We start from the raw sequence: 115,156 nt of genomic DNA on the forward strand, positions 1-115,156 counted from the left end.
AGTGGGCCCTTCTCCTGGACTGGCTGGAGCTCCCTCAAGGACCTCTTCTATGACAATTTTAATCATGGAAGACCCAGATGGTTCCTAAGGGGAAATCACCTACATGTTCGCTTGGGAGAAGGGAGCAGCCTCTCTGTGCCTGGTCCATGGGAGGCGCAGCTCCAGGCATCCACTCCAAATAAGGGATCACAGATAAAACCCCTGAAAGGGTCAGCAACAGGACCTGTGCACAGCGTCGAGAAGTTCAGAGAAGTCAGCCAGGTTTGGGGAGGCCTGTCAGGTTGGACAGGACTGGACCCAGGCCTCAAATGATGGGTGGGCAAGCGGCAGGACACTTCAGGGACAGACAGTAGCTTCTTCCATATAATCATTCCAGCCACAAATCCATGCAGAGTCCTGCCTTCCAGAAACCAGACATGGAGTTAGGAGTTGGGGACACATGAGTGAGAGAGAAAGGCAGTGCCTGTTACAGGCTATGTTCCCTCAGATTCATATGTTGGACTCTTGGAATGGACTCAGTAACTCAGAATGTGACTGTATTTAGAAAGGTGAGGTGATTACATTAAAATGAGGCCATTGGGTGGGTCCTCAGCCAATCTGACTAGTGTCCTTATAAAACCCAGCAGGACCCTGTGGGGCCCTCCTGGGCACAAAAGCCTTTCCACTTCTTATCGGCAGGAAAAAGCCTTCAGCCTCCTCAACCTTCCTGAATACCAAAGAGCAGATTCAGACAGTTACTAGTCAGAGAAGTAAAGGAATGCAGAAAGAAGAGAGGAGCTGGGGAAAGGGGGGAGAGTATAGCACGTGTTTAGCACATACGAGGTCCTGGGTTCAATCCCCAGCACCTCCATCAAAACAAACAAACAAACAAACAAACCTAATTACCTCCCCCCTCCAAAAAAAAAAGAGTAAATAAAACCAAAAAAAAAAAGTATTAAAGAAAAAGAAACAGGAGGAGCAATCAAGAAATGCTAGTGCAGCAACTAAAGCAGGATCCTGGTTCTTCCTGAAGGGATGTACATAACAGTATCTTTGAGTTCTTCTGCAGGAACTAAGGCCCTCTGCCCAGGTGGAGGATGACAACTTCAGGCTGAGCACAAGATTCGTGGAGCACCGCCCTGTGACCTCACAGCAACCAATAGAAGAAAGTCACGCAACCTGCAGCCCTCACTCCACATTTTGCCTGTAAAAACTTCTCCCTGAAAATCATCCAGGAGTTTGGGGGCTTTGAGCATGAGACACCATTCTGCCTGCTTGGCCCTCTAATAAACTTTCTCGGCTCCAAATTTCGACATCTGTTTGCTTGGACTCAACTCTTCATGGGGCATGTGAACTTGCATTCAATAACTCTTATAAGAAGAAACCTGGATACACAGGGAGACAGCAGGAATGCAGGTGCACAGAAGGAAGACTATGTGAGGATACAGTGAGAAGGCAGCCATATGCCAGCCAAGGAGGGAGACCTCAGGAGAAGCCAAACTGGCCAACACCTTGGTCTTGGACTCCCAGCCTCCAGAAGTGTAAGAAAATAAACATCTGCTGTGTAAGCCCCCAAGTCTGTGGTGCTTGGTCATGGCAGCCTGGCAGACTGACACAGTGCCCCCCTCACAGGGCTTGAGTGTGTGGAGGAAGACAGACAATAATTACACAATCAATTCTTTCATGACCACTGTGCCAGGTACTAGGAAGGGAAAGGACAGGGTGCTTTGAAGGCACCCAAAGAACAAAAGTGGACAGAGGGAGTCCTGAAGCCCAGCCGCAGAGGCGCAGGGAGCTCAGAGAAGAGGCGGACCTGGGTGGACCCTGCAAGTGGTGGGCAGAGAGGCTGACCAATGGGGAGCTCCAACTACAGAGCCCCCTGATGTGGCCGGATGAAGTCATGCTCCATCTCCACGGCAGTGTGGAGCTATTTCAGGTTTCCAAGCAGAGAAGAAGCACAAGGACAGCAGGACTTTGGGGAGATTTTTCTTGCAGGCACATGCTGAGGGGCTGCAGGGCTCAAGGCATGGAAAGAGGGGCACAGGGAGGAGGGCTGAACCAAGGTGGGGGCCGGCAGCAGGATAAGAGGGGAGAGACTGCACACAGAAATCACTGTGAAGAAGTGACAGGTATTGGTGATTGACGGGAAGCTCTTTTTTAATTACCTTGTCCATGCACCGGTCCATCCAGTGATGCTACTGACCTACAGGAAGGCCCTCCACAGACCCATCTCCAGGGTCGGTGGTGACCAGGGCGCCCAGTGTCGTGTGAGGGCCTTAAAGACCAAATGGGGAGTTTATCTGATACCTTCCTTCTCCATCCCCTGGGTTGTACAGTGCTGAGACCCACAGAGCTTCCCAAACCTGTGCAGTGGGTATCATCTGAACAGTGGTGGGAAGGTACTGATCATGGCTTGGAGACTCAGTGAGGATACTTGGACAATGTCCATAAAGTCATATTGCAGATTTCTCTCTGAGGATCTTCCAACATCTTGCTGCATTTTCAGCTGTTCACAGCCGGGATGGGGGTGGGGGTTGGGTTAAAAAAAAATTCTTAAAGGAACTGAACCTCCCATACCTCCCCATGAAGGGACACTCCTATCTGACTGACAGAAGTGGCCAGGAGTCGCTTAGATCTGCTGGAAAGGAAATGAAAACAGGAAAAATACTGAGCTAACATTTCAGAGCGCCTGTTGGCAGCCAAAGCCCATTGACTTGCAGAAACAGCCAGATGGAGAAAGCTGTAGAAAATGTGTCCTGGACTGTCAAGTGCAGGATGAAGTTTGTCACCAATGTGAAGGAGGGGGGATGCCAAGCCCCTGGTCAGGAAACCATGGTTCTATAAGCCAAAGTTCACAACTATAGAGAGCTACCAAGGCCAAGGCTACCACTGCAGGGCACAGACAGGAGAATGTCAGCCTCGTCTGCCCTCCGTCAGTGGCTGATGGCTAATCTGGAGATCAAGTTAGAGACACTGACCTACTGTAGAGCACAGGGAACTATATTCAATTTCTTGTAATAACATATAATGGAAAAGAATTGGAAAAGAAAAAATATATATGTATGTATATGTGTAACTGATCACTTTGCTGTACATCTGAAACTAACATTGTAAATCAAATACACTTCAATAAAAAAATTTTTTAAAAACCTAAAGACACTGCTCTCTGAGAAACCCACATTTGAAGTACTAGGTAAAAGCTAATACAAGCAGATGTGAATAAAACACAGGCAAGAGAGTCCAGCAACAAATTGTGGCCTGGTGAGTGACCCTAAATGCATCCTCAGGACCCTGCTGGGGATGGGAGGAGCATTTTTTAAAGAACAGACCATTAAATAAACTATTTGTGCATGGTTGGCAGAGTTTATTATTTTACTATTACTTTAAAAAATCTCTTAGAACTATGTGGCTTTAAGATGCTTCATTTGCCCTGGACAAAAAAGCTGGTAAATATTATTTGTAATCAGTGCTGTCTGAGGACCAGCTTCATTGGCACTGCCCAGGACCCTGATACAACTAGAGAATGTTAGACCCTAGCCCAGACCTACCAAACCGGAATCTGCCTTTGAACAAGATCTCTGAAAGCTTCACATGCACATTAAAATTTGAAAAGCACCGCTTTAGAGGAAGTTAGGCAACTGGGTGAAGGGTAATAGCTCAGTGGTAGAGCATGTGCTTGCATGTACAAGGTCCTAGATTCAATCCTCAGTACAAGAAAGAAAGGAAGAAAAAAGGAAGAAAGAAAGGAAAAGAAAGGAAGGAAGGAAGAAAAAAGACAGAAAGAAAGAAAGAAAGAAAGAAAGAAAGAAAGAAAGAAAGAAAGAAAGAAAGAAAGAAAGAAAGAAAGAAAGAAAGATTAAACAAATAAAAATTAAGATCATTTAAAAAAAAAAAGAAGAGCTGAAATGGACTGATAGTTAAGTGCTGGCTGGCTTTAAACAAGGAGTGATATTACAGCCAGCTCAGTGCCCACTTCCACTCACTGGGCAGGAGATCTAGCAACAGCCCCTGGGCTGCATCAGGGTGGCGTAGGCAGTAATGAAGAGGCAGAGGAAGAGGGCCTGGCTTCAGCATCTCAACTCGAAGGACAACACAGAGCCTCTCCCTCTAGATGCCATCGTACATTCTCACCCTTTGCCCACAGAAGGCCAAGGCCCCTCTGATTATAGCTCATGCAAAGGAACCCCAAGCAATGTAAAAGAAAACATATATATGTGTGTTTTTCCACTTAACAAAGGGTAATGGGCCTCTTCTGAAACTTGTGCTTGGCGGTATACGCATAGAAGTAATTTTCCTTTTGCTTACTTTTCCAAAGAAGCTGCACCATGCAGTCGAGCTAATTACTTCGCTTTCAGTCTCGTTGAGCAGTAACTGTTCATGGTATGTAGACTTCCTACCTGTAAGATTCACTGAGAAAGGGATTTTGTTCATTCAAAGCCGTGCTTAAATCCTGGCTGTCCCAATTGCCATGTGACCCTGGACAAGCCTTTTATTTTCTGAAATGGAGACAGTAAACCATAAAACGCTGAGTGTTAATTACAATCCATTACTCATCGCTAAGTGGAAGCACAGCAGCGCAGCTTAGCCTGGCCTGACTGATAGCAGCCACTATCACCCCAGAGTTACAGTCCAGGAGACTAAAGCTTTCAGAGCTATGGCGCAACATCCTCCAGCGAGAAAGTGACAAAGCCCCAGGATGGGCGATCCCAGCACCACCTCTCTTAAGACCCCTGAAATCATCACCCTGATGCACAGAAGGCACACAGTCTCTCTCAGTGCCTTCCAATCTGTCTGTAATTGATGCTCCCACACTTTAAGATGAAATCACAAGTGAACCAGATTTACAAAGGATCATCATCGACAATTTAATGTTAGGAGAGTCATCAATGTTCACATCATTTCTCTTACTACCCTTCTGACTGCAAAAGTCATCACTGATATTTTAAATTGTGACCTGTTTGATTTTCACTCTCCTTTGCTTCTGAGTCATTTGATTTTTCACCCTGGAAAAATCTAACTCTTCATGTCAACAAGAAAATATCTCAAAACAAGATGGTAAAACAAACATACTATTGACTTTTAGACTATAAAATAACTAACCTCTCTCTCTCCCTCCCCGCCCCTCTATTCCCGCTCCTCCCTGTTCTTTTTTTTTTTTTAAATGAAACCAAGCATAGATTCCAGTCACCCAGACTGGAGAATAAGCATACTCTTAGCTTGAGTGAAACAGAGAAGACTGAAACTAAAAGATTGAATAGACTTGAATTTAAAAAAAAACCAAAACTTTCTCTCAAACAATAGCATTTAAGAGAATGCAGCAAAGGTTAGGCATGCCGAGAATGCTGTATTTTCTGGTATCATCTGATTCGCTTTTAAGATAATTAGTGGAGATCAGAGTATTGCTTGAATAACAAACACACTTCTGGAGAGAAGCAGGAAGGAGACAGCTGAGAATCCTGAGCAGTAGCTCTGCCGGCTCACCCGCCTTATTTGTATCTCTAAATTCTCTCTGTGGCTTCAGTGATGTCTGGGTGACCCCAGGGGCAAGACATTGATGTGTGGGTTTGGCAGCATTCAAACTCTGAGTACTTTGCAGGCATTACCCTTAACTATGCATCACTCCCCTCTCCTGGGGGAGATACTTGCTAACCCTATCGCAGGAAGAGGGAAATTGCTGCACGCACACTCACAGTCCTCTTAACAATCCAACATGGTGCCTACTATTATTATTCCCATTTTGCAGATGAGGCAACTGAGGTCTTGACAGATTTAGTAACTTTCCCAATACAGTTCAATAAGTATTGAAGCTGGAGTTAAACCCAGCTCTCTCTGACTTCAGAGTCTGAGCTAGAATAACAAGTAACATTTCTGCCTTATCTCATGTCCTTGTTTTACATCTGCATTTCCACAACTGCAAGAAAGCAGAGAGAAGCAAAAATCATCACAACAAAAATGTCGTGAGTATTCCCAATAAACAAAAGGCTTCTTTATTTACCATCTGGCTGGCCAAGCTGCCAAGGAGGTGCCACCGGCATAAATGTTCAGCCAACCCTGGTTTCTACCTATCTTTTGTCAGATGTGAACTACTTCTGAGTAACATTCATAATTTTTCATTTTTAGAAAAACCTCTCCCAACATTGCCACATTGTGAGAGAAAAAAATTAGCAGTTGCTGAGTATTTGGTGTGAGCTGTGTTAGCACACAGTCTGCCACTCAACCCCTCCCACACCTCACCAGACACCATTAATCAGTCGTACTACACACTTCCTAGTAAGACTGAAACAGAGCTTCAGAATCCTTCCTAACACAATTCTCTAGATAAAAACTAGCAACCAATTAGAGCTGGCACACAGACAGGGTGATACCTGTTTGCTCTTCCTTGTCTAAAAATGTATCTGGGTACTTTCCCACAGTCCTTGTTATGTGAGCATTCACTACCCAAGTTTCACTTGTGAAGCTGCACAGAGAAAGCAAAAGTCATCACAAAACAAAGATATTCACCAAAGGAACTGACCACTTTTCTATGTCACACCTCCTCAGCCATCCCTCCCCCACTTTTTACACAAGCCAGCTCCCCTAAAGTAAGAATGTTGTGCTCTTTGTCAACAGTTTTGCAAGTGCCTGTTCAAAAATATAAAGATGGCTATTGTTGGGAAATATGAACTTCTCATGAGGTGGTTGAAAGTGTTATTGGCAGACTGCTTAAATCAGACACATGAAGCCACTAACAAATGAGAATCTGGGGAAACTACACCAGCCAAAAATTGAAGAGAAAGTCTTTGGGTGATGACAAGACAGGTGCTTCAAAAGAGATCATTTAAATATCAAAGGATTGAGCTCAAGCTCTTGGGAAAACTGATAAAGCCCTGGAATATTTTTGCAAAAAAAATGACCTTGTTTATGCACATTCTGTGAAAACCAAACATAATGTGAAAGATTGTGCCATCCTCCTGCACAAGTGTGTCAGAAAACAACTCTGCTGCCAAAAAAAAAAAAAAAAAAAAAAACATGTCACTAATCACCACTGAATTCTTAATGAAGTCTTTTTTGCAGGTAATTCTATACAAAATGAAGCAGACTCAGTCTTACCACTTATAGTACATTTGGAATTTAATATGGAGTTTGGGATTAACTGGGGGAATTTTGTTGTTTTGTTTTGTTTTATTTTGTTTAAAAAGAAAAAACTTTTAGTCCAAAATTTTTTGCAGATGAAGTTTAAAAAAAAAAAGTCACAGAGAGAATCATCAGTGATTTGCTGACGTCACAGCAACCTAGAGCCCATAGTCCCAGAGACCCTGAGGATTTGTTAATTTAATGTTTTCTCAGTCATGTCTCTGATCTGAACCTAAATTCCTTAGTTCCCCAGAGGTGATAATGGAAGTGGTGAGACTGGGTCTAATTCATTTTGTATAGAATTACCTGAAAATAAAACTTCATAAATATTTCAAAGAAAAGCATATGTCCCATCTTCTGCCCCATCACATTTGTTACCTGTCACATCTCACGAGAGATAGGTGTTTCTGGATGGTTCCTTCCCAAATTGGGTAAGGCAGGGATGTGAAACTCAAAGGGAACCTTCTAGGTGAGGGCTCCTGGGTAGTATGCTGAATGGTTAAGACCACGGGCATTGAGTAAAACAGAATAGTGTGGCTCCACAACATATTAGCTGTGTGACCATGGGCAGGTGAACTAACCTCTCTGAGCCTCACTTCCGGCATCCGTATAGTAGAGATAATAATAGCCACTTCACAGTGTGGTTGTGAAGTGTAAGTCAGCAAATGCCTGCCAAGCAACCAAAGTAAGATTCAGTCCAAGGTAGACTCTTCCCATCCCACTTCTCTACTGTCTCATTTCTTTCAGTCTTGGTCCAGACCTTTAGAGATGCCTCCTTCTCCCCTGTTATAATGCTGCCAATTCGAGGCAGAGATCTGTGATACTGAAGGTCAGTGAGATGCAAGAGGCAGAATGAGCCTGCCTGGGATCCCACTGACCCCACAACCTATGAGCCCTTCTGACGGGCAACAGCTGAGCCCTTCTGTTAACCAAGCAGGATGCTTTTCCTAAACTCTACTACTGTGCAGGGTGCTGAGTGGAGCCTCTCAAAGTCTCAGGCCCCAAATCCCATTTCCAAATAGCCTCTGCCCTAGAACCAGTTCCCACAAACCTTGCCAGCATGGCCTGAGGAGGAGGCTGGGACTAGGGTCCCTGCAGATGGTCACATGCCTGCCTCCAAGGCCAGGAAACAAGGCGCTTGAGCGCTGCATTCCAAGGCTGCTGTTCAGTCACACACAAGCACTGCAGCTGAGGGAGGAGGTAGGTGAAGGGTAAGGGTCCACTGTTCTTTGTCATCAGCAAAGGGGTGGGGGGGACACAAGGCTATAGAATTTCACTGGGACACTGGCCTGGTCCTGGTGTACAGAGCCCTGTTCTGTGTGCTTGATTTGGTGTTTCGAGTGTCTATTTCATTATCTGTAACGGTGGTTTTCAAAATGTGGTCCAGGGCCCTAGAATGGAGGTCATACAGTCAAAACTATTTTCATAAGAATATTAAGATGCTGGTGGCATCTTTAGGATTTTCTGTGTATAGTTTCATGTAATTTGCAAACAGTTACAGCTTTTCTTCTTCTTTTCCAATTTGGATTCCTTTTATTTCTTTTTCTTGTCTGATTGTTGTAGCTAGAACTTCCAATACTATATTGAATAAAAGTGGCAAGAGTCGGCATCCTTGTCTTGTTCCTGATGTTAGTGGAAAAGCTTGCAGCTTTTCACCATTGAGTATGATGTTAGATATGGGTTTGTCATATACAGCCTTTATTACATTCAGTATGTTCCCTCTATTCCCACTTTCTGGAGAGTTTTTATTATAAATGGATGTTGAATTTTGTCAAAAGCTTTTTCTGCATCTATTGAGATGACCATATGGTTTTTATTCTTCAATTTGTCAATGTGGTGTATCACACTGATTGATTTGTGGATATTGAAATATCCTTGCATCCCTGGGATAAATCCCACTTCATCATGGTGTATGATCCTTTTAATGCATTGTTGCAGTTGATTTGATAGTATTTTGTTGAGCATTTTTGCATCTATGTTCATCAGTGATATTGGCCTATAATTTTTGTGTGTGTGATATCTTTTTCAGGTTTTGGTATCAGGGTGACAGTGGCCTCATAGAATGAGTTCAGAAGTATTCCTTCCTCTGCAATTTTTTGGAATAGTTTGAGAAGGATAGGTATTAACTCTTCTTTGAATGTTTATTAGAATTCCCCTGTGAAGACATCTGGTCCTAGACTTTTCTTCATTAGGAGTTTTTAAATTACTGATTCAGTTTCATTACTGGTCATTGGTCTGTTCATATTTTGTATTTCTTCCTGATTCAGTCTTGGGATATTGTACATTTCTAGGAATTTTTCCATTTCTTCTAGGCTGTCCATTTAATTGGCATATAATTGTTTGTAGTAGTCTCTTATGATCAATTTTATTTTTGTGGTGTCCATTGTAACTTCGCCTGTTTCATTTCTGATTTTATTGACTTAGACTCTTTTTTTCTTAATGAGCCTGGCTAAAGGTTTATCAATTTTTGTTATCTTTTCAAAGAATCAGCTCTTATTTTCATTGATCTTTTCTATTGTTATTTTTAGTCTCTATTTCATTTATTTCTACTCTGATTTTTATAATTTCTTTCCTTCTAACTTTGCATTTTGTTTGTTCTTCTTTTTCTAATTTCTTTAGGTATTAGGTTAGGTTGTTTATTTGAGATTTTTCTTGTTTCCCAAAGTAAACTTTTATCGCTATACACTTCCCTCTTAGAACTGCTTTTGCTGTGTCCCATAGATTTTGGATCATTGTATTTTTATTTTCATTTGTCTCCAGGTATTATTGATTTCCTCTTTGATTTCTTCAGCAAGCCAGGCTTGTTTTGTGGCCTAGCATATGATCTATCCTGTGCACTTGAAAAGAAAGTGTACTCTGCTACTTTGGGACATAATATATATATATAAATCCATCTTGGCTAATGTGTCACTTAAGGTCAGCGTTTCCTTATTGCTCTTCTGTCTGGATGATCTGTCCATTGATGTAAGCAGGGTGTTAAAGTCCCTTCCTATTATTGTGTTACTGTCAGTTTCTCCCTTTATGCCTGGTAATATTTGTTTTATGAATTTAGGTGCTCCTGTGTTGGGTGCTACAAGGATATATTGTACAGCACAGGAAATACAGCCAGTATTTTATAGTAACTATAAATGGAGTATAACATTTAAAAATTGTGAATCACTATGTTGTACACCTGAAACATATAATATTGTACAGCAACTATACCTCAATTTAAAATAAGAATACTAAGATGTTACTTGGGGTTTTTTACTCTTAATTTCTCACTAACGTACCATAGAATTTTCAGTGGCTACACAACGCTTCAACATCATCAGTTCTCTGATGGATGATAGAATGTGTTTGTGTTTTCTTGTGCTTTCAAAATTTCTGAGCTTCAGTTTTTAATATGGCAAATATCAATAAAGTAAGTCCATATAAACTAAAGTTCTTTGGGATCAGCAATAATTTTAAAGACTGTAATATACAGGTCCCAGGCACAAATGCATAGACAATGAAAAGCAGATCTTCCCTTTCTATCCTGTTCCCCAGACACCATGGTCCTCTCCCCAGAGGCAGGCATGTCATCACCTCCCTGTGATTTCTGAGATGTTCAAAGCATGGACAAACATATATGTGTCCCTGTGATAACGACACTAATAGCATGGCACTATACACCTGCTCTCATCTGTCTTCCAAGTCATCTTGATGGTGGCTTCCCACCACTGCAGGTCTGTACCACGATCCTCTCAACCAATCCTCTGTTGAAAGATACCTGGGTTGTCCTTCCATCTTTTGCAACTTATAAACAATGCTGCAATGACTATGCCTATTAAAATACCCTTTCACATATGGGGCAGTACATATCTACCTGTATCCTGCACAGTGTTCCATCATGGAAAGGTATATAATGTACTTAGTCAACTCACTATTGAAAATCATTCAGGTGATTTTAAATTTTTTGTGTAACAGCTCTGTAATGAACATCTTTGTACATAAACCTCTTAGAATAACTCCTTCCAAAGAAATTACTAAGTCAAAATGTGTTCGAATTTAAAATTTTTGTTAATATTTTCAATTTTCCCTCCAAGGAGATTATACCAATCCACATATCTCCCCACTGTGTTTGAGTGCCTCTTTCCATGAAGCCTCCCCTAGACTGTTCGCTATAAAACCTTTTTGATTTTGACAATCTAACAGATGAAAAATATTACCTTGCTGTTGTTTTAGTTAGGATTTAATTATTCATGCACTTGGCATTCTTCTTTATGTTTATAAATCATTTGTATTTCTTTTGTCTGCCTCTCGCTGTTCTTGACCCATTTCTCTATTGAGTTGTAGGCCCTTCACTTACTGAGCTGTAAAACTTCTGAAATATATATTCAGTAAATTAGTTCTTTGTCGCCTCCATATATGTCTCAAATATTTTCCTCAGCTTTTATTTGTATTTTGAATTTCTTTATGGCAATTCTTTGCTATGCAGAAATTAAAATTTTGATGCATTCAGACTTACTGGTCTTTTCTTTTATGGCTTCTAGGTTCTGTGTCTTAGCCTCAGAAAATCTGGCCTCCATGTGGGATTATGAAATTTTAAAATTCTTTCATGTTTATTTCTAACATTTTAATGATTTTGCTTTCTTACACTTAAGTTTGTGATCCATCTGGAATTTATTTTGGTATAAGGAATAAGGTATAAGGGGCACCCTGTGCCTCTCCCGCCTGGGGCTCACACTACCAGCCTAAGGTGGTTCAGAGACTATTTGGCAGCCACAAATAAAATTCCTAATGACAACATCATTTCAAAAATGAGCACTGTGAATGATGTAGGAAGGGCAATATATGAAACTTCATTCACAATCTTGATGTAAAAACTTAAAGGAAATGGAATTTGGAGATGTCATCAACAGAGAGGCAGCCAGACAGGATACAAAGTGCTTGGGTGAAAAGTTGGATCCTGGCCTCCTGTTCCAGCCTTCGGGCCTTGACACATCCCCTCCCCTCCTCATCTACAAAGTGTGGAGCTTGTGCTAGAAAAGCCTGAGTTTCCTTCAGTACTGACACTTGAGATTCCAGAACTGCCTTGGAGCCTCTTTCCAAAGTTTTTTCTCCATTTACATAGACTCCTTGCTGAGATTCCCCTGAACCCACTCTCATGCTCTGGGGCTTCCTTGACTCTGCCTTGCCCTGGAAGCCTCAGATAGTGACCTAGAAGGAAGACCCTCCTTTGTCTTACCATTATTTTCAAAAGTCTTTTCAAAAACTTCTCATGAAATTAGCAGGGTCTCCCACCTTCCTGGATCTTGCTCTTTGAAAGAAACTGTAAACTAGGGTGGCCACCCTAACTTTAACAAGCTTCTCTTTTCGGCTAAGATACTAGAACTGAGCGACATGAACGTATGTGGTCCCTGGAGAGCATTCAATACTTGGAAAAGAGGAAATGCTGAGTCCATTTCTTGATGAAGGAAAAAGGCCACTTCTGGGGACCTTCGATGCAGGCTGCATGCACAGTCAAGGGTGCAGAACCAGGTTACGGTTGTTTCCACCCTGAGGCAACCAAATCAGGAAGTTCTCAAAGCAGTTACTTCACATGGCGTTTTGGGGATTTGGAGTGTGGGAAAGATTGCTGCTTTTTTTTTTTTTTTTAATAATTAGGATTGTTTTCTAGGCATCCAGAAGTACACATTTCACATATAAGGCTGAAATTAAAAGCCCCAAGCGTTCCTTGAACCAATCTTGCTAAGGGTTCATTTCAACTATGGGCTGCACAGATCCAGATGGGACTGTGAAAGAGGAATGAGGAGCATTAAATACTGTGAATTTTGATGTGTGTGAATTTCTGAGCAAGTGAAGGTTCTCTTTAGACATATTTATTAGGACTTCACATTTTTAAATAGGATATAGAAGTAAAAGAAAAAAAGTGAAAAGAACTGTTTTCTTTTCACTGCCTTGGTATTGATAACTTGATGGTATAGTCTGGTTGTGGAAGAAGCTTCTGGATTCCACATTTGTGGATACAATGACTCAGCACTCAAAGACCTAAGTGCCATTCATTCCTATTGCACAGTAAAAGGTCTGGAAGGACTCATTTCAAACACCAGCAGTGTCTCCCTCGGGAAAAAGGTGAATGGAAACCTTTACTTTTTACTTTATTGGTGTCGCATGTGTTTTATTTTTCATAACAGATATTTATTCCATTAAATGTTGCAAACACATTTTTTAAAGACCTCATTGAGGTTATTCAACTCCAGGAAACAAAGAGGTGCTGGAACAACGCATTGGGAAAGAGGGTTTGGCCAGAACTGATGGTCTCTGATTCTCTAATCAGAGCTTCTGGTGTCAGCTGAGGCCACCCCATGCCTTGGCGCTCCTGTCCCTTCTTCCACAGAGACGATTTGCAAACAAAGTTCCTTTGCCAATCTGCCCTTGGGATTGAGGCGTGAGTGCAGGGGGCGGAAGGGCAGTGTGGAAGGTGGTCCTGGTGGGCTGCGCAGGGAGTCTGGAGGTAAGAGAGACAAGGTCAGCCAGCAAGGTCACAGCTGGAGACACCACACCTTTGCTGGGATTCTCCACCTCTGTCTTTGCCAGATTCTAGTCTAGCACTTTCAAGGCAGAGACCAGGACTCTACTCACCTCCCGTGAGGTTTCCAATCTCACAGGAGAGTAGGGAGCAATTGGAAGTGCTTCCCCTGTTAAGAGGCCAGCGAAGCTCTAAGGTGCTGCAGATTTCTTGCTAAGAGAAATGAGAGACTGGTCTTGACCCCAGACCTAGCACGCAGCACTGAGAGGGGCTCAAGGTGAAGAAAACAAGGTAAATCTCTGACTCCAACCCCCAGTGACTAGGAGACTGAGCAGTTCTTTCAGGGGCCCTGCTGCCCAACTAATGAGTGTTGTTTTTTTTCCAGATCATTAACTCTCTTTTCAAAATTCTGGGTTAAAGTGTACCCTCCACACAATTTTTTACCTGTCAGGGAGGAGGGTACGGTGGGATTTATGTGGTTTAATTCCCATGTAATTAGTCTGTGTCTTTCTCCCCTTTCCCCAATAAAAGTTACATCATCCTTGGATGTTTTCTGCATGTATATTCTGCATGTACAAACACACAGAATTCTCTTCTGGGTTAGACTTCCCTATGTTTCTGCTGCCCCAACAACCCTGCTCCTTGTCTAAGTTCGTCTCTGATGCCTTCCTCCTGCTTCCATCATCTTTAGCCTCAAATCCTGCACCCAAATATTGAGACTGGATATTTTAGATAGATCTGTAACTTGATACCCAACCCCTCAGTGTTCTTTTAAAACTTGAATCCAAGGTAACAACCCTTCTACTTCAACAATCTCTTCTGAAACAGAGTCTGTTTCAGACTCATCAGTGGCATCAGATTGATGACGCTGACCGTCCTTTTTCATGAGTTTAGATGGTCTTGGGGATTTTCAGGTGGTCTCTGATAGAAACACATGTGGTCCTCCCGTAGAACACCTGCCTCTTAGTCATGCCTCTTACAGAAGAAAAACGGAAGTTGAACTAGAGTTTCTTGTCTTGCATCACGTCCGGGAAACCCTCAAGGGACTACAGAATGCTGAAGACCAGTGCCCTGACCGGGCAGACTCCCAGCTCAAGGATGACAGGAGGGACTTAACCTCAGTGAAAGGCCTAATAGTTGCTGATGGGACCTATCCCATTCTTCCAAGTTCCCAGGCCTATTTCTGCTCTGCTTCTCTATGCCACACCCCATAAAAGCAACAACTTAACGAGAAGCAGACTTGAAAATATACTGCAAAACATAGAAGCAACAATGTCTTCAGTGCCTAAACCCAACATCACTGTAACATCATACCCCAGACAAATAGGTAATACAGAATTAGAATTTTCTTTCTTTCTTTTTCTTTCCTTTTTTTTCTTTTTGTCTCCTTTTGCATCTCTCTCAGGAAAGCTGAGCTAATTAAAAAATAAAAGTAACCAGCTGGTAGAGATCTTGGATCTGTGCCTTGAAGCCAAGGTAATAAGCCTTTTGAACAAACTGTGAAATAAAGGACAAGGGGAAAATTCAGAGGACTTTTGCACAGATTCTTTCTTATCATTTCATGACATGGTTTTCACATCGGATATTCAACAGCCCATCAATCTGATCATGTCACAATTAGTCCCACTTCCAAACCTGATTAGCTACTCTGGTCTTGTTTCTTACAAAGATCAATTTTAGATTTTTCTCAATTAGGATTAAATGTCAAGCAAAATGTAGTACATGAAAAGTGTTATTAAAATTATCATAATAACAACTTATGCTCCCTCCACATTAAAGCACGTAACACATTTGCCTACAACGTATGGTTGAAACCCTTTTCTTCTCAAACTTAAAAGAAAAGCAAAAGATACTGGAACTGAATATGAATGAAACATTCTATAAAAGTTTTGCAAATGCTGCCCTAATTCATGCAAAATCAAATTAATCTCCATTGGATTAAGGTTTACTGGTTCAGGTCCACACATGGTTGCCAAAGATGGGGTGTTAAACTCCTTAAAGAAACAGTAACTTAGGAAATATCCTTTGGATTCTCACACTTTGCTATTTGAACAGTCAGGGGCCCTTTATGCATTAGCAATGAGACTGAACAGCGCTGATTTTCCCTGGGAATTATAGGAGATATTCTATTTTTAACCAGAGGCTTAAAAAGTGTGATGAAATCAAAGCTTTAAATCAGTCTGCCTAAGACCTCAAGAAAATGTTCTCTTGAAAGTAACCAACCAACAAGACTGCAAAAATGAGGAGCAGATTGAGGAAATCCTGGCTAAAATTCTTGATAGACAATAGTTGCTGTTATTCCTCTTTGCCATGAAAGTCTGGTGTCTGAATGATGGTTTAAGAAAAGAAAGGAAATGAGAAACACGACTTCCACGTGATCAGCCAGGAACTAGCAGAAATCCCCAGCTGCTGGCACTGACGCTAACCTCAGCATTTTTATTCCTAACCAGTTCTAAGAATGAGATCTCAAAGGTAAGGCCTGGGGTTTTAGCTGACAGAAAAAATGAGCTAAAGACATCTTCAATTTACATTTTTGAAAATGAAGGAAAGTATCAAGAAAAAAATTAAAACTATGCGTTATTCAACACCCCAGGAGTGTAGCTATAACAACTAATTCTAATACTTCAGGTGTCTCCAACCAACATTTTTGAGAAAGAGAGCTAGATCAGAGAGTGTGTATGTGTGTGTGTGATCTTTTAAAAACAAAACTGGGATCCTACCACGTATAAATTTTACCATCGATATTCATTAAAGGGCTGTCCCTACAGGCCAAGCTGTGAGAGGCTGTTCCTTTGTCTCTAACACCGAGGGATGCCAGTCACAGCACAACAGTGCAGGTACAAAAACAGTTCCTATGTTTCTCCTCAGAGCACAAAGGCTGATAGGATGAAGTGACCGTAAGAGTTAGTGCCCGATACAGATGGCCAACAGCACATGAAAAGATGCTCAACATCGCTAATTATTTGAGAAAATGCAAATCAAAATTACCATGAGGTATCACCTTACACTGGTCAGAGTAGCCATCATCAAAGAGTCTACAAATAATAAATGCTGGCGAGGGTGTGGAAAAAGGGGAACCCTTCTACACTGTTGGTGGGAATGCAGCCACTGTGGAGAACAGTATGGAAGTTATTCAAAAAACTAAAAACAGAGTTGCCATATGATTGAGCAATCCCACTACTGGGCATATAGCCAGAAAAAAACCCAAAAACTCTAATTCAAAAAGATACACACACCCCAATGTTCACAGCAGCACTATTCACAATAGCCAAGTCATGGAAGTAATCTAAATGTCCATCCACAGATGACTAGATAATGCAGATGTGGTATATATACACAGTGGAATACTACTCAGCCATAAAAAGAACAAAATAATGCCACTGGCAGCAACATGGATGGAGCTAGAGATTATCACACTAAGTGAAGTAAGTCAGAGAAAGACAAATATCATATGATATCACTTATATGTGGAATCTAAAAAGAATAGGACAAATAATCTTCTTTACAAAATAGAAACAGACTCACAGACATAGAAAACAAACTTACACCTACCAAAGGGGAAGGAGTGGGGAGGGACAAATTGGGAGTATGGGATTAACAGATGCACACTACCATATATAAAACAGATAAACAGCAAGGGTTTGCTGTATAGCACAGGGAACTATATTCAATATCTTATAATAAATTATAATGGAAAGCAATTTTTGAAAGAATATATACAATGTATAACCGAATCACTTTGCTATACACCCAAAACTAACACAATATTGTAAATCAACTACACTTCAATATAAAAAACTTTTTTTAAAGTTCGTGTCTAAAGGTGGAAATTCAAGGTGATATGGAGCCCATCACCTCACAAAGAATCATCAGGTTTGCCATGTTCCATTAAGCAAATCCTACCCTTACAAAGTATGGCAAAGTCTAGTCCTGGGAGGCTGTGATGTGTTCAGGAACCTGGTGGCTGATATAGGAAGAAATGGACACACAGAGGAAAGGCTCCCTGCCTCTACTGTGAGTCTTAGGACCAAAAGTGGAGGAGAAAAGAAAGCCATCATGAGCACCACTCACCAAGTGCTCAGCCAGCCATTCTATTAACACCATTCCCTGCAGCCCTTATGACAACCTTGGAAAGCAAGAATTTCTTTTGCTGTTAATAAAACCAAGGTTCAGAACCCAAAGTCACCAGCTACCAAGTGGCAGAGCCATAACTTAAATTGAGATCTCTCCATCACTGACCTCACCATTATTCAACTTGTTAACACTGGAACTGGGTCCTTTTGTCTCCTCAGTTACACACAGGATGAAAAGGGGACTCCAAGTGTCTGCAGAACCTCATAATCCAATATATCATCCACCCATTCATTCACTAACCACTAAGCACCTTCTGTGTACCAGCCACTCTTCTAGATGCTGGTGATATAGGAGTGAGCAAAGACAAAGCCCTTGGTTTGCATTCAAGATAAAGAATATACAAATGATAGATAGATAGATAGACAGACAGACAGACAGACAGATATAATATGTCAGGTGCTGGTTAAGTGTGCACCTTATCAAAGAGTGAGGGTAAAGGGGACAGAGAGTGGTGGGGAGCACAGTATACTGTATAGTTTCCTGCAGCTACCATAACAAATTACCACAAATTTGATGGCTTAAAATAACTTACTCTCTTGAAGTTTTGGAGGCCAGATGTCCAGCATCCACATGATCAGCAAGGCCTTGCTTCCCTGGGAAGCTCAGGGAGAGCCCCTTTCTGGCCTTTTCAGCATCTGGGGGCTGTTGGCATTCCTCATGGCTGAATCACTCTAATATCTTCCTCTGTCTGCACATGGCCTTCTCACAGTTTGTCTGTCTCAAATCTCCCTCTCAGGGGAGGGTATAGCTCAGAGGTAGAGTGCATGCTTAGCATGCACGAGGTCCTGGGTTCAATCCCCAGTACCTCCATTAATCTCCCTCTGTCTTTTGTAAGGATATTTGTCATTGGATCTACGGCCCACCCAAATTATCCAAGATGATATCCTTACCTCAAAATCCTTAATTACATCTGCAAGGACCCCTTCTCCAAATAAGGTCACCTTTATAGTTCTGGGGATTAGGATGTAGACATAACTTTTGGGAGGCCACCACTCAACCTGCTATAGGTCGCTGTTACTATTTCTCATGGGGTGGTCAGGAAAGCCCTTCTTATTAAAAGGGCATTTTGCAGAGAGCTGAATAAAGTGAGGAACATATGGGGATACCTGGGCCAGTGATTAGAGGGAGGAGGAAGTCCAAGAGCCTTGAGGTGGGAGTGTGCTTGGGGTGTCTGAGTCGTAGGAAGGAGGTCGTGCAACTGGAGTAGGGTGAACAACAGGTGAGTGACATGAGGAGAGATACATTGTGACAAAGGACCCTGTTGCCTGAAGGTCACAAGCTGTTTCCATCGTGTGACCCACAAGAGGCCAGCGAATCTACCAGTTGGTGAGATGACCATCCAAGGACAGCACACAGCCACATTTCTTCAAAATCGTTCAAGAGCTCTGGCAGTAAACTTTATTATCAAATTATATATTCCAGTCTATCAATTATATCCCTACTATTTTATAAATTGACACCTCTGAAAGAATTGCCCTGACCCACATCCCTGACCGAGTTAGATAATCTTCATTATTGTTTCCTTAGAACCCTGTCCACAGCTGTCTCACACCCACTGTGATGTGCTGGCATGGGTTGTCCCAACCCCTTTAGGCTGGTGTGTCTCCCTGTATCATCTCCAGGCTTCTTGAGAGCAGGAAATAATTTTTATTTATTCCCCACACCTATACATGTCTAGCATACAACAGGCAAACAACTAACACCCATTGAATGAGTGAATGAATGAATGAATGAATAGTGAAGATCTTGTTTCATCCATGCTTGGAATGCCACCCAATCACACTCCAAAGAAAGTTTTAGCACTGAAGGGTTTATTTAACCTAGTAAATGTAACTAAGAATACATTTATCTTCATAACTGAGATGAATAAAACAAGAGACAGAGCTTTGCTTTTTATTATCACAATATGGGCACTAGGAGGCAGGAGACCTTGGTTCTACTTCTATCTTTGCCAATAACTGTGTGACCTCAGACAAATCACTTAACTTCTCTGGGCTCTGGGTCCTCACTGGCAATAAGACCCAGAGTCAGTCATTTCAGCCAGCTGCCCTCAACAATTCAGGCCCTTTCTGAACATCCAAACTGAGCTTAAGAACCTCCTTCTCCATGATTCTCACTGCCTAATCATCTCATTTGGTTTGTTTCTCAAACTTCTCTGCTGAAATAAGCCCAAAAGCAGAAGAGAGCGAATGACTTACAATTCTGAGCTGCCCTCAGAGGCTAGAAATCTATGTATATATTTTTAAAGGAATAAATGTTTAAATCTGAGCTGAATATTTAAAATTAATGCATGAATTTGTATTTTACTTTATATTTTATCCCACAGTGTATCTGCTTGTTTAAAAAATAATGTATCTTCTCCACCAAACCTTTGAGGGAAATCATTACACAAAGGCACTCTGCAGAGTGGGATGGTTCTTTCTTTCTGGATTGTCATTCAGGAATTGGGGAGCTTCTTAAGAATTAGAAAAAGATTGCTTCCCTGGGCACACACAACCCCCAGCAAAGATTTCCACCCTCCTGTTGCTGGAAGCACCCTTGGGGCAGGCTTGGTTTCTGTCCACTCACCCCCTCAGCCGCAGGCCTTGGGCAGGTCACAAAGAATAACTGAGGCATGTGGGGGTTGGGGAGCTTCCCTGGTGCCTCTGAAATCCCCCTACAGGGGCAGCAGTCTTCTCTGGCCACCTACAGTGGACCTTGTTCTGGGCATTCCTGGACCAATATTATGGATTACCTTGGGTTTTCCCTCCTGGTTATAAAACCTCTGTCACAGAAGTTCCTTTTGCTGAGTTGTTTTTAGTCCTGACCCTAAAGCAAGCTTACTTTTATTTCTTTCACTTTTCACCGTTGGCAGAAAACTCTTTTCCCATTTACCTCTTATCTGAAAACATTTAACCTCTCACTGCTCCTCTATCACTCTTTTCTTCCTAGAAACTTCTTATCTTTTGCAACCCCCATCCCCCTCCAGGGGAAGAGAGCCGACTCTCACTTTTGAGCATTTACCAAAAGTCTCTGGTTCAGGCGCCGGGGGAGGGGGCTGGCTCCTTCAGGCAGACGTGGAGGCCTCTAGACATTCCCTGGACAAAGGTCCCAAGGAAGGATGACCTAGAGTAACTGGGTTTCTGGGGAAAGCCAAGAGGCCCTATAAAGTCCTTCCAGACAGTTCTCTCCACGCTGCCATAGATATCAGAAATAATTTCTTTAGCACTGATCTGTGTAAGACTCTATCAAACACTGTTTTGAATTACAAATGAAGAAGTGTTCCCATATACTTCACCAAACACACATGTTAAAAATGGCAAAGACTAGAGTTAACTTAGAAATTTTTGTAATTTTTGTGAACAGTTGGTGAGTACAGGCTTGGAGTGGGGGGTGCAGTATAGAAAGGGCTCCAGAATACACTACTGGGGCAGAAAAATTATTTTCAGCAGAAGACATTTGGGTTCCTAAAGTCTCTTATCTGCCTCAAAGTAGAGTCAAAGAAGTAAAAAAAAAAAGTCAGTTGTCATAAATTCCTTCCCCCTGGGGGAGCAACTAGAGATAAGAAGTCTCAGGCCACACTTACACAGACACTGTCACAAAACGATCATATCTCCCAGCTATTCTCCTAAGGGCTCATTTATCTCTCTAGAAAGTTATGCTTTCCTGTAAATTTTGTTCTCCCTCTCCCCTTCCCTATTAAGATGGTACATAAGCCCCAGTTTTTTAAACTGTCCCTTTGAGTCACATTTTTCTGTGAACTCCTGTACATACATTAATAATAATATGTGATTAAATTTTGTCTTGTCTCTTGCTACTCTGTCTTTTGTCAGTATTTGCAGGCCTCCAAGAACTAAACCTAAGAGGTTAGAGGAAAAGGGTCTAGGGTCTAGGATAGATTAACGGAAGAGAAAATGCTAGATACTTAATTACTCTATGATATATAATACTTTGCAAAGCATAAGCAAGTTGAAAGTTGAAAGATTCTTTGGTATCTTTAAAATGTAAACTTTATACAAATCATGCAAATCATACTTTAATACCCCTCTTCAAGTTATTTCTGGCATGTGACATTTTGCATAGTACCTCCATTAAGCTTGCTTCTTGATTAGAAGGCAGAACAAGAAAAAAAGTAGTGCATTAGGTGTTAGGACTGGATATTGAAAATCCAGGATCTAAAATCGGAGAACAATATTACCTCCCACTGAAAGATTATATAAATACTACTGTCTAGTCTTCAAACACAGGTAATATTTCTTTTGATAATTATATTAACTTTTTAAAAATTTAAACTAAATGTTGTTAAAAATGGACAAAATACCCTTGGTAAAACATTTAGACAGCAAGCAAAATGAATGAACCAAAACAAACAATGGGATGAATCTCAACAATTCAGTTAATAGTAACTAGAAAAATGTAAAGTGTTAAAAAAAAAGTTACATGAAACATTACTCCCTTTTCATAGAATTTAAAACAATGACAATAAAGAGATATAAGTTTTAGGAACCCATTTGCTGCAGTTAAACTCTATTAAAAGGAAAGCAAGAAAAGAGAGTGGTAGATTCAGGATGAAACAATCATGGCTGGGGAGGTGGCAGGGGAATGAGATGGGAGTGAGGGAATCATGTGGTCACGTGAAAGTTATTAGAAAGATCCTAGTTTTTATTTGGGATGGTGGCTTCACAGGTACCTACTACGGTATTTAATAATAAAAGGGAAAAAAAAGAAATTGAAAAAGTTCAGAAATGCACAAATATGTTATGTATCATAAATATGTAATATAAATATTAACTTTCCAGTCCAAAATCCCAAAAGTGTCCACTGTATCACCTTCTTGTACATCCTTCCAAAATTTTTCATCTTAGTATTTGAAAGCATATTCTAATTCCCCATTTAAAAAGCACCTGCAAGCCCAGTCCAAAGGAAAACAAGTAAGTCATGAGGGAGGTTGCTAGTGTTAACGGTGATCGCAAGAAGAGACGCTTGAGTAACTTGCACAATGTACAGTGCAGTCAAGTCTTTGAAAAACAGAGTAAAGCCTTAAGCAAAGGGCCTGGAAACAATTAGTAACAGAAACCACAGCTTCCCCTAGGCTCAACCCAGGCTGCTCTCCCCTCAGGGCTGCTAGACAGATAAGTCTTGAAATGCTTTCTGTCTGCCCTGAACTCCTAAGATTATATTCAGAGTTATCAGAGAGGCTGATGAGGGCAGAGGACTCTGAACAAAGTGTCAACCACCTCTCCACCCTCCAGAAAACCAGACTTCTCAGGTGCAGAATCCAGCAGAGGAGAGGTTAGAATTTCTCTTTTTATAGGAGAACTGGGTATAAAATCTTTGTAGGTCTAGACCCCAAATGGGCGGAACATTTTAATTCTTTATTTATAATTTCTTCCTGGGGCAAAGGTCAACTTGGTCCTTTCAAATGGAGAACCCAGCTCTCAGTCTCCAAGCAAGCTACCCCTTTAGCCCCTCCATAAAAAAAAAAGGTTCCCCAGCCTGCTCCTCAGGCTACTTCCTCAATCTCATCTCGCACCCCCACTTGACCTGCATGTGCAGCAACTGGGAAGGAAGTAGAGATGAAAGAGGAAATTGTATCCCTCACAATTGCAGAGGGGCTTAGATGTTGTAGCCAGATTCAGGGTGTCGGAATTCTACACCATCCCCACCATTCCTCTTCACCAACTAGGCTGCCACCATTTCTTCAATGAGCAATCAGATTTCACTAACATTTCACCACACATTTGGACTGTAACCAGTAGTGTGCTGGTGTTTAACAACTGGCTGTATGGGGAAAAGGAATCTGTAATATTTGTTGATTTCCATGGTGTAATTACTCCCACTATGGCCGATTTCAAGCTACCAACATGATGTCAAGGAATGCAGAACTGGAAAATGACATACACATCTCATGAGCTGGTTTGAGCAGGCTCCCTTATACCACAAACTCCAATACTTTCATTATAGTTTATTATTATTTGCGTAAGTAGCTCTACAATTGGTCAATATTTTATAGCCATGCCCCAGTTTCTTCATTTTCAAACATGGGAAAATAAGACCCACTTCTCCAGACTACTATGAAAATTCAAGTTGCAGGCACATAAAGATTTAATTCATATCAGTCCTGTTTCTCTCATCTCATTCCTTCTTATCACCTTCATTCCTCTCCCTCATTGGGAACACAATCCTTCCATGGACCGAAGCCCGGGGAAGGGCCACCTGGAGCCCAGGAGATAGAGAAGGGCTCCAGTTGATGGCCAGCTGGAGTGCCAAGAGGACCTTTTCTCATAGAAAGATGTTAGCAAATGCTACATAACATCGAGGTCTATGCCATGATTGGGTCTTCCTGTAAAGGGTTCTGTTTCTGTCTGGCATTCCCAATTATGGTGCCCTTGAGGATCTTTGTGGAAATGGACAATGGGTACTACCTGGTGACATCCTACACAACAGTGAGTTCCACATGGTGGTAGATTCTACAGTAGCACTCATCCACTCTCACAATTTTGAGTAACACCTATATTCTTTTGAAGGCAGGTAACAATTCAAACTCTCAGAAGCAGTTGAAGAATATACTGCTCATATAACTGCATGACAGGTCCAGGGAGGAGGGTTATGGCTAGGGTAGCTCCCAGAATTCCTACAAGATCTGCAAGACCCCAAGGACTAGCAGCCAGGACACGAAACTACCAAGACATTTCATCTCCAAACACTGCTTATCTCTGCTTGCTCTGGTTTCTCTTTGAGTGTTAATCACATTCTTTTCCTGCTATAGACAGACTCTGCCAACAAGCTGGAGAAGATAGCACCATAACTGTCAGTCCCACTGAGCCCACACTGAATGATGGAGAAGTAATCTTGCAAAAGATGGTGGATGGATGGATGACCCCATCTCTGGTCTAGTGCTGTCTCCTGAACTCCAGATCTGTACATCCCAGACATTTCCAGTTGGATAGACATCAGGCACTATGTTAGTTTGCTAGGGCCGCCATAACAAAGTACCAAAAACTGGTAGACTTAGAACAGTGAAATGCATTATCTCACAGTTATGGAGCTCAAATATCCAAAACCAAGCTGTCAACAGGGCCCTGCTCCCTCTGAAGGCACTAGGGAATAACCTATTCCATGTCTCTCTCCTAGCTTCTGGTACTTCTTTGTCTTATGCCTGCATCACCCCAATCTCTGCCTTCATCTTCACTTGGTGTTCTCGTGTGCATGTCTGTCTCTGTGTCCAAATTTCCAGTTTTTATAAGGACAGTCATATTGGGTTAGAACACACACTCATGACCTCATCTTCACTTGATTACACTAGCAAAAATCTTATTTCCATGTAAGGACACATTCTAAGGTACTGGGGGTTAGGACTTCTATATGTGAATATCAGAGGGACACAACTGAACCCATACCAGGCACTGTAAGAACTCCAGTAGAGAATTGATCGTCTTTGTTCCGGTCTCCCGCCCTGTTCCCTAAATGGGTTCCTTTCCCGAGACATGTTGTGCTGCTCATAGATAACCACTGCATGCCCTGTCACACAAACCAGGAACCTGGAAGTCGTTTTAGTCTTCTCTTTCCTTCTACATTCAGTCTCATTAAGTCCTGCCAGGGCTACACCTTAAATGTCTCTTTAATAGTTTCCTCCGTGTCCAATTCCAGGGTGACACCACTTTAGCTCAGGTTCTTACTACTTCATGTCTAGAATGTTACAAACACCTCCTAAATGGTCTCCTTACCTCCAGTTTTGGCTCACTGACCTGCACACTTCACTCCTGCCCCTACCACCAATCCATTCAATACCCGGAAGCCTACGTGATTTGTCAAAAATAGAAAGGTTCTTTTTTTTTCAACCATTTCAGAATTTTTTAAGTCCCAATAAACAAAGACGAAGCACGAAGTTCTTAGTAAAGCCCCCCAAGGCCCTGATACTATGATCCCTTTATAGTCTCACCTTTGGCCATTCTCCTCCCTAACCTTCAACCAGACTGATGTGGCCACAGTTCCCCTAAATGAGGCCTCTAATTCTCCCCACCTCTCAAAGGCCTCCTCATCCTTCAAGGCGCAGCTCAAGAACTTTCTCTGGAAAGCCTCCTGCCTCAGTCTGCTGATGCTGCTGTAACAAAAAAATCCTCAGACTGGATGCTTAAACTACAACCATTTCTTTCTCATATTTCTAGAGATGGGCAAGTACACCGTCAAGGAGCCAGTAGGTCGGTGTCTATTAAGAGCCCGCTTCCTGGCTTGCAGTGTGGAAGGGAAATCAAAATGGAGTCAGCACTGCTACGAGAGCTCTCTAAAACGGAGCTAGAAGGATGTGTGATGATATGCACATCTCAGTCTGGGTGGAATCTGACCTGCGACACTTACTGTCCTAACAAAGGCAACCAGAACTTCCAACAGAACCTCAAGACGCTTATCAAACCCTTAACCTAAATTGACTCATCACAGCCACGCCTTGAGGACAAATAATTCCCTTCTGGCATCAGAACACAGATTCATGGCTTTTGCCTTTTTAAGCCCCTGGTTCTTTCTCTTCCCCAGAACACTCTTTCCATTTTACCCAAATCTGTGTCTCCCAAATTGCAATTCTTAAAACCCCAAATTTTAAATTTTAGGACATCCAGCTAGTGTCCAAGAATTGCTTGTTGGTGTAGGAAAACTCCTTTCTTCATCAGAACTGGAGTCAGAATTCTGTTAGGCATTGGTCGTGCCGAGCAGCAATGGAAGAGGCGCTAGAAGCCGTCCCAGTGAGTCCTCTCTGGCATGAGCAGGTGGACCAGCTGGCGGAGGCCCTTCTGCGGGCAAAGGGAAGCTAGGCAGTTGGCAGGCAATGATGACTCAGCTCCCATCGGACCAGGACCATGTCCTGGCTGAGGCCCTTTGCTAGGTCCTTTCACCCAACTCTTCCCAGCAGGACACCCCCTCCCTTCATGGGCAACTACAGAACAAACCAGCTAAATGTCAGTAATAGAGGAGCTAGAATATTCAGTTCCTGCCATGTGACAATGGCCTCTCCTTTGGACCATAAGCTAGGAAGGACAGGGACTGTGTCTTCAGCTTTGCAGACCCAGCACTAAGCACAGGGAGGGACACTTGGAGGCTAATATCACCAGCAATGGCCATTTACTGAGCACTATCTATGCGCCAGACACTGCCAGAGCTTAATGTGTACTCAGTCTTTTAATCTTCACAATTTTATGAGGTTAGGGCTATTATCATCTCCATTGCATAGATGGCGGTACCGAGGCACAGAGAGGTTGAGAAATTCACCCAGTGTTGCACACCTAATAAGAGGCAAACCAGGGATTTGAACCTGGGCTCTCTGGCTCCAGAGCCCACATTCTTAGCTTGTATACTCTAGAGCCTATCAAGTAATACTGATTAATCTTTATAAATAAAGTTAAAACATTAAATACTCTCATTTTATTTAAGTACACACAAAATCACTTCTGGGGGTCCCAGGAAGGTCACTTCAAAGCTATAGCTTCATCCTTTAAAGCAGCTGAAACATGAAACCACTATCTGGGCAGCAGAGGCCATAAATACTAAGAAGCCATAGAGAGAGATCTGCCTAGATGGTGGAGTAGAAAGACCCTGAGCTCACCTCCTCTCACAGGCACACCGAAGTCACAACTACTTACAGAACAACCATCAGTGGAAAAGACTGGAACCTACCAGAAAAGATCTTCTACAACTAAAGATATAAAGAAGGAACCACAATGAGATGGGTGGGAGGTGCAGAGACGCAGCATAGTCAGGACCCATGCCCCTGGGGACAGTGACCCACAAACAAGAGGATAATTACAAGTGCAGAGATTCTCCCCGAGGGAGCAAGGAGTCCGAGCCCCACACCAGGCTCCCCAGCCCAGGGGTCCTGCACTGGAAAGACAAGCCTCCAGAACATTTGGCTTTTAAGGCCAGTGGTGTCATTACTTTGAAGAGACTCAAAAGGCCATGGGAAACAGACTCCACTCCTAATGGGCGTGCACAAAATCTCACACACTCTGGGACCCAGGACAGAGGCAGTCATCTGAAAGGACTCTGGGTCAGATCCACCTGCTGATTTTGGAGAGTCTCCCAGAGAGGCAGGAGGCCACTGCAACTCATCCTGCTGACACAGACACTGGTAGCAGCCAGTTTGGGGAGCTCCATCTACCACGTTGACCCTGGTGCTGGTGAGCACCATTTTCGCACCCTCCCTCTAGTTTATTAGCACCAGGACCCAGCCCTACCCCTGACCAACAGCCTGTAGGCACCAGTGCTGGAATGCCTCAGGCCAAGCAAATAACTGGGTGGGGACACAGCCCCAGACCACCAGCAGACAGGCTGCCTTAAGACCCCCTGAGCCCACAGCCACCCTGGGGCATGTCCTTGCCCTCCAGAGAGCCCAAACCAGGCTGGATTTTTATTAAGGGATCCCAGAAATGTTTATAACAAAAGCTATCTGATTTTACAAACATGCAAGTACTAAATATACAGAGTTACCGTGTCTAATGCTATGAGTTAGAGGATTTTCAGAGGAAATTCATCTTTTTAAAGCCTTCCTGAAGTCTTCCTTCTGATAAAGATAACCAGCAATGAAATGCAGGCCTCAAAAAAGACACTTTTAAAAAATTAATGAATTTCAGTAATCAGGTTGCAGGTTTATTAAATTTCTTCTTATGTGCTCTTTAATATAATCTATAACCACCATCTCTTTTATGTAGTTCTTGTGACTGCCCTGTCAGTCACACTGCTGATTTAAGTCATATTTACTTTAGCTTTAGTCAATATTTGATATTTTCAGTAAATGTTATACTCTTATACTGCTTAAACATTTATTAAGCAGCTAAAATTGAGTCTTTACCTCATTTAGTATTTATCTTTGAACAGACCAGGAACAGCACTGCTGATCATAGGATTCAGAACTCATTTTAGTCGGCTTGACCAAAGTCACTCTGCATACTTGGAAATGTGTGTGACCAAAGCACTTCAACAAAGAGAAACCAGCCTGTGCAAGAACCAGGAAGCCCGTTTATCAGTGATTCTACCACCTCCAACCCTAGTTGGAAGAAACTAGTCAATCTTAAGAGAAAATTGCAAATTAACTTCTAGTTAATCTTGAAGCCGAGGCTGAGTAGGTCAATGTACTCAGAACAGTTCTCCTCCTTGAACAATACCTCATAGGCTACATTTCTTTTTTATCAGGTGAAATTCTGAAAATACAATATTTTCCTCCAATAGCCGGAGTGACACAGCTTCTACGTGACCTTGTAGAAGGTGGGAAGAGAGAGGCGAGACTCACTTCTTTGACACCAGTAAGTGCTCCGAGTCCCACCAAAGACAGGAAGGCCACCCTCTAGTGAAGAGTCGTGGATCTGGAACCCAAGCTCATTCACCCTGCAGGCATTTGTGAACCACCTACTACGTGCTACTGGGTGCCAGAAACTATGCGAGGGGCTGAGGCTCAGGTGCTGAACAAAGGAGACCAGCTTCCTGCTGCCTTGGGGAGAGACAGACCAGAAACTATGCGAGGGGCTGAGGCTCAGGTGCTGAACAAAGGAGACCAGCTTCCTGCTGCCTTGGGGAGAGACAGAAAATAGGCAAATAAACAAGAAAACATCGACTTGCTGATCATTTCAGGAAATTTTAAGCAGGATAATTTGATAGGTAGTTGACTGGTATCTCCTCTGGATTGAGCATCAAAAAAGAGCACCCATGTCTGAGGTGGTGACAGCCGAGTCTGAAAGCAGAGACGGATCCAGCCGTGGGAAAAGCAGGAAGAAGAGAATGCCCAGAAGAGGACACAGTTACGCAAAGGCCCTCAGGCAGGAAGGAGTCTGGCAGCTTCTGGGAATGGAAAGAAAGGCAACCCCCCCAAATGTTCACAGTGATTGTGTATTAATTTATAAAAAGAGAGAAAAAAATGTTATTTGGCAGGGGAAAAGTTCATATCCTTTAGCATTTGTGGACATCAATCAAAATGAAATTCTGAATAAAGAAAAAACTCTGGGGGGAAAGGGTATAGCTCAAGTGGCAGAGCACACGTTTAGCATACACAAGGTCCTGGGTTCAATCCCCAGTACCTCCTCTAAAAATAAAATAAATAACTAAAGCTAATTACCTCCCTCCCCTAAGCCTCCAAAAAAGAAAAAACTTTTAGGCACACTGATACTCATAGCAGCATCAATAATAATAGTGAAAAAAATAGAAATGACCTAAATATCCAACCCTAGCTGAGCAGTCACATAAATTGCAGCGTGTCTATTTGTTGGGGATTATATAAAGCTTCAAGAATTTTGAGATAACGCTAAATGAAAACAAGTAAATATAAAATTGATGCTCTCAGCTATATAGAAGTTTAAAAGGAAAAAAAAGGAAATATAAAATTGTTTTTAAAATTATGTTAGGGATAGAACTATTTCCTACTCATTCTCTAATTTTCATGCCTTTTAATAATCATGAATTACTTTTATGATTTAAAAAAATGCCTTCCTTAGGAGTTTGGGATTAACAGATACACATGACTATACATAAAATAAATAAACAACAGGGACCTACTGTATAGCGCAGAGAACTATATTCAATATCTCAGTAACCTGTAATGGAAGAGAATCTGAAAAATAATATATATGTGTGTGTGTGTGTGTGTGTGTGTGTATAACTGAATCACTTTGCTGTACACCTGAAATGAATACAACATTGTAAATCAACTATACTTGAATAAAACAAACAAACCCTAGTGCCTTTAAATAATATACTCCTTTCTCTCCTCTCTCTTTTGGCTCCCCCAAAATATTTTTCCCCTTCCCATCCTCCACCCTAGCTTTTATTCAAGAGTGGAGGCGTGCATGGATTCTTCTACTCCACTGCAATAGACAGACCTAACCGTGGACAGGAGTATGTACGAGTGACTATGTAAACACCAATGAACCACATACCACGTAAATCAGTGGCTATGACTGCTGACTTATAGTGGGCTGTGCCATCTGCCCAGACACTGCACTGAACAGTTAACACCTGAATAATACATGAAAAGAAAAAGGCCGTGGTGGGAGGGGAGAAGAGGTTTTGATATCCTGGAGGAAGTGGAACTCCCCTGCAGGGTGGGGCACTAAAGACGGGGAAGATTAGCCATGAGACCTTGAGAGAGGGCGGTTGCAGGTCCGGGATTCAGAATCATAAGAAAAATAGGGTTTGGGGAGTGTCACAGATCTGATTCGCTGGAAAACAGAGAGATTTGCAAGTAGGTAATTCGTTGGTGTTGTGGGTTGCATTGTGCCCTGCAAAAAGATATGTTGAAGTCCTAACCCCCAAACCTATGTATGTGACCTCATCTAGAATAGGGTCTTTGCAGGTGAAATTAGTTAAGATGAGACTGTACTGGAGTAGGGTGGGCCCTTAGTCCACTATGACTGGGTTCCAAGCTTAACCACAACAACAAGGAAACTCCTGCTTCACGGGTTTATACTCTAAAGAAGAAAAGACAAGGGAACACCTCTTCTGTGACTAGCACAACCAACAACAGTTTGAGTACAGAGATCAAGAGCTCAGGACATGTAGCATTACACTGTCCGGATTAAAATTCCATCTCCACCACACACTCGCAGTGTGTCTGTGAATTACTAAATCTCCTGACCTGAGTTCATTCATTCACAAAAGGGATAAGGACAATGCCTACCTCATAGCACTGTCGTGAGGGATTAAGTGGATTCATACCCATGACACCCTTAAAACAATGCCTGGCACACAGTAAGTGCTCAATGAAAGTGGCCCGTGACTATTACCATTATTATTACCATGAAATTAAAGATTCTGTGGGAAAGCGAGTCATCAAGAATGATGCTTAAGGTTCTGCCTGATCCACTAAGGGGAGGGTAGGACGTTCACTGAGACAGGAACACAGGAAGAGGAGCAGCCTGGGATGGTGTTACTTTTTTTTGCACATCTTAGGTTCGAGGGAATGATAGGACACGAGAAAACAGTTGTCCAGAAGCCACTGGATATAAATTTCTGGAGCTCAAGGGACAAGTGTGGATTGGAGTCAAAAACTTTCATAACCTCTTAGCATCCTAACCACCCTTTTCTGGACACTCTCTATGTTCTCAGCCTCTAAAACGAGGTGTTCAGAGCTGGACGCAACCCTTCAGATGTGGTCAGACCAGTCGAAGGCATACGTGTGTCTAGGAACAAGGGGCAGTTCAAAGTCAAACACAGTCAAAGACAGCGAGCCCCTACCTTTGCCAGTGTTGTGCTGGGTGTCAGGCACACGGTGATCAGTGACGCACACTCCTGCTCTCAAAGAGCTTGCTGCCAGTAAATCAGTCATTCCTGAGGTGGGGCTAGAGCTCTGTCCCTAATGGAAGAAAGAAAATGTTCTTTGGATTTTTTTTTATCTCAATTTAATTTCTAGTGGCAGCCCCCATTCTGTTGGGTGGCAGAAACTCAATTTCAGTCCATTTGGGTTTTCCTTGCCCTGTCCCTGGGTTGTGTCTGTTTAGGTTCCAGGGAGTCTCCAAAGGCATCCAGAAGGTGATCTTAGAACTTTGCTGTCAGCTGTGTGTGCTGACGTTCACTGAGATGGCTGTTAATTTCTCTGGTGCTAAGTTTCAGTCCACACAGCACCTGCTGAGTGGTCCTTCTGTTCTCCTCCTCCCTCAGGGCTCCTAAGATCTAGGACTCTCTTGCTACCCCCTCCCTCCCTCCTTTCCTCCTTCTCTCCATTCTTCGCCCTCAACCCCATCTCCCTGTCTCCACACCTCTCTGAGGTGGTCATGGGGAAATGCTGGGAGGCCAACTGTGGTGCTGTCTAGCTAACACACCACAAAGCCATTTCTATCATAGGTCCTCCAAGGAAGCCTGAGCCCCAGAGAGGCACAGTCTACAAAGGGAAATTTATCAGAGACCCACACTGTCTATCTACTCATCAATTCCTCTCCAAAAGGGGTCCCCCAAATAAAAGAAATACTGCAAAATAAAAATATTCTTACTGTTCCCAAATATTATCATACTTCCTAGTTCACCCTGTCTCTGCCCATTGAAGCCAGGTGGATCCACCCACAAGGCTAGACTCTGCAGTCTTTAGAGTCTCATGTTTTTAACCCAAGGTCCTCTCTCCATTGCCAGACTCCTGGCTCCATGAGTTTTCTTCTATTCTGATTATTCCCAACACTCTGAACTTGGCTCAGTCAACCTCACTCCAGCTCAATTGGTTTCACCACCTCCAGTGTCTTCCGGTGTTTGAGGCAGCAGAGGGAGGTGATCAAAACTAGGGGAAGGTAGGGAGATCAGAGAATGTTAGCTGCAATCCAGGCAAGATGTGATGAAGGCTTAAACTTGGGCAGGACCAGTGGGTGTTCACTCCAAGGCCACTCCAAGCAGCTGGCTAGAAGGTGTAGTGCCATAATCAAGGCTAAGAGATCAGGAGAATCAGAAAAGCTGGAAGCAGGTCAAGAGGGATTCTGAAAGTAGAATAGAGATGCTCCTGGTGGCTTTGGGCAAGATCCTCCAGCAGACCCAGGTGGTGTAACAATTACATTTAAAGGTTGACATAGGACAGTCAGAGAAATGAAGACAGTGAAGAAGAGATAGATTTATCTACAGAATCTGGTAACCAATTGGTGTGGAGGGCAAAGAACCTAACAAACCCAAATTTCATATTGTAGGGAAGGAAAAAAGACTTTTCTCTACCCTCCACGTTCAGTGCTAGTTCTGTGACTGAGACCACAAACTGACAACAGATCAGATTAATAGGAGGAAAGGCATACACATTTTATGCAATGTTAATGTTTTCATTTTTTTTTACACAAACAAGAGGACTTACTAGATAAGAAGTGAAGACCCAAAAAGGTAGTTAGACCCAGGGGCTTATCATCCATTTAACCAAGGATGATAACTATGTGAAGAAGTGACAAGACAAAGGAACGGGGTTTGGGCTTCCAGGGGTGGCAAACTGCGGGAAGGTAAATATATGGGGGAGCTAACAGTAGAAAAGGGTTTTTTAGTAAGGTTTATTTGTGCAGACTCATCGCAGTGACAACTGTCTGTCTCTAGGGATAAGCGGTGCTCTCCCCTGGTATGGAAGAGGAGAGGGTGAACACCTTGACAAGGTGAAACTCATGTCCTACGTGTAGACAGAAAACGGGAGAGCAGAGTTCTTTCTGCATTTTTACCTCTGTCACCTTCAGCTCGAAACAATTCTTGTGCTCTAGTGGCATATGTTGGGCATATTCCGATCCCATTCAATATTCGAGTCTTGGGGGCTTAGGGGAGGGGGAGAACATGCCCAGGTTTCCAGCTTGGAGCCCGTGAGAAGTGGTGGCATTCATTAATGCAGAGAAATCAAGCAGGTAGGAGAAGGGAGAGGATGAGCTCAGAATAGGTACTGTGCGAGAGGCAGGGAGCAGGGGCTGGAATTGTGGGAGACGGTGCTCGGAGAGTGTGATGCTGGAAGTGTCCCAGGAGAAGCAGCTCTGAGTCATAGGAGGTCCAGAATGTGGTCATGATATTGAAAGAGACAAAACTCCTTAGCAACAAACAGGCCCGGGACCTGAGGGCTGCGGGTGTCGGGTGGGTCGTCCACATGGACACAGAAGCCATCCCAGACCGAGGCTGCCCTCCCTGACATGCTGCTTCACCTCTCTGTAACCATACAACATGTCAGCCATCCCTCCCAGCCTCTGTCATCCGAACAATCTAGGAACATTCCTTTTACATTACTCTTCAAGTCACTGATAGAAATACTAAGCAGACCTGAGCTTGAACGTGCTTGGGGAGTTCCAAATAGATCTTTAAGGTTATGGATAATTTTGTTTTCTATAGTCAGGAAGAAATGTCAAAATAATGTTCTATGTATTCAGCTGACTAATAGCTCACCTCTAGTTACTTTCCCATGACAGCTTGATCACAGGGCATGGCAGAGAAAGAAGGCTGGGCCATTCATCTTGTGGTTTATTTCCTGGATTTTTTCATGTATTGGTAAAGTCGTATTTCCTGGAATCTGCTGAGCTCAGGCCCCACAGATAATAAAAAGCTCTGCTTCTCTCAATAACATACATGCAGAAGCAAAACGGTCCTTGGGCTTTCTAGCAGCGATGGGTTTTCTGTTGCATGCGGACCTGAGAAACTCAAATTTCATATTCAAGCCTAGGATGGTAAAGAGGATGGGAGAGGAGCAGGAAGGAAGTATGGGGGGACGCTGTTGCTAGTGAACAGCCTGGAACGAAGACAAATTGAGTCAGAGATGCTAGATCCTCTGGCTGGGCCCTGCCCCTCTGAGCTCTGGGAAGTGGCTGGGTCACTGAACTCTGGTTTCCTCTCTGCTAAGCAGGGGTCACACTTCTTTACTATGCCTGGTTTAGTAGGTTAGCATGGGAATAAAGGTGAAACAACGGGTGGGAAAGTGCTTTGTAAACTCTTAGCCTTTAGAAATGTGCATTGTTTTGATTAGGGAAGAACCGCACTGGCGCTGCAGACATTCAGCACGTCTTCGTTGCTAGTAACTCTTTGCCTGTCACTATGCATAATCCTTTCCATCCAGCAGGATCCTTTGAAAACTCGGGCTGTCTGAAGAACTGCTTGATTCTGGGTGCCGAGAAAAGCTTCTCCTGCCAATCTAACCTAAACCCGGGCTACCTCCGGGCCCATCTCAGCACCAGGTGGCAGGGGCAAAAATCTGAATGTAAAACATCTTAATGAGTAATTTTAAATTTCCTGATGGCAGCAGGGTGCAGCCTGGAAGGAGAAATTACACTCCATCGGAAACACTCTCAAATCCTCGTTAGACAAGCCTCTTGCCAAAGCCTGTCATTCTTACTCCCATTTTTCATTCTTATGTGGATAATTTTTAGATGCTTCTATCTGCTCATGACCTAAACCACCCAACAGCTCAGCTTTGCAGGTACATTAGAGCAAGTGCTGTGAATACTTAATTTTTTTTTTCCTGATGACACTTAATTTTCCAGGTCACTGCTTCTGCCTTGAAGCTATGTATGTGTTGTGTTGGACTCAGGATGCTGGCAAGGGGAGAGAAAGACTTTCAAGCCTTCACCTCCCACCCTCCTTCAGCCCCTGGACAGAGCTTGCTAACTCAGGGAAGTGCCTGCTCTCAGAAGCTGGAGTCTCTGGGTGGGCGGTTGGGACCATGCTCTCATCCACCCCCTCCTGTCTCTCCCCATAATAACCACTGCTCCACAAGTCTGGGTCCCCAGGCAGGTAAGTGGCTTATAAATTGTTCAGTAAAGGGTAGCTGTTAAGATTACTTTGTGCTGCGGGGTAGTCAAGAGAAATAGGACCCAAGGAGACTTTTAAGATCTATTCATTGAGGTGAATAGTGCTTCTCAGGTTCTAATACAGAACCTTCATTCAATCCGGCAAAGACCTTGGGGAAACAAAAATCTAGTCCTCTGCCTTTCAGTTAGTTTGCGTATGAGGCTGGGACAGGTCGAGTAATTTTCTGAAGGTCACTCATTTGACAGGGCCTAGACCCAGGTCTATGTCTCTTTTGGGTGGAGCAGGGGAGGTGGTAGGAGTAATTAGGTTTGTTTATGTATTTACTTAAATACTGGTACTGGGGATTGAACCAGGACCTCACCCAGTGTAGTCATGCACTCTACTACGGAACTATACCCTCCCTCCTAGAATCATGTCTCTTAAGGAGGCCTTTCAGTTCTCCTTAAGACAGCATTCACATGCTCTTGAGAGAAAGTAACATTTGCCTTCTAGAAGTGTCAAGTACAAAGCTGTGAAAATTGATCACTCTATTGTTTTGACTCCCTTTAAGATATCTGGGTCATCTCAGACTGTGGCTAATTAAACCCCCAGAGCTGTGTCTCCAAACTAGTGGGACAGAGGCTGAAGTCGATGCCATCCATCCTGAGGTCGACAGATGTACCATCACGAGGGACAGAGAAAAAAACGTAGTGAACAACAAAACAGCAACATGACAACAAAGGAAAGATCTTGACTGTATTAACCACATTTTCTTTTTTTTAAAAATGTGGCAAGGTGGGAAAAGGAAGAAGTAGGATGTGGCCTCGAGGACTGTAAGTAAAAGACCTAAGACCTGTGGGTAGTTGCTCAGAAATCAATGTAAAGAAATACGAGATGAGGTCAGACTCTGCCACTACAAGAAATCAGAGATGAAGCTTTTGGTCTCTCTGGCTTTCAGGCAGGCACTGTCTCTCATCTCACACACACACACACACACACACACACACACACACACACACACACACACACACACACACACACACGGTAAATATTATGAATGCAGCACAAGCCACCACATCAAAGCTCATGATCAGCCTAGTTCAAGATTGCTACCACTCCAGAACTTGAGATGGTTTATTTGAGGAGGTTTTTAAATGCTACAGGCTAAAAAAGCCTCTGGACCTTTCTATTTCTCGCCTTGAAACTCAGTTGAAAAGTCCTTTTCTTCTTCCCCTACCTCCCCGAGATGGAAGTCTGTGATTCTGAGGAAGGCACAGAACTAGGGAACCGAAAAACTGGGACTGTTGTCTAGAGAATCGTTTAAAAGTCCACATTTAACCTATGCCTGAGGCTAGGTTGGCTTGCTAATGGAGGGAAACTATCCTATGGGAATAGAAGGTCCCCCCTGCTTAATCTTGATGGGCCACATTGTTTGAAGGTCCCCCCTGCTTAATCTTGTTTCTACAAAGTGCTTGCTCCACCACAGAGCAGAAGAAGCTGGAAGAATAAGCAGAGGAATGAGCGTGAAAAGGGCAGCCAAGGAGGAGATAAGAAGCCACAAAGAAGAACAGATAAAAGGACCCAGCTGAGACCCCAAGAGCAGGGGTTCTGAGGTCAAGCCACCTGGGCTTACTGCGCCCCTGCTCCAGCGCCCCTTTTCCTTCTCCCTTGAGTAAATAAAGCAGCTTTCATTCTGTCCCTCTGCCTCAGCTGTGAATTCTTCCCCACCTGCAGGCCAGAACCCACCTTTTGTGGGCTCTCCATTCTAAGGGGGAGTATCCCATCTGCTAACAATACCATTAACAGTTCTCGAAGATGGAGAACAATGAAGTGCTGTTCAGCTGACCAGTAACTGAAATCCACTGGCTGGACTCCTGCTGGTGAAAACACTGCCTCAAGCATCTGCCTTTGTGGTGGCTCAGAAAAATTCAGATCAGTGTTGGCCGTACTTTCCTTGATCCTCTAATGGCATCTTTCTTCCCACACTCTTTTCAGATCATCTTTTCATTTTCTTTGAATTGGTAGACTTTTTTAAAAAACAGTTTTAGGTTGGGGGGAGGGTATAGCTCAGTGGTAGAGTGCTTGCTTAGCCTGCACAAGGTCCTGGGTTCAATCTCCAGCACCTCTATTAAGAAATAACTTAGTAAACAAACTTAATAACACCCCCTCAAGAAATGAAAAAAAAGTTTTAGGTTTATAGAAAAATTAAGCAGAAAGTACAGGGTTCCCACATCCCCCCTGCCCCTCTCCCAGTTCCTTTATCACTAACACCTTGCGTTGGTTATAAGCTAATATTGGTTACAAGCCAATGTTGATATGTTATTATTAACTAACCTCCACAGTCCACATTAGGGTTCACTCTGGGTTGTACTTTCTGTGGACAAATACACAATGTCGTATATCCATCATTACAGTATTACACAGAGTAGTTTCACTGCCCTAAAAATCCCCTGTGTTCCACCTGTTTCTCACTTCTCCCCAACCCCTGCCAATCACTGATCTTTTTATTATCTCCATAATTTTGCCCTTTCCAGAATGTTACATAGTTGGAATCATACAGTATGTATGCTTTTCAGATTGGCTTCTTTCACCTAGCAATATACACTTAAAGTTCCTCCATGTCTTCTCACTGCTTGATAGCTCATTTCTTTACAGCCCTGAATAATATTCTATTGTCTGGATGTCTCACAGTTTACATTTTCACCTACAGAAGGACATCTTGGTTGCTTCCAAGTTTTGGTAATTATGAATAAAGCTGCTATAAACATCCGTGGGCAGGTTTTCGTGTGAACATATCTTTTCAACTCCTTTGGGTAAATACCAAGGAGCATAATTACTAGATCATATGGTAAGAGTATGTTTCATTTTGTAAGAAACTGTCAAGCTGTCTTCCAAAGTGGCTGTACCATTTTGCATTCCCACCAGCAATGAGTGAGAGTTCCTATTGCCCCACATCCTTGCCAGCATTTGGTGTTGTCAGTGTTTTGGATTTTAACCATTCTATTAGATGGGCAGTGGTACCTCATTTTCATATGCAACTCTCTAATAATACATGATGAGCATTTCCATATGCTCATTTGCCATCTGTAGGTCTTCTTTGGGGTGTTGTCTGTTCAGATCTTTTACCTACTTTTCGATCGGTTGTTTTTTGTTTCCTTACTGCTGAGTTTTAAGAGTTCTTTATATATTTTGGATGCCAGTCTTATCAGATGTGCCTTTTGCAAATATTTCTCCTAGCCTGTAAATATTACCTCCCAGCCTGTGGTTTATCTTTTCATTCTCTTAAATTTCCATCTATTTTTTAAATCAGTGTGTTCTCTATCCTTTTCCTCCCTGTTTCCTTGGCAAAGTCTTCTCTTTTTTTTAACATTTTTTATTGATTTATAATCATTTCACAATGTTGTGTCAAATTCCAGTGTTCAGCACAATTTTTCAGTCATTCATGGACATATACACACTCATTGTCACATTTTTTTTCTCTGTGATTTATCATAACATTTTGTGTATATTTCCCTGTGCTATACAGTGTAATCTTGTTTATCTATTCTACAATTTTGAAATCCCATTCTAGGCAAAGTCTTCTCTGTCTGAAAACTGGAGAAAAGGAAGGCTCTATATCAAAAAACCCAAGTTCCTAGGACAGAAGCCAACAAACCCAGGAGTCTTGAGACAACCTGGCAATCAGAGCCCTAAGGAGCATTGACTCCAGGCAGCTATAGCATTGGGCCTAGGCAATAAGACCTGCTCCTGCCTCCTCGGAGCCTAGGATGAAGCATCCTAGAAGAATCTGGATGCCCTTTGCAGATTTTTAACTCCCAGTGAGACAGGAAGGAAGGAGGCAGCGCACAACCATTAAAGCAGTGACACAGCAATTGAAGATAGGACAAAAGCAGGTTAAAAACCTGACTAGGCCCAAGATGGAAGAAAACTCAACTTCCAGGAGACTTTGAGCCTCATTATATGCTCACTGTAAGATACTAGCCTGGTAAATACCACTCCCACAGACGCCATGACAGTTCCGAAGCTGACCATAAAAAGCCAAAAAGTGGGCAGTGGCCCAATTCCTGGCAATCCCCATTCCTTCCCCAGAACAACTGAAATAATCCTCCCACTCGTGAGCATATGAAATTACCAAGCCCATAAAAACTAACAACACTACATCCCGCAGCCTCTCTCTCTGGCCTTCTGAGACAGCCCACACTCTGCGGAGTGTCTATCTCCCTGAATAAATTTACTTTCATTTTACTATGGCTCACCCTCAAATCTTTTCTTTTCCCTTGAATTCTTTCTTCTGTGCAGCCAAGGACCCTCACTTGGCAGGGTGCATCCCATGTGGCCTGAGACCTGGGACATGGCCATCCTCTCATGCCCCATTTTCCTGCAACACCAGGGAGAGAGAAAGCTCTGAGCACATGCACTAGCTCTCAGTTGCCAACCCTCCTTTCACAGTGTCAGGGAAAGTGGTGGCTGATGAGCACACGACCAGCCAGCCCTCATCAGACCATGAGTACTGCGTGCAAAAAGAATTAATAAATCAAATTTAAGCAAGTTAAAAGGGGGCATGGTTACATTTTCATGATAAGCTCATTATTTTCCACATTGGCTCAGCTCTGGACTCTATCAAAGAAATTGATGGTATGATCTAACACAGCCCAGACACCAGAAGGGGTGCGACAGGCAGGATCACGCATGCACATAAGCACGAGTAGTTTAAAAAGATCAAGAAAGCAATTTTAGATTAGACAGAGGCCCAAGAAATGGGGATTCCAAAGAGAAGTCTGAACTGTCTTCTCTAAACTTTACAGCCTCACATTTGCCCTGATTATCCTGTGGAAACAGGATGAACTCGTTGGGTAGGTTTTACCCATTTGTTGTTCTTTAACTGTTGCCAAACATAGGTCCCAGGAATTGTGCTTGATCACTTACTCTCACCTTTTTCAGGCTGTCTTGGTTACATACTGTGGAGTAGAAAGAAATAACCCCTTTTACAGTCTAATAAGAGGCACTTTTATAAAATCAGCTGTAATCTTGGGAGGGGATAGCTCAGTGGTAGAGTGTGTGCTTAACACACATGAGGTCCTGGGTTCAATCCCCAGTACCTCCATTTAAAATAAATAAATAAATCCTAAATACCTCCCTGCTGCAAAAAGAAAAATCAACTGTAATGGATCTAGTCTGACTGGGCCATGGGTTGAGCAAGGAAGACCAAGAAGATTCACCTAAAAATGCACTGTCCCCACCCCCATAATTCGAAATAAAGTTAAAATTTAACAATAAAATAAATGTTGGAGAGTTTTAAATATTCTATTTTTTTCTAAATATTGCAGTCTTAAATATTTTATCCTAAAAGTGTAATAAAAACTATTCTATTTCTTGCGATGGCGATACCAATTTTTTTTATTTGTACAAATAACATATTCTTTCCAAAACCTCTCCTTCTTGGTCTGTGACGGCTGCTGGTGACCTCAATGTGAGCAGTGTGGCCGACTTGAATGATCCCACAGGAAGGGCTCAGCTACACCCTGGGTTCCACTGGACAACCACCCAAAACCCAGGAATGGGCCAGTCCAGTCCTGAGGTGACCGAAGAGTGCTGAAGAAGAACACTTATTGACAGATGTTATTAATTCTTAGCTATTTTTTATGGGCTGCCCTATCTTTTCTATCACAAACTAGATCAACGTTTTATGGTAACGTGATTTTATATGGTGGTGGCTGAGAAAGGAGGGGTATCTCAGACCCCTGTAGAGTTGCCTTTGCCTGTTACTAGACACTTCTTCCAGGTAGCTGACAAATCTGTAAAAATAAAACATTTATTTCTATGTAGGAGTAATAAATACTATTCTGGGAGAGGGGAGGGTAACAATAGCTCAGTGGTAGAGTGCATGCTTAGCATGCATGAGGTCCTGGGTTCAATCCCCTGTACTGCTATTAAAAATAAAAATTAAAAAAATAATAACTACTACTCAGTTGTGCCATGTTCTGGCTTCTTTGCCATTTGAACAGAAAAATGTGAAATTTTAAAAAGATCCATTTTTAGACACTTTCAGGATTGGGAAATCCTAATTTTCTACTCAGTCTTCAAACTGTCATTTCTTTTTTCTGGCAAGATATAACCTTTAAAATGCTTTTCAAATTAATCTGACTTTGTTTTGTTTTGTTTTGTTGGTTTTTTTCCCCCCTTCCTTCTCTTACCCTGTTCACAGTTCTTGCAGTGCAGACTGACAATTTCTTATCTTCGGAGCCACAGCCACCCAGCACTCCAGGCCTCTCAGCCACCCAGGTAGGGAGCCAAGCATGGCTCCCTGCAGAGAAGTGAAACGTAAAATGCACAGGAGTGGGGTTACTCAAGGAGAAGTGGGTGTTCCTTTCCCTGGAGATTCTTTCAGAAATAATTCTCTAGCCTGACAAACAGGTTGGCTCAAGTATTGCTCTGCCTAAATTCTGAGCAAGACAAGTTCGGAGACTTCTTTCTGCCTGACAGGTCATTTACCAGCAATTAGGGCCACTTCTGATTAAACTCAGAATGCAAGGTGACTCCCCCATCACAGATGACCAACCCACATCCCTCACCTGGAGGAAAAACCCTTCAGCTTGTTCCTCACAAGGTTACAGAATATATTCATGACTACCAATGGAATAGTTGAAGAAGGGATCAATTCTACACAAAACTATAGGGCAAAATAATCAGCATAAGATGAAGAACTCATTCTCATTTTTATCAACTTGCTTACTAAAATTCCGATTGCTGTGACAAAGTAATCATGCAGTACAGGAGCTATTTATTACAGCTTACATTCAAATAAAGCAGCAGCAGGTGCCAATCCACCAATGTTACTGAGTAAAGAATTGTAAGTGGAAGTAAAATTGAAAATAAATGTCTCACTGCTCTTACCTAGTTTGGACACACTAAAATTAATGACTAGGATCTGGTAGTGCAGTTAATGTTGATAAAATGCTCCATGTAGTCCATGGGCTTAACGGACAAACCCATAAACAGCATGGGCAGGGGGCTCCGGACTTAGAGCCTGAGCCCCAGACCATAGTACCCAGACTTACCTCTTAGCTAACTTTCCCCAAATCTGGAACTAACTGAATGATGCCAAAGTGTCCACCACACCAGTGCTCAGAGGATAAAAGGGTTCTTTTTAAAGCTGAGGAATTTAAGGGATTGCTAAACAAATGCAAATTCCACCCTAAATACCGGGACCAGCTCATCACCGCAGCAAAGGTGAGAATTTGGGGATCCATTCACAGGAAGGTTTACCATTTCTAGAACAGAGATAATGTTTCAGAACAACCACCTATCCCCCAACAACCTCAAAATGTAATTTTGTATAAAATGTAGTTATGTATAAAACGTTAGCTCTTTCCCTAAGTATTTGTGTTTTCATGAGGATTCAGTATCTGTTCAAATACAGTTCTAAGATTATTTTCAACAGCTTTTTTTTGCTATCCCCTTCTGCTGCATCAAAGCAACTGAAACTCTGTATTTAATTTTAAGAAATCATTCTAAAATGTCCAAGTTCTTAAGCCCCAAAGGAGAACAAGACAAAGCTAAGCCCTTCACAAACAGGAACAGAAATGATCTCATTAAGCATCACTGTCCAAACACATCTGCTCTTCAAACAGACCAGGTAGTGAAAGATTGAATGGAGGTGCTGATTTCTATTTTATCTCCACCTAAAGGTTTCTCTCTTAAGCTGAAACTGAAGCTTATGTTCTTCACAGAGTTTGCTCAATTTAGAAGGAAAGAAAAACATTCGAAAGAAATTACCCTAAAAAAGAAAACTTGGGGTTTAAATAATACTATTGCCGTTGGTCACAGCTGAAATACAAAGTTAGCAATACAAAAAGACTCTTTACTTTTTTGTGGTGGGGAGGGAGGTTTATTTATTTTTGACAGAGGTACTGGGGATTGAACCCAAGACCTCATGCATGCTAACCATGCACTCTACTGCTGAGCTATACACCCACCCCCCAAAAGACTCTTTAAATACTCACACTGATTTTCTCCTAATTTTGGCTTCCCTGATGTACCCTCCCCACCCTTCCCCCATCATTTAGGGCAACACAAGCACTCTCTGTTCACAGCAGTTGTTTCAGGGGAAAACAAACCTCTATGCCACTTAACCCATTAGGAGCTAGTTAGTAATTTGAATGATTCAATTCAACAAATATTTTTGTGATTCTACTAAGTGCTTGGGATATATCAATGAAATAAATAATCAAAAATATCTCAACCCTAGGGGATCTTACATTCCAGTGGGAGAAGACAAACAATAAACATTATAAACAGCAAACTTTTCCATACGCTTGAAGGTATTAAATAGAGTGGACTGGGTAGGCATCATTGAGAAGCTGAGGGAATTCACAGAGTGGACATCGCATTGTAGGGAAGAGCTTTCTAGGCTGAGGGAAGAGCTGGAGCAAAGCCAGAATATCTGAGAAACAGTGAATGTCCAGTTTGGCTGGAGTAGGGTGAGCAAGGGTGGTGGTAAGAGAATTTCAGAGAAGTGGAGGGGGGTACATCAGAGAAGGATGGCAGTGCATATTGTGTCATCCCAAAATATGCCTCTTCGCCATAAGGATTATTTTGAGGAAGAGCAGACGCTGGAGAAGTTCATAAAATAGAGTAGAAGTTCCCCTTACGTAAGGGAAATTTACATTTATAAAGAAAATTTCCATGTGTAAGTGTGTCTCCCTCTCTGTACCAGGAATAGAAGGTTGACTAAATCACAAGGGACTTGTCAATGGAGAAGGCACCACTTACAACTGCACAACAAACCTTACCCTATTTAGCATACTTTCCGTGAGAACTTCTTCATAACTGGCCTCTCTATACCTTTCTTTCATCTTCATCCAAGGATGGTATTTAAGCTGGAGTTCAAGCCACCTCAGGGAGTTCCTCATTTTTCCCTAGGTGTCTCCCATGTATCCATGGGGCTATATGTGTTAATAAACTTCTGTTTGTTTCTCTCATTAATCTATCTTTTGTTTATGGGCCTCAGCTGAAAACTAAGAAAGGTACAAGGAAAATTATTTTTCCTCCCTTACACAAAGACCTCAATTTCTCCTTCACAAAGACTTTTTGCCAAGACAGTCTTGGAAAGGTGACACATCTCATGGCAGATTCCCAGAGTGCTTGTCCCATGTCTTGGACCATCAGAAGAAGAGGCATGGTTTAATTTTTCTAACATGCGTAAGTCACCCTGCAAATCTCCGTTTATTGGTGTCCTTAGTCCTTAACATTTAACTTGGAAATGCTTTCCAGAGATAGCTCTTTCTCTTTATTTGCAGAAAAGATCTTCATTTGGGAACTTCTTGCCCTTAGATGAACATAGTAAACTTTACTTTTCTGCTGTTCACAAAATTGTTGGCTCTTAAAAATGGCATTTGCTTTTAGTTCAGACATAAACTTTCTTCTCCAGGCACATTTGCATCACAATTGTGAACTTTATCAACTAAGACGTTTTATCTCTTTCCAATTCTCAATCTCCAACCCTCTACCTTTCACTCCCAACTTACTCCTCAAGGTAAGGGTTTTTTCTGTGCCATCCCCAAAGGGCAATTATCTCCCCATTATTTGAAGGGGGGGACTACCCGTCTTATGGCTCATTCATAACTTCTCTTCCTGTTTTAGTCATTTCAAAATATCATGACTAGAGAAAAGCTAGAGATAATATATTATAAAACAGATTTACCTACATGTGATAGAGACAATGCCATTATTTCATCAAATCTTGTCTTATTTTCCTCTTACTGGGCACTTGAGAAACTACATTTTTTAGCTTCCCTTGACATTTTTGGGGGCCATGTGACTCAGTACTGGCCAGTGGGGAAGGGATGGAAGTGACATAAACCCCTCCCAGGTCTCAATATTAAATATCATGCAGTCCTGCATCCACTGTTTCCTCTCTTCAATAATCTTAGAAGCAGGGGAGGGTTAGCTCAAGTGGTAGAGTGTGGGCTTAGCATGCACAAAGTCCTGAGTTCAATCCCCAGTACCTCCTCTAAAAATAAAGAAATAAACCTAATAACCTCCCTCCTGCCCTCCCTAAAAAACCTAAATAAATAAATCACTCTTCAAAAAATATATATTTAAAAAAAATCACAGAAGCAACATGTTGAGGCTGCATCACAGGATGATAAAAATATGAATCTCAGGGTTTTCAGAAGGAGGAGAAGCCCCACTGACTCACATCTGAACCTACTTTGGTTGTACTAAACCACTGAAACCATTGAGTTTCAGGGTTTATTTGTTTCTGTAACACAATCTAGAGTATTCTATTACCATATTCTATCTTATTTAACCCTTGTTTTACTCTCCCATCTCCCCAAAAAACATTCCACAGATAGGGAAACCAGGACTAAGTTAAGCCCCGTCATTTAGCTAAGGTAGCTCACCTAGTAAATGAGGCAGCCAGCCTTTGGTCCTCTCTACACCAGAACTACCCTGTTTCTGGGGCTCTCAGTATTCACTTTCTCTTCTTTGTCATGCTGGGGACAGGAAAAGAAAATGTTTTCCCTCTCCTCTCCTAGGATCTCTGGGTGGTACCCTATAAATTAGACTGACAAAAGATTAATTAACAAGATGGAGAAAACACAGCCGTTTAGTAACACATGCGTTGTGCTTACTTACTGGATCACTTAGAGATGCGTAACTCAAAGAGGTGGTGAGAATTTGGGCTCGTATAACATCTTAGCCAAAGAACAAAAATCATTTTAGAGGTGTGACAAGACAAAGGAAAAAGACTTTGAGTTTCTAGGGCAACAGGTTGTAAGAAGGCAAATATATGGGGAAATGAATGGAAGATAAGGGCCAGTGAGTCACATTTGTTATGTGGATCTGTCTGGTGTCATCTCTGGGCTAATAAGGGTCTAGGGCTGTCTCCAGTGATTAGCTTCTGTCCTTCCTGGTAGAGAGGGGAGGAGGGACACATTTACAAATTTTTGTCCTTCTCTTAGGTGAATAGAGGGAGGACAGATGGCTTTTCTTATCTGTCTTCTCTTCATTGTCTTTAGCTCAGAATAATCCTTATTCCAAAGTGGTACAGCTTGGGGTGGCGCATCCTGCTACCCTTCAGTAACGTGTGCCCCTCGTCCCACATTATCCTACACTTAATCTCTTCAGAACGGCCATTTGTTCCAAACGCCCATGATGCTCTTTGATACACAAGACCAGAGGGAAGAGACACATTCACTGCAGCTGTGACCTAACGGGGAAGAACGACAGACCCCGTTGATGTGTGGCTTATACAACCAGAACAGCCACAGGTTTCATGCTTCTAACCAATAAGGCAAAACAAATAAAAGGCCATGTGTCACAACTGGTACTGCAAGGAAGGACCAAAGCAAAAGTCACCAGGTGCTATAAAAAGGGGCTGAAGCAGATCATCATTATCCAGGCTTCTCCTGTGCCATGTTGTATGGAACCATCTCCTCATTTTACAGCCACAGTGCCCTTTATAAATCCCGACACCTCCCAAAAGACAGGGCAAACATAATTCTACACGTATGGGTATGTGTGGATATGCCCAGACTTTAGAGATAACTCTGCAAACGTCCCTGTATCTAGCCTCCCCTCTCCATATCAGTATTACCAGCGACCCAGTTATCAGAGCCAGGAATCTGAGTGGCATCCCTGAGTCATCTGTTTCCTTCACCCAACATTTCTCAGCAAAAGTGATCTAAAAACATAAACCAGATCATTTCATCCTTCCACCTAAATTTTAAAAATAGTTTTCTTATTGCACTTAGAGTAGAATCCAGACTGTGCTCTATGGCCTCCAAGATTCTGCATGACGTGGGCCCTGCCTATTTTTCTCTGGCCTCATCTCACAGAGTTCTCCTTCTCCCCACTCTCCAGTCACTGTCCTTCCAACAGCTCTGTCTCCCCTTTGCTTTGGGATTTGCTCTTGCCTCTGCCTCACATTCTTTGACCTGGCTTCCCTTCAAGGCTGTCTTCTTCTTATCCCTCAGCTTGATTTTTAGACATAACCTCCCCAGGGAGGCCACCCTGACCACCTACATGGAGGTACTCACCTCCATTATTTTCTATTATGGCATTCAGTCATTTCAGAAAACTCATCACAGTCTGCAGTGATCTTATCCATCTTCTGTTTACATCTTCCTATACCTATAAAGTTGTACCTATAAAGGTAAAATAATAGCTCATATTTTTCTTTATGCCAAGCACTGTCTTAAGTGCTTTATATATGCAAGTGTAGCCTGCCAGGTATCTCCCAGAAACAATACCTTTTGTTTTTTAATACCCAAACTTCATAGAATATATGTATCTCTCAATTACAGAGTTTGTTTGTTTTAAGCTGGTATAAAATTTTATATTTATGTCTGCAAAAATTGAATATATTTTAGCCAAACAATGTGGAGGCAAGCTTTCCAGATACCATCCAAATTCAAGTGGTAGAACAGCAGCAATTGTAGACACTTTGAAAAGCACAGCAAGTATCCACAGAGAGGATGTAGTCTTTGGATGTTGCTGATGCTTACAGTGACCTCAGAGCATCGTGCTCAGAGTGAGTCATGCTCTGTCACTGGCACTTGTCCAGAATGCATTTACCAGTGCTTTCTATATTGAGCCACTGTTGTTTTTTTTAACCCAGAGCTGTACAATGAGTACCAGAAAAGCTGAGAAAGTTTGAAGAGAATGGTGGATGAAGAATTAAAGGAATAAAAATACTGCTTACAATGGAAGAGATGTTACTGTACAGAAAGCAACTGTTTTAATTTTCCTAGTGATCAGTATTTTAAACATTTTGCACCCTAATGTGCCCATTGTTACTAATACCTTGGTATGTAAAGGAGGAAAAACTTTTTCTCTACCCTCTTAGGCTTTCTCTTGGGGACGTGCAAATTAAATTGACAAAAGACAGATTTTTATTCATGCGCATATGTGGGAGTTCACAGAAAACTATCACTCAAGGAGGTGGTTAAAATAGTTTATATACCCCCTTAACAGGAGATGGGAAGACCAGAGCGGCACTCCTGGGAGAACAAACAGCTTCTTAGCAGGAGGGAAGAAAGCGCACTTACACAACGCCATTTAGAAAAAAATAAATGTGCCCTCGGGAGAATGGAGGGAAGGCATGAGATTTTTGTGACAATGTTTGTCTGCAGGTGGTGCAACTTCTGACATCTCATTGGCAAGACGAGAAAATTAGGGTCACTCTAGGGAGGGAATTTATGACAATTGAACTCTTTTGTGAGGCTCTGCTTTTAGTCAGGTAAGAGAATTCAGGAACTCTGATGCCTTTGCTCAAAGTAATTCTTATGCCAAAGTGGCACATTTAGGGGTGACCTATCCTGATGCCTTCAGATGCTTCAGTGTACTGTGGTTATCCTTTAGGAAACTGGTTGGGGATTTGGGGTCGATGTATAATTAATTATACTTTTTCCCTTTTAAAATAACGTAAATTGGAGCCCAGTTAGCACCTTCACACAGAAAATCTAATTTTCAGATGTGAATTACTGATATTTATTGAGATGTTGGTATGAACTCATTTCAAGCAAATGTCTGTCTTCTCTGGTAGGCATTTTTATTCATCTTCCTTCCTTCTGTGAGGCTTGTAAAGGGTAAGTAACATGCACAAGATTCTAATGGGAGTAAGTATATCTGGGGCCTGAACCCAGCTATACTGAATCCAAATTCTGGTTTCTGACCCCTTACAGAGGCTGTAGGTGCCTCTCCCAAGGGAAGGTACACATCCATCTCGTGCACCTTATATCCCGATGTCTGACAGGGCTTGGTCCATGGTAGACAATCACTTGTCCCAAATGAATGAATTTACTGATTGAAGGAAACCAAAATGTGTCACCCCAAAATATGCCTTTTCGACATAAAAATTATCTTGAGCTGAAAGGCATTTAAGCAGCAACAAATTCAGGAAAAGGTCTCTCTACCCTCCCCCTGTTTTGGGTGAAGGCAGGATATACATTCTCCTCTGAAGGCAGATCCTTATCAGATGGCACCAGAGGAATCTGCAAACAGACTCACTCCATCAGTTTTCTCCCATGTATTTACCTTCCCACAGTTCGCCACCCTTGGAAGCCTAAAACCACTTTCTTTTGTCCCGACATTTCTCCTCACACATATTGTTCTTTGCTGAAGATGCAAAGGAACCAGGGCTGTAAGCCACCTCTCTGAGCTACTCTTTCCCTTAGTTTCTCCCAAATACATGTTAATAAACTTTTGATTTTCTCTTCCTAGCCTGCCTTTGTTACAAGGGCCCCAGCCAAGAATTTAGAAGAGTAGAGGGACCAGAATTTTTTTTCTTCCCTTACAGAAGAACGAATGAATAGATGAAAACACATTAATTAAAATTTGTCAAAATGTAATCTTCAAAAATGTTCTGGAGGAACACTTTCTGATTGAAGAAAACCGAAGAGAGATGACAACTAAGTGCAATGGGTGATCCTGGATTGAAACCTTTTGCTCTAAAGGATGCTATTAAGTCAACTGTCAAAATTTGAATGGAGACTATGGATTAGATGGTAATGAGTCATGGGACTGATAACCTCCTGAATGATACAAAGATTACTTGAAGGTGGAAACTTCTAAGCTACAATCCATGCAGAAAGAACTCTTATCTCAACTTCCCTTATCTGACTGGCTTTATGAGAATCACATAGCCCCTTCAAGGAGATTTCCAATCAGAAATCTGGTGCCTGACCTCAGGTACCAGGACATTTCAAAAGATTGTGTAAACAAGCCTCATCCCAACCTTCCACCCTTTGAAGCCCTAATCACCACTAGCCCCCTCCCTCATTAAGCTGACATGTAAACGCCTCCCTCTGGCATTCCAAGCTGCCTCTATCTGAAAGCTCACACATGCATAAACAAACTTACCCTGTCAATCTGTCTAATATTAGTTAATTCGCAGACAACCCCCCACCACCATTTAAATATAAAATGGTAAAAGAAAATTTTCTTCCCAACATGATCTATCTGTTATGTTCCTGACTTTGATGGTTGTAACATGTTTATGGAAGAGATTGTCCTTGCTTGTCAGGAGGAAATTGGCTTCTATGAACAATTTTGCCATGATAGCTACGGTTTGGGGCCTGCCTTTCTTTCTTTCTTCCTTTCTTCCTTTCTCTTTTTTTACGTTATGAAATGAATAAAGTTTGCACTCCCTTACAAGGGCGAAGGGAAGGTTATTTGGCAGCAGAAGGATGAGTGATGACGGCCCCATATATCAAGGCTTGAGTCAACACAGGCCAGAGTTGGTGGAGCCCAGGGAACTCCTCCTGGCTCAGAGTCCCGAAGGCCAGTTGCTTGAGACACTGGGTGGAAAGTGAATCAGGAGAGGTGCAAAGGGAAGACTTGGAGTGATTCTTACTCTTGTGCACATTTGCATGCCCCCCATCCCACTGCGTGCGATTACCATCACCTGTGCAGCCCCTGGAGGGCCCACCTGGGCTCCCCAGAGAGACACTGAGGGTAACGCAGGCTTGAGTGAGCAAGTTCAGAACACGCTGCCCCAAAATATGCCAATTTGCCATTTTGATTATTTTGAGCTCAAGGCACTTGAAAAACAACAGGTGTGAGAAAGGCCCTCTGACTTGCCCTTTTCTTTCTAAGGACAGGAGACAAAACTCCTACAGGAAACATGCCTGGAGGAAAAGAACATTTTCATCACCAGAGATGGGGACTGGAGGCCAAGAAGCATGTGTACCAGGAAACTTTGTGAAAATAACTCTTACCTTCCTTTAGTCTCCACATTTATTTTACTTTCTCATAATTACTACCCTTTGCTCCACCCAGTATATAAACACCTAGGCCTCACTGCTTTTGAGGTTTCCATTTCCCTTCGAAAGCTTATATATATATTATATATATTATATACATAAATATTATATATTTTATATATATAAAAATTAAATTTGTATGCTTTTCTCCAGTTAATGTGCCTTATGTCAACTTAATTCCCAGGCCCAGCTGGAGTTACTAAGAAGGTAAAGGACAAGTTTTGCCTCCTCAATAAACCCTAATGAAGTCCACAGGGGAGCAGGGGAGGGGACACTCTGAAAATCATGGCCACCAAGATGGAATTTTCCTTTTCTTTTTCAGAACATTGGCTGCCATACACTTCCCTTGGTTATTCTTGACATCAGCTGACAGAGGACAGAGCAGCATTGACCACATTTATAACATAGTCTGCTTCCCATAACCAATGAGTTAATTTGAGGAACAGCTTAGATTCTTGGCTCTCTGATCCCCTGCTGACACCAAGATAAATGCTACCAGTCTCAGGGATTTATTTTCATTCACTTTTATATATTAATCTAATATAAAGAAATCATTAACCCCTCCACCCTACCTTTGTTCTCCCCCTGCCTCCCTCTGCCCCAGGGTATCTTGTTGATATCCACAGATGAGTGAGGGGGGCCCTTAGCTTGGATACATTTGAAAGGCCCAGTGGGGCTTCCGGTTTCTCCTAAGCCTCACAGTATCAGCCATCACGGCCTCAGTTTATGTTCTATTTGCTGAGTATGGCTCTAGGCTTTATTTTCACTGTGTGGAGGATTTTATTACCCAGAATTGACCCAGTTACTATGCCCATTTAATTATATTACCTAACTTTCTTATTTGGAGAAGTCTTTCCAAATCTTAAGAAGGCATTTTTAGAGAGCAATCAGACTGGTTCCCAAGGTTGAATTCTTCACACTTAAGAATTTTATTTAAAATGAGCATGGTTGTAAAAAACAAGACAAAAAACCACCCCCAAAACATACCTACACATAGAAAAATTACTGGAGATTGTCATTCTAAGTGAAGTAAGCCAGAAAGAGAAAGAAAAACACCATATGATATCATTTACATATGGAATCTAAAAAAAAAGACAAACGAACTTATTTACAAAACAGAAACAGACTCACAGACATAGAAAACAAACTTATGGTTGCGGGTAGCGGGGAGAGGGTGGGAAGGGATAAACTGGGAGTTCAAGATTTGCAGATACTAACTACTATATATAAAATAGATAAACAACAGGTTCATACTGTATAGCACAGGGAACTATATTCAATACCTTGAGTAACTTATGGTGAAAAGGAATATGAAAACAAATATATGTATGTTCATGTATGACTGAAGCATTATGCTGTACACCAGAAATTGACACAACATTGTAAACTGACTATACTTTAATAAAAATATATATATTAAAAAATGTGATTTCTTTTCTTTTTAATTTTCGATATGAGTTTATATAATATTCATATTGGGAAAATGCAATTACTTTGTTAAATAAATTAAACACAGAACATTATATTTCTTTTTAAAAAATCTTAATACATATCTTTGGATTAAGGTGAAGATAAGATAGCCCTGGTTTGACACAAAAAATTTAAAAAAAAAACAACTGTAAGGAATGTTTCTCTGATGTAAATCTTATTTCCTGCCAACTCTCACTATAAAATTACCAGTGTGGTCACACTGAGAAAAATTCCCTCACTAAAATGAGGTTTTAAAAAGTTGAATAAGAAAGAACAGTCTCACTAGTGATCATGTAGCACCTTTAAAACTTGTAGATGGACTCAAATCAATGAATAATGGAGTTTCTGTTAATAGAGGGCTCATCTGTCTCTCCATCCATTCATTCAACAAGTTATCCAATTCCTGAGAACCCTGAGGTCTCACGGAAGCAGCTGTAAGACAAGTCTATCCTCCCCACTCTGACGCTAGCGGGCTGGGGTACAATGGCGGCAGTGACACGGGCCACGAGGAGAAATTACACGGCAGGTCCTGGAACCCTGAGAGCTGAGAGAGGGGCAGCCGGGAAGAGTGGACAATCTCTTTGGCCAAAGTCCTGGTGAATTTACCTAGAATTTCCTAGATGAAAATTCCTGGATAAATTTTATTAGGCCACCCCTTGACTAGAAGCACGGCCCCCAGTGGCAGATGAAGCTCTCCTATCATAGCCCCTACTATAGGATATTGACATTACTGCCCCCTCCCCCACACACACACCCCAAGAGCTATACATCCAATTCACTTAGTCATCTTGGTGACTGGCTCAGGGCCTGGCCCAGATAATACATTTAACAAATGTTGAGTGAACTGTTTGCTGATAAGTAACAGTACCGTATGTCCTTGCCTTCTGTCAGGGTATGTGGGACTCTATGAATCTACGTAATGATGAATTAGTGAGAATTATTACTCACTACTGGTGGAGAACAGAGGTAGGGAAGCCTAAAAGTATTACTTGTTAAGTGCAAACATGTAAAATAGTTCACATTTATGTAACCTTGTGACTGCTCCTCCCAATCTTATCCACATGTGGCTATAAAGGTGGCCTGAGATAACCCAGACACAGAGACAGCCTCACCAGGCCAAGGGCCACCATACAGCCTCATGTGCATGCATGCCAGGGCAACTTGTGTTGTCATTGCTGAATTTGCCAATTTGTCTGCTCCCTTATTTTGCCAGCAAAGATCCCAACATTTCTGGTCCAATTTCCCTTCTCCTTAGCTGTACCCCAGCCTCTAAGGACAGGCCACCCCACCACACTTCTTCCTGGACATTGTGTGATGGGGAAGGTGAAGGAAGAGGAAAAAAGTTTGTAGAGGAGGAAAAACATCTTCCTCCTACTTTCCTAGTTTCTCTAGCTGGAGCCTTGTAAATTAGACTGACAAAAGATTAACAAGAGAAAAACAAAAACCAAACCAGAAGTTTATGAACCTGTGCTTCATGCATACACATGGGAACACAGTGATGAGTAACTCAAAGGGGTGTTTAGAACTTGTGTTTACATAGCATCTTAACAAAAGAACAGCACATTTTAGAGAAGTGACAAGACAAAGGAAAAGGACCTTGAGTTTTGGGGGTGGCAAATTGTCGGAAGGCTAACACACAGGGGAAGTACTGATAGATGAGTGCTAGTATTAGCAAGGCTGGCTATTTGTGATGCAGATTCCTTCGGTGCCACCTGGGCTGACACAGGTCTAGAGCTGTGTCTGCTGCTTAACTTTTCTCCTTCCTGTTAGAAAGGGGAGGGGGGCTCCTTTACAAATTTATGTCCTGCTTTTAGGCAAATAGAAGGAGGCCAGAGAACTTTTCTTCTACTAGCTTCTTTTCAGCTGCCTTCAGCTCGAAATAATCCTTATGCCAAAGTGGTACATCTTGGGGTGGTAGATTCTGCTACCCTTCAAGTTCAAACAGATTTAGTCAGTCTACAATCTGAAGAGACTTCGGGGTTGGGAGCCAACACACTGAGGATAAAGAGAAAGACTGTTTTGAGGAAATGTAGTGGCCAACGAGAGGCTCTGAGAGATTACAACAGTTTGTGGAGGAAAAGAGAGGAAGAGGCCTGCTAGGGGTTAGGACTTGGGCCTTCTTTAAGGTCCTTGAAGAGACCAGAATAAAGGAAACAATGTCTTGTTTGTCTAGCCACCTGTCCTAGTTCATTCGGGCTGCTATAACAAAATACCAAATACCAGCTAACATAGGCAGCTTATAAACAGTAGAAATTTGTTGCTCCCAGTTCTGGAGGCTGGAAGCCAGAGACCAGGTGCCAGCGTGGTCAGGTGAGGGCCCTCTTCTGGATCAGACCCTAAATTTCCTGTGTGGGCTCACATGGTGTTAGGAGCTAGGGCGCTCTGTGGGGTCTCTTTTACAAGAGCATTAATCCCCTTCCTGAGGGCTCCACTCTTATGACCTAAGCACCTCTGGAAGGCCTCATTTCTTAATATCATCCCCTCTGGGGGTTAGGATTTCAACTTATGAGTCTGTAGGGAATGCAGACATGCAGACCATAGAACCATCTATCTCTCTACTGTGTCTTTTGAAACAGTTCTTATTTAAATGACATCTTTCCAGGAATGAGTGATGCAGTCACGGCTTGCCTATGTGTCTCTAGTTGGTTCTGATAAGAACTAATGAGCATCTCACACTTAGCATGTCCAGAACCGAACTCCTGACCCTCCTCCCACAGCCCGCTCTACCCGCAGCCCACGCCTCAGCTGATGGCAACTCCATCCCTCCAGATACTCAGGCCAGACCCTTAGCGTCCCCCATGTCTCCTTTCCTCTCATTCCAGTGTCCAATTCATCAGGAAATCTTCTAGGCTCTGCCTCCCAAATACCTCCAGAACCTGACCACTTACCACCACCATGGCCCCTCCCAATTTGAGCATCCATCATCTTAGGTTACAGTAGTGCCCTCCCAACTGGTGTCCCTGCTTCTACCTGCTCCTTCCCCCAGTCTATTCTCAGCAGAGCAGCCAGAATGATCTTTATACACCTTCTAACAAGGTACAAAATAATTTAGCTCATTTATCTCCTATGCTTAACATGCTGCAATGGTTTTCCTTTCCCTTAAGATAAAAGCCAAAGTTCTTTTAAAGGCCTAGATGGATGTGTTCTGCCCCACCCACCCCACCTCATCTACTCTTCACTCTTTGGGGAACTCCCCTGCAGCCGCAAAGTCCTCCTCACTCTCCTGCACACTCACTGGGCAAACTCCAGCTTAGTTAGAGACTTAGGGCCTCTGGCTGCTCTCTCTGCTGAAACACTGGCTCCAAACAGCCACAAGGCTCACTTCCTCCCCTCCTTCAAATTTTTGCTTACATGTCACTTTCTCAATGAGACCTACTCCTTTAAAAAAGAAATTGTAGCTCTGCCCTGAGCTCCACATCCTGATCCACTTACCCTGCTTTATTGTTTTTAGCATTTTTCACCTATGATGCTAACTATTGAGCCTGATGAGACTGTAAAGTCTGTAAGTCCATGAGGACGGATGTCTTTGTTTTGATTCCTGCTGTATCCCTCTCACCTGGAACAGTGACTCGTGTGGAGCAGCTGCTAAGTATTTGCTGAATGAACAAATGGAATCAGTTTACAGCAACAAGCAATCAGAATGGCCTCTAGACTAAGGAATGCATCCATGTCAGGAGCAGCCCTCGCGAGCCGGGGAGTAAAGAACTAGCTTGCCCTGTTGACAGTTACAGGTGGAGGTTCAGAGTCAAACTCCAGGGACCCAGCCATCTGGCACACAGACTTTTATCTTCACTATCAGTCTGCTTTGCTGCAGGACAAAGGCAAAGACATTAATGTTGACACAACCTGAAGACAACTGCTGTGGGATCTATGCTCCATTTTGTTCAATGGCTAGACAGGCAGCAGTCCCAAGGTCCAGGGCAGACGAGGGCAGCCAACTGGTTTCAACTAAAATCTTGGATCTATGTGATACACTCATATATGGACACACCTGATAAACTCCTTTCAGAAGGGTGAAAATGGCAGACCAATTGGTTTCAAACATACCACCTGGCGGCCCTACACAAGGTGGAAAGGGAATCAGAGGGAAGATCACAGGTGTCTTCATTTTTTCCAAAGAGACATGTTTACCTCCTCATCATTAAGATAAGAACAACCAATGTTTGCCCCCTTCACCGAGTACCAACAGGAGCAAATACATCCACCACTGCAGTTACAGGGTCTTACCAGCGAGCTGAAACCTAGCCCCACAAATCAGCTCCGTGAGAACTATGAAAAAGATGTATCAGTGAACCCTGGGGAAGGGAAGGTGGTGTTACACACATAAATTTAAAAATTTCTGTTTTTCAACATAGTCAAGTGTATGGGTTGAATTGTGTGCCCCTCAAATTCACCTATTAAAGCCTTAACCCCCACTGCCTCGAAATGTGACCATTTAGAGACAGAGTCTTTACAGGGATCAATCAAGTTAAAATAAGGTCATTAGGCTGGGCCCTAATTCAGTATAACTGGTGTCCTTATAAAAGGGAAAATGTGGACACAGACAAGCACAGAGATGAGGTGAAGAGCTGCAGGGAGGTGACCATCCACAAGACAGAGAGAGACCTTTGAACGGATCCTTCCCTCCAAGCCCTCACAGGGAACCAATCTTGCCGACACCTTGATCTCAGACTTCCAGCCTCCAGGACTGTGAGATAACGCACTTCTGTTGTAGAAGCCAGTTGTGGTGCTTTGTTAAAGCTGCCCTAGCAGACCGACACAAGATGAAATGACACTTCAGTGAGTAGCTACTATGATAATCCTGCCTCTTCCTGCTGAAATTTAGAACTTGTTATGACCTGATATTCCAGTCACGTAGCCCTGGGCCGTGGGTACCACCTCTATGTATTTCTGTGTTTGTCTGTTAGAAAAATCTGCCACTTTCCCAGAAAAGACTGTTCACGATGCCTTGTGTTACCTTTACCCGCCCTCCATTTCTCTTCCATCCAGGGTCTTCACTGGAAACTTGAAAATGTTTCTTTTCCCACTGCCAATTCCTCCAGCCCCTCCCCAAGGCAGTCAGTCTCCCTCCAGGAATATGCTTGGCTAGTGATTCCTTTTGGCAAAACCTGATTCCTCCTTTTCTTGATTCTCTCTGAACCATCAATTCATGCCTTCCGGGTGGGCCTTCCCCAGCCCACTCCTCGGCAGATTTATTGTCCACTCCATCTTCCTTTTGCACGATTTAATCTGCTGTATTTTAATTGGGTAATAAAACTCTGTGTGCCACCCAGCAAAATTTCAGAGCAAGCAATCACCAGGGACGTTCTCTCAGCAGCCAATTTCTAATTATTTATTCAGGCCCAAAGCTTAATTCCACCCCTGAGTGCAATGGCACTGAGTTGCTACATTCCCTGTCTGGGGAGAGGGGAGGGGGCGGGTGGGCAACACTCGGAATCCCCCGTGAGCACATCCCTGGACAGCAGATTGTCTCTGAGTCAAGAGGGCCTCAGTACCTGAGGGAAGTCTCTGCTCTGCTGTCACAGCAAATGGGAGGGTTGCCCTGGGGCCTCTGCTTTGTCAGCAGCCCCCAGTCCCCACCCCGCATTGCTCAGGAATGAGACAGGCACAGTCCATGAGGAAGTGTCCCCAACACGTAAGGAAAAACAGGGATTAGTAAATTCATGGTGTCATGGTGTCAGCACAACTGGATAGTCATCTGGAAGCAAACTGACACAGAATAAATTCCATGCAAATAACACCACCAAAAGGCAGCAGAATACGCACCCTAAAACATCACCATAGGTGTTTAGGGCATGTCCCCCAAGACAGACGGCTTTGTTCAAATATGACACTTTGTTATATTGGTTATTTTGAGCTCTAGGCACGTGAAAAACAGCAAATGCTGGGAGAGGCTTTCTCTGAACTCCCTAACTGCTTAAAGACAGGTCCTCCAAAAGGAACACAATTGTCATATATCCCCTCTCCCAAGTCTCATCAACTACGGGAAGATTGACTCATCACAGGAGAGGAGACTAGACATCGACACGGCACCCAGACAGACTTTGTCACAAACTGTCATGCCTCCATCTACTCCTCTAAGGGCCCTACATCTGTCTTAAAAACCATCTACTCTCCTCTGGGAGGCTTCGATCCCCCCTCCCCTTTCCCTATTAAGGTGGCATATAATTCTAAATTCTAAGCCACTTCAGGAAATGACTCACTTTTTCCTGGGTGTCTCCCATATATGCATGAGGTATACATGTTAATAAACTTCTGTTTATCTTTCTCTAGTTAATCTGTCTTTTATTGCAGGAGTCTCAGCCAAGAATTCAGAAAGGTCAAGGAAAAATTGTTTTTCCTCCTCTACAAGATCAATATAAATACGAATTTATAAAAATGTTAAGAGTACAGCATGGAAGAATTTTTTATAACCTCAAAATGGGTTAGGTCTCTCTAACTATTGCACAAAATCCAAAAACCTTGTAAGAAAAGATTAATATCTTTGACTACATAAAAATGAATTTGTTAAAAACATACATTCCTCTTCCCCAAAATCATAAACAAAGCCAGAAGATAAATTACAGATTGGGGAAAACATTTACAACTTATATCACCATAATATATGTTAAAAAACAAAATTTAACTGAATGTATTTTAAAGATCTTATTGACTTTATTCGAAGGGGGCAGCACCTCATCTAATAGACAGAAAGGAGCCCCAAGGAGCTGTACAAAATGCAAGGCTTTCATAGGCAGAAGGGAGCAGAACCAAGGAAACTACCAGCAAAGAGTAGACTGATTGTGACAAGGTCACCTTCCTTTAGGGACAGCAGGGGTCTGGCAGGTGGATTACCTCACTAGTGCCTAACAGGTAATTCCAGACTGACTGGTTTAAGATTCCACTCTTGGGACAGTTTGAAACTGTAATTAAGTTAGGTATTAATTCTGTTTGGTGACGTGGGACTTGACAAATGGGACTTCATTTGGGGGCCTGTTGTCTCTTTTTTAACATACCTAAAGATGCCCCCTGCAAATCAGTAAGAAATATCAACAACCCAATAGAAAAGTTGCCAATGTCTAAGCAGAGGGTTTATTGAAGGAAAACAATGAGTAGCTCTTATATTTTTTAAAATGCTTATTACAAAAGAAAATGAAAATTACAATGAATTACCACTTTTCACTTATTACACGAGCAGAAACTAAATCTCACACATTGCTGGTGGATTTATAAAGTAGTTCAATTTCTGTGAAGAGCAATTTAGCAGCATCTCTCCAAACTACAGCTTTATATGCCCTTCAACCCTATAAATTTGTCTTCTAGATATGCTCACATATGGGAAGTAATACACTGCCCAGGGCTATTTGTGAGGCATTGTCTGTAATAGCCAAAGATCGGAAACCACCTAAATGTTTATCAAAAGAAAGCTGATTTCATCAACTGTGGTAAATCCATATAATCATATGTTCTGTTAAAAAAAAAAAGAATGGAATTCTTAAAGAATCAATGTGGAAAAATCATGCAGAAAAAAGTACACATATCATATCTGTGTGTAAAGCAGCTGTCAAATATGTAAAAAAAAAGTGATGGGGAATAAAATAAGTCTATATGACTCATTTATACATAAAAATATCTGAGAGGATAAAAAGAAAGGAATAACAGTGCTTATATGTTGAGGGGGATGGGGTCCAAATGAAGAGGGATAAAGTGGGAGGAGTCTTTTGTTCTATAGCTTTTTGTACTTTTAAATGTTTGAAACATGTGAATGTGTTACCTATTCAAAACACTAAATTAAAAACAAAATCCCCCTGGGGTGGGGTAGAAAGTGGGTGGGGGGAAGACGGGACCCAGATTATACATATTGTGTGCTTTCCAAACTGCACAAACGCTCCACACCCACTTTCCAGGCCCCATCACAGTGATGACATCACTGGGAGGTGAGGGAGGAGAGGCAAGGGGAGGAAGGCAGACTTGCCTGACCTCACATCCATTCAGTTCTGCTTTTGACATTGTTGTCAAATTAAACTATACATATACCATTGTGTTTGTGTGTGTGAAAATGTTCCTTGGCTAAATGGAAATAATTTGCAATCCTGTTTCATAATTGCTTCATAATAAAAATATAGCAGGAGCCTAAAAGAAAGAGAGTAACCTAGAGGCCTTTCACCCCTGAGAAAGCCTGCCCATTATGCTTTTGTCACATCTCCTTTCTTTTTGTTTCAAAACTTCCCCCTGATTTTGGCTACTGTATGGCACTCAACCAGACCCACGGCCAACCAAGCCTACCAGACTGCCCATAGCAGTCAGCCCACCATAACAGAAGGACCCACACAGCCCTCATAGGGGGCTCTCCTAGAGCATTTAGCTCTGGTGACAAGAGGGAGTGCACTGCTGGGATGGATAGAACGTCTCCAAAAAGGCCATTTCTCCAAGGTCAAGAAACATAACCAACCTGCCAGAACATAGAAATAAAAACAGGAAGTTAGGCAAAACGAGGCAACAGAGGATCATGTTCCAAGGGAACAAGATGAAAGCCAGAAGAAGAAATAAGTGAAGTGGAGCCAGGAGTTCAGGGTAATGATCTTAAAGATGATTAAACAACTTGGAAGAAGAATGGATGCACTGCGCAAGAAGTTAGAAGTTTTTAATGAAGAGTTAGAAAATATAAAGAACAAAAGAGATGAAGAATACAATAACTGAAATGAAAAATACACCAGAAGGAATCAACAGTAGACTAAATGATACAGAGGAACAGATCAGTGAGCTAGAAGACAGACTGATGCTGAACAGAGAAAAGAAATGAGGACAGTTTAAGAGACCTCTGGGGCAACATCAAGTGCACTAATATTCACATTATAGTAGTCACAGAAGGAGTGGAGAGAGAAAATGGTTGGGAACATACTTGAAGACATAATAGCTAAAAATGTCTATAACCTGGAAAAGGAAACAGACATCCAAGTCCAGGAAGCACAGGAGATTCCAAACAGGATTAACCCAAATGGGAAAACATCAAGACACACTGTAATCAAAATGACAAAAATTAAAGACAGAATATTAAAAGCAGCAAGGAAAAAGCAACAAATAACATACAAGGGAACTTCCATAAGGCTATTGGCTAACTTCTCAGCAGAAACTCTGCAGGACAGAAGGAAGTAGCATGATATATTTAAAGTGATGAAAGGGAAAAACCTACAACCAAGAATACTCTACCCAGCAAGGTTCTCGTTCAGATTTGATGGAGAAATCAGAAGTTTCACAGACAAGCAAAAGCTAAAAGAGTTCAGCACCACCAAACCAGCTTTACAAGAAATGTTAAAGGAATTTCTCTAAGCAAAAAAAAAAAAGGCCACAACTAGAAACATGGAAATTACAAACAGAAAAATCTCATCCGTAATGGCAAATATACAGTAAAGACAGTGAATCATCCATACACAAAGCTAGTAGAAAGGTTAAGAGATAAAAGTAAAATCATCTGTAAACACAATAAGCATTTAATGGATACACAAAACAAACAGATGTAAAATATGATGACAAAAACAGTCACTGTGAGGGGAGGGGAGTACAAATGCAGCATTTGTAACAATATCGATGGACTTTGAGAACACTGTGCTTAGTGAAATAAATCCAGCAAAGAAAGACAAACATTGTATGATATCACTTTTATGTAGAATCTAAAAAACAAACAAACAAAAAACTAGTGAGTATAACAAAAAAAGGAAACAGACTTATAGATATAGAGAATAAGCTAGTGGTTTACCAGTGGGGAGGGAGAAGGGGGGGGACACGATGAGGGTAAAGGGAGTAAGAAGTACAACTACTATGTATAAAAAAAGTTACAAGGATATATTGTACAGCACAAGGAAGATAGCCAATATTTTATAATAGCTATAAACAAAGTATAATCTTTAAAAACTGTGAATCACTATGTTTATACCTGAAACTTACATAGTATTGTAAATCAATTAATTATACCTCAATAAAAAAAATTCCTCCCAAGTGTTCAGTCTAGTGAAATTTCACTGGGACACCAATATGAGATGGGGCACTCACGGATGGCACACCTTGGGCACTACACTCTCCCCAGGAGGCCCTAGACCCTCTAGTTCCGTCTTGGAGAAGTAAAGAGAGGCAAGATGCTGCTGTTCCAAGGTACATGTGCTCCTTAGTAATTCAATACACACTAAATATTTATAAAGGACTGCAGGGAAGGTATCTTAATATAACAGGAATCTTACCACAGGGTTTCTCTGAGGCAAAGCCTCCTTTTTGAGTTCAGTTTTGGTCATTATTAAAAGGCAAAGGATGGGAATTTGTTAGCAAAGTAAAGGAATTGGGTGTCTTTCAAAACCAGAACATAGCGTGAAGAAAGAATAGTGAAGTCAGAATTCCCCTGGGAAATTCACTTCCACTGGCAAAACCACATACTGTTTATTTGAAGTGTCACACAGCACAAAGATTATCCAGGAGCTGACAGGAGAGATTAAGTGTTCCAGAGATGGAGTACTCAAGGGCAAACATTAGATTCTAAGCAGAACATTTGTTGGAGAAAAACTATCTGCTTTCTTTGGGTGGAGTCACTGGTCATATCGGTCACAGATCTTAGGAATCCTAGGATCAAAACTTCTGCTTTAAAATAAATTTTGAAGCATGATTTGAGTAGAAGGAGCCATATCCAGGTACAGATTGGGTTGGGGAAGGGGGCCAGGCCAAAGAAGAGGAATTGAGTATGTCCCAGGAGAAGGGGGCAGGAGCCAGAAACTAAGCCACTCCACCCATGACCCTGAATTCTTGGTAGAAGAGATCTTCTGTATAACTATGCACCAAGGCCCTGAGCTCACCTGTCCAAGCAAAGCAGACATCATCCTTCCCACCCACTCTGCTGCCCCACCTCAGCACCTTCACCAGGTCTAACACGGCTCCATTGCTGACAACAGAGCTTCCCAAGGCCATCACAACAATGCCACCACCATTGTGCACCTAAGGTACAGGGCCTTGACTTGGCAAAGAGGTTACAGCAAGAGCTACATGAAACAAGATGTTCAGTGGGGCAGTTCATTCCTGTGCGGACAACCCAAGTCCTAAGTCCTTCGTAAAAGCAGATTACTGTGAGGATTGGGGGACACCCTGTATGGCCCTGACTGTCCTCATGGGCCTCTGGGGTAGAAGACCAGCTTCCATAGGGGCTAAGTTTGCCTACTGGGAAAGAGAGTTATTAAGTGTCATACCGGGGATGAAAATGCTGACCAGAAATTCAAAAGGAACTTTCAGATGCCAAAAGAAGTCAGAAAGCATAGGTCAAGGTCAGAATGAGTAAGACCTTGGAAACTTTCTGGAATCTTAATTTCCTCATGTTCTCTTCTATTATCTTTCTAGTACCCTCCCTAGTAGCACCACTTTTAAAAGCAAAAAGTGTCTCTGTGTTTGCTTTGAGAGCACAGTTACTCATGGGGGTGGTGCTGCCAAGAGGAAGGCAACCTGGAGGAACAGGGTGAGTCAGGCAGTCTGCAGGAGAACAGATGGCTATCGGGAGAAGGAGGGAGCTGCAGCTCCAGCTCTGGGTGTCTCAGAAACTTAGTATTTAAGGAGTGGTTTCTTTAAAGTCTTTACTCATCTTTGGTTTATTTGTTTATAACCTACCTTGTTTCATAAAATATTTAAGTAGCTGATAGGCTGTAAGAAATGTATGCAGTAAGATACAAAGTCATGAGCAGGAAATGTAAATTTTTAAGAGAGGTCATGACTAGGAGAACATTAGAATACATGTCCACATAAGGTCCTACCCAGTTACTTAAGAGCAGGCTCAGATCTGTCTCTGAGTTTCCAGGCACCTGAAGAGGAGAGGGGAATAAGATGGGTTACCTGATTCTCACTGTCCATGAGATGACAGATCATTGTTGAGGTAGAGCTCTTTGGTTCTTATCTCTAAAAGATAATTCCCTTATGGTACTTCATAGAGTGGTGAAAGAGAGATGTAATAACACCTCTACATTCTTATCAAGAGAAAAACTCATGAAGCTGTCTCTTGTAGATGCTAAGAGGATGACTCCAAAGCAGAATTCTCAGGTAGCAATTTTGTGGAAACCCTCCCCTCTCATCTAACCAGGAAGGAGCAGAAGTAGATTTAGAACTCAGGTCATATGATGTCAACTCCTGTTTGCTTTTCATCTCCCTTCAGCTACCTATTTCCTACTCCTCTTTTAGTCTCAATTTAAACTTTACTTCTTGAAAAAAGACCTTCTGTGACGTTGGGCTGGGCTAGGACCCTGGATTTTTCCTACCTTTCACACATCACATTCTTCGTTTTCACTTACTTGGTGTCTGTCTTTACCAAAAAAAAAAAAAAAAAAAAAAAAGCTCATGGGAGCAGGAACCATTTGATCATCTCAATAGATGCTGAAAAAATCTTTGACAAAATTCAACACCCATTTATGGTAAAATCGCTCAAGAAACTAGGACTAGAAGTAAACTCCTTCAATCTTACCAAGGGCAACTAGGAAAAACCTACAGTCAACATATTTACTGGTGAAAGATGAAATGCTTTCCTTCAGAGATTAGAAACAAGGCAAGAATGTTCATTCTCATCACTCATGTTCAACATTGCACTGGAGGTCCTAGTCAGTGGAATGATGCAAGAAAAAAAGAAATAAAAAGTATCCAGATTGGAAAGGAAAAAACAACAGCTTTTATTCACAGATGACATGATCCATCTATGTAGAAAATTCTAAAAGATTGATTTTCCTATACCTATTAATAAATATAGCAAAGATGTAAAACACATGGTTAATATATAAATATTAATTGTATTTCTATATAATAGTAATGAATAATTGAAAATAAAATCAAAAAGCAATAAAATAGCATCAAATATGTGAAATACTTCTGGATACATTTAACAAAAATATGAGATACATGTAAAATCAAACCTTAAAACATATCTGTGAGAAATTAAGGATGACCTAAATAAATGGAGAGACATTCCATGTTCATGGTTCAGAAGATTCAATGTTGTTAAGATGTCAGTTCTCCCCAAATCAAGCTACAGATTCGAAGAAATCTCAAGTAAAATTCCAGAAGACTTTTTTGAAGAAAATGACAAGCTAATTTTAAAACCCATATGGAAATGCAAAGGACGTAGAATAGCCAAACAATTTTGAAAAAGAACAGAGTTAGAAAACTTATACCACCTGATTTCAAGAATACTGTAAAGTTACAGTAATCAAGATGCTGTGATATCACACAAGGATAACCATATAGAGTCAGGAGTCAGCAAACTATTTCTGTAAAGGGCCATGTAGTAAATACTTTTGGCTTTGCCATCTGTTTCAACTCTGCCTCTGTAGCATGAAAACAGTCACAGACAATATTTAAAGAAATCAATAGGTTTGACTGACTTCCTTATAAAACTTTACTTATAAAACAGGTGGTGGGACACCTGTTTGGCCCTTGGGCCATAGCTTGTGAACCCCTGATATTGAGCAATGGAAGAGAAAGACCCATAGATATATAGTCTATTGACTTTCAACAAAGATGCCAATGTATTTAAATGAAGAAAGGATAATCTTGTCAATGAATGGTACTAGAACAATTGGGCATCATATACTTCATACCATATACCAAAAAAACAAAACTCAAAATGAATCATAGACCAAAATGTAAGAGCTACAACTATAAAACATCTAGAAGAAAATACAGGGTAAAATCTTTGTGTCTTTGGGTTCAGCAAAGATTTCTTAGATATGACAGAAAAGCACTAGTCATAAAAGAAAAAAAATGGACTTTATCAAAATTAATCTCTATGCCCAGCTTGAATACAGTGCTGAATATGCTTAAGCTGTGACTGACAGACTCAAACTTGCTCCCAGAGCTTGAGGTGGCCTTAGAGACCAAATGATTTTTCTTCATTTCAGTTTCTGAATTTGCAAACAGAAGTTGAAGGAACCTATCTGAGTAAAAAATCTTTATACAGTCCCTTGTAGTAATAATGTCAAATAGAAGGGAATTCACCTGTGCAAAGTATAGAGACCTACCTGCTTTGCCTCAAGAGAAATGAGTTAATGTAAGGACCTACATGGCAGAGAACTGGAGAAAGCAAGAAACTTCTCAGAATAAGACCCTCTCAACAACTCTGCTGCTCTCTGCAATTATCTGACCTCTTCCTTTTTGTAGGTTGATTCCCTCATTCTTTTATGCTCTTCTGAGACAGGAGGGAAGGGGACAAGGCACAACCACTGAAGGAATGACACAACAATTGAGGACAGGACAAACTGGTTAGAAACAAGATGACAGAAAATTCAACTTCCAATAGACCTTGAGCCTCATGGCACAGCCATAGGCTCCATGACCATTCCTAGGCTGACTATAAAAGGCCCAAAAGTAGGTGGGGCCCAATTTCTGGAAATCCCTGCTACTCCCCCAAAATAGTTGGAATAATCCTCCTACTCATAGCATATGGCATTACCAAGCCCATAATAACTAACAACTCTGCACCTTGTGGTCACGCTCTCTCTTCCCTTCTGAGACCTCACACTATGTAGTGTTACCTCTTTAAACTTGCTTTCACTTTAATATGCTTCACTCTTGAATTTTTCCTACATGAGACAAGAACCTATTCTCCAGCAACACTTTAACATATCTTTGTTTACTTGACCCAGGCCCTACATTATAGCATCACTTCACCCTCAGGTTTGCTGCTAATTGGCAAGTGTTTTCTGCATTTCGTGTTTCACATTCTCTAGGGAGACATTCTGATTGGCTCCACTCATCTTATGCCCCATCATGGGTTGCTGGTCAGCCTGTCGATTTGCTTCCTACCCTGGGAAAATCAGCTGTGGGGAGGGTGGGGAAAAACAGATCACATGATATAAAGAGGCTTACTATCTATGCAGATACATAAAACATTTCAATTCCAGGAGTACAATAAATGTAAGACTGGTCTGTCCAGAATTGCCATTGTTTCTACCAGTCAGGTAACAATGCAAATTTCATAAGGAAGTATTTACAATATGGCCATAATGGTTAATTTTATGTGTCAACTTGACTGGGCCATGGGGTGCCTACATATTTGGTTAAATGTTATTTTGGGTGTATCCATAAAAGCACATCCAGATGAGATTAGCATTTGAATTGATGGACTGAGTAAAGCAGATGGCCCTCTCCAATGTGGGTGGGCATCATCCAACCCATTGAGGACTGAAAAGAACAAAAGGCAGAGTATGAATTCACTCTCTCTGCCTGACTGTCTTTGAGCTAGAACTTCTGTCTCCTTCTGCCTTCAGACTCAGACTGGAACTATACTGTTGGGTCTCCTGGATCTCCAACTACAGATTGTGAGACTTCTTAGCCTTTTTAATTGTGTGAACCAAGTCCTCATAATACACACATACATACACACACACATCCTGTTCGTTTGGTTCTGTTTCCCTGGATAACCCCGACTAATAAAATGATTCAAGTGTACAAAAATCAAATCAACACCAACAGGACTAAGTGGAAGTATATTTCACTCCAGACTTTGTGATTCTCCATACAGAGCTACGGGATTCCTTTCTACTATGATCTCTTATCTTATACCCTCATCTGCAGCAAGATGGAAAACAAGAAACTGAAGACATCTGAATGGGCTGCACCTTCACCCTCATTTCTCTCATCAGGCACAAATCCATCCCATCAGCTCCCCACAGAGTAAAAATCCTCATAGCATTTAATCCTGCTCAGCGCAAAGAGAACCTCATGAACCATATGTAAAATACTGTCTCATTTTCTTTCCTCTGTTTAATTACTCACTTCATTTAGTTTTATTTTTCTCTTTCTCATTGGGCAAAGACAACTTTATATTTGGGCAAATTAGTCTAAGGCCTAACAATAAAGGAAGAATGTTTCAATTTGACATTTATTAGCATGATGAAAATTCCCAAATGTGCCTTGAACCATTAATACTTACTTCTTGTTACAAACAAGCTCAGACTTTTTTTCTCATTAAACACCTACGATGATCCCTCTTTCCTGCCAAAATGATTCCTGTTGGTGTTCTGTTTAAGCTGTTGCTGGGAGAGGCAGCTGTCAGTGTCAGAAGGAAACAGGTGGTCTTGGGAACATGATTGTTTAAGTAGATGGTGTATGTGATTCTAAAGAAAATCCTTTGCGTTACACTCGGCTGTTACAAGTTGTACATTTGCACCTCTTTTTTCCAGAATGTTCTTTCTCATCACTCTAGACTCACAGACTCACATGGATTTCAGTCCATGGCACTGCTATTACAGTCTGAAAGTGCCTCCTGGGGTTTTTCCTAATGGATCGCTTTTCCTAGTGGGAACTATTAATGGTTTTTCTTTCCTGCTAAGTTTTGATAACCAAATGAAAGCAATGTCAATGAGATTGTGAAAATTTCAAAGATTCCATTTTCTCATCCTGCAAGGATTAAACAAAAGCTCTGAGGCTGCATGTGGTCATTTAAAGCAGCTGACCATTTTCTTTCCATTCCCCTTCCTTTTTTTATGTCTGCCTGTTATCTACTTCAAATGTGGACTTGTTCTATTACGTGTAAAGTAAGAAACAGCTAAGAGTAATATTTTGTTCTCACCAAACTAATGTGGTCTAGTGGATTTTGTGCCCTCGCAGGAGTATGAAACCAAAAATCCTATCATTCCAAACTGGTTTTCTGGCAGAGTCTACACAACTAATGACATTTAATATATTGTAGCTTAGCCGGGCACTGCAGCAGTCACTACTAGCTCCTGAAATGATTATAAAATTAAGGCTTATCTGCGGGGAGGTTGTAGCTCAGTGGTAGAGTGCATGCTTAGCATGCACAAGGCCCTGGATTCAATCCCCAGTGCCTCCGTTAAAAAATAAATTAAATAAAGGCCATTCCCCCCCAAAATAAAGACCTAAAAAAGGGAAAAATTTCAGAATAATAAAGATTATTTTTAAAAATATTAAGGATTATCTAATGTTTCAGGATTTCAATAGTACTCATTTCTCACTGCTTATAGTAGCTGTTAGTTCCTAAATATGATCCAGACGTGGTTGGTGATAATTAACAAAACCTGTTAGCCATTTTTTCACCACAAAACAGTCTCTTTCCAGTCAGGAAAAGCACAGAGTAGTTCCTAGAGATTATCAGGCACACTGCCCCATTTTACAGAGCTGCTGTGGAGGTCTGGAGGAAGCTTAATGCTGGATAACCAAGTATGATAAATATTTGTGCAAAGCCTTGCGGTTTTTTTTTTTAAATCTAACTCTCACAAGCTTCCCATGAAGTAGGGAAGTTGCTATGATCACCTGTGTAAGTTATGGCAAAGGCCAACCTACTTTAACAAAGAGACTAACAAAACAATGGCTTTCTAGACCAAAGAAATGTATTTCTCATTCATGTAGCAGTGATGAGGTGAATAATGCAGGTTGGCTCTACAGTTCAGCTCCAGAGGCTTTCAGAGATTCTGGTTCCTTCCATCGTGTGGCTCTGCCATCCCTTCAGGCATTTTTATGGTCAGCACTAAGTAGTCAAAGATCTATCTCTGGCAAAAAGGGGAAGACAGTGCAAAAGAAGTACATCCACTGTTTTAAGACCTAGGCTGAGAGCAGCATACATCCCTTTCACTCACATTCCATTGGAAAGAACATAGTTATGTGGCCTTGACTGTCAGGAGATGGGGAAATGTGGGATAATGTGCCCACAAAGAAGGGGAGAATGGATTTTAATGAGTGACCATTCCATTCTCATTTTACAGATGAGGAGATTGAAACTCAGAGACTAAAACAGACTAAATCCCTAATACAGAATGAAGTCATGAAGTAGTTTCACCTGCAAAATATTATATAACTTCAAATGATGGTTATACCAAAAAAAAAAAGTTAATGCATTAGTCAGGGTTCTTCAAATAAACAGAACCAATAGGATGTGTATATAGAGAGAAAGATTCATAGAAATGCAGATCACTGTAACAAGGAACTAGAAACTCAAAAGAGAAACCAATCAGATAAAAGAGAAACCAATGAGATAAAAACTGAGCTAAAGGCAATAAATAGCAGACTAAATAATGCAGAAGAATAAGTGATCTGGAAGACAGAATAATGGAAATCACCAAGAAAGACAAATGAAAAAGAAAATTAAAGCAACAAATGAGATCTATGGGATAATATAAAGCATGCCAACCAACACATAATAGGGATTCCAGAAGGAGAAAAGAGAGAAAAGGGGATCAAAACTGTGTTTTATAAAATTATGGCTAAAAAATTCCCAAACCTAAAGAAGGAAACTGATATCCGGGTCCAGGAAGCACAGAGGGTCCCAAACAAGATGAACCCAAACAAACCTGCACCAAGACATACCATAATTAAAATGGCAAAAGTTAAAGAGTATTCTAAAGGCAACAAGAGAAAAACAGTCAGTTACAGGGAACTCCCATAAGGCTATCAGCTGACCTCTCTACAGAAATTTTGCAGGCCAGAAGGAAGTGGCAAGATATATTCTAAGTCCTGAAAGAGTTTTATTTTTCAAGGAATTGGTTCATGTGATTATGGAGACTGGCAGGTCCAAAATTTGCAGGATAGGCTGATGGGCTGGAGACCCAGGAAGAGCCAATGTTACAGTTCAAATCCATAGGCTGTCAGCTAGCAAAATTCCTTCTTGCTCAGGGAGGCCAGTCTTTGTGCATTAAGGCCTTCAGCTGATTGGATGAGGCCCACGTGATAAAGAGCAACCTACATTACTCAGAGTCCACTGATTTAAATGTCAATCTTACTCCCAAAACACCCTCACAGAAACATCCAGAATAATAATTGACCAAATATCTGGGCATTGTGGCCCAGCCAAGTTGACACAAAAAATTCACCATCATATTTAACTCCATAACTCCTCAAAATCTTTTTTAGCCCTCTGACTACATGAGATGCACCTGGTATCTAATTACAACTCTGCTGGGAGCTTTAACCTCTCTGATTATCAGCTTGCCCCTTAGTAGGTGGGGGAAGGGTTCCTGAGCACTCATTAGCTGTACCTCTGTCATCTTTCCAAATGCTCCCTGGAAGAGCACTGCACTTCATCCAGCATTATTCTCATCCAAAACATACTATTTTGTACTGTATTAGATGCTATATCCAGCGAAGTATGAACATCAGCTAAAGCAGACTTCCAATTAGAGTGCTTGAAAGCATTAGCTACCAGGTGTTTCACCAGCCAAACAAACAGGGATGATTTGAAAAAGCAATGTCAATTTCTAGCCACTTCCTTTAAAATTTCTTTCCATCTACACATTGCATAGCATTCTGGAAGGTGATGTGTTGTGGTGTGCTCAGTTCTGACTGTGAAATGCTGAAACCTTTATCCCTTTCATGTACTACACGTCATGTAGCTTGATGTGAATATCTGTCTGACCTTGGGGTCAGGCCACCTCCTGACCTGGCTTGGCTCACTGCCTACTCCATCCCCAACCATCCTTGGCTTTTCTTCCATCATTGTTACTTCCCTTGTAATCCTCAAACTAGTTTCTCAAGTGCATAGATCTCTGGGGTTTTTTCCCTATAGTATCTTACCACTTATGATAAAACATAGTGTTCACATCACCCTTTTTCTTATAATTATAGAATCTCAGAATTAGAATAGCGTTTTTACCCTTCAACAGCTGTTGTACCACACGTGTTTGAATGAGCCCCAAAATGGAGAACTCACTGCTTCCCAAGGCGGCCCCAGCCCCTCTTCACACCATGCCGACTAATAAAAGTCCCTGAAGATTTAGTTAGGAATAGTAAAGTAAGGCAGTTTATCCTTAAAGTTAATCGTCTTTCTAACATGGAGGACTTTTTTTAAAGGTTTACTAAGTACTTACAGATTTTATTATTAGCATGCCCAAAACACTATAATATCTATGAATCAAAAAATGATAACAAAGTTGTATGTGTGTGTGTGTGTGTGTGTGTGTAAGGCCAAGTTATTTGAGTGAGTCTTACTGACTTCATTTTTTAAATATTAATAATGGTGCCAAATGGTTTTAAAAGTTTTAAGAATAAAAAGGCAGACAGTGAAAAATCTCCTTTTTACCTCCGTCATCCATCCATCTAATTCTCCCTAACTCCCTTTCAAACAGGGAGCTGCTGTTACTAGTTTCCTGTGCAGCCTTCCAGAGGCTTTTAATGCAAACATATAAAAATATGTATTTTTATGCACACTGCTCTGCAGTTTTTTTTTTTCTAATAACAGATGTCAAAGATCTGTCCATATCAGAAGAGAAAGAGTTTGTACTTCTTTACAGTTGCATGGTTTCTACGGTATGGATATGTCATCACAGGTTTAGCCAGTCCCCTATTGGTGAACATGTAGGTCACTTCCCTTTTTTTGCTGTTACAAGAAGTACAACAATAAATAACACTGTATGGACATCATTTTGCACACGCCTAGCTATGTCTTTAGGCTAAATTCTTAAAAATAAATTATTGTTAAAAAAAGATCTGCATTTCAAACTTTGACAGATATTCCCAAATTGCCTTCCACAGATGTTGTACCAATTTATAATCCACCAACAATATAAAGAGTGCTTTGCCAGCCCAATGTATTATCGAATATCTGGAAATTTGTTTGATATGCGAACAATGGTGTGTAAGTATAATTAAAATTTGTGTATTATGGATAATGTGGAATATAATGTGGACTATTTCTTTAAAAATACTTAACAACTCTTTGTATTTCCTTCTCTGTGGATTCTAGTCATAGCATTTCTCCATCTTTCTGTTGGGTGGTTGTTTATTTTTCCTATTAATTTGTAAAAATTAATGTTAGGAAGGTTATCCCATTATCTGTGACATGAGTTGCAAATATCTTTTCAGCTTATTGTCTTGTGACCTAGCTGATATTAGTTTTTCTGCAAAAATTTTAATGTAGTTGAATCTATCATTTTAAGATAATTTTATACAATAGTTAGAAGGGGTATGCCTTATTTTGAGGTGTTAAAATAATTTCCCCATATTCTTTTCTATATTGTTATTGTTTCTTTTTTAACATTTAAATCTTTGGTTTTTTGAAAGAAATGTGAATTATGGATACCTACTTATTGTCTTCCAGATTGCTACTCTGCTGTCCCAAACACTTATGACAACTATATCTCTTCTGTGAGATTTATCTAAACTACTCCAACATAGAGCAGGGGCAGAGAAACTATAACCTGTGGTCCCAATTTGGACTGCAGCCTGATTTTATAAACTGTTATGGGAGCACAGCTGCAGCCACTCATCTCTGTGTTGTCTGGTGCTGCTTTTGTGCTACAACGGTAAGTGAGTGGTTATAGCAGAGGCTGCATGACCTGGAAAGCCTAATATGTTTTGCTTTCTGGCCCTTTACAGAAAAATTTTGCCAACTCTTGATATAGAAAGAGGACAAGGAGAAGGGATGGAGGAGGAGGACGAGGAAGAGTAGGATGAAAAAAGGAGAAAGTGAAGATATTCTGAAAATAAATCAAATTTTCTTGGCATAAACTGTGCAGAGGAAAAACATTCATTAGGAGAAAAAAGCTAAACTGAGATTGTGGGTTTATTTTCCTCTTTTACAGTCTTCTCCCGTGGTAGAAGCTGAGGAGCTTTACTTTGGTTTTATATTATACTATGGTCTGCTGCACAAAGACCCACAAATCTCTCATCATTTTTTCTACCAGGCAAGGCCAGAAGTCCAGAGGTTCCAAGTCTCGTGCTTTTTCACAAATTTAATGAGGTGTGGATGGTCTTGGGGGATCTCTTGGAATGCAGGAAGCTGGAGGTCTTCTTTTAATACATTTCCTTGGGATGTTATGAGCTACTGCCCTTCAAATTTCCTTTCTTCCTGGACTCACAAAAAAACCTTCTAAACTGGATTTTATTATTATTTTTCAAAATGTGTTGTACAGGACCCAAAGGATTTTTTTCCCCCAGAAAGTATAGTGTTTCTTCCTTCTAAATATTAAACAAAGGAATTTCTACTCCAGTGTCTCAGTGGGTTATGCTGCCTTTTTAATGCTCCAGCTGACTCCCCTTCCTTCTCAGGCACTGCGGTTCCCCCAAGTTACTTACTGATCGCATTAGGCTCTTGCCAGTCATGCTGAGCGTGCGTCACCCTCTTCTGAAGCAGCGATGATGTACCAATTATTAACAATCAGACTGACCTGCACGAAGGGAAGAAGCACAAGAGGAAATATAGGATAAACTTCCTTTTATTCTGGAGCTAAAACTATAATGGTAAATTCTAAAATGCTTCACAAATATTTAATTTACTTTATGTTATCATTAGTTCAGTTTTATGTCCAGTTCTACATTCTAAAATTGAAGAAGCACACATAGAACTTAAAGAATGTCCATATATTATTATACTATTGGAAATAAACATTATATGTAAAGAATATTTGTATTTTCAAACCACCTTTACCTACATCAATTCTATTTGATTCTCAGGATGATCAAATAAATATGGCTATATTCATTTCATGGATGAGGAAACTGAGTCACAGGTAATTTATTTCATCTTTATTTGAATTTACTTATTAAATATAGTTAAAACATTCACATTCCTCCAAGTTTAAAAGGCACATAAAGGTATATAGTGAACAACTCCCTTCCACCCCAGCTACCCAGTCTCCCTTCCTAGAGGCAATTGCTAGTCCCTGTTTCCTATATATTCTCCTGGAGATATTATATGCTTACATAAGAATATAGCTACACATGGTTTTCTTTTTTTATATATAAATATCTTAATTTATACATTGTTCTGAACCTAGCTTTTTTTTCATTTAATGATATATTCTGGAAATATTTCATAGCAGTATATAGTAAACTTCCTCTTTCTTATGGTTTCATGGTATTTGATTGTATAATTTTATAATGTATTTAAACAGTATTATATTGATGCACTTTTTAGGTTGCTTTCTAGGTTTGTTTTTAATGAATACCTTATGCACGTGTTATTTACACATGTGCCAATGTATATGTTGGATAATTTCTATCTTGGAATTGTTGGATTAGAAAACACATGTATTTAAAATTTTGAGAAGTATTGTGAAATTTTCCTTCATCGGATTGACAGAGATCTTAGGTGACTTAGCCAAGACTGCGGAGCTAATTTTTAATGGATTTAAAGTTAAAACAATGTTTCCTAACCAGAAAATAGGAGCTGTGATGAACGGTTCATTTGAGGGGACACTAACTTCTTGCGAAATATAACTAGTTGGGACATCTGCAAGAGAAGATAGGAAGGAGTCACCTCTCTTGACTACTCCATCCTTCTGCATTGCTTTTTGTGTACTTGTTCCCTGCACCTGAGAGCCAAGTGATGAACCAACCTTATCAAACCTGGATGGGTTTACCTCCTGTCAACCTGGACCAGCCAGTCTCATAGAAAATTGAAATACAGTCTCCTTTGCCTGCACTGAAAAGTTGAAGAAATTAAAGTGCTTTACCTCAAAAAGTAGAAGACTAGGAAAAGAAAGGGAACGAGGTAATAAAGGCCTTCAAAGATACTGCTCTTTGCAATATCTGCAAGATGGACCCTCACGAAAAAGCTTGCTTTGTGGGGGTCACTGTCCGTGGTGCTGACAGCATCCATGTGGGCTGAGGAAGGGTTGCTTTTCCCATAACTGGGGCATTAAAGAGTCTTATGCAAACCCTCCTGGGAAATTGTAAACAGTAGAGAAACGAGGCAATTAAGGGAAACAAAAGAGGTAAAAAGGACAAGGGCTACTTAGGCAGAATGTTTGTGAGGTTGGATGGAGGAGGAAGAGGGATCGGTATATGAAATTGAGTATTATTTACAAATCATCGTAGATACTAAAAGATAATTCTGCCCTCTTTGTTGTGGCAGAGGAACATATGCACATTACCTATGCATTCCATTATGTGTGCATATATCCTGGAGGACTTGAAGAAAAGTAAGGTTATAGAAAGCACCACAGAGTTATGTGGAATTTCTTGCATGGACAATTTTAGAAATAAGATGGGATTGCCATCTGCCTGAGCTGATTTAACTATAATCCTGCCAAAGACTGGGAATAGACTGGATAACCTCCTGAGACACTCACAATATTTGAAGTCATGACTTCAATGAAAACATTCAGCCTATTCTTGCTCTTTATCTCTGTTTGAGCTTCAGGGCAGCCTGGATTTAAACTAAAGTAACATCACAAGCTATACTAATTATTTTTGCCTTATCTAAAGTCAGCTGCCTTCAAGTGTTGTTTTAATACACACAAGAAGTTAATAACTCTCTCAGCTTGTCAATTCTTTCCCTAGCAGAATAAAAGTATAATACAGAACATGAATTCAATAAATCCCATTCATTCCTCATTGTTGCACTGGAACTGAACAATCTTCCATTCACATGTTTATGCCCAGAAATGTTTACATTTTGGTGCAAAAAGAAAAAGAAACCCTTGGATTTGTATAAAGTTTAAGTGTAAAAATATAATTCTTTTTACATTTCTATCCTTGGTTTTGTTTTCAATTTTTAAATGTTAGATTTTCAAATTGGAGGCAATACATAATAGTGGGGATTAGGCCAGATACTCCATAAGTGCTAAAGTTTATTTTCTAATATTTTAATGGCCTCATTGGCAATGCATTTGGCTTTGTGTGCTTGGCTGTGTTTATAGTCATTGCTACTACAAGGACACACAGGTTTTGAGCTGTCTGGGCTTGGTGAGCAGTCAAAGCAACATCCAGATGTCAGGTCACTAGACAGAGTCTCCAGGGGCCCTTGCTAATGTATCTTTTTCCACAAAGAGTGAGATTTCCCCTCAGGACACTGAGAAAGTAAGCTTTTCTCCCCAAGGGTTATGTGATTCTGCCTGTGAGCACTGACTCTTATAACCCTTCTCATATTCTAAGCTTAGAGACTGCCCTCAAGTTCTACATCAAATTTCTCTATTCCAGGACTGTGACTCGGCTCCAATCTAAAATCCATTTGAGAAAAGAAAATATCTAAAGGAAAGAGTGTCATTCTTTCTTCTGAATCATCGGTTCTTAACATTTTCTTTCCTCACACATAGCTAACACAATGATCATCTCATTGCACTGTGGTGATTCTCTGCCAAGGTGTGGATGGGAAAGGCAGGAGGGCACGTCCCTTTCTGCTCCACCCAGAGAAGCCTATGAAAATAGGGGGTAGGCTGAGTGACAAACATTATAAAGCTCCCTACATGTTTTATATATCTTCTTGGTTGGATAGCTTCTACGTGCAATAAATTATGCCCTGTGAGTCAACGAAAGGAATATAAACACATGTCCTTGTGTTGGGGGAAAGGAATGCAATGATCACGCTAAAGAAAGAAAAATGGAAGATTACATTTTGGTAGTTATAAGACTGTAAGTATTCAGAGAAGCAATAAACAAGAGTGCTCCATGAAGGCCTTCCCGTAAAGGAAGTATAAATTAAGTATCATTTGATGTTTACTTCCCTTTTTAAAAGCTTTTTTAAATATAAAGTTTAAAGATAGGAACAGTTTAAAGAATAATAATAAAAATGAACATTCACATAACCCCAAGCCCAGCTTAAGAAATGGAACATTTCCAATACGTTGGAAGCCTTGTGCATGACTCCCTTTAATACCATACTTACATTCCAAGGGTTACCAGGATCTGCATTTTGTAATAATTATCTGCTGTTCTTAACAGTTTAATCACATATTATATAGTTTTGCTATTTATTTTTAGGGGGAGGGGTAATTAAGCTTATTTATTTATTTATTTTTAGAGGTGGAACTGGAGATTGAACCCAGGACCCTGTGCATGCTGAGCATGTGCTCTACCACTTGAGCTGTACTCTCCCGTCCTCTCAGTTTTGCTATTTAAAATTTTGTCTCTGGTATTTTTTCAGCTTAATTTCCATACTTATGGGATGCATCACTATTGTTATGTGTCACTATCGGTTTTTTGTTTCCATTGCTATCTAATATTCCAGTGTATAAATAAAACATATATCTGATTCTTTTTCTTCAAGTGTGTAGTGCCTATTTTTGGATATTTGCTTTCCTATATCAAACTTAGAATCAAATTGTCAAGTTCCTTTTGGGGAAAAAAAAAAGCCTACTGGGATTTGGATTAAGTGGCATTGAAACTATAGATCAATACTGTGTGAATTGATATCTTTACACTATAGAGCACCTTTCTTTATCTATGAACATAACATATCTTTCCCTTTATTTAGGTCTTCTTTAAACCTTTCAGAAAAGTTTTATGACTTGGCAGATGAAGACTTATATGTACTTCCTACCTTTTATTTGTTATTGCTATGTTAAATGCCTTTTCATGCTGTATTTTCTAACTGTTGCTGGAGATAATAATAATTGTATTAATAATGATAATGATAATGATAATAATAACTAACATGTATTGCATGTTCACTAAGTGCCAGACACAGGTACATGTACTACACTTAGACTCCATGCTCTGTGACCCTGAGATGATAAACAACATGCCCAACATCATATAGCTAGTAACTGGTGAAGTCAGGCTTGGAGAAAGGAAGTCCAGCTCCAGAGCATATGTGCTTAACCATGATGCTTTTGTTTTTGTGTGTATTCTTGTGTTAGTTTCCTGAGCCTGCTATAACAAATTACCACAAAATGAATTTATTCTCTCATCTTTTTGGAGGCTAGAAATACAAAATCTGGTGGGGCCACACTCCTCCCTTCGAGGAATCTAAGGAAGAATTCTTCTTTGCCTCTTCCAGCTTCTGGTGGCTGCCCCAGCATCACTTGGCTTGTTGCTGCATATCTCCAGTCTCTGCCTCCACCTTTATTCATCATATTCCCCTCTATCTGTCTACTCTTCCTCTTCTTCCCTCTTGTCATTAAATTTAAGGCTGACCTGGATAACCCAAGATAAAACTTTTCCACTCAAAATTCTTAACTTAGTCACATCTTTTACCACATGAGGTAATACTTTTTTACTATATAAGGTAATATTTACAGGTTTGGGGGATTAGGATGTGGACACATCTTTTGGGAACCACCATTCAGCCCACTACAACTCTATATAAAATCAACTGACTCATACATAAATCCAGCAACCTGGCTGTATTTTCTGATCAATGCCAATAAACGTCTGTCAGCTCTCTTGAACTTTCTTTGTAGACAATCACATCATCTGTGAATTATCCAAATCTGCTTTTTTCAAGATTCCATACTGCATAGTGCATGTATCCTGTTATTATGATTACCATCACAAACAACAACAAATATTTGCTGAGTAAAAGACATGGAACTGGATGACATGGGGATCAAAGGGATGAATAAGACAGAGCCTTTGCCCTCTCAAAAGCATAACTGGGACATGGTTTGTCTATGTGAAAAAAAAATCCATTAAACAAAATGGAACAAGGTTATAACTACCTTTGCAGACTCAAATTTCATTAAAAAAAAAAAAAACTGCCTTTCTCTCACCTCTGATATGTGGCCAGGCTACATTATCCTAGATGAGCTGTTTGCTCACGATTTCCCACTCACCTCTTTCTTTTTTCCCTCGTTTTGAACAAATGTCCAATGTCTGGTCTATAGTCTGAATCATGAGCATAATGATATTAGAAGTAAATGGAAAGGGAAAAGCAAAGCAGGGGCAGCTTGCAGCAGAACAGCTACCACTCACTCTGCTATTCTCTCCACCTGATAGGGCTTCCTGGCTCCCCTATAAAGCAGAGATTACTGTGGCCCCAAAAGACCCTGAAAGCTCTCCCAGAAACCAACAACCAGACTGGGAATTCTGAAGGAACATAACGCCAATGAATAACACATTATTTTCTTCTCTGTGAAAAGACCAAAAGGTTATAAAAAGTAATAAAAGAAAAAACAATCATGAAATCTGGATTAAGAAGACAGTTTTAGCCTGACTTTCAATTGATTTTAGACAATTTTGAAGTAACTTAAATTTAGATAACCTGTAGCATGGATTACTATTAAAATTTTTAAGTGGTTTACAAAATAGGATATATAACAAAATCTATTTTTGTAAAAAAAAAAAGAAAGAAAGAAAGGTATATTTATGAATAGAAAAGACTGTCAACTCATTATTCCTAAGTATTGTAATTTTAGCTCATTCTGTTTTCATCTTGGGTATAGGAACAGGGGGTGCGGAAGGAAGAAAATAAGACTATTCTGATACTAAAGCCCAAAGAATGATTAACTTCTTAAAATATGTACACTTACTTCTTTGTCCAAAATGAAAATTATATTTAATATTTTCAATTAAAAAATTTAACATAGCCTTAGAAACAAAAAAGTGCTGGTATCCAGTAAGCAGTCAGTAAATGATTGCTAAGGTTATATAGTGAGAACAGTCTTCAGAAGGGAAATCTGGATTATATTGCTTCCGAAGCTTTTGTGAAATTAAGCCTTCACCTAATCAAGTTGTTGACAAAAGGATGATATCAGCATGGCATCTACAAAAGCAGAGCTCACAGAGCAGGAGATGGGTGACCAGTATTAAAACAATACTGCGTTGAGGCCAGAGATCCTGCAGAGAGAGAGACTGGGATGCTACTTGCTAGTAATTTGTGCCCTTTGAGAAGCAAAGAAAATTCATTGAACATCACTGGGGCCACCTCCCTACCCTTTGATTCCTTGATTCTCTGCTTATCATACAACAGTCTGATGAATCATTTGTCCTCCTGACAACTGGTGTGGTGATGGAAGGTTTATTTCTTTTATTATGAGCTAACTGGTTTGCACAGTAGCCTTGGATGAGTGTTTGTTGTCCCCTTGAGTTGATAAGCAAAGTGTGTAGTGAAGGAAGTGAGGCTGGGACTGAAGGCCTCAAGAATGTACTGTAAGGCCCCAAGAATGTACTGTCCCCTGTGAGGCTCCATCTGAGCAGCCAGGCAGCCTCTCTGTAGTTCATGGCGTTCGTATCTATAATGCTAACCACAATATTCCCATCTGAAAATCAAGTGTGCATATCACCCAAGATATTTACCCTGGACCACAGCCAAACCTTTACTTATGTTGATGAATACACACACTGTTTATGGTCTTTGCCGGCCTTACCTATGCTCTCCACCTTCTCTGGGAACTTACTGTACTCCCAAATCAGAGGTGGGCATGTGAGCTGTGCTGGTTGAAACACAGAGTACTCCACCCCTGTATGGTCAGTGACCATGCCAGGGATGGGAACATGACATCAGATTCCTGTCCCAAGATTGTTTCCAGCTGGACTCCATTTGCAAAACAAAATATAAGACAGCCATTCATTCAAGCAGCCAGAGACTGTTTATAGCATTGGCCCAAGAAAAAACAGCTGACTGACCTTGGGCAAGTCACTCAAACTCTGCTGGAATAAAATTCCTTCTCTGAAATGGGATCAAGACCATCTAGAAGGTTCTGACATTTGGAATTGAGACCTCTCCTTTTCCTGTTAGACAATGAACCAAGACATCATATCAAACTAGACTAGGGTCTTCTGCCATGGATTTAGCCTGATGATTCCTTTTCCATCCAACAACTGGGTTTTCCAGGAACCCAGATAGTTGCAACTGAAGTCTCAACACAAAATAAAGCACATTTGCTGAGCAGTTTCTTAGTTTCTTGAAATTGAGTGAGATGTGTACATCACTGTATTCTCAAAATTCTGGTTGCAAACTAAAGTCATTGAACTGGCAAGATCTTATCCTAAGGCAATCTCCACTCAATGCTTGGTCTCCAGCCTCAGTTAGTAAGGTTTTGTCAAAAACTGGAATCACATCATACCATGGAATACTACTCAGCAATAAAGTGGAACTATTGGTACACACAACGGCTAGGACAAATCTCCAGGGAATTATACTTAGCAAAAAAAGTAAATCCCAAAGTGTTACATACTATATGATTCTATTTGTGTAACATTTGAAGTAACAAGATTTTAAAAATGGAGGACAGATAAGTAACTGGTTGACAGGAAGAGAGGAAGAGGAAGGTAGGTGTGGTTTTAAAAGGGCAGCATGAGTCATCCCTGGAACTGTTCTGTATCTTGACTGTGATGGTGGATATGCAAACCTATGCACGTGATAAAATTGCATAAAACCAAATACACACACACGTGAGTACAAGTAAAACTAGGAAAATGTAACAAGACTGGTGGACTGGTGGGTTAATGTCAACATGCTGGTTGTGACATTATACAATAGTTTTACAAAATATTACCATTGGGGAAACTGTACAAAGTCACAGGATCACTCTGTATTATTTCTTACAACTGCATATGAATATACATGACCTTAATAAAAATTACAATTAAAAAATGATTTGATAGGGTTAGGCCATTAAGAGGTACAAACTACTATGTATAAAATAAATGAGTTACAAGGATATATCATACAGCAGAGGGAATACAGCCAATATTTTATAATAAGTTTAAATGGTATATAATCTATTAAAATATTGAATCACTATGTTGTACATCTAAAACTAACATAATACTATAAATAAACTATACTTCAATAAAAAATTTTTTTAAAGGTTTGTTTTTACACCACTAGAACAAGGCAGGTGAAGCCTTTTCCTGAATCTAAAGTGGGAATTTTTAACATGAGGCCTCACTTATCAGATCAGCTTTGTTCCCCAATTGTGTCAACCCTGAAATCACAAAGAGGCAAGCAAACTAGTTGCCACAACTCCTATCTTACATGGTTTAATACTGGTCAGGAATATTTACACCTCATTTTTATAAATATTAAAAATTACTGACAAATTTTAAAAGCAACATTTTCTGAGACACCACGTTACTTTTCTAAATGAAGATGGGGAATGGTGTATAGCAAGATTTTTAAACAACCCTACAAGAAATCCCACTCATAAAGGATCCACCAATAAAGTCCTTCAGCAAGACATACTGGCAACATTTAAGTTAGATTCATCCTGAATACACAAGGTTAGGAAGACAATAAGGAAAAAAAGGCACAGGCACAAAGGAAATTAAAAATATTTGTGGATACTTCATTTAACATTATTATATATAAAGCCTAAAGGCAAATAAGAATTTTCTAGGAATATATGAGTTAATACATTTTATTCCAGTGAATAATCATGGAATGGAGAACCTTGATAAAGCACTTTAAAAAGCTCCAGATGATTTCATGTGTAAATTCCTTGAAATCATCAAAAGATAATTCCTATCTGTGCTACTTAAACCGTTCCAGAGCATAGTGAAAGAATGAAAGCTCTCCAAATATTTTTGACAGCCAGCGTAATACTGAAAACAAAGATAGGAGGAAAATCACAAAACAATCTCAAAAACACCTTAAGTATAAAATATTGATGCAAACATCTTATGTATAATATTACCAAGTAGACTGCAGCATTAGATTAATGGAAAAGTATACCAGACCAAGTAGTGTTTATTTTAAAAGAATGTAAAGATGGTTCAACATAAGAACTGTACTAATAAAATTCATCATCATATTTTTAAAGGTGAAAAATCACATCATCTCAAGAGATTCCAAAAAGGCATTAAAAAAATTCCACATCAATTGCCAATTTAAAAACAAAGTTTATAAAATAGTGATACAAGGATGTTTTAAAAATGGCAAATCATATATTTAAAATAGTGTGACACTTAATAATAAAATATAAGAATCATTTCCATGAAGATAATGAAAAAAGACAAGGTGGTCTATTATTTAATCTGGTAGAAGCCAAAACAATCAGAAATGGGAAAAAAGAGGTGTAAAATGTTGGAAACAAAGAGACAAAATTATCATTTTCTGAAAATGTTGCTATAGATCTGAAAAATATGACAGGTTGAAATGCAAAGATATTAGAACCATTAGAAAGTTCTATTGGTGGTCAGATTAACATAAAAACACAAAGCTTTCTCGATTATACCTCAGTAAAGCTGAAATTTTCTTAATCACTAAACTTCCTTATATGTTGATAATATCAGTTTTTTTAATGACAAAAAGATGCTATTGACAACAGAAACAAAATGCATAAAACACTTAGAAATAAGCAAAATAAGTAATGTGCAAATTAAATGAGAAACCTATAAAGCACTGAGGAACATTGAAGAAGATACAAATGAAGAGAAACGCCTTGCTCATACTGGTGTACTGCACATCTATTTTTGTCATCCTTGTTCTCCCTGTTACTGCCTTTGTCCCCTCAACATCTAGCCCTCGGTTTCTGGAACAGCTACTGCTTCCCTGTCCCTGGGCTTTCTGCCCTACTGTGTGCAAGCCTGTCACCCAAAAGTCCTGCCCTTCTCCAGCCAAGGGATAAACAAGCTACCCCCGTGAGGATCACAGAATTCTGTGCCAAAATCTGCAATTTGAGCAAAATGCCTCAAAGATGGAAAGCTGGCAGAGCTGAGGAATGTGAATGGAGCTGCAGAGCCCAGTAACTGCCCTGGTTCTTTTCATTCCCAAACCTAGTTCTTCAGTTTTCCTTCACATCTGGGAGCTACTCCAAATACTTTCAGAAATTCCTTTATTTTACCTTTTTCTTTAAGTCAGCCAAAATCTGTTTCTGATTTTTTTTTTCCAACCAAAGAACTGTCACTGAATCAAACAGAAAAACATACCATTATAAAGATGTCAATTATCTCTAAATTAATCTATAATTCACTACAATACACACCAAAACCATAACAGAAAATGAAACAAACTCATCTTAAATTTCATCTTGTAAAGTGGTACTCAGCTTTGGCTCCACATTAGAATCATCGGGAGAGCCTTTACAACTCTCTGTTCCCAGGCTTTACCCCAGAGCAATTAAACCAGGATCACTGGGAGTGGAACAAAGTGTTTATTAGAACTCCTTGAGTGATTATGATGTGCTCCCAAGGTTGAGAATTACTTCTCTAGAAGAATAAACATGAAAGACTAGCGAGAAATTTCTGGGGGAAAAAAAAGAAAGAAACAAGCAGGCATGTCCAATCAGCAATTGAAATATATTATAAAACTATACTAATTAAAACATTGCAGTACTAGCACAAGAACTGGCATACAAATGAATAGGACAAAATACATACTCCAAAAGAGTCAAGTCTGTAGAATTTAAAATTTAAAAAGATGGCATTTGAAATCAGTGGGGAAAAGACGAACTACTCTGTAAATAATGTTGGGACAACTAGCTAACCACTTGAAAAAAATAAAGCTGTAAAAATTAATTCTATATGAAAATGAATACATGTATGTACATACATGACTGGGACATTGCACTATGCACAAGAAATTGATACACTGAAATTGACTGTACTTCAATTAAAGAAAGGGAAAAAAATTCTAGATGAATCAAATGTTAAACTGTGAAAATTAAAACTATAAAACTATGTTGTTGTTGCCAATGCAACATATATTCATCCTTATTTTGGTAACAGAACACCAGTTTTCCTTGGGAAACAACTTATCAGCAATTTTCGATCCATTTCATTGAAGACTGAAGTAAAAAGATGAAAAGATATTAACTCTCACTAGAAACTAAAGAATATAATAGAAGCAATGAGATGTCACTTATCAACCATCATATTGGCAAAGTCAAAAAAAATTTCTAGTAATATCTGGTCTTGTTTAGTGTGTGGGGATTAGAAACTCTCAGAGTATAAATGGCAGCAAACACTGTAAATGTATACACCTTTAATCCAGTACTTCAACTTTTGGTAATATAATACCAGCTGACAGTCAACCACAATCACAAAGATGTACACACAAAGATTTTATTGGTCATAGCTTTGTTTCCACAGGGGAAAAACTAAATGTCTTTCAAGAGGATAATTTATCTATACATGTGTTGCCATTAAATATTTCCATGACTCTTCACACTCATTAGACTCACTATTATTAAAACACAAAGACACACACAGAGAAAATAGGTATTGGCAAGGATGTGGAGAAATTAGAACCTTTGTGTACCGTTGTTAGGAATATAAAGTGATGCAGTAACTATGGAAAACAGTATGGAGATTCCTCAAAAAATTAAACATAGAAATACCATACAATCCAGCATATGCACTTCCGCTTTGGGTACATACCCAAAAGATCTGCAAGCAGGAACTCCAACAGGTATTTGTACCCCATGTTCATAGCAGCATTATTTACAATGGTCAAAAGATAGAAGTAACTCACATGTCCATTGATAGATAAGCAAATGTGGTCTCTACATACAGTGGAATACCATTCGTTAAAAGGAAGGATATTCTGAAACTACAACATGGATGAATTTTGAGGACATTATGCTAAATGAAATAAGCCAGTCAACAAAGGCAAATATTGTATGATTCTACTTACATGAAGCACCTAGGGTAGTCAAATTCATAGAGACAGAAAGTAGAATGGTGATTGCCAGGGGCTGGAGATGTGAGGAGTGAGGGGTTACTGTTTAATCAATAGAGTTTCAGTTTTGCAAGATGAAAAAGTTCTGGAGATGGATGATGGTGAGAGCTGCAAAACAATGTAGAATGTACTTAATACCATAGAACTGTGTACTTAAAAATGCTTACGATGGAAAATCTTATGTTATGCACATTTCACAATGAAAATTTTTTCTGTGAAAAAAGAGAAGTTTTTGTTTATTTATTTTGATTTCCTCAAGATTGGTCTTTATCATTATTGTTGAGGAAATGTGCTTTTATGAGTCATTCCCAAATGACTCAGACACAAATTTTGAGAATATGCAGCAAAGTTTCCTAGATGTCATTCTTCACGGTTGCTTTTATAGTTTATGATCATCAATCATTTTTATTTGTAATCATTGTTTATAAAGTAGGAAGCGCTGTTCTTTTTTTTAAAAAAAAAAAAGGAGAGGGGGCAGGGTATAGCTTAGTGTTAGAGCACATGTGCAATGTCCTGGGTTCAATCCCCGGTAACTCCACTAAAAAAATAAATTAATGAAAAATAAAAATAAATTTTAAAATGAGAGGGAGAGAGCAGAACCCTTAAAAACATCAAAGAGGATCCTCATACAGGGTCAATCACAAATGCAATTATGGTAAATCAGGTGGTGACGTCATATCTTAAGCTACAAGCCACTTCTTTGTGGGGTAATTATCCATATTGGAATTTTGTTTCGCATTTTCTCAGCAGCTCTATTTCACTCCCAGAAGCTAGCTGCTCATAAAGATTCTAGTGGCCCACTCATGCATGCCAGGGACCCAAACTCTGAGAGGATTCACTTGGCTAGCCAAGAGCCCTTAACTAGAGGTGACCTGTTTTCTTCCTCAGGGCTGGGACAAAACCGTGAAAATATTTCCACTCAAAATAGAAACTGCAATCTAAAAGAAATTTTGTTCCTTTTCTTTTAAAATAAGGACACAAGCAGAAATAAGGAGTGGGACTTCGGTTTACCTTAAGCTGTGGTTCAAGAAAGGAATTGTAACATATATAAAACAAAATCTTAACTGGCACTAGACTGTGTGACAAAGACTTCATTTTAAAATTGTATCTTGTGCAGCTGCTTAGTATAGAACATGATCAGAATAGAAGAGAAATAATGCCAACTTGTCTGAAAATTAAAACACTAAAGCATCTGAAGGCGGATAAATACCTTTCTTTAATGTCCATTTAAATATGTACTGAGGTTTATAGACAAAACTACCATTGGGAACACAGGATAGGACCTTATGTAATCTGATCGTAGGAACTAGCTAACTTTGATGAAGGTCCCCGTTTGCAACCAAACTCAGCAAAGTTATTCAAAAGGAACCAAAAAAAAAAAAAAAAACAGGAAAAGTCTTGGTAGCCAAACAAGTTATGACTATCTGCTTCCTTTCCAATATAAAGTCACTCGTGTTTGAGAATTCACACCATCTGTTTCTGAGGTTTATTTAGACTAGTTTTAGTGATTTTATGCCAAAGGTACATAAAAGTGTTGTTGTTTAATTCTGATAGTTAGTGGAGATTTCTTGAATAAGTGAAAAGGGCATGACACTTTCATATTTCTGAGATTTTAAAATTATTTTCAAACACAACATGGAAGTACTATATCACAAAAATGCTATTAAAATCTGCCTACTCTGATTCTTGGAGGTGTTTATAAATTATTCATTCTAGTCATCCCACTGTCCATGAGCATGCATTTAGAATTGAAGTGGCACACTGACTCTCTAATAAATGCCATTCCTTGCTAAGAAACCTCAGAGACCCATCCAACAGCAGTCTGGGGGCTCAGTGAAGGCAATGCCAATAAATCAATTGACTAAAATAATCAGTTCCTGCTATCTAGTTTGGCTGAAAATGAGAAGCCCCCCACCATGATCCAGCAACACCATAACTCAGTAAAAACCCTGAAAAATACACATACAATGAGACATGTAACAGAATGTTCACGTAACACCATCTGTAGTACCGTAATTGGGAAAACTCTAAAAGTTCATCAGCAGGAAATCAGATGCATAAATTGTGATACAACTGTATAACAGAATAGTCATAGAAATTAAAACAAGTAATTACTATATATACTTAACTCTTGAAAACATCATTTTTTTCTTCTTTTTGTCATTTGGGGGGGGGTTGCTTGATTTTTTTTTTTTTGCTTTGCTTTTTTGGGTTTGTTTTGTTTTGTTTTGTTTTCAGTGGAGGTACTGTGGATTGAACCCAGGACCTCGTGCATGCTAAGCACACATTCTACCACTGAGCTATGCCCCCAAACCCTGAAGACATCATTTTAGTAGATAAAAGCAATAATACCATTTATGGAAATTTTAAAGACAGACAAAACAGTGAAAATTTAGAAATGACCTTAGTGTCCATAAAGAGGGGATTGGGTAAATCAAGACAATATATTTATACAATGAAAGGTATCATTATTTTTTTTAATGATGGTGTAAATCATTGATCGACACTGAAAAAGGGCAATGATATTTTGCTAAATGAAGAAGCAGTATGTATACTATGATCTGATTTCTATTTTTTTAAATATGTGCATGCATAAAAAAATGTCAACTCTGGCTTGTTTCTGAATGATAATTGGTAGACTTATTTTCTTCTTTATACTTTTCTGCATTTTTCTGAATGTTTTTGCTATTATTGGTATTACTTTTACAATCAGAAAAAAATTTTACTACAAAAAAAGAAAAACAAAAATACAATGTAGCAAATTTTATTTCCAAAGATGGTTGCACCAATATATATCTCATCCCATATGCTTTTTATTACAATGCAACTTTGACACCACTCCACAGAGACACAGAAGTCTCTGTTCCTACCCCATGAATATGGGTCAGGCTTTGTGACTTGTTTCTAATGAATAGGATGCAGTCAAAGTAACTGCATTACTTCCAAGGGTAGGCCTTAAAAGATGATACAGTTTCTGCCTGGTTCATTCTCTCTCTCCTCACTCTCCCTCTCTACTTACCCTTGGAACCCAGCCACCATGTCATGATTTAGCCCAGGCGACAAGAAGAGGTTTCAAGATGTTCTGGCCAACATCCCAGCTAGGGAGTCAGCTAAGAGCCAGCATCAACCACCAGACATGTGAGTGAATTAGCCTTTGAATGATTCCACTCCAAGCCTTTGAGCCTTCCAGCTGAGGCCCCAGACACCTCTATGCCTTGCCCAGAATCTGTGCACATAATAAATAGATGTTTTGTGTCACTGTATTTTGGCGTTATTTGCTACACAGTCCTAGAAATTGGAACACACATAAGCATTATTACATATTGCTTAAGGCTACATATGTGGTAAGAGTAAATCAATTGACTCACATAAGAAGCTCCTGCTATCTAGCACAGCTGAAAATGAGTATATCCTGTGACCCAGCAACTCCACGTCTAAACCCTGAAAAATAAATGCACAATGAAACATGGACTAGGATGTTCATTCAAACATTGCTTCTAGTAGGATAATCAGAAAAAAGCTAAAATCCTGTCAGCAGGAAATTAGATATATACATTGTGGTGCAATTATATAATAGAATACTCATAGACATTAAAACAAATAAATTACTGTACGGACTAATTTAGCATGGATTAAGTAGATACCAAATTCTTTATAATACTTTCTTCTAGGAACATGGGAGGAAAATGGGACAGAAGAGAGGACACCATGGGACTTTTATAGGTATTTTTAAAGGTCAAAGGGTAAAAAGAAAAATAAAAACAAAATTTTTAAACATTGATCTGAAGCAAATATGACAAAATGCTATTCTGATTATGGAAACTCAGGGGATTATAACTGCCCATTTACCTTCCTGTATTCACTTTCTTCCCACCACACCAAAAATAAATCTAGTAAGTAAATTTTAGGGTTTTTAAAATTATTGTTTCCCTCTGTTTTCCCTTATTAAAAATACTTTCACACAGAGAGAAGGGCCAAGATGGCGGAGTAGAAGGGTGCTTGTAGCTCACCCTTTCCCACCAATAAACCAGGAGTGACAGCCACGGACCCACCCATCCACTCAGAACACCTGCTGAACTCTGACAGAACATCACCCTCTTCAAAAGACAAAATATGCCACAAATCTGGTAGGAGAAAAATAAAAAAGAAGAAAAAGGAAAATAGTGCAGGGCTGGTCCCACAGGGAGGGAGCGGCAAAGGAGGAATAGTGCTCATAGGCTGGGTCTTCCCCTCTCCAAGGAGAGGTCAGCAGGACGAGCGGGAACCTCCGAGGCTCAGATCTGTAAGGAATAGCCCTTGACCGACAGAACTAAGTTAAAGGGGCACAAAGGGTCCGTGCAACCCCCAGTCCTAGACGTGAACTGGCAGGGATGGGACAGGACAGGCTGCCTGAGATGGGCAGAGGACTCGGGCCAGCTGTACAGAGGAAACCTCAGGAGACAGATCGGAACAGCATTGGCCTCCATAAAATACAAAAAAAAAAAAAAAAAAAAAAGCAAAGCAACACTGCTGAAGTGCCCTGGGGGGAAGGGTGCCGTAGCCTTTGTCTCCTCAGACCCGCCCCACCTTTACTGGTGGTGTTCTTGGGAGAAGAGAGGCAGGGCTCAGCCACAGCCACCATATTCTCAGGTGCCCTGCTCCCAGGTGAAGGCGGGTGGAAACCTAGGGGCTCTGCAACCCCATAGGCGGGACTGAGATTCTTTTACGGCCCCAGGCAGAGGGGAACCTTCTGCATCGGTGCCTCTGTGAACTCCCCTCTAAGACAAACGAACTGAGAGCGGAGTTCTGGCACAGAGCAGGGGTGAGGGCTGGTGCGGCCATTTTCTCTGAGAGGGCCTACCGAGTGCAGACCCTGCACCACCGGGGAAGCAGCACTGAATGGGGGAGCAAACCGCTTACCTATCATGCATGAGCTTAGTACCCAGACACAGCGTTGTTAGAGGGCGCAACCCACCTGTCTTCTGTGCATGAGCTTGGCTCAGGAACGCTACGCGGTTAGAGGGCTCTACCCGCCTGCCTACCTTGCAGGAGCAGGGCACCAGGAAGTGGTGGTGTTTGGGGGCGGGACCTGCCCGCTTACCTTGCACATGCGCAGGTCCCGCCTTGGGAGGAGCCGCAACCATCTGCCTACCGGCACTGCGAGCAGCACAGATGAGGGCAGGCCAGGAGGGCCTCTGGAACTAGCTATCAGAATTTGCACAGCAGAGCAAGAACAGAACAGAAAGGAGGCCCCGCTCAAAAGCCAGGGCAGGCCTCTGGCCACCGGAACACAGGCCACACCACCAACCAAAGGGATAACCGACAAAAGGCATGGAAGGAAGACTTGGTAACCACCCATACTTAAGAAGGATATCTACAAAATTATTAAGAGTACAGTCTCCATGGGAACACAACCACCTTTTTTTTTTTCTTTTTTCTTGTCCTTTATTAATTTTTATTTTTTAATCTTTTATTTTTTAATCCCTTTTAAAGTTTTCTTTAAAATTTTAAAAAAATTTTAAATTTGTCTCAATTTGATTTTTATTTCTCTTTGTTTTGTTTTTCTGTTAATTATACTCTATTTTCAAATCTTTTTTCTTCTTTAAATTTTAAAAAATTGTCTCAATTTGATTTTTACTTCTTTGTTTTGTTCTTCTGTTAATGATTACACTGTTTTCAAATCTTTTTTTTTATTTTTTAAAAATTTGTCTCAACTTGATTTTTATTTCTCTTTGTTTTGTTCTTCTGTTATTGGTTGTACTCTGTTTCCAATTTTTTTTTCTTTAAAACTTTTTTTAGTTTTATTTCCACACCCACTTTGGATAGATAGATAGATAAATAAATAAACACACAAACAAACCCCTTCAGGACCACAGTAGATATCTTATACTCCATAATCCATAGTGCCAGAGAGATATAAGTAAAATGAAGAAGCAGAGGAACCACTCCCAATTAAAAAGACAAGAGAAATTCCCTGGAAGAATGATCAATGAAACAGACCTCAAAAGTCTACTAGACCCTACTTCAGGATGACACCTGCACCCCAATGTTCATAGCAGCACTATTTACGATAGCCAAGACATGGAAACAGCCTAAATGTCCATCAACAGATGACTGGTTAAAGAAGATGTGGTATATTTATACAATGGAATACTACTCATCCATAAAAACTGACAACATAATACCATTTGAAGCAACATGGATGCTCCTGGAGAATGTCATTCTAAGTAAGCCAGAAAGAGAAAGAAAAATACCATATGAGATCGCTCATAGGTGGAATCTAAAAAACAAAAACAAAAACAAAAAAAAACAAAGCAGAAATACAAAGCAGAAATAGACTCATAGACATAGAATACAAACTTGTGGTTGCCAAGGGGGCAGAGGGTGGGAAGGGATAGACGGGATTTCAAAATTGTAGAATAGATAAACAAGATTATACTGTATAGCACAGGGAAATATACACAAGATCTTATGGTAGCTCACAGAAGAAAAAATGTGACAATGAATACATATATGGTCATGTATAACTAAAAATTGTGCTCTACACTGGAATTTGACACAACATTGTAAAATGATTATGAATCAATAAAAAATGTAAAAAAAAAAGAAAGAAAGTCTACTATATCACAATTTCAAAAAGTAGTGATCAAAGTACTGAAGGAACTAAACGAGATTGTGAATAGAGACAGAGAATATGTCAAAAAGGAAACAAACTACAAAGAGGAGCCAATTAAAATTGGAAAACTCATTTGCTGAGATAAGAGCTGAGCTAAAGGCTGTAAAAAGTAGGCTAGATAATGTAGAGGAATTAATAAATGACTTAGAAGACAAGAAAACAGAAGTCACCCAATCAGAACAGCTGAGAGAAAAACCAATGAAAACAACATAAGGGACCTATGGGATAATATAAAGCATGCCAACCTATGCACAATAGGGGTCCCAGAAGGAGAAGAAAGAACAAAGGGGATTGAAAGGTATTTGAAGAAATCATGACTGAAAACTTTCCAAACCTAAAGAAGGAATCAGATATTCAAGTACAGGAAGCACATAGGGTCCCAAACAAGAAGAACCCAAACAGGCTCACACTGAGACATATTATAATCAGGATGGCCAGGATTAAGGATAAAGAAATGATTCTAAAGGCAGACAGAGAAAAACAAAGAATTAGTTACAAGGGAACCCCCATAAGGCTTTCACTTGATTTCTTTACACAAACACTGCAGGCCAGAAGGGAGTAGCAAGATATATTCAAAGTCCTAAGTGAGAAAAAGATGCAACCTAGGCTACTTTATCCAGCAAGGCTATCCTTTAGAATAGAAGGAGAGATAAAGAACTTCACAAAAAAAAAAAAAAAAAAAAAGAACTTCACAAATAAGCAAATCTAAAAGAAATTTAGCAACACTAAACCCATGCTAAAAGAAATATTGAAAAGTCTACTCTAAATAGAAAAGAAGCAGATGGTACAGAAAGGAGAAAACCATAATTGGAAAAGTGATAACTACCATGAATTACAACAGAATAAACACAAAATTGTGAAAGAAGACATCTAAATCATTAAGGGTGGGTGAGGGGAGCAAGAAAATATAGTGTTTTTCTTTCTTTTCTTTTCTCTTCTTCTTTTTTTTCTTTTTTTTTTTTGTTTTTTTGTTTGTTTGTTTTTGTTCTTGGTAGGATGGGTTTGAGCTTATAGTACTATCAGTTTAAAACAAACAGATATAGTAATGGGTTAACATACGTACAAAACAAGGTAACCACAGGCCAAAAGCTTACAACAGAGTCACAAAAACTAAAAAGAAACCAAGATAATACAAAGGAAAATTATCAAACCACAAAAAGAAAAAGAAAGGAACAAAGAGCAAACACCAACTCAACTGCAAAACTAATTTCAAAATAGCAATAAACACACATCTATCAATAATTACCATAAATGTCAATGGACTAAATGCTCCAATCGAAAGACATAGAGTGGCAGATTGGATAATAAAATAAGAACCTACAAAATGCTGTGTACAAGAGACCCACTTTAGGGAGAAGGACACACATAGATTGAGAGTGAGAGGATGGAAAAAGATATGCCATGCAAATGGAAATGACAAGAAAGCAGGAGTAGCAATACTGATTTCAGACAAAATAGACTTTAAAACAAAGGCCATAGAGAAAGATAAAGAAGGACGTTATATAATGATTAAAGAAGCACTACAAGATAAGGAGGTTACATTCGTTAATATATATGCACCCAATATAGGAGCACCTAAATACATAAAGCAAATACTAACATATATAAAGGGAGAGACCGATGGGAACACAATCATAGTAGGAGAATTTAACACCCCATTAACATCACTGGACAGATCTTTCAGACAGAAAATAAGGCAACAGAGAAACTAAATGATACAATAGAACGATTAGACTTTGGCTGATATTTTCAGAACATTGTATCCCCCCAAAATGGAATATATATTCTTTTCAAGTGCGCTTGGAACATTTTCTAGGATAGATCATGTACTCAGGCACAAAAGAATCCTCAAGAAATTTAAGAAGATAGAAATTATTTCAAGCATCTTTTGTGACCACAATGCCATGAAATTAGAAATCAACTACAGAAAAACAAAGGAGAAAAAAATCACAGCATGGAGATTAAACAATATGCTACTAAAAAAAAAAAAAAACCAAACCAATGGGTCAATGATTAAATCAAAGAAGAAATTTTAAAAATACTTTGAGACAAATGACAATGAAGACACAACCACACAAAAATCTATGAGATGCAGCAAAAACAGTCCTATAAAGGAAGTTCTTAGCAATACAGGCCTTCTCAAAAAAGAAGAACAATCTCAAATAATCTAACCTACCAGCAAAAAGGACTAGAAAAAGAAGAGCAAACAAAACCAAAAGTCAGCAGAAGGAGGGAAATAATATAGATCAGGGAGGAAATAAATGAAATAGGTTAAAAAAAACAATAGAAAAAAATCAATCAAACCAAGAGCTGGTTTTTTGAAAGAGTAAACAAAATTGACAAACCTCTGGCCAAGCTCACCAAGAAGAGAAAAGAGCACAAATAAACAAAATAAGAAAGAAAAATGGAGAAATTGCAACCAATACCACAGAAATAAAAAATATCATACGACACTACTATGAACAACTATATGGAAACGAAACAGATAACCTAGAAGAAATGGACAAGTTTCTGAAAACATACAGTCCACCAAGACTGAATCAAGAAGAAACTGACCACTTGAATAAACCAATCACTAGAAATGAAATAGAATTAGCAATAGAAAACCTCCCTACAAATAAAAGTCCAGTACAGGATGGCTTCATTGGGGAAGTCTACCAAACATACAAAGAAGAACTCATATTGGTCCTTCTCAAACTCTTCCAGAAGATTGAAAAGAAGGGAGTACTCCCAAATTCATTCTGTGAAGCCACTATCACCCTGATGCCAAAACCAATCTCTTCAGCAAATGGTGTTGGGAAAACTGGACAGCTGTTTGTAAATAAATGATGTTAGAATACTCCCTCACACCATATACAAAAATAAACTCAAAATGGCTTAAAGACTTAAACATAAGACAAGACATAATAAATCTCCTAGAAGACAACATAGGCAAAACATTATCTCACAAACATATCAGCAATGTTCTTCTAGAGCAGTCTACCCAAGCAATAGAAATAAAAGCAAAAATAAACCTAATTAAACTTATAAGCTTTTGCACAGCAAAGGAAACCATAAGCAAAACAAAATGACAACCTATGGAATGGAAGAAAATATTTGCAAAAGATGAGACTGACAAGGGCTTGATTTCCAGAATATATAAACAGCTCATATGACTTAATAAGAAAAAAAAACAAACAACCCAATCCAAAAATGGGCAGAAGACCTACACAAGCAATTTGCCAATGAAGACATACAAATGACTGATAGGCACATGAAAAAAATGCTAAATATCACTTACTTATCAGAGAAATGCAAATCAAAACTACAAGATATCACCTCACACAAGTCAGAATGGCCATTATTCAAAAGTCCACAAATGACAAATGCTGGAGAGAGTGTGGAGAAAAGGGAACCCTCCAACACTGTTGGTAGGAATGCAGTTTGGTGCAGCCAGTGTGGAAAACAGTATGGAGATTCCTCAAAAGATTAAAAATAGACTTACCAAATGACCCAGCAGTCCTACTCCTGGGCATATATCCAGAGGGAACCTTAATTCAAAAAGACACCTGCACCCCAATGTTCACAGCAGCACTGTTTACAATAGCCAAGACATGGAAACTACCTAAATGTCCATCAACAGATGACTGGATAAAGAAGTTGTGGCATATTTACACAATGGAATACTACTCAGCCATAAAAAATATTTTTAAAAAAGCCATTTGCAGCAATATGGATGGCCCTGGAGAATGTCATTCTAGGTGAAGTAAGCCAGAAAGAGAAAGAAAAATACCATATGATATCACTCATATGTGGAATCTAAAAAAAAGAGACAAATGAACTTATATATAAAACAGAAACAGACTCACAGACATAGAATACAGACTTGTGGTTGCCAGGGGGAGGAGGGTGGGAAGGGATAAACTGGGAGTTCGAGATTTGCAGATATGGACTGGTATATATACAATAGATTTTTTAAAAAGTTTATACTGTATAGCACAGGGAAATATATTCAATACCTTGTAGTAGCTTACAGTGAAAAAGAATATGAAAATGAATATATGTATGTTCATGTATGACTGAAGCATTGTGCTGTGCACCAGAAATAGACAGAATATTGTAAACTGACTATACCTCAATTTAAAAAAAAAACTTTCACACAAAACTAATCACTTAAGAATCCAACTTAAAATCCTTGACAATTTCTCTTAATAATTTGAAAAGGTTTTTTTTTTGAAAGTTACATTAAGAGGTCAAGGTATAAATTGATGCTAACTATTTGTGAAAACCTTTCTGAATAATAATAAATCAGATTACCTTAAAAGCAATTAAGCTTTTAAGCTCGTTAAGCTAAAACTCCTCCATGATAAGTAGAAAGCCTGCTTCTCAGGTCCACATTCTATACGAGGAGCCAAGGAGTTTTAGATCAGGCTGTTCCACTGTTGACTGTGGTTTTGTGTATATCATACTGGGGAGAAATCTGCCAGGAGTTCCCTGAGGTACTTGGTCACACTCCCAGTCTAACTCTGGGCAGGAACCAGCCATCTAAGTCACATTGGCTCACTACAGGATACAAAGCTCAATGCAAGCCTGTCCCTAAGCATTGCCTCCACTCAGGATCATTGGAGACATCCTACAGGTCACAAGAGGGACCAGATATGGTATTGTGAGAGGGTAAACCAGGATATCCCAGAGGGCACCCTAACTTTTATCTTTAAACTTTGATCTTCAGGATGAGCCAAATGTACATTCCCTGTAACAGGCGGGCCCCTGAAAACAGATGGCACACCAAAAGGGTTTAACTGAAGCAAACTGAATGAAGGAGTTACTTGCATAATGTTGGCAGGGTTATGGAAACCACAATGGAAGGTGAAGCACACAGTCCAGCAACAATCAGGAGCCCTGACCTCCCTTAGGCTCCACGGCCTTACTGGAGTAGGAGAGAAGCGCACGGTGGCAGTGAGGTCCACCCACCTGGACTGTGCATACCGAGAGAGGTGGCCGCCAACCAGACTGAAGCCCAGTGGCTGAGGAAGTAAACATATCAACTCTCTCCTCCCACTCTCCCATCTCCCGCCAGTGCCTCTTGTTAAGTGACCCAACCAGTGGCCAGTGGTCAAGGTCATCAGGGGATACAGTCCCTACAGGTAGCATGGCAGGACACAGAGCAGGGCAGAAAAGCAGAGACTGAATCTTAAGGCCAAACAGAAAATTAACCATCACATTTTTCTCTCAGAGACAACAGAAAGATAAGGTTAACTTACATGCTAATGGCCTAGTTTGATTGGCAGAAAGTACAAGTGGCAGAGAATATGGGTGAAGATCAAACATTCTAAAACCCGAAACTCCATATTTTGTAGATGTTAATAGACAAGATACAGAACAGTTCATGTTCAGGGGGACATTTGAAATAATCTTTGGAAGTATATACCATAAGCTAAATTACTTAATGCTGGCATTCTGTTGATTATGATTCTATTGCTTATTCTGTATGTTAGATATATAGATAGAGGACAGAGATATAGACATAGAACGTATATAGATATATAGAATGTATTCTATAGAAAGATAATATATAGGAATATATATTATACATGTTTATATACATGTATTTAGATAATCATATATATGTCTGTATGTGTGTGTGAGTATATAAAAATATATGTATTTATTTATGTATTTCTATAGATCAAAATATTAATGGCTAGATGAGTGATGGGTAACTTCTGCTTCACAAAACTTTCAAGATAAAATTATTGCATGCTGGTGGGAACGAAAATTTATATGACCTTTCTGGCAGATAGTAGAGCAATGTATTATCAAAAGCCTTAAAAAAATGTGCACACTATCTCTTTTTTTAATTGATAATTCCAGTGCAAGTACTCTTATAGGCTGTTAAGGAAAGTATAAATTGTTACAACTTCTTTGGCTGTCAAATTGGCAGAACCTACTAAAATTTTAGTACACATACACTTTGACCTAATAATGTCACTCTTAGGGAATTGAATATGGGTACAAAATACATGAATAAGAATGCTGAACCTGAAACCATGAAACTCTTAGAAGAGAATGTAGGCAGTAAGTTTCTTGACATAGGTCTTGGCAATGATTTTTTGGGTTTGACACCAAAAGCAAAGGCAACATAAGCAAAAATAAACAAGTGGACTGCTTCACACTAAAAAACTTCTGCACAGCAAATGAAATCATCAACAAAATGAAAAGGTAACCTACTGAATGGAAGAAAACATTTGCAAACCATACTACAGTAAGGGGTTAATATCCAAAATGTATAAAGAACTCATACAACTTAATAACAAAAAACAATCCAATTTAAAAATGGGCAGAGTATCTGAATAGACATTTTTCTAAAGAAGACATATAGGTGGCCAACATTCATGTGAAAAGATGCTCAACATCACTAATAGTCAGAGAAATGCAAATTCAGACCACAATGAGATATCACCTTACGCATGTTAGAATGGCTGTTACGAAAGAGACAAGAAATAAAAAGTATTGGTGAGGATGTAGAGAAAAGGGAGCCATTGTACATTGCTGATGAGAATGTAAATTGGTATAGTAACTGTGGAAAACAGTAAGGAGGTTCCTCAAAAATAAAAATAAAAAATAAAGCTAATACATGATCCAGCAATTTTACTGCTAGGCATTTATTTGAATAAAACAAAAATACTAACCCTAAAGGATATGTGCACCCCAATGTTCATTGTAAAATTATTTATAATTGTCAAGATATGGAAACAACCTAAGTGTCCATCAAGGGATAGTTAAAGAATAGTTAAAGAAAATGTGAGGGATATATACAATGGAATATTCTTCCTCCATAAAAATGAATGAAATCTTACCATTTGCGACAACATGGATGGACCTGGAGCATATTATACTAAGTGCAATAAGTCAGACAGAGAAAGACAAACAGCATATGATCTCATTTTTATTTGGAATCTTTAAAAAAAAAAAAAAAGCAGGCTCATAGATACAGAGAAGAGACTGGTGGTTGCCAGAGGCAGGAGGTCAGAAGGGGTGGGCAAAATGGGTGAAGGGAGTCAAAAAGTACAAACTTTCAGTAATAGAATAAATAAGTCATGGGGATGTAATGTACAGCATGGTGACTATAATTAATAATACTGACTTGCATATTTCACAGTTGCTAAGAGAGTAAATCTTGAGTTCTCATCACAAGAAAAATATTGTATTCACTATATGTGGTGACAAATGTTAACTAGGCTCACTGGGGTGAGCATTTCACAGTGTATACAAATATGGAATCATTATGTTGTACACCTGAAACCAACATAATGTTGTATATCAACTATACCTCAATTTAAAGAAGAATGCTTATTGTGTCATTGTTAGCCATGCACTAAATATGTGTGTGTTATATACACATATATAAATACATTTGAAAACCATTTAAATATCCATCAGTAAGAGAACAGTTGAAAACAAAATCTTCAAGGGTCTCCCATTTCAGAGGTCACTAGCCATTCCCTTGTACACCCTGCAAACTTAGGATATAACCTGTACCCCTGAGGATCTAGAAAAGAATGTGGCTGGCACAGAGTAGATATTCAATCAATATATGACAAATAAATATTCTTTGTGTCTCTTCCCTCACCCAGGTTATCCAATCTATTATCAAGTTGTGTTGACTTTATTTTTTAACTATCTCTGAAATCCATCCACTTCTCTCCTTCTCCACTGCTAGGAGTGGAATCTATTTATGTATCTCTCACCTAGATTATAAAATAGCCTCCTATATGGTGTCTCGGCATCTCCTCTGGCCACCTTCCAATCAGTTCTCAGCTAAAACCAGGCCATCTTTCCAAAATGAAGACCTGATCATATCACCCCACCCCCAGCCTTAAATGACTTTCCGTTTGTTAGTTTGCCAGGGACATTATAACAAAATACCGCAGACTGCATGGCTGTCAGAAATTAACTTTCTCACAGTTCTAGAGGCTGGAAGTCCAAAAGCAATGTGTCGGCAGGGCTTGTTTCTTCTGCGGCCTCTCTCCTTGGCTTGCAGATGGCTACTTTCTCTGTCCTCGCTTGGTCTTTCTTCTGTAGATATCTGTGTCCTAACCTCTTCTTCTAAGGACCCCAGTCGTATTGAATTAGGACACCTCCTCATATGACTTCGTTTTACCTGAATTATGTCTTTAAAGGCCCTGTCCCCAAATACAGTCACATTCTGGGCTACTGGGGTTTGAATTTCAACATATGAACTTGAGGGGAACACCATTCAGCCTCTAGCACCATTGCTCTTGAGATAAAGTCCATGGCTGTGCTGGAGGTTTTTGGTTTGCCCCTCCCGGTCCAGTCTTCCCTTGGCTTCACCCTGTCTGCTGTGTCCCTGGAGGCTGACCTGTATGGATCGTGCTCTCTGGCTGCCAGGAGGGTTTGGCAAATGGGAGGCAACACTAGGAAGTCTGGAGGGTGGCAGGGGGATAAAGATGAGGTACCTTTCCCCGACATTCCTCTCTGCCAGGTCACCTCAGTGCGGGTGTGTCCCTCCACTGTAAGGCCACAGCTCCAGTCAGGCAGCCCTCTCCACACAGTGACTAACTGGGCTCCAGTAACGGCACCTGTTTTGGTCCTTAAGGGCTCCCTGCTAGCACCAGCAGGGATAATGCTCCTTCTCCCCGCCTTTACTAAACCCTGCCCACACCCTTGTAAGCAATCTCTTCATTAGACTGCTCTCAAATTACACAACTGGATGTGTCATCTGCTTCCTGCCACGCCCCTAATACAACAGTTTGCAAAGTCCTTTACGTTCTGGCCCTTGCAAAACTCTGCACCCTCATGGGACACGCCTCTCCTGCTCCCTCTTTCTGCTTCAACCACTCTGGCCTTCATGCAATTCTTCAGGTAGGCCTACCGACTTGAAATATTAACAAGCATACACTCCTGTTGTTTTTAAACTATTTAAAACTATATTAAAATGTATGTGACATTTTGTCTTAGGTCAGGTTCCCAGGGAGCCAGATGCTGAGAGATCTGTGTGCGAGAGGCTCTGGAGGGGAATGCCCTGAGATTCGACACCTGTGAGGGGGCCAGGGAAGCAGGACTGGGCAGAAGGAGCAGGGGGGTACTTTGTGATACTTTGGGAATGAAAGCCTCACCTGGTTCCATGGGAGTGGGAGCTGGGCTGGCTGGCCCTCCAGAGCTGACTGGGATTGAGGCAAGGAGGCTGGGCCTTTGAACTTCTACATCCACAATCACTGACAGTGAGCTGGTCCTGAGAAGGCGCATAACCTCAGGTGAGGTAACTTCCTTCAGCCAAGAGAGGTACTGGGAAGGGAATCAGTTGTGAGTAGTTAGCAGTCAGCACCCTCGGAAGTGGGGAAATGAGTCCCTGGGTCCTAAAGGGAGATCTAGGTGGCACATCACAATGTCTGCCAAGAAATCCTACTCCTAAGATTTCATTAAAAGAAAATACAGCTTTCCAATGACTGTGAAGCTGGGGAGACCCCAGCTGGGTGAGGATATGGGATCTCATTGTCCTCCCAGCACTTTGACCCTCCCCTGAAGCCCCTCAATAAAATGATTTTATTCCCACCCCTCCAAAAAAGGAAATAGAGATTTAAGCAGAAAACTAGTTACAGAGGGGTGGGTATAATTCAAGTGGTAGAGCACACGCTTAGCATGCACGAGGTCCTGGTTTCAATCCCCAATATCGCCTCTAAAAATAAATAAATAAATAAATCTAATTACCTCCCCCTGCCAAAAAATAATTTTTTTTAAAGAATAAAAAAAATAAAGAAGTAGATACAAAGATGTTTATTAAGGGGATAGTATATCTCAAGTGGTAGAGTGCAGCGCATACACAAGGTCCTGGGTTCAATCTCCAGTACCTCCTCTAAAAACAAATAAGTGGGTAAACCTAATTACCTCCCCCCAAAAACTAAAGTAAAAATTTAAAAGATGTTTATTAAAATATAATTTATGTATAATTGAGAGAACATCAGATACAATCTAAATATCCAATAACAGGAAACTGATTAAAGACAGTACATCTGAAGAATATAACGCTATGAAATTATTTTAAAATCATATTGCAGAAATGATCATGTGATAGAGAATTAAATGAAAAGAGGCAGGTTATAAAAAAATTTTGTTGAAATATATATGTTTGCGTGTACAAACATCTGTATAAATGCATGGCAGAGGAAGACTGGAAGAATTTGCATTTAAATACAAATTGTAGTCACTGCTGGGATTATAGGTGTCTTGTACTTCTTTGAAACCTTTCTTCATATTTTGAGCAACGAACGTCGATTGCTCACATAGTAGAAAGAAACAATAAATTTGAGCATTAAAAAAATTTATTGTGATTGTGATGGCAGAGAACACTAATTTCCAACTTGTTTTGCCTTGGAAGTTTTTGCTTAATTAACATTTACATGTAAACCCCAAATGAGAAACAGATCACCGTGGCAGCGCTCTACTTGGTTGGGGGCGAGGGGGAATGGGAGCAGGGAGAGGAAAGTGCTATGAGGCACAGTCTGCTCAGTTCTCTCCGTCACCAACCTCCCCGCACCCCCAGGTGCCCTTGTTAGATCCCTTCACATCCTGCTGGAAAGCCATAGACCTCTTTGACCTGCATCACTGATTTGTTTGACACCCCAATATGGACATGCTGTGGCAGCCCTTCAGCCCTGAAGAAACTTCTTTTTTTTCATGACAGTGTCAGATTTACTGTATGGACAAGTGTAAAAACTTACACATTTGTTCTTCCTTTTTCTTTTTTAATTTAGAAGAAGTATTTATTTGATAAAATATAGACTTTCTCACAAAGCAAGATGTAAATACATCTTTTGTGGATCCACATTTTAAATGTAGTCTTGGGGCATAATGTCCTTCAAAATAACCAGTAACTTTTAAGTAGATGTTAATGCCTCTTCCACAACTGTTTGTCTTCCATTTTCCATGCTATACTATTATCAAACTCATGGCAGATATTGGACAAATATTTTGTGAAGTTTTATACTCATCACCACCTTTTTTAATAAGTAGAAATTGAATACTTAGTTTTTCACTGAACATGCTCATGCTTAACTTATTTTTTCTTTTCTTTTAAACGTTTTTTTATTGAGTTATAGTCATTTAACAATGTTGTGTCAAATTCCAGTGGAGAGCACAATTTTTCAGTTATACATGAACATATATATATTCATTGTCACTTTTTTTTCGCTATGAGCTACCACAAGATCTTGTATGTATTTCCCTGTGCTATACAGTATAATCTTGTTTATCTATTCTACATATGCCTATCAGTATCTACCAATTTTGAACTCCCAGTCTATCCCTTCCCACCCTCCTCCCCCTTGGCAACCACAAGTTTGTATTCTAACACATTTGTTCTTAAACACAAATTGAAAAGCCACACTCCATGATCCTGTCGGAGAAGATCACCCCAAACTCTCAGAGAGGTGATGATGGTGCGGTGGCTGAGAGCAAAAAATCACATGATGCAGGTTCAAATAGTCTATTATGGGCTGACCTTGGGCAAGCTACCGAATGTTTGGGTTTTCTCATCTATAAAAAGATGACGATGATGCTCGTAGCATTGACCACACAGAACTATGTCAAGTATTAAATGAGCAAATATTTGTAAAAGCATTTAGAGTAGTGACTCGTACATGGTGTTTGCCATTATTTTCTGCTCAATTCATATCAAAAAGCTCAATTACAAAAAATAATATTCATGGTTGACGTTGACCATATAGTCCTCTAAATGTTCAGTTTTTTTTCCCTAGAGGTGCAGATTTGGTTAACACCATTTTGGCTGCTGATAAAATTATATCTGCTAAATTACGCTTTGCCATGTCACTTGTCTGGATGATAATGATAAGAAATAGATATACGTAAGAAATTTGCTGTTGTTCTCATTGCAGGGATGATGCCAATGACATTAAACCCCCCTCCTAAGAACACACTCAAATCTTTCCTCAGACCTTGACATTTCTGGTTTACTCAGGTGTTTTAAATTCATTTAATTTAGCTTCTGTTTCTAATCATGGCCCCTTCCTTCCACTGGCTATACAGCTACTCAGGACCCTATGACAAGCATTCTTGAATCCTAGCCATGAATTCATGGTTTTCTGCCCTTATTTATTCCCTCCCTCAAATTCCTCATTCATTTGTAACCTGGTATATATTGCATGTTTCTATAATCTGACTCAAAAAAAATTTTAATTGGAGTAAGACATAGAATAAATAAATGAATAAGCAAGTAATAAGTAAATACAAAACCAAATGCACACTGATAAACACAGTGCTAATGATGAGGCTACAAAGGGAAACACTGTTTCCTCATTGCATTCACACCCAAGTCTCAACAAGGGTTGTGTCACTGGTGGTATTTCACAAGCCCCATCAAACTGCTCAAAATTGTTGCAGTCTCACCTAAGGTGAACAGCAACTACCAATTAGATTGTGCTAATCTACCACTAAGAGAACCCTATTCTAAGTCTCCAGAAAATGCAGTAGGATGCAAAATGACAACTAAATAACAGAACAAATGAGTATGATGAATGCCCAGTATCTCCCAGAGTAATAACAAATGAATTTGCATTAATTTTTGTAGGCTCAGCATGGAATACTGAGCCAAATTTTTCATGGATGGGAGAGCAAGCTCACAAAAGCTCACAGGAAAAAAAAATTCTGAATCATGGAATTTTTTTAATTGGATGGAATCTTAGTATTTTTAAACTGGAAAATATCTCCCCAAAATCCTATGCTCTTACAGCCAAGAGAGGCTTATAGGGAACATGGAGCAAGTTTTCAGACCTAGGACTGGCAACTGTATCTGCTTATGATGCTGGCTCAGGCACTAGACCCAGAGGACTCTACCGTGAATCCATGTGTCCTTATTGAGTTGGGTAGAAATCCAAACAATGGACTAGGGGAAAGTGACCTTACCTGTCTCCACGTACAGCCCTGATGCAAGCACTCTGTTAGTCACAGATCTGAAGCCAATGACCGGGACCACATCTGACTCTCCAGCCTCTGCCAGCCAGATAGTCCAAGAAACTGAGCTGCCCAAACCAGCTCTCACTTGTGCTTCTCAATATGGCTGCACATTAGAATCACCTGGGGACCTTTTAAAAACTAATGATGACTGATGTCCAGTCAGACCTATTGAATCAGAATCTTCTAGGTAGGCAAAGGGGGCAGACATCAACTTTCTAAAAAGCTTCGCAAGTGATTCTGATATGCAGAGTTGAGAACCATCACTGGAGATAAGCAGGTTGCTTATCTGATGAAAATTGAGCAGCCACAGAAGACCAGCCTGTTAAGAAATAGTCCTAACTACCTTCTTTTTCTTCCCCCTAAGACCTAATATAGTATCAAAGGTCTGCCCTCTCCTCCCCCACTTACTCTGTGCTAAGGTATTGCTGCTGTCTGCTTCAATATTAACTGAGCACCCATTCTCAGTCACATATCAGGAATCCAGAAATGAAATACGGCACAGTTCCTGCCTGCAAAGAACTCACAGATAGGTCAGTGCAATGTTCATACATTCATTTAAAAAAAAAAAAAAGAATGCTGGCCCATGTTTATGAAGTACCAGCAATATACCAGACTCTGTTCTAAAACTTTGTGTATTAATGTATTTAATTCTCCCAACAGTCTTATGAGATAGGTACCATTATTATCAAGTCCATTTACAGACAACACTCCTGGGCCACAGAGAATTTTTGTAGTTGCCAAAAAGCTGAGTGAGGAACAAAATGATCAGATCTACGTTTCAGAGACTAGCCACAGGGTGGAAAGACTAAGGGCAGAGAGGCAGAGCTTTGACAGAGAATGCAAGTAGAGGAAGGCATGGGGAGAGGAAAGAGAGGCAGGATGCCTAGACATTTCTGACTTGGAAGTGACAGGATTTTGTGGCTGATTGGAGATGGGGAGAGAAGAGGAAGGAGGCTCCCAGGTTTGTGATGAGACTTGGCAGGAAGGTGCTCTGAATAGAGAAGTGGTGGGTCTGTGGAAGGAAGGTAATGAGCTCAGTTTTGGACATGTTCAGTTTCCGCAAACCTTAGCATACTCTGGTTGCTAAGAGGCATGGCAGTTAAACCACTTCAGACCCTTCGGGCTCACAGAGATATCTCTTTGCAAAATCATAAATATGGAAACTTCCTAAAGTTTCTTAGATATGCATTTGATTCTAAATTTAGATGTAATTTGAAGAGAAACTGAGAAGCAAATCATAATGGTGATTGTGTTGTGTCAAAAAGTGCTATCTTACCAAAATTAGAAAGAAAAAAAAGCTCTCTTTATACGAAGAATCCAAAAATAATGAAGCTAACCCCAAATAAGGTCTATGAGAAATGAAAAACATACTTTTCAGCAACCTAAATATTTGAGTTCTATTTTAAGGACAGTGGCATTGGGTGTGTGTGTTTAGAATACGTTTACTTCTAAATAGATTTTTCTCACCTTAACCTTGTGGCATAGTGCTTCAGTTATCTGCTTTTCTCTAAATTGCTTTTATCTACTGAGGGTAAACTTAGTTCAACAGACACCCAATACAATGGCTACTCATTACACAATTTAGCCATAAATAACATAATGATAATATTTAAGTATGAATATTTTAAGTATAACCCCAGAGTAGAATTTGGAGCTTTTTCCCAAGAAATGAAACAGCTCATATTTGTTTAAAACCATTTTCAAAGAATAGTTGAAAAAGTAGTTTTTTTTCCTTACTCCATAAGCATTGATGATTGCTTTTTAAAAGATATGCCCAAGCTTTCAGTTGCTTTTCTATAAATTTATATTAGACCAAGGGTTGGTGTTGATGGTCAGTTTTAAGATCTCAGAGCAAAGCCCTGCCATCCTCTACAGGCAGCAACTCTTCCTTGAGAAACGTGGTTTGACTTGTTACTGGACTTTAGTAAAGACTAAATGCTTAAACATTGGATCACTATGCAAAGTGAGCTTCCCATCATGACCTGGGTGTGTTCTAACCACCAACCCATAAAGCTGGGTGTGCATAGCAGCACTCCATTGTCAAATAAAAGTGGCGTGTATGATATTGGGCTTGAGCAGGCCCTAAAGATACATAGAGTAACTTACAGGAGGAAGTAGCCCAAATGCCAATGGTGCATACTCCTGCTAGCTTACCTTCTCTCTCCCAACCTGAACCTATGTCTTCACGGGGAGTTACCTATGACCAGTTGACTGAGGAAGAGAAAACTTGGACCCAGTTTGCAGAAGGTGCTGCAAGATACAGAAGGTGCAAGATACAGAAGGTGCTGCAACATCCCAAAGCAGACAGCTACAGCTCTCCACCTCCCTTCTGGGACATCCCTGAAGAACAATGGTAAAGGGAAATACTCCCAGTGGGCAGAATTACAAGCAATGAAGCTGGCTGTTCATTTTGCTTGGAAGGAAAAATGGCCAGAGGTATAAGTCTACACCAACTCATGGTCTGTGGCTAACAGTTTGACAGGATGGACACGGAAAGAACATGACTGGGAAACTAGTGACAAGGCAGGCTGAGAAAGATGTATATAGGTAGACCTCTCTGAATGGGAAAAGAATATGAAGATACTTGTGTTCCATGTGAATGCTCAATAAAGGTAACTTCAGCAGAGGAGGATTTTAATAATCAAGTGGATAAGATGGAGATACCAGTTAGCTTCTTTCCCTGGACATCTCTGTCATCACCCAAAGGGCTCATGAACAAAGTGACCATGGTGGCAGGGATGGAGATTAAGCATGGCCCCAGTAACATCAGCTCCTATTAAGGCCGATCTAGTTACAGCTACTGCTGAGTGTCTAATCTGCTGCAACAGAAACCAGCACTGAGCTCCCTATATGGCTCCGGTGAACAGCCAGGAGGAATGTTGATTATATGGGCCACTTCCATCATAGAAGCGGCAGCATTTTATTCTCATTGGAATAGACATGTATTCTAAATATAGATTTGCCTTCCCTGCATGTAATGCTTATACCAAAACTACCATCCATGGACTTAGAGAATACCTTATCAACCAGCATGGTGATCCACACATTGCTTCTGATCAAGGAACTCAACCAATGACATGTGACAATGCGCACATGCTCATGGAATTCACTTATCCCCCATTACCCTGAACAGTGGTTTTTGAAAACTCAAGTTAACAGCTCTAGCTAAGTGGCAATATCTCACAGGGCTAGAGTGCTAAACTCCAGGAGGATATATATGCTCCAAATACAATGCTGTTTCTCCCATACCTAGAATTCACAGTTCTAGGAATTTTAGGGTAAAAATGGGAGTGGCATCATTCACTATTACCCCTGGTAAGTGATCCACTACCAAAAATTTTACTTCCTATCCCTGAGACCTTATGTTCTGCTGGTCTAGAGATCTTAGTTTCAAAAGGTAGAATGCTTCTACCAGGAGCCACAGCAAGTTTCATTGAAATGGAAGTTGGGCAACTGCTACCCAACCACCTTGAGCACCTCAAGCCTCTTAGTCAACAAAGCAGGGAGTTACTGAACTGAGTGCTGGTGTGATTGATTCTGACTACCAAGGGAAAAACTGGGTTGCTTCCATACAGTGGAGGTTAAAGATGTCTGGAATACAGGAGATCTGATAGAGTATCTCTTAGTACTATTGTGTCCTATGATCAAAGTCAGTAGAAAACCATAACCAAATTCAGGCAAAAGGTTTCTTTCACCATCCCCCTGCTCCCCACAACCCAGGCCAGCTGAAGTGCTTGCTGAGGGCAAAGGAAATACAGACTGGATGATGGAAGAAGGTAGCTATAACTATCACCTATAGCCATATGATCAGTTGCTGAAATCAGGACTGTAGTTATATTTCTTCCTTATGTTTGTACATATATAAAGCAAATATTTATTTTCTCTCCTCTCTTATTCTCTTATCTAACATATGCACTAATGATGGTTAACTTTATATCACAGTATTTACTTTGTGTGATATCAAGAGTGAACACGATACAGTTTGCATCCTCTTCTAGGGAAAAGGATGGTGTTTTGGGTTGTATAAAGTATGACCTTGTTATATTCTTTAATTTGGAGATTAAATATGATTCAGAAATGACTGTGGGTGCCAAGCTGACAAGAGATGGACTATGTAACGATGAGTTCGTGCGTCAACTTGGCTAATCCCAAGTTATCAACCAAATACTAGTCTAGGTGTCGCTATAAAGCATTTCGTAAATACTGTCTGCAAGCAGTTGATTATAGATTTTCCTAACTGGGTGGGCTTAATTCCATCAGCTTAAGGCTTTAAAAACAGAACTGATTTCCTTGATGAAGAAATTCCACATGGGGATGCAACATCCTCTTATTCCCAAATCCCAGACTTTCTCTGGCTAGAACTAAGGAGTCCAGGATTACACTCAAAGAGTCCAAGAAAAGAATTCAGGAGTGTGAAAGGAGCAGATGGAAATGGTAATTTAGGAAACCAAAGTGATTTGTGGCCCTCTGTTCAGATAGGAAAACAGTGCCAGTGATTAAATAGACTACAGGATTTAGCATGTGTTGTTCCCTCCAGCAGGAATTTTCCTCCAGATTCTCCATAACTTGGCACAAATGTGCAAGATCATAAATCACTCAACCATGGCCCATGATTGCCACTCTGGCCTGTTTTCCTCACAGCACTACTTGACAGTATACTGCCTATTTGTCGTTATACATATACTTGTTTCTTAACTATAATAAAAGACCTTGCCTAGCAAGTTCAGTATTCGATCAAATCTTCAGTATCCTGACATATCGCTGGTATTCAACAGTTGCTGAGTAAGCAGGGATGCCTACTTAAAGGCTTAAAGATATCAACTTTCAGATGAATTCTTTAGCTAAGACACACTGCTAGTTGGCAAATGCAAAACAGCTTAACTGTAACGTTCCATTTAATAGGAAAATACTGAGGTATATCCCTAATGGTTTAAATACTCATACAACCACGATAACCCACCAAGTATTCCTTGCATCGGAAAAACTTAAAAATTCAATAGATTGCTCATTCAGCCATTTTTTTATTTACAGTTTGTGTTTAATGCAAATCAATTCCATAACATGAGAAGTTACTAAGAATCAAAGCATAAATACACAAACACAATATACAATCCAAAATAGATGTACAGCATTCAGGTATGAAACGAAAAGGGAATGTTCATTCACACACACAGTAGCTTGAGATCTGTTGGATATGATTGTTCCAGTGTAGGTTTCTAAAGATGGGAAATAAATGACTTTGGTTATCAAGACTACTGTGGCCATATTAGATATCGGAACATCTAAGCATCAGTGTGTGACCATGCGAACAAAAGACTTAATGGAGTGTCTATTTTTAAAAAGGTTTCTGTGCATCGAGGCAGTTGTGAAAAGACTTACTTTCCAAAATCAAGCCCACTTTAGGCTGAGGACCAGGTTCTAACTATCTAAAAATATTGACTGATAACAGAAAGTGTTCCAAATGTGGCTACTCTGATTCCATTTTTAAAAAAAGTATTTACAGAAAAGAGTATAAAAGTTTTTCTGAATTTAATGAAAGCAAGCTTCCAGTCTTCACCTCCCAAGTACTTGATAACAGTTTGGCTCCTTCACATATTTGCCTTTTTAATTTCAAGATTTGTCAATTTTACCTTCAAAAGAGACCATTTTTAAAACCATAAAAAGCACTTAACAGATGCAGAAATAAAAAGCATTTTGAAATTAGTTGAGGTCAATGTACTTCTACTCTGTTATCAGTTTAGCTAAAAGAATCTAGTGCTCTTATCGAGTAAGAATAGTTGATAAGGATATAAGCAAAATATACTCATTATGCTTGGATTTGGGGTAGATTCCAATTCATCATTGCCCTGGCATATGTCAATTACTACATAAAAAGTCAAATGCAATGTCAAATCCAAAGCCCCAGAGGAAAGAGTTCAGTTCCCAAGAGAACAATGATAGTTTAACGTAAAATTGTATCCAGAGTACATCAGCATTAAATTAGTACTGCTGAAAGTGAGGATTTACATTGAGGATTTACAGTAATATTTGGAAGTTCCTTCTAATGTACATATAAATAGAATCACAGAAGCTTTCTGTATTACCTAATTGTTTCATGGCCTTATAAATTTAATGAACCAAATGAAAACTGAATCTCTGTTCCACATCCCATCCTTTATCTCTAAGTAAGATGAAATCTATTCTCATCTGCAAAGTAAAGTTTTATGTGTCCATACTTCTTAAGCCACATTTAAGGAAATCATCTCTTAACTAATTTTGGATGTTGTCTCTCCATCTTGTACAGGAAACTCCAGCAGATTTAATACTGGCATTCATCATCTAGTCAAACCCTTCACATGCTCTTCAAACCAATCAAATTTGGGATCCTCAACATTTTCTGTCAATAAAATAAGGTGTGGAATTAGCAGATTCATTCAATGAAGACTTTTCCTTGTCACACTGGATGTCTAGATGCCATATGAATTTGAGTTTAGAAGATGGGAAAGTATAGATGTTTCTTGGCCCGAGTCTCTTAACAGTAGAGATGTAGAAGGGAGACCGAGATCATGAAGAGACTGGCTGTTGACTGCAGTGCACCATTATTTGCCTTGGTGGTGGCATTAGCTGGATTTGGGATGGCCGAGGTAGTCTGGGAGGAGTTACTTGAAACTGGTGGAACAGTTGTTTGATTTGAATAAATCTAAAATATATGAAAAGATACACTGATCAATTTCCACATCACAGTTGTCTCCACATACACTTAATATGCAATTAAGAGATGATATATTCTTAGACTGCTCTTTTCCTATTATTCCCTTACCCTCATCATTTCATTCTGAATTTTTGCTTAGTCCCAAGATCCTTCTCTTTAGTTTCAAAACCAATTCCCTAATGACTGCAAAGAGCAACAACCAAAACAAGCAAACAAAAATGTTCTTCAATAACTACATAACTCCCAAGAGTAAGACTTTATCCTTAATTCTTTATAAAGTAATAAGGAACCAAGTTAACTAAGCCAGTTTCTGTGATTATACTGACTTACTGGCGTTGCAGAAAGGTTTCCTCTATTTTCCCCAGAAGGGGGTAGATTTTAAAGTTGCACAAATAATTTGGATTTTAATATATGGTGATTTGAGACACGAGGTATGAGAATTGAGTTACCGGCTATCCTGGATTTGCCACGTAACTGTCATATACCCATTTAATACAGCCTTGCTCTTAACTTAAGGGGTTCTGGGGATCTTGTCTGCTCCCTTGAAATTATATATAACCCTTCTCAAAAATGGCCACAATATTTGTTTCAAATTGAAAAATGAGCCCTTGCCTTAAGGCAAAAGGATTTCACTCAAAGCACCATGAAGTCGGAATGACTTCACAACAGACAAGAGGGTTTGGTGCTAAGTTTTCACCAGCAGCAGCGTCTCTGCCTAGTCACCAAGCCCAGCCCTGTGGCCAAGGACCATGGTCCCCCCACTGTCCCAGCGCCTGACTGGCATCTTTCACCATACTATTTTTCAAGTCCCGAAATGCATAGGCCACTGAGGCACGTGATAATCTCTCCTTTGTCACAGAACAAAGGCAGATGGGAGATTTCAGCTCTCACTGCAAGAGAGGGTTTACAAGGGCTTCTGATTACAGGCGGGATGGAGGACGTGGCACAAAACAGGTCTGGGCCACATGTACATTTGGCTGCCTATCAATCCAAAGATAAAACCATTCTATCTTTTGTTGTAAGCCCCTAAGGTAAACCCAGCTCCTTTTGTTGCAAAGCCCATAAGGTTATTAAGCAAACACTAAGTAAAAAATTTACAGATCCTATCTAAAATAGACTAATTTTAAAAAGTCTCAATGAAGTCAAATATATGTATTGGGCATCTAGTACGTTATTCGCTTGTGCTACCAGGAAAAAGCACTCCCACTAAAAGTAAAATAACATTAATGATACGGGAAATCATTTAAAACAAGAGTCACTGGGGGAAAGACATGGTTTGGGATCCCTTAAGTTAATCTGTTCTTATTTATACAAAAAGCTTTCTGTAGCAGGTGACTATTTTTAAATAGAGCTCAGAGCATCAATAGGAGAAGCAAAAGGTTCTCTACAATCAACGAAAAACATTGATGTTAACATATTAAATTGACATTAAAAAATTTCCCTACCAAACTAGATTTATTGGCTTAACTAAACCCTCCCTTTTAACATTTTCTGGGGGGAG

The 115,156-nt window shown here is 40.3% G+C and overlaps 1 long non-coding RNA gene across 2 annotated transcripts; it reads right to left on the reverse strand.

The window, feature by feature from the left end:
* Positions 1-13,197: 13,197 nt before the first annotated feature.
* LOC140697687 (uncharacterized) lies at positions 13,198-92,373 on the reverse strand. 2 transcript variants are annotated; one of them, XR_012074901.1, is made up of 5 exons: positions 92,292-92,373; positions 90,706-90,778; positions 75,130-75,221; positions 31,907-32,024; positions 13,198-13,564 (listed from the first exon to the last, which is right to left on the reverse strand). It is a non-coding gene; the product is annotated as an uncharacterized lncRNA (long non-coding RNA). The 2 variants fall into 2 exon arrangements; XR_012074902.1 differs by having other exon boundaries at positions 92,237-92,366.
* Between the last annotated feature and the right edge of the window lie 22,783 nt (positions 92,374-115,156).

Source organism: Vicugna pacos, chromosome 8 (genome assembly GCF_048564905.1).
Source record: "Vicugna pacos chromosome 8, VicPac4, whole genome shotgun sequence".
Lineage (NCBI taxonomy): Eukaryota > Metazoa > Chordata > Mammalia > Artiodactyla > Camelidae > Vicugna > Vicugna pacos.